The sequence below is a fragment of the Gouania willdenowi genome, chromosome 6 (assembly GCF_900634775.1).
Source record: "Gouania willdenowi chromosome 6, fGouWil2.1, whole genome shotgun sequence".
Taxonomy (NCBI): Eukaryota; Metazoa; Chordata; class Actinopteri; order Blenniiformes; family Gobiesocidae; genus Gouania; species Gouania willdenowi.
The window spans coordinates 41,111,223-41,255,401 of record NC_041049.1 but is presented as its reverse complement, the minus strand read 5'-3'; the positions used below and the strand labels follow the sequence as shown (position 1 = coordinate 41,255,401).

Genomic DNA, 144,179 nt, shown 5'->3' with positions numbered 1-144,179 from the left:
CTAAACGGGTCATTGCTGCGTGTCGGGAGGAAGAGGAAGTTACTTCTGTGTGCAGACTGACTGGAGGGAAAGTTGGAGGAACGCCAAAATATAGTAAGAAATCCATTCAACTGCTCTGAAACTGAAGATTTCTGTAAAACTTGCTCTATTCAATGGCTGATTACAAAAGAACAGAACAAGCCAGAAACAAATGGTTTTTTTTTCATGACAGTAGAGGCATCAATCTTTCAGAATCTGGTGTCAGATTTCAGATAGTCAGAGTAGAAAGTATTCTGTGGGTCTGTAAAATCAGTCAAAATGCTCAAAAACGGCTGGCACTGAGGGGGGTAGAAAATTTGAAAATGGCTGGCACTGAATGAGTTAATAAAATTTCAGCGCTGATAATAGGGTCATTCTGTGTCATTTCAGCAAATTTTCAGGACATCCCAGATGCCCCACAGAGAAGCTGTCATATGCTTCCATCATGAGAAGTTGTACCTCACAAAATATGAATTAGAAAAAAACATGTTCATATGTTATGTTTTCAAAATTAAATATATTATATGTTACTAGTGAAAAACGAATAAACAATAAATGAAATGAGTGGTGAAAAAAAACAAAGTCGGGGTCCAAAAAAAAATGAAGCTGGTGGAGCTGTATTACTATACCAACTATCAGTTTCCTATGTGGTGTAGTTCCTGAGATATTGGAAGCTGAAAATGGAAAAAGAACAAGGGCGTGCGAAAATCAACACATCCCCCCACCCCCTCACTAAATTGGCCATTTCTCACAAAGTATTCATCCAGTTAAACTAAAAACGTATAGTGGGACTATAGAATAATCATGGAATAATTGGTAAAAATCAGAATTTGTGTGGGCTATTTGTTAAAATGACATGGAGTGACCCTGGTCTAATACGCTTATTTTTCTAAGTACTGTAATTTTACACTTTCCACTTCCACAAAATGAATCTGTATACCAACATGTGATGTTTAATCCTGAACCAGCTCACGTGTTTATCCAAAAGAAAACATCAGAGAGAACTCACCAAACACATTTTTGAGTCTCGAGTCCAACTGGAAACAAATCCTCTGTTTAGTAAAAACAAACAAGCGCTTATAGGAAGTGGTTTTGGTGCCAGTGAATGTCTGTGGTTGGAGTGAAGCTGTCCAACGTTTCATTTGCACTAACTTAGGGTTCAATTAACACTCAGAGCGAGGACTCTAACACTGTGTGATGAGAGGAAATAGCTCATCGACTCCATGTCTTCTGTCTAACTACGTCCTGTCATACGAAGCTGTCTTTTGGACATTCGTAGCACTCTATAAAACTCTTTGTGGGTTGTTTTCACACTGTTCATCTGAAAGCATTTTTTTAGAAATCTTTTTTTGTTTTCTTCCAAATATAAGTTCCAAAACAAATGAGTTACAGAGCCTAGTTGAACTTCTCCTAACGTGGTAATGGTACACTACATTAAACAAGAACCCACGCCAAAAGGAGTAAAAACTATGCCTGGGTCTAACTTTACAACATTTGACCCAACAGATTGATCATTTAGCACAAATACCAAGAAGCAACACGGCTTTTTTAGATTTAAAAAGGGCTTGGAAATGAAATAATGCATTTTGTGAAAGACAGGAGGGAAAGATGTTGCTCTGCAGGCGTGAAGGATGATGGTTTACTTTGCTGAAGTCATTTGGACGCTTTTCGATGTAGCCACCAAACATTTGCTGCTTCAATCGACATTACTTTATACGGTGAAATGTATATGATCTAATACAGGTATTTGAATCACAACATTCATGGCTGCATTTGGAAAAATTGACCATTGAAACAGGAAGGAACAAGGAGTTCTGGGGTTATTGTGTCGGTGTCTTTGTGTTCTTGTTTTGCATCTTTTTTTGCATATTTTTGGTTTATTTTTCTGTAATCTTGTATGTTTTGAGTCATTTTTGTGTATTTTCTTGCTTTTTTCTGGGGTTTTGTCCATCGCATTTTTGTTGTTTTGTATGTTTTTGTGCATTTTTGTTGTTGCTTCATGTGTGTATTTTTGGCATCATCTATGGTGTTTTTGGACTCATTTTTGTGTATTTTTGTTGTTTTGTTTCTTTTTGTCATGATTATTTTTGTTGTTGTCTTGATAGTGTTTTTGGAGTCAACCTGTGTGTTCTTTGAATAATTACATGCATATCTATTGTCCTTCAGTGTATCTTTCTGTAGTTGTGTGTGTGTTTGGAGTAATTTTTCATGTTGTTTTGTGTGTCTTTCAGTAATTAATCTTTCTGTAAATGTGTATGTTGTTGAAGTAGTTCTTGGTATTTTTGTGTTTATAATTTTTTTTGTGTTTTAGCGTTGTGTATTTAGGTTGTTATTTTGTATATTATTCTGTATTTTGAATATTTGTGTTTATGCATTTTATCAACCATAAACAGCCTTTTATTAATTAATAATTAATAAGCCCACAATAATAATAACTATGGGCAATCAAAGGGGTTTTACACAAATAAAATAACATTTAAAAATAAAACATTTATTCAAAGGTTGAAAGCATTTTCTTTTATTTCTTTGTGGAATTTATTGTTTTTTTTTCTTCTACTTTTTTTAAAAACACAAAAACCTAAATAATCATAAAAACTGTTTCATTACAAAATTGTGCCCAAAGTACACACACCCACGTTATTTGCTAATGTCTAAAAACACACCAGGATGTTTTGTCTCTTTATTTAATTGCTATGACACGAGGTTTGATGAGTGAAGCTTTTGTTGTGACTAAATGACATCAGCATGAGCGTGATTATAGTTATTATTACAACAGTCATGGCTCCTGAACACAACATTACATTATCACATCTCCTCTGATCAAAGAGGAACAATGAACAAAAGGCTGAACACTCACATTATTATCCTTCCTGGTAGCTTGATGTTTGTCCTGTTTAAGTCCAGCATGTCAGTGAAGGCAGCACGATGCCACCACACTGGATCATTCATATGTTTGGATGGTTTGGAGTAGTGTGTGTGTGTGTGTGTGTGTGTGTGTGTGTGTGTGTCACCTGAGAGGCCTGTGGTAACATCACTTTCTCTCTGGAGGACATGACTGCTACTGAGCATGTCCACAATAACCTTTGGGATTCTGGGCCTTTGTGAAACAATAAAAATAAACAAACAGGAGGAGTGAGTTTACAAAAGGAATGTCAAGCAATGGTTTGAATCCATGAAGAGAAAAGATGCTAACATGCTAAGATGCTAGTGCAGCTCCATCAGTGAAATTGTCCTTTGTGTATTGTTTGGGTTGTTTGTTATTCTCATGTGTGTTTTTCTGTAATTTTATATGTTTTTGGAGTCATTTTGTTGTGTTTTTTTTTGTTGTTTTTCTGTATCTTTAATGTTCCTGTATTTTTTGTAGTCGTTTTGTTGGTTTTTCTGTAGAGTTTGTACATTTTTGATGTAATTTTTTGTATTTTTGTTGTTTTTTTGTGTGTTTATTTTTGTTTTAGTGTTGTGTATTTACAGCACACACACACACACACACACAGCTTTATGTTGAGTAATACCTAATTCTAGTGATGTGTCGGTCGCAAACGAACTGGCTTTGAGAGGCTATGGTGTCAATTTAGTTTAAAAAAGCCACACGCGTGAAAACAACAACTGCGCGCATAAAACCTCTAGCGATCCCCGCTATGGAATCAGAACAGTATCATAATGAATGAACTCTTGCAGGGTTTTTCACAAATGCACATTATTTGTTTTGCAGTTGTATTTCAGATTCACAAATGCACACGATCTGTTTCACAAACATTATTTTGAGGCACACTTGTAATATAAATCCACAGATAATGCAAATTGCTGAATATGCGTTTACAAACTGCTTCTGTGCTGTGAAACATCTGCCATATGATTGGCTGAAAGCAAACACACCTGATTGGCAGATGAATCTGTCAATCAGTTTTATCAGCCAATGGTGACGTTCGTTGACCCGCGACGTCAAGGCTTCTCAAAATTCATCACACACATTTCTCTCACAAATACACAGATGTTTCACAGCACAGAAGCAGTTTGTAAATGCATATTCAGCAATTTGCATCATCTGTGGATTTATATTACATGTGTGCCTCAAAATAATATTAGTGAAGTATAGCGTGTGCATTTCAGAATTTATATTACAATTTTGCATAAAATATATATTTGTGAAACAGATCGTGTGCATTTGTGAATCTGAAATACAACTGCAAACCAAAGCATGTGCATTCGTGAAAAACCCTGCAAGAGTTTATTCATTATGATACTGTTCTGATTCCATAATCCCCGCTCGTAGTCCCTCTATGAGGTGAATTCTCGTGCGCGTTTACGTGGGGTGTGGGGGTGGGGTCTCCAGCAATTGGCTCTGTTGTGCATGTGACTATAGTGTACTGTGATTGGCTCTGGTGCACATGTGACTGTAATGCCTCATTAACAGTCCAAACAAAGACGTTGCACACCCTTGAACCAGGCAGCAGCCATGTTGAAAGTCTCAGGACAATCTAAGCTGATCCACAGATATATTTGAGGAACACAGACACACAGACAGACAGAGGTTCCTTGCTTTTATAGAGTGTTTTCTGTTTTGTATGTTTGTGTGTTATTTTGATTGTATTTTTTAAGTTATGCTGTGTGTCTTTTAACTAATTTTATGTATTTTTTAATAATGTGGTGTGTTTTTCTGTAATTTGGTGTATTTTCGGATGTAAAAGTGTGTATTTTATCAACTATAATAAACCTTTTATTAATTACTTGGTGCGTTTTTTAAGTAGTTTTTGTTGGGGGTTTTTTTTCGTCTTTTTTTGTTTTTTTCTGTATCTTAAGTTTTCTGTAGTTTTGTAGTTGTATTGCTCATTTTTCTGTAAGTTTGTACGTTTTTGAAATATTTTTTTTTCATATCGGTCTTGTTGTTTGTAAATTTGTGTATTTTTGAAACATAAAACAACACAAATTGCACAAGCATCAGTTTACCACCGACACAAACGAGTGGCGCACACAGCAGACCTGCTCTCTGTTACATAGCAGAGATTTCCTTTACACAAATCCAACACATGACTTCATTTAAAACACAGACTACTGAGCAGATCAACACAGTGAGACGTAGTCACTGCACCGACAACTTAACCTTCAGCCTTGAATGAAGGGAGCTCAGTTTGGACTCTCAAACTCACTCAGACTCACACAATAATCACGTGCACGGACCATATTTCAGTGTGTTTTGTATGAAAACACATTGTCAGAACTACAGTATGTGGCGATGGTGGGGGGGGGGGGGTTGCCAGCACATACCAGCACCTAAAGAGCAAGAACTTTCAACCTTGGGAACATGTTGCAAAAACATTCATTTCAACAAAATAATGTTGTTGAAATGTCACTGGCATGTAAGCACAGACCATCCACAACAGAGGAAATTATTTTCAGCCTCGGCTCACATTTAGCTACATTAAAACATCATGTTTATTGGCATTTAAATTACCGTAGATAAATAACTATAGCTGCAAAAGTGAAAATGTTACAATGCCAGAGGAAATCCCAAAGGCCTGGATGAGTTTTGGAGCAATCTTTAATTCAATTTGACATTTTCTAGCTTTAGTACTGCAATATTGGGAGTTATGTTTTAACACCAATATCTGTTGGGGGCGTGTCCCACTCAATAATTAAATAACAAATACAGCTTCCTTTGTACAGTCAGCAAAATAAAGTAAGATTCCTGTTTTTCTGTTATTCATATTTATGCAATTACGTTTCCATTTTTATGTTATTTATATCAACATATAAAACTGATATCACTGCCTTTGTTTGAAATAAAAATATTTTTCAAAGTAAAATGATGAACCTGACCCTGTGGTAACCTTATGATAGGTCTGTTGCTTTAAACAGATCCTTCTGCTTTGAAATGCTAAAGCTGCTTTACAATAAACAGGAGGGCTGTAAATTTGTGGTAAATTTTCACAGGTACCAAAGCGTGGGAATTTGGAAAATATTCTAAAATGTACTATAAACATTATGAATTAGAATTAACTGGAATTTGGGAGTGACTTTATATAACTGTATCATATCCAAACATAAATATTATCATCCAAGCAAAATAATACATTTAAAAAAATTTCAACTATTGCAAAAAGTTGGAAACTTTTGGGAATTTTTTGTTTCTCTAATAATTTGTTTCGTTTTTTCGATGGGAATTTTTTTTCCATCTTTTTTTTGTTCATTTTTTGGAATTTATTATCTCTTTTTTTCTTCTTCTTCTTCTTTTTTCATTGGATTTTTTTTTCTTTAAAAAAAAAAATCTCTTTTGTCCCTTTTTCCCAATGGGAATTAGAGGAGAAAATAGGAAATTTCCCAAATTAAAGATTGATCCTTAACAGCAATGTTAAATATATTGTTTATTTTTTTTAGCCACATCAAAAATATCAGCATTGGTTTTTTGATATATTTTCTTCCTTAAACCTGTAATTACTGATACAGGAAAAAGACAAACGAGGTGTTTCTTGTAAATCAAATTACTCGTACACATTTATTCTGGGACTTAAGCTTATTCAGCATTTCTTTTAGTAATCACTCTAAATGTAGTTTAAATGTCTTCTTTGAAAACGTCCTAGTGTTGTTCAAAGTTTGTATTCGTTTTCTTTCTCAGTCCAATTCTGCCCGAAAGGCTTTAAACTCCAACAAACAGATTATTATGATGTTAAATTCCTCACAAACTCCATGATGGAGCGTTTCCTCCTCTACAGATAAATCAGAAGTCTGCTCCAGCTTGAGAATATCAAGTAGCATGGATGGATAAGGGCTGTAGTGGACGGAGGAGGTGAGTGGAACCATGTGTGCAGTCCTGGTCCTCTATAGAACAAACACACAGCAGCAGTGTCTCTATAATCTGAACCTGCCCCACGCTCAATATTTATTATTCCAACCATTCCAACCTGAGACGGAAATGTTTGGTAACTGAATCTGTGCTGCACGGGCGACTGTGTGTAAGACTGGAGGTCAGAAGCTTTATAGAAGCTTTATAAAGGTGTGTCCACATTACAAGCACTGAGAGCAGTTATAAAAACCAACCATGGCACACATTTCAACCGTCGAGTAAAACAGTGGTTCTCAACCTAATCAGAATAAAATGGGTTAAAAGTGACCAAAAATGGCGGAAAAAGGTGGTGAAATGGGATTTTAAAAACCATAGAAATTGGTTAAAAGTCACAAATTAAAGTGGCCAAAAACGGACAGAAAAAATGATAAAAAGGGTTCAAATTCTTAAAAGTGGCAGAAATTGGTGGAGGGTGGATAATCTAATTTAAAAAGTAGGATCAATTAGTTTAAACTGGCAAATAATGGGCATGACAAATGGTGAATGTGGTTAAATTGGCAAAAATAAGCATGAAATATGGTGAAAAGAGGGTAAAAGTGACAATACTGGGTCAAACTATGTGACAAATTGGTGGAAAGGGTTTACATGTGTCAAAATTGTCTTGAAAATGGCAAAAAATGTGCAGAAAAAAACCTTGAAATTAGAAGTGTCAGAAATGGGATGCAAAAATACATTAAAAGTGATGAAAATAGGTTAAAATATGGTGTAGTTGCAGAAAAAGGGTAAAAAATAAGCAAAAATGGGCTTTCTTTCAGGATTGTAAGATAAAAAAAAAACAAAAACAAAACTGAAATTAAAGTATAAAAAATGAATTTAAAGTATAAAGCACAAACTTGTGTCTTTGTTCCAGCAATAATTCAGATGTTTAATAAATACACATCTGTATCGAGCCAATAAATCATTGTTCTCTCTCTGTGTGTGTCTGTCTTTTCTTCCTGTTTGCATTTTGTTGCTCCAGTGTTGGTCACAGGTGTCTTTGTGTGTCTGTGTGTGTGTGTGTGTGTGCGTGTGATTTATTTACACAGCAGGAACACCACATGGTAACTTAGACCAAGTAAAAAAAAGCAATAAAAGCAACACATTGTGAAACCGTGAGAAGAAAGTAAAAGGTTTTAGAAAAGCTCAAACTGAATGTTGTTTTCTCAGTGTTTTAGTCATTAAATGTGTATTTTTGTTGATGTGTTGTACATTTCCCCCCTAATTTAGTGTATTTTGTAGTTCTTTTGTGTGTTTTGCTAGTCATTTGTTGTGCTTTTTTATTGTCATATTGTGTTGTTCGTAATTTCTGTCTTTTTGTTGTTACTTTGTTTATTTTTCAGAATCAGAATCAGAATCAGAATCAGAATCAGCTTTATTGACCAGGTACAGTTTAGAACAATACGAGGAATTTGACTTGGTAGTTGCAGTGAAAGAAGACACTACAACACACCGGGGCAGCCTTTTGCGGTGCCCACATATTTAGGTGAAAAAAGGGATCAATAACAGGAGGAGAGGAGGGGTGAGGGGGAAAAAAAAAAACTGCCAGTTTGAAACTGATTTCCCTAAACAGAGAAAACAGTGTGAAACCAGGAAAAAAAAAAAAAAAAAAAAAAAAAAAAAAAAAAAAAAAAAAAACGCCTCTGCAAACATAAATGTAAGCATGACACAGTCAAACAACTCGAGACAAGGCATGTGGGAAGGTTAGGTGGGAGGTTGGCTGGGGGAGGGGGTCAGGTGGGAAGAACAGCAGGATTCCAGCCGTTTGGGGACATGGGCGTGCTGCCAATGGGCGCTGCAACCACGCCTCCATGCAGCTGTGGATGGGAGGTGGGGAAAGATGGCCGACGAGGCATTTGAAGTTGAAGACCTGTAGCTGCGTTACTGATAACCAGATGACGTGTGGAAAAGTTCAGCATCAACAGTTCCAGGAGGAATGTAGGGAAGGAGCGGGGGGAGGGAGTGGGGGTAAGAGCCGCTGTCTGCAGAAACTGTCAAGTCATTATTAATACATGTACTTTCTGTAAGTTTATGGATTGTTGTTCATGTAACGTGTGTAATTGATGTCATTTTGTGTTTTTGTTGTTTTGTGTATTTTTTCCCCTGATTTAGTGTATTTTGTAGCTGCCCTGTGTTTGCATTTTTATTGTCATTGTGCTATTATTCATTTTTGTATCTTTTTCTGGTTATTTTGTATATTTTTCTGTAATTTTGTGTATTGTTGTTCATGTAATGTGTGTAACTGATGTCATTTTGTGTATTTTTGTTGTTTTGTGTATTTTCCCCCTAATTTAGTGTATTTTGTAGCTGTCTTGTGTGTTTTGCAAGTCATTTGTTGTGCATTTTTATTGTCATATTGTGGTTATTTTGTACATATTTCTGTGATTTTGTGTATTGCTGTTTTTCTGCAACATGTGTAATTGATGTCATTTTCTGTATTTCTGCTGTTTTGTGTAATATTCTGTCATTTGAAAAACAGATGAAATTGTCTTTTTCAATACACATCACACACAATAAATATCAAATACAATAACTGTATCCAATCTTTCTAAAATATGAATCTAGTTCAAATAAATTGCAGTGTAAAAATATCTGAGGTGGCTACTCTGCATTTGTAACACTTTGATAAACTTGATCAAAAACTTATTTGAGGAAAAAAAAAAAAGGAGAATCACTACAAATCGCCGACAACGATATATCTTTTTTATAGCTTATTTTTTAGTTCTTTAATTAACTATTTATTTCATGAGTTTCTCAGAATATAAAAAACACAGTTAGATGATCACTGAGTGCGTTCTAACACAGACCTTTATCTAAACACTACAGAACTCACTCACACGTGCTGTGAAAACTGTTTGTTAATAAATGTGCATGTGTGGCATTTCTCATCAGCATATTTAATCCTGATTTGTCTTTTTGAAAGACTTTATTAAATTAAAAAGATTGAGATTCATATTCTGTAGTATTAATGCCATTTTAAGACAACATATGGAGTTATGAGTTTTGGTCCATATCCACCTAATTACTGGTTCATGTTTTGAAGAAATTGTTTTTCCAATTTCAAAGGGTAAATGCATGGTTCAGTACCAAGAACTGTGTTAAACAGACAATCCACATACAGTCATGTGTATCACGTGATAGAAATGAGATCCACTGATCATTTTAATTAATATTTACAGTTACAAGAATCTAACATAGTACATGTATTAATAATGACTTGACTTTTTTAAGTATGATTTTTGGCAGAAATGACATTTTTAATGTTATTGCAATTATGAATGAATCCTTCCCACAGCAGCGCTTCCAGGAATAAGGTGAACAAGGTGAATAAAAGGGTTGTGTGTGTTTGTGTGGTGTAAATCTGAAACAGGGTGGGGTGAACCATCTCTATAAATATCTGCAGTGTGGCTGCTCATCTGCTTCATGCCTTAGAACTCAGTGCTGGCCTGTAAACACTAGAGCTACTAAACTACAACCACAACTTCCTGTTGGAGTTCATTAAAACGTGTCATTACAACACTACTGGGCTCACATGTTTCATTCATTCATAACTACAAGCTCCCAATGTGTCCAGTCTAAAGACATCTGCTTACTTTATTAAACTCAAATAGAACAAATCACATTTCATTTAAACTATCAATGCATTTAAACTATCAATGCAGTGAGCATTACAGTGTTGGGGAAGCTCCGCCCCCTTTCCTCATAGAGATACGCAGACTAAGCAGAACTTAAAGTTTAATGTTGGACCCATAAAATAGTCCATAAAAAGAGAGAGGTGAGAAAAGAAAGTCACTATAACTCAGCTCATCTAAATCAGGGATTCTAAACCTTGGGGTCAGGACCCCATTTGGGGTAGCGAGACACTGGGATTGGGTCGCCAGATGCCTTCAAGAAAACAAAAATCTTTTCTTAACATTTTGAACACATTTTTGCTTATTTTTTGCCCTTTTTCTGCAACTACACCAAATTTGCCATATTTTAACCTATTTTCATCACTTTTTCTTGCTATATTTTTTCTCCCTTTAATGCATTCTTGCTACATTACTCACATTTGTGCCACTTCTCCATCAAATGTTGATGGCTTTTCTGAACCATTTTTCCACTTTCAAGACATTTTCAGTACTTATAAACCTTTTCCACGACTTTCCCACCTAATGTCACATGTTGACCCATTATTGTCACTTTTAACCTCTTTTCACCATCTTTCATGCTTATTTTTGACAATTTAACCACATTCACGATTTGTCATGCCCATTATTTGCCAGTTTAAACTAATTGTTCTAATATTGACACTTTTTTTAACCCTTTTTACCACTTTTTCTTTCCGTTTTTGTCCACTTTAATTTGCAACTTTTATTGAATTTCTGTAGTTTTAAAATCCCATTTCACCTCCTTTTCCACCATTTTTGGTTATTTTTTACCCTTTTTTATTTCTGATTAAAACACGGATTTACATCTTTAAGATAACTATATACTATGGCCCAAATAATACTTATCTTCCTGGATAACAGTGGATATTATTCAGATGAATAAATAAATGTGGTTATCACAGATTCATTGAACAATGAACCATCATTTTACTGACTTTATGGATGGACCCCAAAAATCTCTCCCTTTTATTCCCCCTTATAGATGACCCTGTCTACACATGACTGTTCTTCAATGTTCATGTCTGTGTTCAACCATCTTCAGGTACAGTGGGGGTCCCTGCTCTCTGTAACCTTTATATTGGGGGTCGTGGGCTGAACAGGTTGAGAACCACTGGTCTAAATGAATTATAACGTTAGCAGAGCAGAGGCTCCGTTGGTGATTGATGGGTGTGAATATGACCCTGAACTTGATGGTTGATCTTTGTAAACTGACTGGAGGCCACAAACGGAAATACAGAAAGTAGGAAAACACACACACACATGAAATAAACAGCTGTGTAATCAAGTGTGTCTTAAACTTTAACTGTACCTAAATGCAGAGGTCAAAGTAATGGATTACAAGTACTTACGTTACTGTAATTGAGTTGCTTTTATGGGTATTTTGTCCTTTTTGAGTATATTTCTAAATCCGTAATTTTACTTGTACTTTAGTACATTTTAAAATAAATAAAGTAATTCATCACAAGAGTAAATTAGTAAATTATAATTTTTTGTTTTAAAATGATCAACTGACATTGTGATCATTGAACAAACCAGATTAAAATGCACAGCATCAAAACAGCATTGAATGCTGGTTATTCCCCCAGTTTTATAGTTCATAAACGTAGCTATACTTAGAGCCTGATCATTTATTTTTATACAGATGCCTTTGTAGAAAATAAATTAATTTCCAATTGTGCAAGATTTCTTGTTTAGTTTTTAAGTTGATACATGAGATTCATTACCAAAAATAAACATGGGGGTGAAAGTAAATCGTAACTTTCACTTTGAACAGTATTTAATTGAGCTACTTTTACTTGCACTTAAATATTTTATGTATGACTGACTTGTATTTGTACTTGAGTATAATTTAAATCAAGTAACAGTACTTACGTGAGTAGATATATCAGTACTCTTTACACCTCTGCCTAAATGTGACTAAAAACATGCTAATGTTTGAAGAATCTGAGCTAACCTGATGAGTTCCTTCAGAATGACATTCAGAAACACTGCTTAATGCTTCCCTGAAGCATCCGACGGATGGATGTCGGATGGATGTCAGTGTCAGGTTGATCTACTGCTCAGACGTGGAGCGAAGGATCCAAATGTCTGCAGGAGTCAGACAGGCTACTGCTCAGCTCCTTAAATCATGTTTCCTCTCCTTGTTTCTTTTTTTATATTTGACAAATGACAAACTTGTAATCAACTGATAAACACAGTGCTCCTCCCTGAATTCTTTCCTTCACATCCATCTTTGCCTATATACCTTGGTTTCTCCCTTTCTCTGGGTTTCCATGCTCGTCTTTCCCTGAGGCGCCATCACTTCCCTCCCCCTCCCCCTCCCCCTCCCCCCACAGGCTGGGCCAGTAAAACAGGAGCAGGCTCCTGGGAGCCCATTAACCAGCAGAATGGAACGGCTGAAGCTGAAGGTAGAATCAGAGCAAGCTGCAGCACACAAGGACGTTACTCTGAAATAGAATCATGACTTTTTACTTTGTCTTTCTTTATATTGTATATATAACCCAGTGGTTCCCACATTTTTTCTGTTGCACCCTCCTTTGAAGAATACAACTTCTTCTTCTTTTTCAAAACTCCTAAAAATAACATGAAATGTGCAATTGCCTATTTTAAAAGAGTAAGAAATATAGTTGTTTTTCAAAAACAGAAGTCGCACCACACGATATCTGGACACTTTACAGAAAGTAATTAACATTTAAAAAACTAAATCAAAGTGAAAGAAATGCCATTGAACAGAATATTTAGGTGTCATATCATTGACCCATAAAATAAATGTATTCTAATTATACCGTAATTTTGACACTGAAAAAATTATATGTTGTTTCATTATATTTTAATTTAATTTATTTAACCAGGTAATGTTTCAATTTAAAAAAATAATATAAGGGTCAATAAATATTCTCTCCAGCTGCATTCATTTTAGTTAAAAAAAAGAAAAGGTTTAAATGCGTAGTAACTTAGTATATATGCACTCCCTTTGCTTTTTTATTTTACACATTACTTACTAAACAACTTCTGTAATTTATTCTGTTATTCAAAGTGTCCAAATATCATGAGGTGTGACTGTTGGACCATGACTACTGTTCTTTAAAATTCCTCTAAATCTATTCAAATTTATTTTCTGCCCAATTTTAGTTTTATTCTAGTCCTTAATATATATATATATATATATATATATATATATATATATATATATATATATATATATATATATTAGCATAATATTTTTATTTTCATCATAATATTCATGCAAATTGTGCCAGATAATGAACAGTTTATGAAATATTGTGCAGTGAAAACCTTGTACGTCATTGGCCCAGATATTTTCATTTTTATAAACTTATATATTTTAGAGCCTCACATGTTGCTTATCTTTAGCTTGTTTTATTATACTGCTCTTGGTTTTAAGAGGGTGTGTGTGTGTGTGTGTGTGTGTGTGTGTGTGTGTGTGTGTGTGTGTGTGCGTGCGTGCGTGCGTGCGTGCGTGTATTAGTGCACGTGTCTAAATGAGGATCACAGCTGAGACTTCCCTCTAATGTAAATCCTGAGCTAATGGTGGTATAAGCACGTAGCACTTCATAACAAGGGCATTGACTTACAGACCACACACTGAACTGGTATCCAGCTGAAGTAATGGCGGGGCAGCGGTAGTGGCTTTAAAATGCTGGCACAGAGTCTGACGGAGGTAGAGACAGAAGGACTGACAGCCAAAAATGTATGAATTCATGTTGTACTTAGTGGTGCTATTACTGCAAAGGGAAAATAAAAGAAACACAAAAATCACATAAATATTGTAAAAATATGATTTATTTGTTTTTATCCATTTAATAAAATAGTTTAAAAAGAAACTAAACCACACAACGACTTATTTTCTGCTGAAAACAATCGTATTTACTCTGAAGTCGTTGATTGATACTTGTCAAACTCTTCACGTTTTTCAATCAAAGTATTAAAATGTGTTGTATTTTGTTGTGAAACATGTCACAGTGACTGCCCTCTATGGGTTAAAACAATCCACTGGCAATCAACTTTTGCTATTGGCTGAGAATGTTGGTTTGTGACATTTTGGAGGCTTCTTAGGTCACTGTTAGCTCCGCCCCCTCCTATAAATCACCTGTGGACTCTGCAATCTGTGGTGAGTAGGTTGGACTGAGAGAATAGTGAATAGAGCGCTATGGTGAGTATTGAAGAGCTAGTTAGCATAGCATATTTTGTTCTTTGGAGATTTTACAGTATAGAGTGGGCGTGTCTTAAATGCTCCAGGAACCCTTCCAACAATCAAGGCATTTTTTAAAAAGATTTCAGGCCAAAAAAAAAAAATCTTTAAAGTTCGACATTGCTCAACCTTGTACCAAGCAGCAGCCATGTTGAAAGTCTCATGGCAGTCTGATCCTGATCCGCAGAGATGTTTGAGGAACACACACACACACACACACACACACACACATACACACACACACCTTTCTTGCTTTTATAGATAGATATCATGCAGTGAAAAGGAAATCCTTATACAGTATACATCATAGACCATTATACATTTTGAACAATGAAAGAAAAGTTCTCTATCTTATAACTTCTAGTATTTAATTTAAAAGTTAAATTCAACAAGACTCCAACAGTATTTCTACGTATTTTAAAGTCATCGCCTTTATTTTTGTTTGGTTTAAGCCTAAAGTTTACCATCAAATCAACAGCAGCAGCATCTTAATGGTTTACCAGATTAAAGATGAAAGAAACATGGGAAAAGTTAGTCTTTTGTGTTTTTATCAGCAAACAGAAAACAAATGCTTCTGTGCTCATGACCCAACTTTTAACAAGTTCATATTTTCTAATATTTTAGCCTGTGGGTGTTATCTGTAATCGCATCATGAGAGAGTTTTGGCTCCCAGAGCATAAACACTGTCTACAGATGAAGTCGTCATCTGTAACATGTCAATTGGCAGCACAGCCTACGTGCACAGGCTACGTGCACAGGCTACGTGCACACTAAGGCCTCCATCAGCATACCACGACAACGTAACGTGAGCCTGCACCTATAGGTTTCAGAGTTACTAATGATTTAATAGGAGAGACTTGTGTGTGTGTGTGTCTGTGTGTGCGTGCGTGCATGCGTGTGTGTGTGTGTGTGTGCGTGCGTGCATGTGTGTGTGTGTGTTAGCATTGATTGCAATGGAGCCTTTTCCTTTTCCACTGCACCCCAGTGACACCAGCTCTAAGAATAGTCCTGGCCTCGTTACCACCAATGGGAGGGCGAGGGTGTGAGTGGCACTGTGGCCCCCGGGGGGGACACACGGTGGATATCTCTTTTACATAAAGCCCTGATATACACACGACTCACACCGTGACCCTGTGACCTCTGACAGTGAAGTATGCACATGGTCACGACGCCGACAGCAGTGGTTTTTAAGTGACATTTATGAGACTAGGACTAAATTAAAAATACATGTGAATGAAAACTGTATGAAACTAAATTGATATCTAAATCATCTAATGAAAACAAAACTCTAATTTTGTCACATATGACAAAATTCAATCAGATCTCATCATGTGGTTTTACGCATCGATCATAATGATGTCTAAAACTAGACTAAAACTGAAAGAGACCTTCACATTTTATTTTTGTTTTTTTTAAATTCATTCATTTAATTTTTTTAAAAATTTCTTTCTACTTTCCTTTTTCAATTTTGTTTATTTATTGTATTTATTTATCTATTTATTTATTTTTTAACAGAAACAGTCCTGATTTTGGACTAAAACTAATATTTTAGTCAAAAGACTGTGACTAAAACTAAATCTAAATTTCAGAAAAGGACATTAGCAAAAAAAAGAGTGGTCATTTGTTTTTCATCTTAAAATTCAAATATTTTTGCTTTTTTTAAATTAGGGTCGAGAAGGGATAAAAAAATTAAATGAATTAAAAAAAAAAAAACTTTAAAAACAAGTTGATTTTCATGTTTGTGTTCAAAAACAAAAAAATGAAATGTTCAAAGAAGCGTTTTTTCATATGCTGCAACCGGAAGTTGCCATTTTTCAAAGTAAGAGCTCATACTTCTATCCAAAATATACTTGTACATGTACTACCCGGGATGAAAATTTCTTCTTTACAAATAAGGTGTGAAAGCCTCTGTTATGTTTGGTTCCCTCCTCTTCTTCTGTTTAAAGAGGGCGGCTAACGTTAGCGTAGCAGAGTGGTATCTCATCAAGTGTTTTTTAGATTTGTGGTATTTCTACAATACCTTACTTCCACTTGACAGTGCTTGCAAATAGTTTTGCTGTTATCCAGCTCATTTGTTTATTTTTCTTTAAATCTGAAACGGTTCAAAGTCTAGATTTGAGTTGAGGCGTCTTACCCAGCGGAGCTTTGTGTGCAGCTGCTATGTTTTGCACTGAATGCACTCTTGCATTGTGAGTAGTCGACTCAAGACTATAATGAGAGACTATTGGGGTTATGGTAAAAAAAAAAAAAAATCAACAATCGATTTCAGCACCTATGAATCAATTTTTTTTTAAATTCAATGAAATAGATCCAAGATTGATGAAACAGATTTTTATAACTCAGTTCTACGTTGTACTATAACATTTAACTTATTCTTTTAGAAACAAAATGAAAACGTCTTTATTTATTTATTTTTTAAGTTCTGTTTATCCCCTTTAATGCCATGAAATTCATCTTAATTTTTGAGATTTTGAATAATTTTTCTTTTCTGAACAAATTTACACTGACGGCTCATGAAGAACCAGTACCACCTGTGAGAAGATTATCCTCCGCACTGGGTGGAACTCCGTGACTGATGGATGGAGATGATTAGAAAGCACTGAGGACAAAGTGAGGAGATGAAGTGTCGACAGGAAGTGGGACTAACCTGAGTGTCTGTCACAGGCTAAACTTTAGATTCATGACTTCAGACTGTTTTCACTGATTAAAGGGCAGAGAACCAACATCTCACTCTGTTTCCATCACTGACAGGAACTCTAATAACACAAAAACAACATATCAATACAGGCCGTGGAGTACATGCAGCATCTACAGTACAGGCCTATGGTTGGTGTCTGTGTGGATTTTAGCAGAACAGAGACACATATAATCATTTTAAGGTCAGAAAAAGCCGCTTCACAGGGCATGTGCAGCACTGATAGGTGACGCCGCCTCATAATAACCCTTCATTGCACATAATTGGGTAATTGAGGTAATGTGATGCACTGTGCACCTCTACCCTGGTGTAAAAGGAACATGTAGGCCTGATGTTAATTCGTCTTTTAATTCAGTCTGAAGTGAGAGGAAATGTTTTTAAAAATCATCTCTTAGTGAAAGAGAAGGAAGAGAATAACAAGCTGATTGTAATAAACAGAAGTAGATTTATGAGGAAATATTTTACAGTGCAGCAGCTGCTTAATGGGGGGCTCGGGGGTCGCTGGGCTTACTATCGCATCACATCACTTAACAGCAGCATCACATTAAGGTCCAACAGCCATAACACATTTAATGATGCACTGTGTGCCATTTAATCCCCTTCATCTGCATAATAGTGTTTCCATACTCCATGTTGTCTCTGTGATCAGATTCACACTCGGTACCTCACTGCGACACTCGTGCACTTACACTCTTGATGAAAGACTCACTGAATACAGCATTAGAATTAATAACAGTGTGTCAAAATCCTGCACACATATTTCAATATTTACTGTTTAGGTATTTAACGTAAAGCTTCTCCCTTTACAAAAACATCACTCACAGTGTTGACAACACATGCAGGTTCTCACCAGGAGATTTTCACAGTGTAGGCGGAGCTGCTTAGTGTGGCACAGCCGCATGGCACGCTCTGCAGGCGCGCAAGCGAGCACCGAGGGCGTGAGAACATTTTGAAATTTCTAACCCTCTGAAACAATATTTCCCGCAATTTTAAAGCCAAATTTCGGGAAGTAAAGCAAAAGGCATAGGAGTTTGAGATTCTCGCCGGGGGGGAGGCAAAAGAAAAAATAGATCGAAATATATAGACTGTCTCCAGATTCACACCAACCACTGTGTGTAACATATGATACCATTGTTCTCCATTCTCTGCGTTGTTCCTGCTCCAATAGCAAACACAATATATATATATATTTCATTTAAATGAGGTATCATGTGGGACCAGCAGTAATATTGGGACTGTTATGGAAACATTACCCAGTTTACAGCGTAGGGGTTCAAAATCACATCCTACGGGCGACCGTGGCTCAGGTGGTAGTGGGTCGTCTTCTGATCGAGAGGTTGGGGGTTCGATCCCAGTACCTGACTATGTGTCGAAGTGTCCTTGGGCAAGACACTGAACCCTAAGTTGCTCCCAGTGGTCGACTAGCACCTTGCATGGCAGTCCTGTCCCACTGGTGTGTGAATGTTAGTTGCCTTGTGTGTTTTGGGAGTAATTTTGTGCATTTGTGTGGTCATATTGTGTATTTGTAGTCATCTTTTGTGTTATATTGTATGTTTTTGGTGCCCTTGCCAGTTGCCCATGTCTAGTTTACATAAAAGCTTATAGTATAGAGGAGCTGATTTATCATTAAAGCAAAATGCAAAGAAATGAAGAGCCGTCAAACTGCGATAGCTGTGGATTCAACATGAACATTTGAGTCAGAAGAAGAAACACCTCTGAAGATCCTCACCAGTGATGTGTAATATTATATATTTTGCTAAATAATTAGTATATCATGATGATAGTGTATTTTTGCCAGAACCAAAAAAAGTTAAAACTTTATAAATCATTAGTACCGAGAAGAGACAAAATTATTGCAGTAGTTTGTTATACGGGAGACCGTGGCTCAGGTGGTAGTTTGTCGTCTTCTGATCGAGAGGTTGGGGGTTCGATCCCAGTACATGACTGTGTGTCGAAGTGTCCTTGGGCAAGACACTGAACCCTAAGTTGCTCCCAGTGGTCGACTAGTGCCTTGCATGGCAGTCCTGTCCCACTGGTGTGTGAATGTGAGAGTGATTGGGTGAATGAGCTGATATGTAAAGCGCTTTGAGACTGCTTCAGTGTGGTGATAAAGCGCTATATAAATCAAGTCCATTTACCATTTACGCTCAACTGCACTGTGAGAATGTTTGGATATTTAGATAATGTTGCTCCAGAGCTGATAGACAAAACGACATTTATTTGAATTCAGTTTGACTTTGACACGTTCATCACTCCAACGACATAAAACAGACACAAACGACTTTAAAGCCTTGACGACTAGAAGCTCCAAGCCTCATGAATCCTCAGAAATGTCAGTTTCCATTGAGAATCTTATAGCGTTTATCAACTTGATAGTGACTTTTATTCCATCGTGTTTCCTCCATCTTCCCCTTTTCTCACACACACACACACACACACACACACACACACACACACACACACAGACGTTCAGAATCCGAAACGCCATCAAAATTTATGACAGGTTGAACGTGACCTCCATCTCGTGCTTTGAAATATATTCTCTGCTTATTCTATCACATATTTCAGCGTTAAGCAGCCATAAAAAGAAGCCGTTTGTCACAGGTCGACGGCTGTAGAACATCATCTGCTCTGATGATGGCGACGCCCTTCACACCTCGGTTACTCCACTGCTACCATCATCCCATTAAAACCAGCAGCTACCGGTGATGAAACAGTTAAAACACGTGTAAAACTCAAGGCCCTGGGATTGGCCCTTTAGAGCTTAGGTTCCCAAAGTGGGGTACGGGTACCCCCAGGGGTACGCAAATTGTCATAGGGGGTACGTGAATAGAAATTAAAAAAAAAAAAAAAAAAACATTAATTAACATACCCACGTTTGTACTTGACACAACATATAAATCATGCATGAAGTATGTACGGCGCCAGCAATATCCAAGCAGTAAGTGTCATATCAGTTACTGCAGGATTTGCTCTTTCAAAATTCATTAATTTTGAAACCAAATTTTATTTAATTTGTGAAAATTGTGTTAAATAATTGCAGGAAATTTGACTTTTTTGAACAATTTTAAATTTTAAAGGACTGCAGTCATGATTAGAAGCATGGGAAAATTGCGATTCTCCAAACATTGTGGAATATGCATTGAATTTGTGTATTTAGACATCTGAGATATCCTCGCTGATTTATCTACAACTGAATTATTTGGTAATCTGGAGAATAATTAGTTTTTTCTATCTTTTTAACTTTCTCCTGCAGGCCGAATTTAATGGTCTAAAGGGCCAGATTTGTGCTGTAGAGCTATGTTGTATATGACATTACATTATTATGTTTTTAAGTGTGCAGGAGTAGGGGTACATGGCTTCAGGTTAAATGTATGAAGGGGTACGAGACTGTGAAAAGTTTGGGAACCACTGCTTTAGAGCATCCAATTTGGCCTGCAGGAGAAAGTTAAAAAAATTTAAAAAAAAGATAGAAAAAAACATGAATCAATGAGTAAATGATCATATAGTTGGATTGTAGATATTTCAGTCCCTCAAAACACACAAATTCATGGTAACAAATGGAAGTACTTTTAGGTGAAGATCCTACATGGGCTGAAATCTGTTACTTATTACTTAGATATTGTCGGTGCTTTACTTTATTCATCATTTAAAAGTGGAAGTGCAAAGTTGGAATTGCTTGTTTTCTCGCTTAAAATCTGGGTTCCACTTGAGTTCAAACTAAGTTTTTTTTTTTCTTTTTTTTTTAACTATAAAAAACTTTGGGACGAGGAATCTATTTTTTGTTAAAGAGTTTCTTTTCTTCAATGCAAACCAGGAATGGCACCAAAAATCCACGAGGGCATCGTAGACGTGACCATAGAAGAAAGGTTGTTGGAACAAAGCAGGAACGAAGGTGAAAAGAAAGACACATGAAACAGACCCATAATAGACTAGAGCAGTGTGTTAGCTGATGATTAAGAAAAGTAATTAATGAGCTATGAATGTAGAATGTGCTCATTAAGTCGAATACTGGGAGTATGAAGCTTATCTCAGTCCAATAGGCTTTTTCTTTTATGAAAGCATTGAATCATCTGTCAAAAACACATCTGGAGCTGTGAGCAGCTTTTTTATGAATGACTTTTTGTTGCAAACAGCTGTAACTGTTGGTTTCTGAGCAGCATGAATAGTTCACTGTTAGTCGCTCTGAAACACATAAATAAATAGTCCGGATGTTTAGCGATGCAGAGTCGTGGTGCCAACGTCTAATCTTGTTAGCAACTCTACAGTGTAATCTGACACAACAAATATCTAATTATATATAGATCTGTTCATGTCACGACGGCTTTAAATATCCAGCTTCTGCTTTCATTCATTCGTCTGCACTTATTTTTCTGCTTCGAGTGCTAACTTTAGCCCAAATCTGCCTCATGTCAGGGATCATGGGGCAACATTTGTCTCAAAAATATATGTGTTTTTTGGATTTTCATGTGTGTTTTCTTTTTTCAATTCTCACATGTTTTTTTCGATTTTCACGTGTTTTTCTTCGATTTTTACATTTGTTTCTTTAGATTTTCACGCGTTTTTAAGTATTTCATGTGTTTTTTTAGATTTTCACATGTTATTTACAGTTTCATGTGTTTTCAGATTTTCACATGTGCTTTTTAGATTTTCAGGTGTTTTTATTTTACATTTCCACATGTTTTTCAAAAACATCACCAACACAAATTACGCATGTGAAAAGCCTGAAAAATACATGTGAAAATTGTGGATATATTTGTGAATATTTTTTTAATTGATTTCAATCAAACATCTCTTGCACTACAAAAAATAAAAGTAAATCATTTAGATGGGTCTTTAAAAAACTTAAAAAGCAGTTTTGAAATAAACAAAGGGTAATTTCTCCAACAAAGATCTTTGAACAAAGATGACAGTGCGTTTAGGTCTGACGAGGATTAGCATTAGCAGATGCTGCAGCTGTCAAAGTGACTAACTTTTCATACAAGCGTTTGATCTCCGTTGGAAACACATCACTATATTTACACCTTGGAAAATACTGAACGCAAAGTGCAGACTCACACATAGCATTGTGTGCATGTAGCCACAAGCTACACACTGGGAAGTATTAGCTTCCCAAGAAACGAATTTATTGGAAATATTTGTGATTAAGCTTTATTTATTCTAATTCTACCTGCATTAACTACACATAGCTGATGAATTAAAGCAGGATGGACCTGACTGATGCTGACAAAAAGGATAAAAACTAAAAAAAGAAGAGTTGAAAGAGCTAATCTAAAGCCACGTAGCTTCCTGTCACAGTGAGGTGAACTGCAGGATAAAAACTCCAAACCAAATCATATCAAAAGAGTATTTTAACGTCTTCTATAGACGCATCAGTAGCAGCAGAGTTTGTGAGGGGAACATCACTAATGTTCTATGACGCATGAAGGAGAAAGAATAGAACATTTCAATTTCCATCTCATAAATTCCTTGACAGAAAATTGCTAAACATCCTGGCAAGGATGTGAAGTCTGTATTTAATATTTTTTGTGCTAGGTTGTTCATTTCTGTGCAACATTAGAGTGTTTGTCAAAGCCTAGTTTTCTCTCTCTTTTTTTTCCAAAATGACTTTAACTTATCATTGAAAGGCTGATGTGTTTTTATCAGCCGATGGAAATCATTACCCATAAGAAACGCCTTCTTGCACTGCATCCGTTCCATGCATTTGATACATGCAACTGCAATGAGTGGAATATTTTCCAAACGAGATGAGGCATTTAAATGAGTCCCTCGGGCTAACCCGGGAGGATTTCAACAATTCAGATCCAATGGAGAGCCAGATTTAAAAGAGCAAATGTCAATGAGGTGCAGCGCTGTCCCGTTAGCGTATCCATTTCATAGATACGAGCAACGTGGATCAGTGCGTGCCTGACGCAACATGAGACACACACACACACACACACACACACACACACACACACACACACACACACACACACACACACACATGCACACGCACACGCACACGCACACGCACACGCACACACACACACACACACACACAGTTAGATGGACTAATCACTCTACAGCACTAATTAAAAAGAAATACTGACTGGAATTTAAAACCAAAACTTACCATAGTTTAATACATACAATTGTTCATGTGTCAAAGATCCACCTGTATGGAAAAGTGAACATGAAATGTGATATCAACCATAGTTAAAGCTGCAGTTTTTTTTTTTTTTGCTTAATTTGGTCAAAAATGCATCCTAACCTTTGAGCATGTTGTAATCTAAAGTGTTCTGAGAGAACTCTGGACTTCTGCTCCTTCTCTTCTCTGTATTCAAGCTTTAGAAAACAAGGAGTGTGATGTGACTTTTCAGCCAATCAGAGATTCGTTTACAAACAGAGTGCTCCATGAACTGTTTTGGTCATTACTATTGGTTCAACTAAAGTCGATGTGCATTCATGTCTATTGTAGTTATAGTGCAGTGGCGGACGTTCCATCAGGAGAAGTGCCCACAACGTTTACACGGGAAAGCAAGAGGAAAAATGTTCCATGGAGGCCCATGTGGACTCAAAGCGCCCCACATACTGGTGTCAGAGGGAGAGTGATAACACACAGGGTACTGTAAATTGCGTGCAAACCTAAGAGAAGAATGTCCAAGGTGGAGAGAACATGAACCATTAATTTACAGTCTGGGCGTGAAATGGTGTAGATCTGCTCTCACCTGCAGCTGGGATCACTGCGGCCGACTGTGAGGGGCTCACATTGAGGACAATAACTACAGAGTGATACGAGTTTTCATGACAGAGTCTCTAAAACATCGGACACCTCTCCAATTATACAAGGTAAAGTTGGAGCGTTCACCAGGATGAAACAGACAGGGGAGTGGAGATCGTGGTTGATTCCATACAAGTCTCACGATTATACATACTGCAGCTTTAAGTTCTACTAGTACTCAAATGTGGAATACATGTACTCAACCTTGGTTTACTAGTGCACCGGTAAACTACACTAGTGAAGCAGAAAGTTTCACTACTAAGCAGCTTATGCTAATAAAGGGGTGGGGAAAAGGGAATTCAGGCTTGCCATTGGCTTTGAAAAATATTCCAAACAATTAGCAAGCTGGATTTGCTTATATTCATTACTACTTAATTTGCATTAAGTCTACTCGTACTACTAATGAATCTTTTGGGTTGGGGTCTACTAGTAAAGGTTTGTGGAGCACTAGTGCACGAGTAGACCTCACTAGTAAAGCAAAAGTATTTACTGGTAGACAATTTTGTGTCACTAGTACTACTAGCTAGACTTATAACGCTACCAGTAAAAACTCAAAGCTTTACATGGTTAAGGTTTACTAATAGAACTAATGAACAAAAATATCACTGACATTGCATTTCATCTTCAAAACAGAATAATTGAACATTTCATTTATTATATTCAATAATGACTCCTGAAGTCTACTGACACAAATAATAAGAAAACTCAAAACTCAAAGATGCTTTTGTTTTGAAAGAGCTGATTTCATTACACCAACACCAAGCCAAAACAAAGCTGAATAATTAGTGTTTAAAATAAAAGCGTTCTTTCTATTCACACAAAGAATACCTAAAACCTCTATTAGACCACAACACATTGTGAGACGCATTTTTATCTTTACTGGCCCAGTGGAACTCATTAGGAATGTAGTTTTTCCACAAAGAAAAGCAGGAACGCAGCAGCAGCATGAGATTAATGTCCTGTACATGTTTACTCTAAAACTGCCTCATTCTACATGTTTAAGTGTCAAAGCAGATTAAAACAACACAATTGTAACACGAACTTTGGTGCTTCATGCTTTGATTTTCATCTTTTAATCTTTGGTTTTCTCCTCCAGGCCTGAGTCATGACAATAATCACTGTTAGCTTAATGCTAACAGAAAACCTTCTCCTCTTAAAGGAACAAGTGTCCTAACATAAGTTTAGCAAATCCTCTTAAATTTAACAACAAACTCAATCCGCTCCCAGTTTATTCCTTTTATGATTAATTTAATCAAAAAATCTAATTATTATAGAAAGACATTCAGTCCAAACCAAGATGTTTGCACTTCGGTAAGCTGTAAATAATGCTAAAAAGTGTGATGATAAGACGTCCCTGTCATTGTTTTGTTAGCATTAGCAGTTGCACCGTCTTCAGACTTCATATGTTAGTGCTGTGTGCTCGTTTTAGATCCTTGATGATATGGCCTACGTGATTTAATTTAAGTCTAAAGTTTTTATTAGTCATTTCATTTTGCCGTTTTTGTCTCCGAAAAGACTGTATTAAAATGCATTTTGTGACGTTAGCTTGGCGCTAGCGTTAGCTCGGCACTAGCGTTAGCTCGGCACTAGCGTTAGCTCACTTGTTAGGGTTCTGCAGGTTCATCATCTTCATTTTCATCTTGCTCCGCCGGGTCCGACTCTGGCTCCAACATGTAAGGCTGGATGGACAAGTCTTCTGTTGTTGACATTTTGTAAATAACGTGTAAATAAAAAGGTTCTGCGCCTCTAAATAATCGTATCTCTTCTATCAAACTACAAAAATGGCCGAACAGGGTGGAGTTGAACCGAGTGTCACCTCTGCAACCTGGAGAGGGGGCGGGGTATGAAGTGTCTCATTTCCATTTAAAGAGACCGCACCAAAACGAGTTGCTCTCAGAAGCACATCAGAAAAGGGGTGGAGCTATAATAATGAGGAATTCAGGCCCAAGCATTGCAGTTCCGCTTTATATAAACCACAACTGTATGATTTATATGTAAAAAGGAAGGATTCAAAACCATGATATGTCTTCTTTAACCCATCCCTGGGGAGCAGTCGGCAGCCATTTTGCGGCGCCTGGGGAGCTGTTCAGGGTTAAGGGACTTGCTCAACATCCCACAGTGATGGCCCAGGTGAGGCTTGAACCAGGAACCCTCTGATTACAAGGCCAGCGTCCTTAACCACGAGGCACAGAGTAAAATAAATAACACACGTGGACGGGAGTCTGCTACATTTGTGCTATTGAACGTACCCTAGAGCTGTTGTTAGGATCAGTGTGTATATGTCTAGGACCTGCTGTGTTGATTCACGTGACGTCACTCACAGTGCTGCATTGCGACAAAGCTAGAGCAAAAAATTCAGATGGAGAGCAGGAAGCCTGAGAATCTGCCGTCTGAAATCATCAAAGTGCCCATATTTTGTGGCGTTTACGACTGCTCCAATCGTTCTAACCTAGAAAAGGAAAAGAGATTTTATAGAGTACTGAAGACTGTCGTTCACAAAGGTGAGAAATGCAAAAAGCTCACAGAACAACGCTGTAAAAAGAGGATTTTACACCTACGTCTGTGGTCAGGAGGAGCAGAGTCTGCGGATGCCCGTTTCTGTAGCAACCACTCGATCAAACAGAGGTAAACTTTGTTTTTGTGGCTGTGTTTCTAAAGCATTAAGTTGTCGTTAAATGCTCATTTACTATTATTTACCTTTTTTCTTTCACCCCTGCTGCACACTGTGCACATAAAGCTGAACGCCCTAATGCTATTTCACTACATGTCATAAAGTACTATTCAGTAGTAGTATATACAGTATGTATGTGACAAACAAACCTCATGAATCCTTGACTGTCAGGCTAACGTCGTTAAGATGTTTTGCAAGTTTGTTTACATTAAACCCTTTTCTGCTGAGGAGGCTGTGGACCCACCCGCTAAGAAGTGCGCAGATTTTGGTGGGTGGGGTGTGACTCAGAGCGGAGCATTTTTGTGCCCCTCAAAGTTTTCTTAATGCCCTTTTACTCGAGTAGATTTTTACACCAGTAACTTTACTTTTACCTGAAGTAAAATTTAATCAAAGTAACAGTACTTTTACTTAAGTAGATTTTTTCTGTGCTCTTTCCACCCCTGCTGATAATACCCAAGCAATAATTAACAGATACAGTATCAGTCCCTGCAGGATCTTTACTTTTAATTTATTTGATTTTGTGTCCAATTTGTATGTAATTTGGGGAAGTTTTGTGAAATAATTTGAAAAAAAAATGAGTTCTTTCAACAATTTGAGATTCAAAATGACTGTCATCATTTGATATAAAAATGGGGAAAACATGAGCCCTGCCAATATTTTGGAGTTTCATTAGAATTTGTGTATTAATTTGGAGTTATCTACAACTGAAATAGTTGGTAATTTACACAATGATTCATGGTTTGTCTGACTTTTTTACTTTCTCCTGCGGGCCAAATTGTATGGTCTAAAGGGCTGGATTGGGCCCCCGCACCTTGAATTTGACACATGTCCATCAGATCAATGAATCGATTTTTGATCATTTTTATATATTAATATTATTATTATTTTGATGTATAAAACCAATCAGAAGGGTTAGGTAAACCATATGTATTTTTACTGAAAACGTATTGAATATTGAAAATGAGAGCAGAAAATGTTAATTTCAACTGAAGTGTTGGTTGGACTTTATTCAAATAAAATGTGAATACATTTGCCATTAAATATTGATTACTTGTTTGTTTATGTCCATAATAATTTTATAGATGATTCCCTTACAAGAAACACCAGGACTTTATGAAACAAAGTGTCTAATAAAATGGAAGATCCCAGGACTAATGACACGGAAACATACATTTTTCATACATGTGCCTGTACACTCACACTAGGCTAGGATGGTTGAGTGGTTGAAGTGCCTGACTCAAGAATTCTCCCTTCTGCTGCCATGGGTTTGATTCCTGCTTTTGTCATAAATAATTTTTAATTTTAACATATTTAACACGGCAAATTCCACCTTTAAAAATACATACATGAAAAAATGTTAACATTTTAAGGTATTTCCTGGTTTAGGGTTAGCGATAGGGTTAGGGTTAGGGCTAAAATAAAAGGGTTAGCGGGGTAGCTAAAAATAAATATGAGCTATAATAAAAGTGACGGTACTTTAAGTCACGTGGTACACTTATCACGTGACCTAAACTGGCCAATGAGGGGCGCTCCGTATGAATAGATTGGCAGTCTATTGATATGTTTCCGTATGAATAGCCACAATCTTTATGAAAGCTCACCTCTACTGTCCAGTATCCAGGGATTTATTCCATACTCACACAGGTTACATTATTATTTTGGATAAAAAGTCACTGCGTCATCATCCTTGAATCACTGTTAAAATGAATTGTTACACCCACTAAATAATAATAAGAAGTAAAATAACAAAAACCATAATCCAACAAGAAATCCAACAAAAATAAACACTAAGAAAAGTCGACCCTGTTTAAACCATTTGTGAATAGAACTTATATATAATACTAAAATAATTATGTTTAGGGCAACATTCCTGGTTTTGGAAGCGTACAATAAAAACATCCATCAGTGGAGAGTCAAACCCCCTCCTGGTCCTGTCACAGATCCTGTAGTGGCGAGTGATCACTAGTGTGTGTAAATGTGTCAGACAGAGCACAGGTAGTGATTAGTCTGAGCTGAACAACTGTTTCCAGCACATCCACACATACCTCTCACCTTTCCATCGCTCCAGGTGCTCATTAATAGCAGCCAACTGGACAGCTCCCAACAGCCCAGGGCTGGTCACGCCAACACACCCAGAAGTGTACTGTCAACGCCTGATAAACACATCTGCACAGCTGTAAATACCCTGTAATACAGAGGGAGGATCACCTCAGTGATCTGACGTCTCAATTCCGCTGATTTCTTTTTTTTTTTTGTGTGTATTTGCACTGCAGGAATTTTTCTGAAGAAACGGATCCAAAAGTGTATTCAGTCGTTCTTTCTGACGACATAAAAACACAGAATTATCAAAGCTGCTTGTGACAATAACTTAATTATTTAAGTTGTACATTTATTTAATCTGAAAGTACTCATCCACTTCTGATGCCAGTGTGAGCCAAAAAACTCTACCAAAGTGACGTTTCTGCAGTTTTCATGGAATGAAAGTCGCAACAAAACATTAGCGGATGTTTCTTTACGTATCCAAAATGTAACATGAACAACCTAAAGAAACGAATAAACTCAGAAAGATACTTTTCTGCAAACCAATGTGCAGTTCAGTTCACTTGAGGCATTTTCAACCTTCAACATTTGTGTGTGAGTAAATCCTGATCAGAGAACCTTTGGATGACAAACATTTCCTAAAGAGAAACTAAACCCCCTGGTTTTTGCTGACCTGCCACAAGGAGGGAATTTAAAAAAATAACTCCATTATGGAGGAGTTAAGACATGCCCAGTCTATACTGAAGGATCTCCAAAGAACAATCTATGCCAGTGTTTCTCAAATGGGGTACGTGTACCCCTAAGGGAACGCGATGACACTGCAGGGGCTAGTGTAGAGAGAGAAAAAGAGAGAGAGATGCATTTTGTTCGGCATATCTGTAGAGAAAGCCTATTTTTATTGTATTTTATTTTGTTGTTTTGCACATCCCAAATGTAGATATTCTTTAACATTTAATTCAAATGACACCTCTGCCATCAGTGTGAGGTGGACAACATGTTACAAGATCATTTTTATCAAACGCAGCAGAATAAAAGTCCGTCTGTCGGTCGTTCTGTGTGGTGAGATTAAAACATCAAGCTGTCGTCCTAGTTTCCCTTAAATATCCAATTATCACACAAACAGAACCAGATTTAATTTCAAAACATTTAATTTTCTAACTTCGGTTAGATGCTACTCGGAACGGAGTGTTTTTGTGCCCCCCGCAGTTTTCTTAATGCCCTCCCGTTAATGCTGCCTGACGCCGACTCTGGGAGCCACCATGGCGTGCCTCGGCAGAGACTGTGCAGCAACGGGAACCATAGCTGCCCCGGCCAGTACGGGGCCACCAACATTAACCGGTGACCGTCCTAGAGAACCCTCTGAAGAGTTGGCCAAATCAGAGGAAGGGGGCAAAAGCATACAAGAGGCACTGAGGCCACGGATGTGCCAACGCATCCCAGCCCAGAGGACCTGGAACCCCCTCAAGGTAGATCCACAGAGGGCAATGAGTGGACTCCACTGAGGCAAACAAATCCACCTCCGCCCGACCGAACAGGCACCAAATGGTGTGCACCACCTGTGGGTGGAGGGACCACTCCCCTGGCGGTAGCTTCCGGCAGGAAAGGGAGTCTGCAACCCGATTGAGGTCTCTTGGTAGATATACCGCCTGCAGGGTGGACAGACGAGGAGCAGCCCACGTCAAAAGGGCCTGAGACACCTGCAGAAGTTGTGCTGACTGGGTGCCCCCTTGGTAATTGATGTGGTAGACGGTCGAGGTGATATGCACCAGTTGCTCGCCCATGTGGCTATGCTGGGTCTAACGGTGAATCTGGAGAAGAGAAACCTGACTCCGTCCCAAGCTACAACATTCCTAAGGCTGTCCTTGGACACCCTGGCAATGGAGGCTCGCCCATCGCCCACCGGACTGCAAGGGGGCCAGGGCCGCCTTCACACAGCGGGTGAACACTCTCGGGGAGAGGGAAAGCCCGAAGGGGAGCACCCTGAACTGCCAATGAAGGCCTCGATAAGCAAACCTGAGGAAGCGTCGATGGTCTGGGGTAATTGGTACATGAAAGTATGCATCCTTCAAGTCTATTGACCACTCTCCCTCTTTGAGTGACCGAAGGACTTCCACATTGGTGAGCATGTGGAACGGCAGAACCCCCCGTATGTCCAAAATAGGACGCAATCCGTCTGTTTACGAGTAAGTATTTGGAATAGTAGCCTCAGGGTTGCAGCAGAGGATCTACTGCCTCCTGGTCCAGTGCTCGAGCCTTTGCTGGGTTGTGAATGACTGTCATTTTGACCCGGCTGGAGATGTGTGGCCAGCATCGGAATTGCAATCTGTACCTGTAAGTCAGAGTGGCAATCACCCACGGGTCTGATGCACTAGCAGCTGCTGGGAAAAACATCCGACGGCCGGCCTCACGGCCTCACTTCCTGGCCCCACGGCCCCTAGGGGGCCAGGCTGCTGCCTGGTCTGTCAGGCTTGGACAGTTCGTTCCAGCGCCTCCAGGGCTGCTGACCCAAATAACTGTCCCCGCTCCACGAGTATACTGTGGAGGGTTCTACGGCACGCCTCAGACAAGGCTGACTGAGCAAGCCAAACCTGCCTGCGAGCCTGAACAAGGTAAGACATAACCCGTCCAAGCTCCCTCGTCAAAAGAACAAACGCCTGCAGGGCTGCGTCATTGAACCCACTAGCAGCGGCTGCCCCGGTAGCATCTTCCAGGGAGGAAGATGTTCCAAACATAAGGTGAATAGCAGTTACGTCATGAAGGAACGCCAAGATGCCATTTAACTAGACATTTGAGTTGAATATATTGTGGTTTTGCACAAACCTCTATGATCTGAACAAAACGTTGGTAGAATATCCAGCGGGAAAGCTACTTATGTTCTTGGCGTAGCTGGGCCGCTTAAGTCATCAGGGCAGTATGCTAAATGGGCGGGGCGTGTTTCCAGGGCTCCTCCAGCCAGACCCTACTGTGCAGACTCTAGCTCTAAATGACGCTTAATTTGCATGATGGTGTTTTGGCCTCAAGAACGCTGAGTGGGAACAGCTACATTGCCGCCCACTGGTTTGAACGGAGAAATAGGTCACCTAAGCTTGCATGTAAAACTGTTCCCATGGGTGCCAATGACAGGAGTGTTTTTACTGCAAGAGTCTGCATATGGTGCATTGGCAGTCACCATTAGTGTCAGACCTGTCAAAGTGGCCATGTGTGTGCGGTTTCCCATGAGTGGCGATTTGTTTATCCTAGGGAATGATTTAGCTGGAGGAAATGTGTTTCCCTCCCCAGTGGTTGCCGATGATCCGATTCCTGTCTCGTCCGTGGCTGCTCCTGCTGACCACTCTGTGCCACCTCTGTTCCCTGTGTGCGCCGTTGACGTTGTGGATTTGTCTGACTCGTTTATGACTAACTCTGATAAAAATGTTAAATTCAATATTTCTGAAAATGTTGGAAACACTGAAAACAAGGCAAAAGGTAAAAATTAACTGTGTTTGTCCCAATGTAACAATGTAATGCTGAGTTAACATTGAATGTGACCAGTGATATGTTGGTAACTGCTCAAACAAATGACCCAACACTAATATTTTGTTTGTCTTCTGCATCAGCTAATGAAAACACATTTCCTGTGTTCTTCTTTGAAGATGGGGTTCTGAGGAGGAAGTGCAGCCCTGAGGGTGATGAGTTACTGGCAGTTCATCAGGTAGTGGTGCCCAAAGAATATTGACCACAAGTCCTTAGTATTGCACATGAATCTTGTTTAGCAGGCCGTCTTGGAGTAAAAAAAAAACATTGTTCCGTGTGCTGCGCCATTTCTTTTGGCCTGGCGTAAAATCAGATGTAGCCAATTATTGTTGGTCGTGCCACACCTGCCAGCTTGCAGGAAAGCCAAACCAACCAGTTAAACATACTACCCGCTATACACACTCCGAACTAAACAGATAAAACACTCCTTCAGTTCTTCTCCACGTTTGGACTTCCTAGAGAAATCCAAACAGACCGTGGTACATATTTTATATCCAAACTGTTTGCACAGGTTATTAAAGAGCTGAACATAAGACATGTGACGTTGAGTGCTTACCATCCAGAATCTCAGTTAGAAAGGTTCCACCAAACCCTAAAATCCAGGCTATGTAAATTCTGTTATGAATCTGAGAAAGAGTGGGTGAGGGTCTGCCCCTGTTCATGTTCGCCGTACTTGGAACTCCCCAAGAATCTCTAGGTTTTAGTCCATCTGATCTTGCGTTCGGCCACAGTGCATGGCCATATGGTGTGTGGCCCTTTGCATCTACTTAGAGAGAGGTGGACTTCAGATTCTCCTCAAAGTGAGTCCAATATTTTAGATTGTTAAAGCTTTTTGTGAGCGTCTTCACCATGTTTGTCAGCTCTAACGCAGGGTCAGTACAATACAATACAATACAATAAAAACTCGATTTGACAAAAAGTCTGTGGTGGCAGGAGCACTAAAACTTTGTCAGATGACAAAGTGCTCCTGCCACTGCCTGAAGGTAGTCTGCAGTGTCGATATGCAGGTCCATACATAGTGGAAAGTAAATTAAGTGACACCAATTATGTCAAAAGAAAACTCAGATGTGCCATGTCAACATGCTTAAACATTACTTTTCATGAGAGAATCCCCCATGTTACCACCTGACGTGCCTTTGGTGGTTGTTTGTGGAGCCGTTCCACGGTACACTGTGAGCGATGATGGCTTAAGATAATAATGAATAATGTTATGGTTTCCTGCCAGTTGTTCGTCTACAAAATTTGGAGGTATTGAGTGACTTAGAGTCTTTTTATCTTATTTTGACGAATCAGCCAGAGCTGAAATATGAAAATTTAACCCTTTTCTCTGATCATCCTCGTCAGGCTTCAGTTTTGTGTCACAACATTGAAGTGCAGGGTCATCTGCCAATCAAACAGCATGCTTATTGGGTCAATTCAACTGAACCAGCTTTAATGAAAACAGAGGTGAATTATCTATTAGGCATGGGTTAGCTGTTCCAAGCGTAAGTGCATGGAGCTCCCCATGTATCTTCGTTCCCAAACCCAACAAGACTGCTCGTTTTTGTAACGACTACTGGAAGGTAAACGCCATCACAAAGCCCGACTCCTACCCGTTACCCCAGATGGAAGATTGTATAGATCGGGTTGGTTCTGCCAGATACGCTACAAAGTTGGACCTGTTAAAAGGTTACTGGCAGGTTCCATGAACTCCCCGTGCTTCAGAGATCTCTGTCTTTGTCACCCCTGATCCAGTCCTCCAATACACAGTGATGCCGTTTGGGTTAAGGAATGCTCCCACCACTGTTCAGTGTTTAATGAACAGAGTTTTGGTGGGTCAACAACCTTGAAGCATACCTAGATGATATTGCTTACTCAACCTCGTGGGTGGAGCATGTGGCAACATTATGCCTAATTTTTATTCGTTTAAGTGCCACGTCCCTTACACTCAAACTGGCCAAGAGCAAATTTGGGAAGGAAACAGTAACTTACCTCAAAAAACAAGTGGATCAGGGTCAAGTTTGCCTTGTTGCAGCTAAAGTGCAGGCTGTGGTTGACTTCCCTGCTCCACAGTCAAAACAAGCGCTACACCATTTTCTGGGAATGTGTGGGTACTGTAGAGGGTTTTGTAGGAATCTAAAACTTATGTTGTTTTTGTTTGGGTTCTATGTAACCCTGTTTGTACAGATGCTTATCTTAAGTGTGTCAAAAAAATAGCTCTGATTTTGTAAGACATGTGGTGGTGTGCTGCTTGAGGCTGGTTTAGGGTGGTGCCTTCATGTAGGCCTGGGCAAATCGATAAATCAATTAAGCGGACAGTAAATAAAATGAACTCGATAAGTTTGCTGGCCTCGCTAGTGTTAGCAACGGATATTAAACATCAGATCACTCAGTCAGTTCTAATAACTTCTCAGTGAACCTGCAGCGTAATTACTCTAAAATAGTATTCCACTGCCAGGTAATCTTAGATTTAGGTAAATCAAACAGTTATAGTCCGTTAGATGCGGCAACTCTGGACCTACTACGTAGCTTTGGATTGCTACGCCGGCAGCCTATGAAGCAGTGGAGCCTCTTACCCATCGTGTCCGCCAGCGAAGGAGATGTAAGCGGTGTGATCAGAAGCAGAAGCGGGGCGAGCAACCAAGCTAAGTCTGAGTATTTTGTTTTCCTCGTCTTTCGCTTCCAAACAGGCTGAATGACAAGGGGGTCCACCCTCAGCTCCTGCATGTTGGTTCCATAGCGGAATGAACGGAGTAAACTAGTAACTATTTGATCCATTCTGTTTGGTTTAAGACGGAATGAAAATGGAACAGAATGAAACAGGGGGAGGCGGGGCCGCTAGCATTTTGTTTACAAAGGTTCTAAATGGATTGGAAGTGTTACCTGTTAAGGAATGTACAACTATATACCTCTGTGCCTCAATGTTTCATATTTATTGCAAGTGCAATTTTGTTTTTTGTGAAAGACTTGATAAACCATTTTATTTATTGCTTTGGTTGTGTGTGGTTTTGCATTTGAGGTGTTTTTTTTTCTCTTAACAGAAAGGGTCTATTTTATTGTTTTTGATATTTATTAAACTGCATTTTTTTGCAAACAGAGACTGAGAGTCCATTTTATTTTATTGTTTGTTTCATTTTATCTTGACATTCCAATTACAATGGTAAAAAAAATACTATTGACAAATACAAGTTGATTGCATTTGAAAGCATGTACTTGCATTATTATATGTTATCATTACATTAGTGGTTAATTTGGTCTAAAAAAAATTATGACAATATCGTTTATCGGCAATAATTTGTGGGACAATATATCGTCCAGCAAAATCAGGCCTACCTTCATGTGCCGTTCAGTAGCTCCTAGGCTGAGCGTAACAAAATTAGAGAAAAATACAAAAGAACACTACCAAATACACAAAAATAATAGAAACACACAAAACAACAGCAAAAACACACAAACTGAGAGAGAATAATTTAAATAACACAACACACAAAAACAACAAAATGACACCAAAAAACCCAAAATGATGATAGAAACAATCTTGATCAGAACATGAACTGAAAATACAAGGGTCAGTCTTGGTCCCAAACTAGGTGAGAGGAGACCAGAAATGATAAAAACTGAATAAATAAATCTATTCAGGAGGCACAAAATACTGTTTCATCCCTGATTTACAGTTAGATTCCTTAAAATGTGTGTTTACACTCACGCCTTCAATCATTATGCTCTATAGTTGTTTTTTGACAGAATTCTGAGCAAAATGTTGTAGCTAGACAAAAAGTGGGATTTGGATTAAAAAGTTAGAGAAAGGAGGTACTCGTGCAAAAACGTTTGAGAACCACTAATCTATGCTACGCTAACTAGCTACTCAATACTCACTATAGCTCTCTATTCACAGTTCTCTCAATCCAACCTACTCACCACAGATTGTAGAGTTCACAGGTGATAGTTTTATAGGAGGGGGCGGAGCCAACAGTGCTTGTTTGTGATGCACGATGGTCCAATGACGTCACAGAATCTCGTTCTCAGCCAATAGCAAAATTAAATTGTAATATCCTGGTTTCAACTCATAGAGGGCAGTTACTCTGATATTTTACAACGAAACACAACAAATTGAAATAGTTTGACTAACATGTTGAGAGTGGGATACATTTGTTTTCAGTAGAAAAAGTGGTTTTGTGGTTTAGATACTCTTTAAAGAGTTTAACTTCCTTTCTTCATATTGTTAGTTTAAACTGTGACAAAAGTTGACAATACATTCATTTGTGTTTGACTTTGACAGATATACTACTAATGCCTTTAGTCTTATAAATAATTAGTTAGATTAAATATGTTACCTAAAGTAAACAGATTCTCATTGACATTTTTTGTTATGAGATTAAAGTATATGATGTGCACGTGCCTTTGTCCACCATTGCGCTCCACTGTGGTGGTTTATAATATCATGTTCGCTCATTATCTCAATCACATCATCTTTCTTCAGCTTGTTTCCTTTCTAGCCTCCTGCTGTTTCAGGCCCCTGAAATATCACGGCAAGTCATCCTCACTCTAATCCCTTCCTACCCAAAATAATAGCTTAGCCATCTAGCAAAGCTTTATTGCTCGCAAATATTTGTTTTAAAAGTGATTGAATTAAATTACTATTTAATATACAATGTATATATGTACACTGTATATGAATTAGAATATTGAGTATTCAGTCGGAAAAGTCGTTATTAAAGTTGGCAACACTGGCATTGATGTGTTGACTACAAATGTTTAAGGCTGGGGTTTGTAGAACTGTGAGGCGCTCCACACTCCCCCCTCCCCTCCTGAACTAAACTCTGCAAGTTTTCAGTAGATTTGTATATTTCTGTGTTTTTCTCTTTGTTTTTTTGTAATATTGTATTTTTTTGGTATATTTTACTGTAATTATTGTTTGTTTTGTGTATTTACTTTGGGGGCCACACAAAATTAGACGAGGGCCCCCGCATGTGCCCCTGGGTCGCCAGGTGCCATGTCTTGCTCTACATCATCACAAGCGCGCTTGGACTGGGTTCAACCTGCCCTTCGGTGTCGTGTTATCAGGAGAAACTCCATTAAACTGAACCCAGCTTGTTCTAAACATGCCGACATGTGACTGTAAAGATTGATTTTCTGCTCATTGATATCATCTCTGCACAGGACGTACGCAGGCAATGAGAAGTTCGAAAAAGATTTAATTAAATAACTGTTTAAAAAACAAAACAACATCATCAGATGAAGCATCATTGCATAACAGTGGAGAAATTGTACAAAAATATGAAATTTCGTCAGACACGACACAAATTAAACACTACAGATCAACTTAAGGACAGATGTTAGCATGCTTTGTCTTCTGCACACGGCATATAAATATTTACAGTCATTCAACATGAATGCAGCGTCATTACCAAGAGGAAGTGCTGTGTATTTGCCTTCAATATCAAAAAGGAAATGTTGGGTGTGAACCAACAAGATGAGTCGTCAAAGCAAAACACACCAATCCATCCCCTGAGAGCAGACTTGAGTCCTTGGAAGAGAAATGGTCTTCATCGTCAGAGCCGTTCCTATAAAATATTCTGATGTATCATTGATTTTTATTTTAACAAAACACACATTATCAAGACTTTTTATTCTGATAAAACTGTGGCTTTTGATAAATCTACAGAAATACTGACCTTATTACACAGCGATGGCGTTGTGCTGTACAAGTGAGCAAAGTCGCTAGTTTTCCTGCTATGTTGACTTAACCCTCGTATTATCCTTGGGGTCAATTTGACCCCATCTAATGTTTATTATTCAAAAAATAATAGTAATTTTTTTGTTTTTTTTGCTTCATATTTCATGACTAATCCTAATTTGATAGGCACAATTGATTACGCATACAATTATCAACATTATTTTTTTTGTGTTGTGTTGTGCTGAACACATATTGCACGCATCGGTGTTCCTCTGGGGTCCATTTCACCCCAAGCTGTTCTAGCTGTGTAAACCATTCTGTCTGTTAGCTCTTGCACAGTGAAAGTGACAGAGGAGAATGTGTCTGACTTTATAGTGAATAACCCCAAATATGTTCCAAAAAGGCAACAAAATTAAGTAAATACATGTATTTATGAGAGGAAGGGGGGTCACCAACATCAATCCATATGGTTCATTGTGTTAAAGTCATGAATGTGCACCGCAAATTAGAAAATATTTAGATGAAAGATTTTAAAGATACACTAACTCTAAAAGTGGAAGTTTGACCTGATGGTGGTGCTGCAGATAAAGGTCATATCATCACCACAACCAATGAGGTTCAAACTCTTGTGGTCATTAATGTTTTCAGTAAATTTGAGAAGATTTGGATGAAAACTATTCAAGATAAATTGATTCTAATTAGAAAGTTTGGCCTGCTGGTGGCGCTAGAGAAGAGGTCAAGGTTTCATTATCAAGGTGCTTTAAGCAAAAACTTGGTCAACAATTTTTTGGTAATCATTTTCTGCAGGCAAATATCCCTGGGGTCAGATTGGTCGCAAGGGTAAAATGTGTCAGTAATATTTGAGAATAATAGGAGGGTTAAAGTGTACACCTGATATCGTACAGTTGTGCGTCACAATCTCCTACATCTTGTGTTTGTCTCCTCACTGCGGCGCTGTCTGTACCGCTCGCCCATGACTTTGATGTCTTCTATTCCGACTCTTCTTCATCTCCTGGATGTGCTTCCACTTGCCCATTCCCAAGCCTCGGCCTCGCGCTCTCGACGGCTTCTTCTCCAGCCACAGCGAGTCGCAGTACTCCTGCAGGGAGCTGAAGGGGGCGCTCATGACTCGGAGGTAGTCTTTGTAGCGCTGACGTGACTCCGCCCCCTGCTGTGGCTCTGCTGGAGGCTCCTCACTCGGTAGTTTGGCTTTACGCTCAAGCTGTCCTTGCGTGACGAGCTGCAGCGTGAGGCGCAGCAGTGCGTGGGCGAAGTGCGTGTGCTCCTGAGCAACACACGTATACACACCAGCGTCGGAGGGATGGAGGGAGCGAATCAGGAGGCCGCGCTCAGTACGAACAACACGGTCGTCCATCACGACCTAAAACAAACGACAGGAAGTGATTAAAAGCAACTTCAGAAACACCAAAAAAAGTACATTTTGTCTCATACTGGCAGATGTGTAAAGAGTACTGATATATTCTACTCAAGTAGAAGTACTGTTACTTGTTTCAAATTGTACTCAAGTACATGTACAAGTAAGTCATACATAAAATACTCAAGTACAAGTAAAAAGAAGCTCAATTATATAGTATTAAAAAAAAAGTCACAAGTTACTTTCACCCCCCACATTTATTGTTGGTAATAAATCTTGCCACGATTTCCTTGCATACAGTAAACATCTCATGTATAAACTTAAAAAGGAAGACACCAAATCTTGCACAGTTGGAACTTAATTTATTTTCCACAAAGACAACTGTATAAAATATAAGGTTTGTCAAAATGTACAATTATTTTTAAATAAAATAACACCAATGACTTAAATTCAAAATGAACAAATTCTCAGGCTCTAAGTATAGATATATTTATGAACTCTAAAACTGAGAAGATAATCAGCATTAAATGCTGTTTTGGTGCATTACGTTTAATCTGATTGATCGGCTATGATGTGATGCATTTAATTGTTGTCTGGTCATTTCAATTTTTGTATTTTCACAATGTCCGTTGATCATTTTTAAACAAAAAATAATAATTCACTCAGTAACGGTTGGGTGTAGAAATGTAACAAATTACCGATTAAGAAATACACTCAAAAAAAAACAAGCTCCAATAAAAGCAACTCAATTACAGTAACGGGAGTACTTGTAATCTATTACTTTCATCTCTGAATACTAGTTCATGATGATCACAACTGGAAACACAATTACACATTTCAAACTTCTATTCATCTGTTTGTTATTTATGTTCTTATTTCTGCTGAGGGATTCTTTGACTTTTAGTGACAGACCAGGATTGTGGTCATTACAATTACGTCTTCAATAATCCATGTTAAATTACAATTCAATTACGATTAGGATGACCAGCATTGTTTACAATTACAATTACATTACTAAAGTTCAATTACAATTTTACAAACCTTTATGCATGTAAGGTTGTGAAGACTGTATGTACTTTTGTATGTGTGTATGGTGTCGTTTTAGCATCTTAACGTTTACAATTTAGTGAATTCCTTATAGGCAAGGCAAATTTATTTGTATACAATATTTCATACACAAGGCAATTCAATGTGCTTTGCATACTTAAAAAGTGCAACAGAAAACATTCTTTATCTTCTTCATATTTATAAATATTCATCTTTTTTGTTAATGTACTGTACAACTTGCATTTTTATTTACTAACTGTAATGTTTGTATTCTTATAACATGTTCTGCACTGTAAAAAGGAGAAGCTCCCAATCATGTTATACTTTGTATAATAACAATAAAGGCATTGGATTGTATTCAACAGCTTAAAAATTAATAAGAACATTAAAATCAGCAGTAAAAACATTAAATCAACAATAATATAATTAAAAATCTCCCTCTCAGTCATACACAGTAGAGAAAAAGAGTGCATTTAACTTAGATTTAAAATGTTTCCATGTGATGCTGCAGTTTTGTTCCACTTCTTTGCAGCATAACAACTAAACGCAGCATCACCATGTTTTCTGTGAACTCTGGGCTCCACTATCTGACCTGTGTCCATAGATCTGAGAGACCTGCTGGGTTCATACCTGACTAACATCTCACTGATGTATTCTGGACCACATTTATACACCAGCAACTTTAAAGTCTATTGTGAGGCTGACTGGGAGCCAGTGGAAAGACTTTAAAACTGGAGTAATGTGTTCTGACCTCTTTGTTCTGAACCAGCTGTAGATGTTTGATTAGTCCAGTCTGCTGGAGATAAAAGCATGGACCAGTTTCTCCTGATCTGTCTGAGTCATTAAACCTTTCACTATGGAGATGTTCTTTAGGTGGTTTTTGTGATAGATTTGATCTGACTGCTGAATGGAAGATCTGATTCCATCAGAACACCAAGGTTTTTGACTTGGTCTTTAGCTTTTAAAGATGGAAACTCAAGATACTTGCTGACAGCAGTCCTCTTTTCTCTGTTACCAAAGACAATCACCTCCATTGAGTTGAGGGAAGTGTTCACTCATCCATCAGTTTGTCTTTTCTAAGCAGCCACACAACATCCAGGGTTCTGACCAGGAATTTTTCACAGCATGGGGGGATCACGTGGTGTGCAAGCGATTTGCATTTTGACATTTTTTCGTTTTTTAATCTTTGTTCCAGCCTTATTTTTAAGGGCCCATGTTAAGCTTAATCAACTTTTCTGTGCTTTAAACATCATAAAGTGCTATTAGGGCTTCATACACATGCCCAAAGTGTTTTATTCATTGATTCCCTCAATCATTAGTTAGGGTGATTTGCTCCTTTCTTACTGCAGGGTGAGCCCAAACACCTCGCTTCAATTTGAAGACGTGTTCCCAATTTGATGATGAATTTGAGGCGGCACTGAGCTGGAGAAGCCACGCCTCCAGGAAGCTCTCTGCCGTGATTGACATGTAAACAGACACACCCACGACGGTGAGCATTTCAGCGTTCTACGCACAGTGCTATGTATGTATTTTCTACAGTCTATGTATGTACCGGCAAACGCCCCACCCCCACACTCTGTCTTGTGTTTATAAAGCAGTATGAGCTCAGGTACGGAGTGGGTGGGTGGAGGGCGGTCCGTCCTCTGGCACTAGGTTACTGTGCAGGGAGGAGGAAGTCAGTGCCGCAAATCAGCATGTTTGTGTAGAGTTACTCAGAAAGTGACTTCTCAGAGGCTAAAACTCTGGAAAACAGGTGAGTTTTGGAAAATAATCCTCAAATACTATATTTTTGGGGTTCTTAGAACAAATGGAGATGGATGAAAAATAGCATGACATATGGAACCTTTAAAGCTAAAAGTTATTTGTTGAATAGGTGGAGGTGATGATGAATATAGTTAGACAGTTACTCATGCTTGGTATATATATACTGTATATACAGTATATATAGGTCCTCCATTAATAAAAAATCACAGACACTGTCGAGACAAGCAAGAAAGTTCTGCCTGCGTGTGTGCATGTGTGTGTGTGTGCATGTGTGTGTGTGTGTGTGTGTGTGTGTGTGTGTGTGTGTGTGTGTGTGTGTGTGTGTTTGTGGAGCGAATCTCTCCCCGACGCTGTCTGTTCAACCTGAAACTTTGTCAACAGCTTCCAAATACCCCAAGTGTGTGCATCCGTTATTTTGGAGTCATTTGGTGTTGCAAAACATTCAAAAACTTTCATTTTAATTTTAAGATTACAACTCCCTCTTGGCATTGAGCGTGGTACTTCCGGTTCCGAGTCACCGGTTCATGACATCACTGTGTCACAGTTTGTTTGGGTTTAAAAAGAAGGTCAAGATTAAAAATGTTTTTGTACTGCTAAAAGTTATTTAAGTTAATATTTCATGGTTATTTAAAATTATTCCAGTGATCCCAAACTTCCTTTAAATCACGGGTCACAAAGTCCACTTCCTCCTCCCTCTCCATAACTGTGGGCGGTGGCTGTGCTGACGGCCAATAGCCGACCATATCACAAACTATATGGTTCTTCAGACATGTAATGTGAACACATTTCAACATTAGTGCGCGTGCATGTAGAATGATCAGTTGCAAGGTTTAAAAACATGACGAGCAGCTTCATGTGCGCTACGTCTGGTTGAGGCTCTGTTTATATTGGACAGTGCACACAGGCAGCATCGGGGGCAGCTAAGGGTGTACTCATACTGCTAGCTTGAGCCATTCCAAGCTCACAGCAGTAATCCCCCCTCCCCGTCCCTTCTCTGGCATGGTTGAGCGAACACGATCATCAGCTCAACTTGTGTCCCACAGACAAACACGTCATCACTTTCATTTCTGACATACATAAGGCATTACGTCATCATCAAGCGACTCTGGGTTTGTTGTTGACAGTAGATGCTGTTAATTTAATATCTTCTGTTGCCTAGGGTAACTATAAGTCAAGATTTACCCGGACACGTCCTCTTTTCACAGCTGGATTATACAAACAGACTGGGTTTCCCAGTGCACCTGAACGCAACACGGTAATTCAAATGACCGTAACTCCACTCATATTTGTTCTATCGGAGAAATTCCACCAGTTTATGAAAGATAAGAAGTTGCTCTTTACAGCCAGTGTCAGTAAATTGCGGTAATTTTAGTCACACGTGATGAAACAATAAAGATGCTACTTTGTTTTGATGAAATAGACACTAGGAAAAGAGAGAGAACCAAAGTCAGAGAGAGAGAGAGAGAGAGAGAGAGAGATTAAAACAGACCAAATAGTGGGGGATTTAATTGTAAATGAAGACTCTTGGATGATAAAACCACCACAGAAGAAGGTTCAAAAGAATTTGAAAACAAAGGAGGAAACTGAGCCCATAAAGGTAAATATAAAGCTTTTGTGTAGCTAGTCTTTGTATACATCAATGTAAGTGTAAATGGATGCTTTTAATGTGTGAGATTGTGTGTGTGTGTGTGTGTGTGTGTGTGTGTGTGTGTGTGTGTGTGTGTGTGTGTAGGCCATGCTGTTTGGCCTACCTCTTCCAGCGGGACCATCAAGCCGTTACTCCCCCTGCGGTGCAGTTAACACCTACACAGGCCAGACAATAGTCCCCCATGGTTTCATACATATACAGAGCTGGTTAGGAACGGTCCCAGTTATTTATTTTATTTTTATTTATTTATTCAGTTCATTTCCGACATGGTTGCATTCACAGAAATTCATTTGACATTCAGAGCAAATTCACATCATTGTTTTTTTTTTTTTTTTTTTTTTTTTTTTCATGCCGGAAAGGGCGACGGAAAAAAGCATTATGCTTATCTAGATCCGTCCCCTAATTTGAACACAGATAATTTTACATCCAACCTCGTTTCTTCCCTTTTTTTTTTTTTTGTGATGTGTTCTTGTCTGCAGTCATTGTTCCTGTTGTTACTCCTCATCACAGTCTTTTTCCCCCGTGTTTCCACGAGCTTTCTTTTCCAGTCGTTGTTTACATTCCTCCAACTCTCCAAACGTGAAGTTCTTCTTCTCTCTGAGAACCTTCGTATCCTCTGAGAGTCGCCTCAGCTTACGATCCATCAGAAAGGCACATGCACAGACACATACCCCCATCATCAGCAGGCCAAAGATCATGACTCCTAGCAAATAGATGTCCTCCACATCCTCCACTTTCAGCTGGGAGAGACAGAGCATCTGGCTTCTCCCTCGTGCGTCCACGACATATCCACTTGGGTATGTGTCCTTTGGACACGGTATTTCGTGCTGAAGCAATTGCCTCGTTGAGAAGATTTTGTCAATGGTGCTCAATGACCAGTTGATGAGTTCCATGTCGTTGCTGTAGAGTTCAATGGAGAGTTGACTTGAGATCTGTATGTGTGTAAAAATGTCCTCCTCGTTTCGTTCTTAAATTGTTTCAGATTATCTGACTGTTGTGTCTCTTTGTCAAGGCTGTTCCAGAGGTTCATGGCTCTATACACAGTACTATGTTTGCCAACGTTTGATATGATCCTGTTTGGTCTAAACACAGTATTATGTCTGAATTCGTAGGGATTTTGATTGTAAGTGAAACGTTTTTGGATTTGATGTGGTAATTTTCCTGATGAAGCCCTAAATGCGTGTATTTGTGTGTTATAGTGTATTATTTCTTGCAGTTTTAGGTATTTTGACTTCTCAAATAAATCGTTTGTGTGTGTGTTGTGTGGTACTTTATGTAAAATTCTTATAGCTTTTTTTTGTTGTTTAAATAGTGGTTCAAGATACGTTTTGTAGTTATTACCCCATATTTCGGAGCAGTAATTTAGGTGCGATGCTATGAGTGAAGAATATATTGTTTTAAGTGATTTGGTGTGTAGGATTTGTTGAAGCTTCCATAGGATGTAGCTGCTTTTGGCCACTTTGTTTTTAACTATTTGTATATGTTTTTTCCAGGTCAGCTTGTCGTCCATCCACACTCCAAGTACCCTATATTCTTTTACTTGTTCTATTATTTCCTTGTTTAGTTTCAGTCTTATATCTCCTGTTTTTTTTCTCTTTCCAAAGTTAATGAATTTTGTTTTACTGACGTTTAGGGATAGTTTATTTACATCTAACCATGTTTGAATTTTTAATTCAAACATGGTTAGAATTAACCATGTTAATTCTAACCATGGTTAATTGGTTAACCATGGTTAGAAACCATGTAACCATGGTTAGGCGTGTACTCACGCCTTTAGGGGCGTGAGTACACGCCCCTAAAGGGCGTGTACTCATACACGCCCTTTAGGGTGTATGAGTACACCCTAAAGGGCTGCAGGGGTCCTCAGGTAAAGACGGGAGCATCCGAACAGATCGCCTGTATTAAATAGACCGTGTAGCTGATGTATGTGTTTCTCGGTTATTCAGATTAAAAAGGGAGTTAAAACAACCTGTGCATGCCTGGAAATATCTCTTTTGTGTCCAAGTGTGCAACAATTATTATGACGGTAACGATTAAAAATTTTAAAAAACCAACAGAAAATCCCCCCTATGTTGCTGAAAACTGAACATAGGGGGCGCTATTGCTCCATCGGGGATCAAAATTACAACGTCGAGGGCCCCTACACTCAACAGCGCTGGCGAGAACCCTGACATCTCTATGAGACCATAGTTACCTGAGTTCACTGATGGATATAGTTATAACTCTGATCATCAACCTTTCAGTTATGTAGAACTTGTCCTAAAGGAAGCAAATAAAGGCTAAACAGAAGAAGTCCAAGAACAGAGCCCTGAGGAACCCTAAAAAAAGTTTTAAGTTTTAAATAATGTATTAATTAAATATTTGTAAATAATTTTGGGGATTGCACATGCAAAAAAAACAACACATGTTAATTCAAACAAATGTAAGTGCTTCTATTGTTAAAATAGGATTAAATTAATGTTGTGAATCTTTGGGATGTTCAATGATGATGAATGGAGGAGCACATGACAATGGCTTGGAAGCTCCCTTCCTGTTTAAACACCTGACCTTTGTCTTCAAGGTGTGTTAAAGAAGGTAATGGCCCCTAAAAAAGGAGGTTTTTCAACAGAGCGGGGAGTCAGGGTGGGAGGTTCAGGTGTGGAGAGAACATATGTGTTCGTCGTTAAGGATAGCAGCATGTGAAAGACAGTTTTCTTTCCATCAGCATCAGGTAAGATTCATCAGGTGATTCTGCTGCTGTCAGAGACAAAGAACAACACAGCTGTGGTGAAAGGGCAGCGATAGAGAGAGAGCATCAGGCATGTGTGGCTGCTTCAAACAGATACCTCCCACAGACCGCTCAGACGCCCCCTCAAAGGTGCAACTGATAAGACAGAACACAGCTATAAACTTCCATCTGTCTGTACGTGTGTGTGTGTGTGTGTGTGTGTGTGTGTGTGTGTGTGTGTGTGTGTGTGTGTGTGTATGTGACACTGATGATGTGTTGTCCAGAGAAAGGCAGACCCTCAAGCTCCTGAGCCTTTCTGCAGGTTGACCCTCGGTCATGTTTAACTATCAGGTCCGTCTCACACACACACCACGTGTGACAAAAACAAAAAAGTGCAGATGTCTTAGTCAGTTTTTGATTTAAAAGCTTCTGTGAGAGTTTATTTGATGATTATGTGTTTGTTTTTGTTGGTGTAAGTTTGCTTGTGTGCATATACGACTCCTGCGAGTATATTAGCACAGGAAGGCTGTTATAAATTAGCAAAAGTGTTTAGATGCACATCTGTTCAGAAAAGCTTTGCAAGCAGTTTAGGAAGCAAATAAATTGTTAGTTTGTGCAAATAATTAAACTGGAGGGGTTTTCTTTAGTGTTAATGAGAATTTTAGTTAGAGCATTGAAGAAGTCTTTCCTCCTGTTTGTCATGTCCCACCTGTCATACCTCCATTCCCCACCAGCAGGCTTGGGTAGTAAAGGATTACAAATAACAGCGTTACGTATTCTGGATACAAAAACATGTAACTGTAATCCATTACAGTATATTAAAAATGTGTAATCAGATTACAGGTATTTTTTATAAAAGCGGGGATTACATTTTAATACAGTTCACTACAACAAATGAACACGTGATACACGCTACAACAATGTTGTGATGAGCAAACAGCTTGTCTGGAATCGGGCCAACTTGCCCGTGGACTCAGAGCGGCTCTATTTAATACATCTGATCACTGAAGAGTTTTCTAAGCAGAATTGATGGAGCAGTAAGTGTGTTTTATGTTTCTGTGTCACCTCAACACTGTAGTTATGTGTATCCCTTCGTTAACATGGACCACACAGCCGCATCGACAGCATCTAGTTTCATATGGTGTAATATTTGTACCACAATTCTGCTGTCAGCTAACATCTGAACTTTATCACGACTGTACATGGTCCGCGTTATAAAGATCATCTCTTGATGGGAACAAAATTAAACCAGCGCGCACAAGAAATGTTCCACACTGCCCAGTTACACAAAGAACACGGAGCACACAGAGCTGTGTGCGTGTCTCCAAGAACATGCTTGGATAATAAATAAAGCCAAGAAGCTGATTTTCATCAAGAACTTCAATGTGATTTGTGTTTTAATTACATAACATGTTTAATTTGACTCTCTTCTAGCAGCAAAGTCCAAACTGACTGTTCTGGATTAATGACACTAAACGAGTCCAGACCGAGTCTGTTCCAGTCTGAGGAGATCCGGATCTGCAAGGACAACAAACTGGAATTGGAATAGATGGGGTCCTTGCTAAAAGCCAAAATATATGAAAACACAATAGTTATCACTCTACACATTTCACAACAAACCTAAATGCCCCTGACGTCCCACCTTCAAACACAACGTCATTTGGCCATCCATGAAAAAGCTACTTAACCTCCCACTTTTCTATAGCAATACATACTTCCTACAGGCACTGCACTAGTTGAATTAAAGTCAGCATCTGTACATTCCATGACACATGAAAGACAGGCTGACACCAGTGTAGGGAACTGACTTATTGTTAACCTTGGAGCATGTTAATATCTAAAACATCTACTGACATTTGTTGCTATGTTATGTATGTAACCTTTGTAGCTATAACTATAGAACTTGCTAAAACCTGACATACCACTTTCAGGTGATGTTTTTTTGTATATATAACACATTATTTACCATACAATGATCATTATTGTATGGTCTGTGGTCTAGGTCAATGATTCAACTGAATTGTTCATAATGAATTAGTAAATTGATTGATAATCTTTCGACCTAAACTACTGTGGGTTCTCTCCATCTGTGTGAAACTAAAACACCTCCTATAATGTAGTGTGACAGTAGAAGGTGATTTTATGTTTGTTTAAAATAATAATACAGTGAGCAGGATACACATATTACATTACTTTAGTATAGTGATACTTAGAGTAAGTTACTGATTCCAGATTTAACCCTGCTTACCGGGGAGGTGGGGGGGGCGCGCCACACACTTTGAGAAGCGTTTTAGATGCACATCTGTTGATGTGCATCTAAGCTTTGCAAGCAGTTTAGGAAGCTCTAAAATCAAATATATTGCTAGGGTGTGCAAAGAATGACACTCAAAACTGTACTTAATATATCATACTTGAAGCCTAATTATCAATGTTTCAACAGTTCTTCTAATGACTTAAGATCAATCAACCACACAATTTATTTAACACAATTTTCATAGGCTTGTAAACCATACACAAGGAGGTGACAACACACATGTTAATCTCATAATAGTTTTCATTAAAAAAGAGGGAAAGAAGGCTCATGGAGCACAGGAGCTGCAGGTGGTGAACGCAGCTGCTCAAGGATCCTTTCGTTACAACTCCAAGTAACAAAGGAGGGAAACAAAGTGTGGGAAGTCTGGAATGGCGCACAAAAGGTACAAAAAGGAAACGAACGGACGCACGGCGGAGTGGTGAAGACAGGTTTAAGTGGAGCTGACGAGGGAAGGTGGAAGGACACGAGAAAAGAGAGACGGAGATTAGAGCTGCTGTCCTGCAGCGAGAGAAAACTCAAAGACATTCAGGTCAAAGATGTGAAATGGAAAAAGAAACACCATCATGTTTGACTAGTCCTTAAAACCTGCACAACCATTAGCAATAGCTGATCCAATGAGTTTCTATTAGCAGATAGGTAAATCAACAAAAAAATAACCCTTGGACTTGGGGTTCAAGTCTGTAAACATATGATCTATGCTGTTACTGCCATGCCAAGAAACAATCCATAATTATTTATGCAAACCATGTTGTGGTGTAAAGACGTGTTTACCCCAAAGACCGTTTGGATTCTAATGAACCATCTGGAACCGTAAAGGTTTAGTCGTTACACAACAAGCGTCAGTTTTTTATATGAGGATAAATGTTGGGAGTGATCAGGTCCAGATGGTGACGCACTGACTGAAGAGGAGATATCTGTTCTTTATTCATGTTTAACCTCCAACGCATCAAACTCTCCTGGACATAAATGTGAGATCAGTGACGTTAACTATAATTAAGAGCTACACATGTACTCAGTTTAGGTTCACTACTGCACAAGTATATTTTACTAGTGAAGCAAAATGTGTCACTAGTTAGTATCATATGCTAATGAGGGGGATGGGAAAGTAAATCAAGTTTTGCCATTTGCTTTCACAAGTATTACAACCACAACGCTCTTGACGCGCAGAACAAACCACGCTGTTCAACACGAGAAGAATTTGCCTCTTACCGCGTCAAACCCATTAACTTTGTATTTAATCTGGTCACGTAAACATTTTGTGACGCATCCGTTGTGAACGCAGCCTTAGAAATATTGTTTTTATTTTATGAAAAACTGTAATAACTTCTACCATAGCAGGACCCACAAAAATGTGATTGTCTGATCCAAGGGCCACATTATCAACATTTATGTCAGCATTTAGAATAATGACCAATCTCAGCGTTGATAAAGGAAAGAACTAACTGTCTTTTAGTCCTTTTGTGTGAGTTTTCTTGCAGTTTTTTTGAGTTTTTAGACCTTTCGTGTGTTTTTTAATTCTTTCTTTCTATTTTCGCGTCAATATGGCACATTTTTGTTGCCTTTTTGTGTGGTTTTCGAGTCATGTGTGTTTTTGTTACATTTTTTGTGATGTTCATTTTGTGCAATTTCATTGGCAAGTCCTTTTGTATATGCTGTGGTTTTTGGAAAAATGTTGTGTTGAAGTGCTTGTTTAGTGCAGTGATTCTCAACTGGTGGGTCGGGACCCAAAAGCGGGTCGCGGACCTGTGCTGGGTGGGTAGCAGACAGCTGGTCAAAAAAAAATGTATACTTAATATCTCTCATGTTGGACTTGTCTTTTATTTTGAAAGAAACTTTTCTTTTGACAGGCATGCTGTGAAATGCATGCTACACAAGAAAATATATAGATTTATGTTAAAAAAAACATAATATATATGTGTGTGTGTGTGTGTGTGTTTTCAACAGCTATTTTAGAAAAAAAAATTTGGTTGGTTGAATTCTAAAAAAAAAAAAAAATGGTAAAATGTGGATTCCAGTGAGACCAGTTGAGAAGCCCTGGTTTAGTTGATCTTTGTTATTATTTTGTGTTTGTTTGTTGACATTTTGTGCATTTTGCTGTTGTTTCCTGTGTTTCTGGAGTATATGTGTTATGTTGGTCTTCATGTAACTTCCAACTTCCTGAATTACAATTTGGTTTTGGGGGCCTCACAAAATTAGAGTGAGGGCCGCATGTCGGCCCCGGGCCGCCACTTGCCTATGTCTGCTGTAATGAAAACATAGCTAGTGAAGAAAGACCATTTAAGAAGATTCCTGTCATGTCTCTATTCCCCACCACAGGGCTCTCCACACACTTTGAGAAACACTGTATCAGAGTAACACATTATTAACTATAAGTTTATGCTCATAATCCATGGTTGGTTTTATTTGGCTTCTGAGTTGATCACATGCCATTCCTGAGGGAGGAAGACCTCCTGCGTCCACCTCTTCATCACTTTGTCCAGAGGACAATGGGTCACATATCAATGCATAGCTTACAAACACAAACAGAGAAAAAACCCCATTGTGTTGGTTGCACTGAAACACATGGCCGTCCGTAGGGAGCGCTCTGTTGTGACTCACGCCGTGGGGGTTTGGAAGAAAACGCACACAAGTATTGGATAAAACACACACACACACACACACACACACACACTGCTGTGAGAGTCCATAAATGAACACATGTGTGTGTAGTGGCCTCTGCACCTGTCACTTTGCTTATATTCACCCCCGACAGAGACCAGGGCACCGTGGGGGGGGGGCATAAAGAGAGAAAACATTATTTAAAGCTACGAAGCCGATAAACTTGATCAGATAAAGACATAGTGTAGGCCTCATAGATCAATACATCAAAGATCATTTGCTCAGAAAACAATGTAAAAAGTTTAGATTACAAAAGTTTCGTTTTAATCTCCACTATAAACAGTCAGTGTGTTGACATGTTGGTAAAGTTTGGTGCATTGCATTGTGGGATGTGGAGTCCTGTAGACGGATACACAGAAGTGTTTTTACGTCATTCTTATTGTGATTTCTTTCTCTCGTTTGATTCCAAAAACACATTTTTGGTGTTTTCGCTGAAAGTTTGTGGCAAAGATAGGGTGGAACGTTTATTTTGAGGTTTGAAAATTCAAAGTGTGGTGGAGTGAGGTGATATCACTGGGAATACTAGAACAAAAATGGAGTGCATCTTACGTAATAATATTTTGATTAAAAAGAAGTTATTGGTGAATCGCTTTCAGGAATCACTTCCTCATGACAGTGTGAAAGTGTTGTCGTCGCTGTGTGTATTTTTCTGCTATTTTGTATGTCTTGTTTGTGTATTTTTATTGTCGTTCTGTGTGGTTTTGGCTGTTTTTGTGTGTGTTATGAAATATTATGTTTTTTGGAGTTCTTTTGTATATTTCTTTGTAATTTTGTAGGTTTTTGGAGTCATTTTGTAATTTTTTGTCAGTTTGTTTATTTTGTCATCATTTTGTGCATTTTACTAAATTATTGTTTGTGTTTTTGTAATTTGAGTCACTGTGTGTTTTTGCTGTTTTGCGTGTAATGAGTCATTTTGTGTTTTCTAAATTATTGTGTTTTTGTAGTTGAAGTTATTTTGTGTATTTTTGTTATGTTTTTTTGAATTTTTGTTGTCATTTTGTGTTTTTCCAAATTATTGCGTATGTTTTTGTAGTCGCCATCATTTTGTGTATTTTTGCTGTTATTTTGTACATTCCATTGAAATGTATGTTTTAGAGTCATTTTGTCAGTTTTTGTTGCTAGTTTGTGTAATTTTGTTTCCTTTGTGTATTTTTGTTGTTTTGTTGCTGAAATGTCTCTTCTATATTAATATTTTCAGTAGAAAACTTTGGAGTTTTTGGTGAACTGTGTAAAAGGAAAATACTGACAAATATGTGAACCAAAGAAAAATAAAACAGTAACACAGAAACACAATGCAACTTCAAAGAGTGAACTTAACCAAAAGCACAGTGAAGTGTATGCGTGTGCTGTGTGTGTGAGTGCGTGACTTTACTCTCTGACCTCTTGGTGTTCTGATCCAGGTCTCTGTAAATACCATCTGATCTGAGCCTGCTGAGATTTAGGCAGACACTCCAAGAAGCTGGTGTTGCTTTGCACTCCAAACAGAATCCTTTCCTCTACACGTCCTGCTCCAAAGCCTGCAAAATACAATCAAAACATCATAAAAAGGTCATTTTAGCAACATGAGGTTTGGGCCCTTATTATAGAAGATATAGAGGAGGTGAGTCTAAGATAAAATGTAACAAAAAAAAAATCACTTGACTAAACGAGGGCCGGAAAACAGGCAAAAACAACTGAATTCACGTTCTGAAAATGGAAGAAAAGCAATCGGACGCGTTTTTTAATATTTCTCTATATAAAATTGAGCCCCAAAATGATCGCAGCCCAAAAGGTATTTTAATGACATTATCACAGTTTTATAGGCTTTAATGGAGGTCGTAGTAACACGCCAAAAATAAACAATCAAACACACAAAGAACCGTCTTACACCGTCATACACTCACACTACTGTGGGAACAGAATTGTTCACTAGTCTTTTTCCCGCTTATGCCCGCCCATTCCCCAGCCTCCCAGCCAATCAACACTCAGATAGGGCTGAAACGATTCCTCGAGTAACTCGAGTAATTCGAATACAAAAAAGCCTCGAGGCAAATTTTCTGCCTCGAGGCTTCGTTTAATTCACGTTGCCATGGTATCACTCCCGCTTTGAAGACCACTCCGCAGCTCCGAGATCATTGTTTCACACGGACTGTAATACTGACGCGCATTTAACAAGTGGCGGTATTTATTTTGCTCACACACAAACAATGGCCGAAAATGAAAGAAGTTCTTTTAAAAGACAGAAAATGTCCAAGGTGTGGAATCATTTTACGCTGCGTAAAGCGGACAACATGGTGCAGTGTATTTACTGCAAAACGGACCTGGCGTACCATAACAGTACATCCTCGATGCTGCAGCACCTGAATAGAAAGCACCCCCACGTTAACAGTGCTTCTCCGAGCGGACTCGGCCCGTCAACAAGGTAACGTATTTTTACGATTACTAACTGACACTATCGCTTTTCAGAATATTTGTGCAGTGCTTGTAATTATTAATAGCCTGTCATGAGCTGACAGTGCCAACAAGGCATGACAAATAACGAGAGAGAAAATGCACCAAAATCTCATTAATTTATCCCTCCTCACCGCAAACTCCGCTCGCGGGCACATGCACGCGCGCGCGAGCACACACACACAGTGGCGGCTGCTGGTCTTTCATGCAGGGGAAGCTCATTTTCTGCCTACTTCAGAAAATTTATCTGTTTATTTAAATGTGAATTCTAGTAGAATTCACATTTTGTTGTCAACAACTATTTGTAGATTATCGCGCACGCGCGCGCGTAGCTGCTGCGCGCTGGAGTGTGAGTGTTTGGTCAAAAGTCTCACAACACAAGCAGTAACAGTCTCCACAAACACCAAAAACAGACACTAGGTTTGTCAGAAGTTAATTCGCTATGAGAGGATCAGCAAAGTCTCCGTGTCAACACAGAGCAACGGACTGAAATATTTGAAAAACCCGCCTGTGTGCTTACAACGTCATACTCTCTGATTGGCTCATTTCGCTGTCAATCAAAATTGAATTAGCCTGAGACAGATCATCCAATCATCATCCATTATTCCAGCGTCCGGAACAGACAGATCCAGCCCACTGCTCCATAGACCTCCTGTGAAGCCCGGCGTCCAATGGGCGGGACTAAGTGCGTCATAACCGAGCATTTATCCAATGAGCGTCTAGTTTGACTGCAGTGGATAAACCCCTAAATACTCTACCAACCACCATTTGCTCGTTTAAAGGCTTGCACATGCAAGTTCTCTTTTTTTTTCTGTTTTGTACCTGTACATTTTTTGTTATTTATTTTTTGTCCTCATATGGGCTTTCACAGAAAAATTTGTTAAACAGGCTTAGTTTTGGAGCCAATTGTTAAGCGTGAAGTGTTGAGTTTAAATAAAAACGCTTTTTGAGAGGAATAACAGTCAATTGCATGCTCATTTTAAGAGGCCTTTCATGTTGCATTACACACTATTGATATAGTTATTTAAAAACACAAAAGTGTAATTTATTCGATTACTCGATTAATCGATGGAAAAATCGACAGAATACTCGATTCCAAAATTATTCGATAGTTGCAGCCCTACACTCAGAACACATGTAAACAAAGACACACATTGGCAGGGAATGCTGCACGTAACCGTGATGCCTTCACAGCCTTGGGAAATCTCAGCATCAGTTAACCACTGAATACACACAAGTGGAACATAACCAGAACATAGAACCCAGTCCGTTACAGTATGCAGACCAGACCAGGTGGTCCGTGCGTGGAGCGTAGACCTGACTGAAGCACCAATCGTATTTGTTGGCTGCGCTCCAGCAGCAAGTGAGAAATGAACAAAATCAGCCAATAATATTCAGTGAATGTGAACGCTGAACAACTAAACGCAACACAACAACGTCAATATCCTGTCCCTCTACTAGCAGAAATCACTTTAGAAATGATACCACAACAATATAGAAGTGTTTTTGTGTTTATTAAAAAACTTTATTAATGTAATAGAGATAAAAAATAAATAAATAAATAAAAAGGCCCGAACTCGGGTCGGCCTTGGGCTCAGACCAAGAATCTAAACTCTAACATGGGGTCACGACCCAAAGATTGAAAAACACTGCTTTAAGTGTGTGTCAGAATAGGAACCTGACAAAGAATGCTGAGTTTCCTGCCAAATTTAAAGACATTAAAAAAAAAATTATTTAGAATTTCAACCAACTGTGTGTTGTAATTATTAACACATGATAAAATAACAATGAAAATTAGAATGAATGTGCATCCAACCACTGCTATGATGAGAACAAAAGGAAAAACACTATAATATTTCTGCCTGTACCATCTTCACTATTTCATTACATTAATTTTTTTTTTATATTTAGTATTTTAAATCAGGCTCATCCAACATTAACATTAATGCTTGCAAACCAAAGACGATACGTGAATGAAGCTGAATGTACGTACTGTCCTCTGTGTCCCAGCACTGCATAGCAGGATCTCCATGTTTAATGTCCTGTCGTCTCGCTCGTCTGAAAAGTGAAACGACACAAAGATTATTAAACATTCTCAGCATCTATGATTAACCGTTTGTAGTTTTGATAACAAAGATTATTTAGGTTTTAAGAGCCACAGTGACTACACATCAGTAACACAGTAATATACAACATGTGCTTGTCTTTGTAAAACGCAACACACTCAATAAGTATTTCAAATATTATGAAAACTAAAATCAAAGATGGAAAACATTTATCACAGCAGGGCCGCAAAAATGTGATTTTATTTGATCTGAGGGTCACATGATCAATGGGAATGTGCATGTGACAGCATTTAGAATAATGACCAATCAGAGCATTAACACAGGAAACAACAAAGGCTTTAATGTGTCTTTGTTGTTTTGAGTATTTTTCTGTTTTTTGGATTCCTTTTGTGTATGTTTTTGATTTTGTAGATTTTTGTTGTCTTTTTGTATATTTTTGTCATCCTTTTGTGTATTTTGCTGTAATTCGTGTATGTTTTTCAGAGTTATTTAGTGCATTTCCTTTGTTGGCTGCACAAATTGAGTTTGAGGGTTGCCCACATCTGCCTCCAATTATAAATTCAGATATATTTATTCTTCAGGACTCAAAGAAGACAAAGTTCAAATTCATAAATGTAGAATAAAGTTTGAAATTCTTTATATATTCAATTTTTACATTTTTTAATTTTTATTTTGAAAGCACTTTGCGATACACACATCAGTACAAAGAATGCGAGACAAATAAAGCTAGCTTTGGTTTAATTTGGTTCCAGCTCTGGATTAGTCTCAGGTGTAAAATCTAACAAAAAGAAATGGCTCTAATAAAATTAAAATAATAAATGAATGTTCAGACGTTTGTTCCCACTTGTGTCGGTTTGCATAAACTTTAAATTGATTTCTTCCTCCACTTCCTCCTCTCTCTGTGTGATGACACAGCTGCAGCTAAGTGACACTGTGAAGACGTGCCTTCAAAGCAAAGCTGTCTGATGTTGTTCAAACTATCAAAGCTTCCCACTGAGCAATAATATGATAGTTTGACCCTAAACTGTGGAGTGGAGCACAGCAGAAAAAATACTGACATCCTTCCAACTCTGTGCATTAATCAGCCAAAGGACAGTGTCATTAATTAGTGAGGATCAATAGAAGCCTCTCTGATGTTTTTATTCTTACTCTTAACTCATCCTGATTTGGACAAGTACCGTAATATCCGGACTATAAAGTGCACTGTTTTATTGGCCGCATTACAATAATTTAGAAATTTTCTAAGAAAAATCCACACAAATGTCAGAGCCTAACATAGGCCACACTCTATTGGCTGATGGGGGTGCCTGTCAGACAACTCGGCCAATCAGAACGGGCAGGTAGGCGGGCTGCTGTACTCAAGTTAGGTTGCAGGGAAAAGTCCGTGTTTCAACTAATAAGTTTGCTTTACTACATGAAGTCTCCTCCTCACTGCCCCACGTCTACATATCAGTGCATTTTATGGTCACTTTTTACTGGAACCAGACTGATACACCGTCATTGTTTAAGCCGCAGGGTTCAAGGCGTGAGAAAAAAGTAGCGGCTTGTAGTCCAGAAATTACTGTATGTCAGATCAAAACATGTGGATAAATTCTAAACATTATGTTGTGTATTTGATCCTTTTATTACACAAGAAGAAGAGCTCCGTGCATGTAAATACAGGCAACCAGGATTGACTACTGCTCATTAAAGCTGAGTCTGTCTGGTGCAAAGAACCGGTGTCATGTACTGAGTGCGCATTGTACTGAGATTGTATATGCGCATATATGCGCATGCGCGCACAACCTGAAAATTAATTTTTGCTAAAAAAAAATTTTTACTTTTCTTTATTTTTGTTTTCAAAGTGAATGGACACATGTTTTATTTGTTTATTGGATTATGTTTGATTTAGGTTAGGATCTCAGTACAGAGGTAAACTCAGACCGTGACACCGGCGTTCTTGTCAGAAATGGTTGAAGGTATGGTTTAATTATCTGGATTTTTTTGCTCTTCTTCTCCTCTTCATGACGTTTATGAAACAGCAGAGTTAGAACTGTCGCCCCCTGTGGTCACAGGTTTTTTCAGGTCACAGATTTTGTTAATCAAATTTGGGTAAACAAAAGAGGTTTACATTGACTTGTTTAACTGTTACTAATTTTTAGAGCAACCCAAAGCAGCGCAAGTTGTCATTATGACTGAAAAAGCTTCTAAAAGGGACGATTCGCAACATCAATGACGTCATTTCTACAAGGTGGCGCACAGGCTGAAAAGGTAAAGCGGTCCTATTTTTAAAAGTTTATAAAATTAATATTGTGCAAAATAATGCATTTTGTTAGGCATAGATTTTCTAATAAGGACATTTCAAAAGTTTTAGGCCACGTTTGTAAAAACAGTGGAGGATCTTTAATGTGCTGTGGTAAATGCAGACTCATGGGTCACCTCTTGGACGCGGGGACGTAGCGAGAGCACATGTGTCCGTCCCAGGCGCAGTAAGGGTCGCGAGCCAGGCAGCATTCAGCGCACGCTTGTCCGTACAGATGACATCGGCTCAGAGAAACCTGGACCAGGCCCACGCTGGAGCCCACGAAGAGCTGCTGCTGCAGGGAAGAACAACACAGAAACACACACAAGGTTTGATACATGTGACGGGCGTTTATTTGATCGAGGCAGCAAAAACACACAAAGACGACCTGGAAACATCACAGGAACAGAAGAAAATATTGATCTAGCATAGATTTAAAAATAAAAACTGGTGCTGTAGATTTTAAAGCGATATTTATTACTCAGTGGATTTGAAGTTAATCTAAAAAAAAAGCAAGCAGGCATGGACACACGTGGCACACAAACACAGACACACACACGGGGGTCAAACTCTTCTGGAGATTAATGGAGGCTTTGATTGGGTCTGAAGTGTGGACCGACACCCTCTGACCTTTAGATAATGAGGCACAAAGCTGAAAGAGGTCAAACTAAACAAGGAAGACGCACTCCAGCGTTCATAAGTGAAGTTAAAAATTAAAAAAGGTTCACATCGTGTGCCATTGATGAGGTCAGAACAAATCAGGGTTTTTCAACCTTGTGCTCGTGACCCCATGTGGGGTCGCCCGGAAATAAAATGTGGTCGCCTGAAAAAAATAACTGATTACAATTAAATTTTTTTTAAATGTTTTTTTTTTTTATATATATATATATATATTTTGCACAGTTAAAAAACCAACAAACATAATTGAATCATTGTTATTGTCATTATGTGCATGAACGTGTACATAATGAAATAACGTCCCCAAAGTTCCCTGTTAAGCCCTTAAAGAATAAATAGAGTAAAAGAATAAAAACAGAAAAACACCAGTAATATAAATAGAATATATGAAAAAATAATACAAATATACAATGATATACAAAACAGCAGTGACAATATTATCACAGAATTAGGTTTAGAGTGCAGGAAGGGGCAGAAAGATCAAATAGCTTAACTCATTTTTATTCTTTTTCAAAATAAAACACCACATACATTCTCTAACAACTGTATTCTAAACTTTCACTTTCTGGATTATAAATCTAGTTGAAATATAAAAGCCGTATGAAAATATCTGAGCTGCTGCATATTGTCACTTTGCATTTGTAGCACAGTATAACAAATGTGATCAAAAAACTAATTTTAGAGAAAGAAAGTCTCTGTCACCAAAAATGTGTGATATAAAAATGGGGTCACGACAAGAAAAAGGTTAAAAAGCACAGATATAAATGCATACATGGTGAAATGATTGGAGGAGAAACAAACCTGCTTAGAAGAAATCTCCAAACTGAGAACAGGAGTAGGAGTCTGAAAAATATCAAAACACTTTGTTAGCTTCATCTTTCACTGTGTTCAACCACGTGTATTGTGCTCGTGTGTATGTGTGTGTGTGTGTGTGCAGAGAGTAAAGAGTACTGATATATTCTACTCACGTAGAAGTACTGTTACTTAAATTAAAATTATACTCAAGTACAAGTATGTCATACAAAATTCTCAAGTACAAGTAAAAAGTAGCTCAAATAAATAGTACTCATAGTAAAAGTTACTAGTTACTTTCACCCCCCATTTTTTATTTTATTTTATTTTGCATACAGTAAACATCTCATATAAAATAACACCAATGAATTCAATTTAAAAAATGTAAATGCTCAAGCTTCAGGTATAAATTGTTGTCTGGTCATTTAATTTCTTGTAGTTTAAAAAGGAATTAAAATTATTGTAGTTTCACAATGTCCGTCGATGATTTTAAACATGTAAGAAATTACTTTTTACTTTTACTTTTAAAACATACTTAAGTACAATTACAATTACTGATTAAGAAAAAATACCTACAAGTTCCCAAAAAAGCAACTCAATGGCAGTAATGTGACTACTTGTAATCTGTTACTTTCATCTCTCTCTCTGTGCGTGTGCGTGTGCGTGTGTGTGTGTGTGTGCGTGTGTGTGTGTGTGTGTGTGTGTGTGTGTGTGTGTGTGTGTGTGTGTGTGTGTGTGTGTGTGTATATCAAACCTCAAACACTTGTAGCTCCTCCAGCACCACTTCCTCCGTGGACCAGTTTTCTTGTGTAATGCTCACAACTTTAAGAACCGTTCCCACATCTAGAAAAAGAAAAATAGCAAACTTAAAATCTTAGGATATTTACTTTGATCTCCAGAAATGTTTCATCTACAAACTGCCAGTCTTCTTCAAAGGCATCTGCTGATCGCTTCGATGTGTCTTTGACTTCCGTGTAATCATTGTGGAAAGTTATTTTTGTCGGTCAAAACATGTCACGAGATCAAAGCAAATTTACTTAGAAAAAAGTTGTCTGAATAAATGCAACCTAAACATATTATTTGAAAAGTTTAAGGACGCATTAGAATGTATTATTTTGAAAATTAAAGAAATTGTTGGATTGGATTGGAGATGTCGCAGTCCCTCAAAATACACATATTCAATAAAACTTTACAATATTTACAGTTGTCCCGTGCATGTATCATAAATCATATGATAGCGGTCATTTTTAAAAGTCAACTGTTGAAAATGTTTCCAAAATCCATCAATTTTGCTCAAATTAACAAAAAAAATTCAATCACAAAAGCAAGTAAATTTAGGTGAAGATCCTGAAGGGACTGATATCTGTCAGTTATGGCTTTTGCTTTACATCCATATATGACAGTGGTTCCCAAATGGGGGTTCGTGCCTGGAATGTGCTGATAATTACTGATTAAATATATTAGTCTTTTTTTTTTTTTAATTATTATTCCTTTTCAAATGACCTATAACTAGGGATGTAACGATTAATCGTAAGGCAGTTAAAAATCGATTCATAGGTATCACAGTTGATATCGATTTTGCAGAGGGCGCTATCCACAAGTGTAGGCGGCGGGCGGAGTCTGCTAATACTTTCTTTCTGGCCGCCTTCTACTCTTAAATATGTTAATAAATGATTCATTGCCCCTTTAACACCGAAAGAATATCTGTAATATTACTTGAATATCTGTAAAAGTCACGTTTTTCTATTAGCTCTGTCTGCTAGCATAGCTTATCTTCTTCACTGCAAGAATTTCTGCATGCCAACCGACCACTGTGTTACCAGCGCCCTCTGCTGGTCCAAACAAATATGACGTAAATCAGTGCAATGACATTTTTTTTTTTTTTTTTAAAGTCCAATTGTTAAGGCACAAAATACATTTTCAGTTGCACTTTTAAAAGAAAAAGAACTATTATGCAGTTTTGCATTGTTTATTGTAGAACCAGAATTTAAATTAATAGGCTTCATTTTCATTTCTATTATTCCTTTATTTATTTCATTCAAGATTTATTTTTAGTTAAATTGCATTGTTTTGAATAGTTTATCAAGGGATTCTTTTGACAATTAAATATAAAAGGAAAATAATACAGTATTTTCTAGTTTTTTTCCCAAAAAAAAATTTGTCTACAGTCCCATTTTGTAAATGAAAAAATCGTGAGAGAATCGTATCGTGAACCCAGTATCGTGAATCGAATCGTATCGGGAGTTGAGTGAATCGTTACATCCCTATACACAACACAATCTTAAACAACTGTATTCTATACAGTACTTTCATTTTCTCAATGATCAAAAATCGAGTTCAAATAAAATACAGTGTAAAAAAATAGGAAAGATAAAAATTAAGAAAAAAAATAGAATATAAAATATTGTGTGAACAAATCCTGGATACTCTGCATATCACTGGTTCAAACACGATAAAAAAAATATTTAAGGTTGCCAAAACTTTGTGACATAAAAATGGGGTCACGATCTAAAAAAAGACAATAAATAAAAAGTGAGAACGGCAAAGATACTTTTAAAAATGTTTACAAAAAACGTCACATTGTGTTTTTATCTAATTTGTTATTATTATTCAAAGGGGGGGTATATCAGAAACAGTGTCACTCAAAGGCAGAAACTGTATTTCCATCAAAGGGATGTGTCGCCCTCTGCTGGTTAAAGCATGCGTAGCAGCAGAGTGGTGTGATATCTCACCTGTTCCTAGAAACATGACCTCGTACTGCCCATCATCAGCCAACACTCGGTCCACTACGATGTGGGTGAGGGTGTAGTCTACTCTGACCCTGGTGAACACGGGTCGTCCAGTCAGAGGAAGGACGGGGCGATGCATCAGAGGATGGAAACGAATGAAGCTGATCACATCATCTGGGAAGTCCTTGGTGGTTTTGATCCGTGGGTCGTACGTTTTGCTCGGACACTGAGACATGAAGACATTTAAAAATGCTGTAAATATAACTGTAAATCAACCTTAGAATGACTTCTTTGATTTGTCTTTGTATCTTTACAAGCCTCCACTACATAGAACATGCTCCCATTGTTCATTTGCTTTAAAGTTTGTTTCACACGTCATGTCAACACGTTTTCACTTGAAATAATTAGTTTTATTTTGTTGCGTCTATATTAGAGATGGCCAACTTTTATCACAAAAAAGTGATTCTCTGGTGAACAATCAACATTGATGTCGGCATTTACAATAATGACCAATGTGAGCATCAACACAATAAAAAATGAAGGGTTTAATTCTCATCTGGTTTGTGTTTGTTTCAGTTTTCTGTTTTTTAATTTGTTTAGTGTATTTTAGTCGTCATTTTTATTGTATGTAATTTTGCATATTTTTCTCACAAATTGTGTGTGCTTGTTGTCGTTTTGTGTTTTTGGATTCATTTTGTGATTTCTTTTCTCTTCATTTTGTGATTTTTTTTCTCTTCATTTTGTGAATTTTTCTCTTGTTTGGTGTTTGTTTTGTGTTTTTTAATTTGTTTAGTGTATTTTGCTGGTGTATAAATGTGTGAATGGGTTTGGTCCAGAATACATCAGTGAGATGTTAGTCAGATATGAACCCAGCAGGTCTCTCAGATCTATGGACACAGGTCAGATAATGGAGCCCAGAGTTCACCGTAAACATGGTGATGCTGCTTTTAGTTGTTATGCTGCAAAGAAGTGGAACAAACTGCCAGCAGAACATTTTTAAATCAAAGTTAAAGGAACTTTTTTCCTCTACTGCGTATGATTGAGGGAGAGATATTTGGTCATGTTGATGTAATGTGTTTGTTGATGATTTTAAATGGTTTTGCCAACTTTAATGTTCTTATCGATTTTAAGCAGTTGAATATTTTCTGTTGCACCTTTTGATCATGTAAAGTACATTGAATTGCATTGTGTATGAAATGCGCGACACAAATACATTTGTCTTGCCTTGCCTGCCGAGTGTATTTTAGTCATAATTTTTATATTTTCTGTCATTTTGTGACTTCTTTCTTTTTAGTTTGTGTGGTTTTAGTCATTCTGCATATTTTTGTCTCGTCTTTTTGTATTTTTTGTTGTCATTTTGTGTGTTTTTTGTTTCTTTTCTATTTCATAGAGATGTCTGTTTAGAGATATTTGTTTTCAATCTAAATTTCAATTCCATCCATTTCCAATCACTCAAATAAATAAACAAACAAACAAATAAATACATTTTGTACATTCCTTTTATTTGCATTTGTTGTTTTGTGGGGTTTTTTTGAATAATTTTGTGTATTGTTGTAGTTGTCTTGTGCTTTTTGCAACTCATTTTGGGCATTTTTGGTGTCATACTGTGTTTGTGTCATTTTGCATATTTTTCTCACATATTGTGTGTGCTTTTTGTTGTTTTGTGATTTTCTTTTCTTTTGATTTTGTGTCTTTTGGAGTCATTTTGCATTTGTTGTTTTGTATATTTTTTGTAATTTTGTGTGTTTGTTGTTTTGTGTTTATCCTGGGGTCGTTTAGTTTGTTTTTTATGTCGTTTTGTGTATTTTTCTGTCATTTTGTGAATTTTTGTAGTCGTCTTGTGCTTTTTAAAGTCATTCTGGGCATTTTGTTGTGTCATATTGTGTTTTTGGTGTCATTTTGTGTGTTTAATTTAGAGGCTGAACATGATCAGACCAAGGGGGCTTCCAGCTGCTTTATGTCCTTTACATTCCTGAAGTATGACAATCCAATGGTGTGTGTCGGCCCCGTGTGGTCATATCCATCATGTTTTGGGGGAAAACACTGCTGTGCAACATGTGTCCGCTAGCGCACGCACACACACACACACACACACACACACACACAGACTAACACACACCCCCCGCTCAATCTCTTGATTACGATTCTTTAGTAACAAAGAAAACATCTTGAAAATCTTGTCAAAAAGTCCGTCAAAGCCAAGGTTGTGTCAAATGTGATTAGGCTGTGTGTGTGCGTGTGCGTGTGTGTGTGTGTAGATGTAGAGACTGAGGTCCCTCCAACTACACGGTGCACACTCTGAGATGAGGTCATGTTTATTCAGTAGAAATCAGGAGGAAGGTTAAAAGCCTGTCAATCTGAGCACCAGATGTTGAGAAAAGTTACCGTTCCAGGACGAGGGTACGGTATCCTCCCGTCGTACTCCACCCAGCGGTGGTCGGGCCCCTCTTTGTGGGCGTAGGGCCCGTTAAACACGGCCCTAATGTCAGCCATGCTGTACACGCACACGGCTGAGCCACGGAAAATGGAGCTAAAAGAAATAAAGAGACGATTAATGAGGGAAAGGAAACTAGTTTGTTATGATGCAGACGCAGGGATGGACGACGTACCTGGAAGTTGTAAAAATTGCATAAACAACGGGGTTTTTGTCATCTTTGGTTTGGAGCAAGAAAACATCCTCTGCAAAAAAAATAAAACGACTTAAAACCAACAACAGACCAAACACTGAGCTGTGTTTTCTTTTCACTTTGTGTGTTTGGAGCCATTTTGCAGAGTTTTATTGTAGTTTTGTATATTTTTCTCTCATTTGGTGCGTGTTTGTTTTTGTTTTGCATTCCTTAATTTGTTTAGTGTATTTCAGTCGTCATTTTGCATATATTTTAAAAAAATACATTTTACATTTTGTGATTTATTTATTTTTGTTTTGTGTTTTTGGAGTCATTTTGCATATCTTTAATTCAATTCAATTCAACTTTATTTGTATAGAGCAATTCACAACAAAGTCATCTCAATGCGCTTATCAAAATATAAAATTCAAATAAGAAAAAAACACCCAACAAGCTCCACATAAACAAGCTTTATTTATCCCTCATCCTTTATATTTATCATTATTATTATTATTATTATTATTGTTGCTGGGTTGTTCTTTGTTTTTTTTATTTATTTATTTATTTATTTATTTTTTGTTGTTTGTTTTGTGCACCAACTACCAAGACAAATTCCTTGTACTGTCCTTAAAACTGTACATGGCCATTAAAAACATTTTTGATTCTGACTCTGATTTAATGTCATTCTGTATTTCGTTTTTTGTCATTTTGTACATTTTGTTTTCATTTGTGTATCCTTTTGTGTGTGTTTTTGTGCATTTTTGTCATCGTGTTGTGGTTTAAGTCATTTTTGTTTATTTTTCTGTCATTTTTTTTGTGTTTGTTATTTTGTGTCTTTTCTGGTGTCATTTAGTGTGGTTTTGTTATTGTGTGTTTTTGGAGTAATTTTGTATATTTTTTGTTTTTATTGTGCATTTCTTTCTTGTGTTTGTTGCTGTTTTGTCTTATTTCTGGGGTCATTTACTGTGTTTTTGTTGTCATTTTGTTAATTTCTCTGTCATGTGTTTTTTTTTTCCATTTTATGATTAATTTCTTCCACTTTGTGTGTTTTTCAAATCATTTTGTGCATTTCATTTGTCATTGATTGTTTTGGTAGACAGGAAATTTTACCTCCTGACATGTTTCGACTGCCAACTGTCAGTCTTCCTCAGAGGTGATTTCTTTGATGAATACTGACAGTTGGCGTATGAAACATGTCAGGAGAAAAAAAAATCCTGAAAAAAGTTGCCTGAATAAATGAAACCTGAAAGGAGAAAAATCATGCTTTTAAATCCTTCCTTTTTACATATAAATCATACAGTTGTGGTTTATATAAAGCGGAACTGCAATGCTTGGGTCTGAATTCCTCATTATTATAGCTCCACAGGCCCCTTTTCTGATGTGCTTCTGAGAGCAACTCGTTTTGGTGCGGTCTCTTTAAATGCAAATGAGACACTTCATACCCCGCCCCCTCTTCAGGTTGCAGAGGTGACACTTGGTTCAACTCCACCCTGTTCGGCCATTTTTGTAGTTTGATAGAAGAGATACGGCTATGTAGCATAAACTTTTTATTCAGAGGTTATTTACAAAATGTCAACAACAGAAGACTTGTCCATCCAGCCCTATATGTTGGAGCCAGAGTCGGACCCGGCGGAGCGAGATGAAAATGAACCTGCAGAACAACGTCTTCAAATGGATGCTAACAAGTGAGCTAACACAAGTGCCGAGCTAACGCTAGCGCCAAGCTAACGTCACACAATGCATTTTAATACAGTCTTTTCGGAGACAAAAACGGCAAAATGAAATGACTAATGAAAACTTTAGACTTAAATTAAATCACGTAGGCCATATCATCAAGGATCTAAAACGAGCACACAGCGCTAACATATGAAGACGGTACAACTGCTAATGCTAACAAAACAATGACAGGGACGTCTTATCATCACACTTTTTAGCGTTATTTACAGCTTACCCAAGTGCTGTGTTTGTCGTCTCCAAAGATAGAAGGAATTGAACCCTCAATCAGACAAAGTCTTTTGGCAAATCCTTCTTTATACTGGTGGAGGTTGATGAAGCAGTCATCCTTGAAGTGCTTCGCGCACACAAAACTGACCTTACCCACAGATGTGGGTACATTTCTGTAAAAAATAAAACTCAACCAGGCACTTTGAAAAGGTTCTGATGCTGGGAGACGGTGTAATGAAGCGTGTGGGTTACTACATCCAACAACCAAACATTTTGACTTATCCTCTCGTAACATCTGCATCCTGGAGCTTGGACTACAAAATAAAAGCGAGAAAAAAAAATGGCGGATTGCTCAAAGTGTTGGACCTGGAGTCAATGTCCTAATTTGGCAGTTCCGCTGCAAATACTGTGACATTATTGTTCAAGAAACGTAATTGAGAATAGAAAAATTGAAACAGATTGAAAAATATGACCAAAACAGAATTAGTGTTTTTTTCTGGTGTGTTTTTGTTTAAATTTTGAAATTATTTATAGTTCTTTGTTTTCTCTCGCCTGGGACTGTAATAGTCCAGTGTTCTTTATTTTGAACTGGTACGGTTCCATTATGCGGTCACTTACGCAGCTCATCAAAGTGAGTGTCCACCCCATCTGGTCCGGGAATGCTGCAGACGAGCCGCGCCTTGAGAAACGTGGTCCATTTATTGGTCAGACTCCTCAGGCCACCCACATCATTCTGCAATAAAAAGCACCATCGTTTTCATGTTTGGCAAAACCACAGCAACAGACGAGCTTGGATAATTTTCCACAATCTGCTTAATAGAGTCTCAGGCTGACTCACGTTTCCTTCACTAATTAGAAAAACAAACAGGTGAGCCACATGAGCCCTGAGTGCATGGAGTGAAGGACAGCATCTTGTTAATGTAATTACAGTGGGGAGCACTTTAGTGGAAAGGAATGTTAAAGAGTGAAACGATGAACTGGAAGAGTTTAAAGAGAAGCACTACATCCACTGCAGGACCTGGGTCATTCATTCAGGTTTTTGGAGCTTGTTGTAGTCCAAAGATGTTGAGCTGGTACCATCAGAAAACTTAAAACCACTAATGAGCACGATTCACAAACAGTGTCACAAGGGATAGAAAATGCCCAAGAAATCAAGCTAGGGAATAGTCAAAAACATAAACTTATTTATTGAAATCAAAATCCAAAAATTAGGAGTAATTTTAAACAACTGTAGAGTATCCACATAAATATTAGCATCCATTTAAAAATAATCCAATTAAGAAACATTTCAACAAGGGTTGCAAAATTTACGGGAATTTTCAAAGTTGGAAACTTTCCATGGGAATTAATGAGAAATGAAAAAAAAAAAATATATATATATATCCATGCAAAGTTTATATTTTTGAATATTCCCCAAAATCCTGAGCTTAAGTTCCTAACTAATGAGAAATTTTCCAACTTCAAAGTTGTTAAATATAGTTGGGAAAATATATTTTAGCATCACAAATCAAAATACTATACTATAAAGTCGCAAAATTCCAGGAAATTTTTAAAGCTGGAAATATTCAATGGGAATTAGTGAGAAATAAATAATCATAAAAAAAGTTATTATATATAGTTGGCAAAATATATTTAACATCATAAATTAAAGTCAAAATGTCAGCACCAATTTCTGGTTAATTCCAATAAATAATGTCCAGTTATATTTTTGAATATTCCCTAAAACCTTAAGCTTAAGTTCCTTTGGAAATAAACAATACATTTTCCAACTTGAAAGTTCTTAAATACAGTTGGAAAAATATGTTTTAGCTTCTTAAATCAAAATGAACAAACTTCCTGTTAATTCTAACAATGTCCATGTAAAGTTTCTATTTTTGAATATTCCCAGGAATCTCGGCTTTAATTCAGCAAAAATACAGGAAATGTTCCGCCCAGATTCCATTGTAATCCTCACAGAGCTTCTGAATAATAATGTGGTCTCAGAAACCACAGAAGAAGAAAAGTAGAACGCAGAAAACAGAGAGGGGACGTGAGTCAGGCTGTAAACTAAAGGAATCTCCTCCTGTCTGCCTTACAGCTTACCCACAAGTCATAAACACACAAAGCTTTTCTCTAAGAATGTAGCAATAGATCTTCAACTGTGAGTGAACTGCAGTGTGGGCTGTGGTTCAGTTTCAGATTCACTCATTCTGTAAAGCCCTGTGTCATATAAAGAGTTCACCAAACATTCGTCTGATTCATTGATACTGTAGCTCACTGTGTGATACAAAGACTTCACTAAACATTCATCTGATTGGACGGCTGCTAAACACAATGTTACACACATTTAAACACAATCAAAGACTCCAGGAACAGATGTGCAGACGATGCAGCTGCATATCGAGGTTTAAAAATATTAAATGATCCGATTTATGTATTTATTTAACCATTATTACGACTTAAATCACAAGAAAAGCAAAAGCAGCATGTGCTCAGAGAAAATGTAATTATTCTACCCTATTTTAATGTTTAGTTATTATTTCTTGACGTGATTGTCATTTGGGTGAATGAGATGATATTGTAAAGCGCTTTGAGACTACTTCAGTGTGGGGATAAAGCGCTAAATAAATGTTGAGTTTTATTTGTAGCACCATAAATTCAATTGTATATTCTTGTATAATGACAATAAAGTCATTTATTCTATTCAATTTCCTAACAAAAATCAAACACTGATTATATGAAATAAATATTTCAATCACAGCAATTACCTACTTTTGGGTCCCACTTTGTTGGTTTTCTTTCCACCTACTAGAACGTGCAGAATCAACTGGAACTTCTCCTTTCAAGAAACTATTTACTGCTCAATAAAGTATTATCATCAACATTAATTATGTATTGAATGTAGGGATGCACCGAAATGAAAATGATTAGCCTTTATAGCTCTGAATGTGTACTACTCACAAAAATTTAAATATTGCAATTGTATAAATTATTATGAATGCTTCAAATAATAAATCAATTAAAAATGTGAAAATATTGATTTAGCACTGACATTTCAACAATGCACAACATATAAAATGAAAGAAAATAAAATGTTTAACTTGACTCATACATTAAATAATATTAACTGAGCTGTTAAAGTAGAGGCAAATTAAATATGTTTGATTGCGGTGCGCATCATTTCTTGTGCACACTGCTTTAATCCCATCAAAGTGATGATCTTTATAACGTGGACCAAGTAGATCAGCGCACAGGGTAACCAGTGCACGTTAAACACACAGGTGCACAGTGCACGCAAGAGACAGTGGATTTACATAATCAATGTATAAAATATAAGGATAATCCATGTTCTTGTGCAGAAAAGGACAACTTACAGCCTGCAGCGATGCTGTGCTCACAGTTCCAACTGTTAATAATGACGTCAACGTATCAAACACGCATCAAATCCGCCTTGGTTGTTCACACTGAGGTCACACTGAAACAGATCCGATCTGTGTCTGATTCAGGACCAAATTTGAAAGCGTTCTAAATGTGATTTGAAAAAAAATCAGATATGGGTCGGATTTGAGTGTTCACACATTTGCCTGCAGCGTGAACGCAGTGACACAGAAACATAAAACTCTGCTTAGAAGAGGCTTTAGTGCTGAGAGGTATTAAATACAGCTGCTCTGTGAGACCACGGACTAGTTGCTCCTTTTCCAAAAAAACGCGTGCTCGTGTCTTTACAACATTCGTTTCGGTCGACTTGTTTTGTTTGCCCAAATTTTCGGTTCATCACTAGTTGAATGTAAAATAGACTTTAGCAAACACCTGGAAATAATAATAATAATAATAATAATAATAATAATAATAATAATAATAATAATAGATTGAATACATTTAAAAACTAAATAAAACTACACAAGATTTAACACTTAAAAAGCTTTCCTAAATAAACATGACTTTAGTTCAGCTTTAAATGAGTCCAGACTCTGCACTCCTCTGAGCTCCACAGGGAGACTATTCCAGAGATGGGATGCAACTGAATAACAAGCTTTATCCCCCAAGGTTCAGAGCGCAGTGGAGGGGACCTGGAGGAGCCAGCCGCTGGATGATTGCAGGGTGGGGGGTGGAGCTTTGGAGAGGGAGGAGTTCTTGTAGGTATGATGGACCATGGCCACTGATACATTTATGGGTGAGAAGGAGAGTTTTGTATTAAATATGGAAGGGGACTGGGTGCCACCGGAGGGAGTATAAAATGGGAGTGATATGCTCATACTTGCAAATAATGTCACTAATGCCTCTTATTGATTCACTTGTGTTTGTTCAAGTGACTTCCCAACACCGTTCTGGTGTTTTCACTGAAATTTGCAGAAAAACAATGGCCAATGTTTATTCTGGTGTTTACACAAACATAAATTGAAAGTCTGATGAAGTAAGGTGATATCACTGGAAACAAACTCGACAACAACTGGAGTTAACTAATCACTGTCCTCCTTGTCTGGAGAAGAAACACCAGAAATCACAGCAAGAATTATGTAAAAACACTTCTATGAATCCGTCTACAGCAGTGGTTCTCAATATTCTAAGCCCACGACCCCCAAAATAAAGGTTACAGAGACCAGGGACCCCCATTGTACCTGAAGGTGTTTGAACACAGATATGAACATTGAAGAACAGTCATGTGGAGACAGGGCCATATACAGTATAAGGGGGAATAAAGGGGAGATTTTTGGGGTCCATCTATAAAGTCAGCAAAATAATGGTCCATTGTTCTATGAATCTGTGATAACCACATTTATTTATTTATCTGAATAATATCCACTGTTATCCAGGAACTTAAGTATTATTTGGGCCATAGTATATAGTACATAGTAATATCTTAAAGATGTAAATCCTTAGGTAGTATAATTTTAAAAGTAGTAACAATTCGCTTTACTGGCAAATAATGGGCATGACAAATTGTGAATGTGGTTAAATTGACAAAAATAGGCGGTAAATATGATAAAAAGAGGTTACAAATGGCGCTAACTGGTCAACATATGTGGCATTAGGTGGGAAAAGTGGTGGAAAGGGTTAATAAGTGCTGAAAATGGCTTGAAAGTGAAAAAATGTGCTGAAAAGGCATTGGAATTTAATGGAGAAGTGGCAGAAATGGGAGTAATGTAGAAAAAATGCATTAAAAGGATAAAAAATATGGCAAGAAAAAGTGATGAAAATAGTTTAAAATATGGCAAGTTTGGTGTAGTTGCAAAAAAAGGGTAAAAATAAGCAAAAATGGGCTCAAATTGTTCAGAAAATACTGTTAGTTTCTTGAAGGCATCTGGCAACCTCTTCCCAGTGTCTCACAATGAATTGATGAATGAGGCCTTAGTTTTTATCTGTTGAAATAATTCTCTCAGAGGTGGAATCTGGTCCTCGGTGTCAGACCAGGTAGGAAAGATTAATGCTATTTTCCAAGCATCCAACAGTAAGGTCAAAGTCTCTGAATATATTTCACTGCAGTCACCTTCATCACCTGCATTTTCTCCCGACCTTCACCTCAGTACATCATCACCCTCCTCTCACATCTCCTCTCCTCCTGCGTCCAATATCTCACCTTACACACACGAGCCACTCGGGACAGGATGCTCTTGTCGTTACCCTCCCATGACACCTCGCGGAAGAAGAAGTACATCTTATCATCGTCTGGGTTGTACGTGTCTGCGATGGGATGAGCAGAAATGAAGCGAGCCTCTGAAGACAGAGAGAACAGGAGGAGAAAGAGCATAAAACAAGTCATAAACTGCTCTATAGCATTAACGCTCTGTATTTGTAGCCTTTTGATTTATTACTGCTGCTATTTTCTAAAGTAAAGCTGTACTTTGCATCACATAGATCTTTAAGGTTTACTCTTAGCTTTGAGAGGTGAATGTCTTCCCACTTTCCTTTATGTTGTCTAATATTGTTTACTACATAAATGCAATGTTTAAACAGAAACCAAGGACAAAGAGGGTAAATTAGCACAAGTTAGAGCAGTGGTTCTCAACCTTTTCAGGCTAATAATAATAATAATAATAATAATAATAATAATAATAATAATAATGATTATAAACTAATAATAAACTACCTTTTCAGGAAGTTCAGTATCATTCAGGCCAAAGTATATAGTAATCTTAAAGATGTTAATCATTGTTATAATCAAAAAAAAAAAATGGTGACCAAAAATCAAAGGAAAGAAAGGTAAGGTGAAATGGGATTTAAAAACCACATAAATTGGATAAAAATCCACAGAAAAAGTGGAAAAAAGGGTTCAAAGTGTCAATATTGGCTTAAAAATGGCAGAAATGGGAGTAATGAAGAAAAATGCATTAAAAAGAGCAAAAATATGGCAATAAAAAGTGATGAAAATAGGATAGTGTAGCAAGTTTTTTTTTTTTTTATAAAAAATCCTTAAATCAATCTTTTACCACATCTTTCCTACAGTGTTTAACAGCACTGTGAACTTCATTCTTAATGTAAACATGAATATTTTTTAATAGTGCACAGAGTTAGTTTCAAATATTGCATTGTTCAAATCAGTGATAAATTATAAAAAATATGTTTTCACTCTAGATAAGAATGAATTTAATCTACGGCACAGAAATCCAAACGAGGGGTTCGTACACTGTACAGTAATGAAAACATATTTGTGGTTATGGTTAAAACACGTTAAACAGCAGCAGTGAGAATCCTCCAGCTAAGAGAAGCCGAGGCTTGTTTTCCATTAACGTTCCAGTTTCAGGAGGGGATAAATCCTAGAGTGACATTACGTCAACATTAGATCAACCACAAGGAAGCTGAGCCAACCACATGAGGGCGATTCCCCAACTGGAAAAAGCTTATTGTGGAACTGCAAGGTCATTGCTAGTCACGCAGCGAGGGTGGGGGGAAGATGTTCCACAGACTCACACAAGAACATCAGCTCTTTCTCTTATAGAGCCAAGAAAGACACACTGTTTACATTCATGACATTACAGGAGAATGAAGAAGGAGAGAGAGCTAGAGTAAAGGAGTAGTAGAGCTATCAGCTCTGATGTAGCAGTTGTTAAATGTAGAGCCTGTGTGAGAGGATTTAGACTCACTGACAACTGTTGACACACGACAACCCGTCAGTGACAGTAAAACACTCTGAGATGAGGGTGCGTGCACATGTGACGCTGCTTGTGCACGTGTGAGGGCGCGTGTCATCCAGACCCAGACCTAGAAACTCATTGAGATATTGTAAAAACCCCAGAAGAAGAAGGTGTGGTCCTGCTTCAATCATATAAAAGTTGCAGCTAAATGAATAAGTGGCTGTTTGCTTCTCTCTGTGGAATGCCAATAACAAACCTGAGGGCACAGAGGAGCTCTTTGTATCAGCGGAGCGTGGGAGAAAAAGTAACAGGTTTGTGTGTGTGTGTGTGTGTGTGTGTGTGTGTGTGTGTGTGTGTGTGTGTGTGTGTGTGTGTACCATTGATCCAGTAGTCCTCAGAGACGTCTGTGCGAATGTAGTTCTGGTCAGGTGGAGGACCCAGGGAGCGTGTGAACGCCGCGTCTTTCCCCAGGAAGTCAGAGGATGCACCCGTGTACAGGAAGTGATCTGTGAGGATGACACAGACGTAAAAATAATGTAAAAGATTTAAAAGGTTGAAATTGCCCCTCAAACACACTCACTTAATGACATTGTTGGTAAAGTCTCTCAATGTTCAAATGCCATCTAAAAACTCACCTTTTTAAACAGGCCTTCCCTTCATAATAGACTTCTCTCCTTTTAGTCACTCTTTATTGTTTAGCCATGTATGTTTTCATTGTATTCATTCATATTTCATCGTTTATTGTTTTATTTTTTTAATGTAAGGTGACCTTGAGAGGTTTTGAAAGGCGCCTGAGAAATAAAGTGTATTAATATTATTATTACATTATGGCGCATTGCATTGTGGGATGTGGAGTACTGTAAACCAGTGATTCTCCACCTTTTCAGCCCACGACCCCCAAAATAAAGGTTCCAGAGACCAGGGACCCCTAATGTAGCTGAAGGGGGTTGAACACAGACATGAATATTGAAGAACAGTCATGTGGAGACAGGGTCATCTATAAGGGGGAATAAAGGGGAGAGATTTTTGGGGTCCATCCATAAAGTCAGTAAAATGATGGTTCATTGTTCTATGAATCTGTGATAATAACATGTATTTATCTACATTGGCTTAAAGGGTCGATGTTAAGCTTAATCAACTTTTCTGTGCTTTAAACATGATAAAGTGCTATTAGGGCTTCATACACATGCCCAAAGTGTTTTATTCATTGATTCCCTCAATCATTAGTTTGGGTGATTTGCTCCTTTCTTACTGCAGGGTGAGCCCAAACACCTCGCTCCAATTTGATGACGTGTTCCTCGTTTGATGACAAATTTGACGCGACACTGAGCTCTCTGCCGTGATTGACATGTAAACAGACTAGTCCATGATGGTGAGCATTTCAGCTTCCTTCACGCAGTGCTATGTATGTATTTTCTACAGTCTATGTATGTACAGGCGAACGCCCCGCCCCCACACTCTGTCTCGTGTTTATAAAGCAGCATGAGCTCGGCTATGAAGTGGGTGGGAGGAGGGCGGGCCGTCCTCTGGCACTAGGTTACTGTGTGGGGAGGAGGAAGTCAGTGTCTCATCTATAGACACGCCCACTCATGAACATGTGCGAAAATTTACCCATGTAAATTTTTGATGTACAAAACAGGGGACGGGACCCAGATAAGCAAACTGCTTCTCTCGTCTCCTTTTTCGGCATGTACAAAAAAAAAAAAAAAAAAAAAAAGTAAAAAAAGTGAATGTAACCATGTCGGAAATAAACTGAATAAATAAAAAAAATAAAAAAACATGCATAATTATCCCACCACAAATCAGCCTGTTTGTGTAGAGTTGCTCAGAAAGTGACTTTTCAGAGGCTAAAACTGTTTAGGAAAATAAACCTCAAATACTATGTTTTTAGAGTTCTTAGAACAAATGGAGTTGGGTGAAAAATAGCATAATATGAGACCTTTAAAGTGTCAGAAATGGGGGGAGGGGGGTTTGCGGTAATGGAATTTAAAAATTAGGAAAAATCTCTATAAAAGCAAGGAAGTTCTGCGTGCGTGTGTGTGTATGTGTGTTTGTGGAGCAAATTTCTCGCCGAGCATTTTTAAAAGCTACCACATATCCCGAGTGTGGCCATCTGTTATTTTGGACTTATTTAGTGATTATGTTTGAAAACCTTCATTTTCATTTTATTTTGAAATCACCTTGGAATCAACGCGAGGAACACCGTACGGAGGGGTAGACCGCAGAGGAGGGAGGGGCGTCTGGCAGCCGCCCTCACACTGATATACTAGCAAAGCTCTCAAGTCTCACGCATTGGACGTGAGAGAGACACACATTTCAACCTGATGTAAGGAGTGGGTGCACGCAGCGTGTGATGCGGGTGATTGTGAGTCCGCGCCCACAGAGGATAGATGGACACACACGAACTGCAGCACACACACACGCAGCACACGTATTTATCAACAAACAGCTGATCAATAAGTTCCACTTTAATCTTTTCTCCTTTAATCACCCCTGCACTAAGAAATGTTAAATGTTAAATAAATAATTTTATTTATATGAATTTATGGTCTTTTATCAGATTCTACCTAAACCGCCGCACTGGTACAAACTTTATTTATCAATTTATCATGTGCATGTCCCAAAAAATTAAACCAGGGAAATCACACACACTATTTTACTTTGAACTCACACATAAACCCCTTTATAACACTACAGAGTACAGAGTATGTACACCACTGTACTAGTTACTTTAAACCGGCAAATAATGGGCATGACAAATCATGAATGTGGTTAAATTGACAAAAATAAGCATGAAATAGGGTGAAAAGAGGTTAAAGGTGACAATAATGGGTCAGGGACAGGGAGAAAATGTGCATAGAGAAGGCATTGGAAGCTGATGGAGAAGTGGCAGAAATGGGAGTAATGTAGCAAAAATGCATTAAAATGAGCAAAAATATGGCAAGAAAAATTGACAAAAAGTTTAAATATGGCAAGTTTGGTGTAGTTACAGAAAAAGGGTAAAAATAAGCAAAAATGGGATCAAATTGAAGGTATCTGGTGAACCCCTTCCAGTGTCTCGAGGCCCCAAATGGGGTCCTGGCCCCAAGGATGAGAACCCATTGTCTACAGAACTCCACATACCACAATGCAATGCGCCAAACTTTACCAAAGTCAATAAGAGAGTGGAGATCAAAACAAACTTTCAAGAAGCAATTTTGACTTTTTTGACGTAAGAGGCCGACATGACGTCTTTATCTGCCAAATCATCATCTGCAGCAGCTTTAAATAAAGCTCTGACTCATACCTGTGAGGACGGAGGTAAACGGCTGGATAGGATCAAAAGGACATTTCAACCGTCCCGACTCGACGGTGTTAGCCATCAGATGAAAAGCTCCGCCCTGAGACAGGAAACATTTTGTTATGAATGGAGCTTCTGGTTCGTCCCAGCTTCTGTCTTTGTTTCTTATTTACCTCTCTGTGTCCAGAGACTTCAATGAAGGCACAGATGGGGTTGAAAGCTCCCGTCCCACAGGCGTACACGTGCGTGCGGTTGTAGTTGTGAAGGACCCGAACAAAATTAGCACATTCCAGCTGGAAGCAGCACAGATGGAACATTAACTTGAATGAACCACAATGGGAGAGTGTGATTAAAATGTAATTGTGTGTGAAAACGCCTGAAATACAGATGGGCCTCCATCCCATAATAAAGGAAGTAACTATGAAACACTTACCATGGCGTTCTTCCCCGTCAGCTTGCACGTTTCCACTCTGTCTTTTGAAGCAGGCCAGTGGATCTATTATAGACAATGCCAGTGGATCTATTAATATATATATATATATATATATATATATATATATATATAATTATTTTTTTTTTTTTGTAATTCAGTCAAACTTTTATTTTGTTTATTTTACTTCTATTCATTTCAATATTTACAAAATTCCATTTCAGGATTTATTCATTTCTGCATCATGTAACACTTTCCTATTACTTTTCCTTTCCATCATCTTTCCCTGTTTAGACACCTAGACCTGAAATTGCACAACACAAGCTAAATAGAATGACTAGAGCCAACTACAGGTATTATTTTTACATTTTTATATACTTCAGATAATTTTTGTAAACAGGATGGTTAAAACACTGTGATCATATCTTTCCCTGCAGACAAATAATAAAGTATAAGACTTTACATATCACCTACCCAGTCTACCTTTATACTGTAATTGGACAATAGACAGTTTACAATATGATACAATATACCAGTGGTTTCCAAACAGGGGGTGCCCCATATGATGGAATAAAGGGGGGCATTAAAATAGAAAAAGTTTTTTTTTTTTTTTTCTTTCGCACTTTATTAATAACTGTAATTTATAGCTTTATTACCTAATTATTTATTATCTTATTTACTGTGTATATTTTTCTTTTTTAATCCTTCACTGTTTTTATTTCATATAAAAAAATAATTTTTCACGAGTTGTCTTATGAAATACAAAAAAGTTCCAAAGAAAATAACATAAGTTCGAACACATGGACATTTCTGACCTTCTCTGTTCTTGACCAAATACAGTATTTAAGACCATTTATGGGGATAACGGCATTTAAAGGGGGCGGGGCCTGAGCGGCTGTTTGAAGTATAACAAGCGTAGCATACCATGTTCATACATGTGTTATAACAGGCTTATGTTCTTAGCGTGTTACCTCCTCTAAACCCCACCAACGAGAGCTATCGCCAAATCTACTTCGTGGGCGAGGATTTTATAGTGAAACACAAAGTGTTGTTTGGAGAGAACGGAGTTTAAGAGCTTTCCAAACGTAAGTTAGGATGATAAGTGGCCTGGTTTAGTCGACTACAGTAAAAAACTTGACAAGCCAGCAGCTATATGGGAAAGCTCCGAGCTAGGACTGGGCGATATGGACCAAAATTCATATCTCGATATTTTTTTTCTCAAAATGGCATAATGGTATAAATCTTTATCGTTTTAATTCAAATAAAGTCTTACCAGAAAGACAACGCAGGGTTAAATTTTCTGACACAAAATGCCACACAGGCTAAAATAACATCACGGTGCTTTAGGTTTGGTAAAAAAAAACAAAAGAACAACACCAATACTTAATAGGACAAGAAAATACACAAAAGGGAAAAAAAATGCACAATGCAACAACAAAAATACACAAAAGAACACAAAAAACCAAGAAAAACATACAAATAAAAGGAGAAATACACAAAAGAACAACAAAAATACACAAAAGGATACAAAAAGAGATTTAAAAAAATGCACAATGGGACAACAGATATACATAAAAGAACAAAAATAAACAAAAGGACAACAAAAGCCACAAAAGGAGAAAAAATACACAATGGGACAACAAAAATCTAAGAACAACAAACATACAAAAAAAAACATATAACAACATTCAAAATTACCGAAAAATACACAAAAAGAAGGAAAAAAGTACACAATGAGACATTTATTAACAAACAGCTTCACAATAAGTGCCACTTTTGGCTTTTTCTCCTCTAAGGGACAGCATGTGTGAGTGAGTTCTGTAGTGGGGTTTGTTTAGATGAAGGTCTGGGTTAGGATGCACTCAGAAATCGTAACACCATGTTGATATCAAGAGTTTCTGGCAACCCTGAAGACATTTTTTTCTAGAATTATTTTTTGATCATGTTTGTTAAATTGTATTTTTTTTTTCTTTTAAATAGATTAACCAGGATTAGTGACAAGCTCAGATATTTATTTTTTTACTGCATTTAATCATTCTTCTTATTATTATTAACTATATTATATTTATCAATACAATATAGTTGTTTAAGATTGTGTTATGTTTAATTTTGAAAAAGAATAATAATTAATCAATAATAAAAAATGTATTTTTAATCAGTAATTATTTTTCTCTCCCTTTTTTTTTTTAATCAATTACTAGACATTTCAGGCGACCCCATTTAAAATTCAAATGACCCCACATGTTGTACCGACCACCAGGATAAAAAGCACTTTGCTGGTCCTTATCGATGACCTGCAACGCTGGAGAAACGCTACACTTTGAGAGCCAGACGGAGCGTTTAAAACAAGCAGATAAAGATCAAATAAACACACTCAGGAGGATCAACCTCAGCTGCGTCAACGCACGCACGCGCACACACACCTACAAACATAGACGTGTGGCATCTATCCGAGGGTGTTTGTGTGTGAGTAAAATGTGTCGGTGAACAAGCACACGACGCTAATGTATGTAGAGCTTGTGTGTGTGTGTGTGTGTGTGTGTGTGTGCGTGTGTGTGTGTTGTGTATGTGTGCGTTGACCCTGACCTTCCCACATCAGAAACGCTTCAGACTGCTGTTAACTGAAACTGAGAACGCATGAGTGAAGAACCACGAAGACGATGAGATGGAAAATACGTCGTGTCTCTTCAATACAGAAAAATATGAGTGTCCCAGCTTCACATCTGTAGCAGTATAATATGTTATAACAGTAATAATATGTTATAACAGTATAATATGTTTAGAACAGTATAATATTTATAACGGTATAATATGTTATAACAGTATAATAGTGTTTAGCACGGGAATAATTATGTTATAACAGTATAATATGTGTATAACGGTATAAAGATTTATACGGTATAAATATGTTATAACGTCGTCCTTTTTATACGGATAATAATATGTGATAACGGTATAATATGTTATACGGTAAAAATGATGTTATAACAGTAGTATAATATGTTATAACGGTATAATATGTTTAGAGCGGTATAATATGTTTATAATGGTATAATATGTTATAACAGTAATATGTTATAGCGTATAATATGTTTATAGCGGTATAATATGTTATAACAGTATATTGTTATACGCGTATAATATGTTATAACAGTATAATATGTTAAAACAGTAGTATAATATGTTATAACGGTATAATATGTTATAACAGTATAATAATGTTATAGTCGTATAATGTTATAACGGTATAATATGTTATACAGTAGTATAATATGTTATAACGGTATAATATGTTATAGCGTATAATATGTTATAACGGTTATAATATGTTATAATGGTATAATAGTATAACATTAATATGGTTATAACGGTATAATATGTTATAGCGGTATCATATGTTATAACAGTATAAATAGGTTATAGCGGTATAATATGTTATAACATATAATATGTTTAACTGTAGTATAATATGTTATAACGGTATAATATGTTATAACAGTATAATATGTTATAGTGGTATAATATGTTATAACGGTATAATATGTTATAACGGTATAATATGTTATAGCGGTAAATATATGTTATAACGGTATAATATGTTATAACGGTATAATATGTTATAGCGGTATAAATGTTATAACGGTATAATATGTTATAGCGGTATAATATGTTTATAACGGTATAATATGTTATAACGGTATAATTGTTATAGCGGTATAATATGTTATAACGGTTATAATATGTTTATAACGGTATAATATGTTATAGCGGTATAATGTTATAACGGTATTATTTATAACGGTAAATGTTATAGCGGTATAAATGTTATAGCGGTTAATATGTTATACCGCTGATCTGATATTAGTCAGCTTCATTAATGTTCACACTAACATACTCTACAAATTCAATGCGTATATACTGTCTACTGTTTAAGTATCATTAGATTGATGAGCGTTCCCACTGAAGCATACTTTCAAGTTTCCTAAGATGCAACCCTTACCCGTCCAAGGGGTTCCATCGAGAAAAATTAACCAATGCACTTAACCTTAATCCTAACCCTACCTAACCCCATTAGATCCCTCCACCTAACCCAAAAATGCTAACATAGCTCTAAAGGTGTCATAATAGTAAACAACACTTAATGACAGCTTAATGACACCTTGTTAATGCTAATGAAAAATAATGACAGCGTTGTGTCAGCCTTATGTAACACTTAAAGTGTTACGTAATACTGTATGCAAACCTTTTTTTAATCATGCCTCTTAAAAGAATCAGGATCTGGAATCGTTAGGAATCTGAATCAAAACGAGGAAACAGAATCGGACAGAACCGGAATCATCCAAATGATGCCCAACCCTAATCATAAGGAGAAGCTTTGTGAACTCTTCCTGGTTAATTAATTTTGTACATTGACTTCAAACATTTAGCATTAGCATTTAGCATTGCTCACTGATTAGAAATCTTTTCCAGTGCCTTATGTGTCAGACTCCTACACACACTGGGACATCAGTCCATCTTGTTTTTAGTCAGAAATCCCTCTCAAATCTTACTTTAGGCGTCATTCACCTCAATAATAAACATCTGATTTTTACACAATTATTTTGAACAATTGTGTACTGATCAGGGGATTTTAAATACATACAAGGATATTTTGGCATATTGAAGGTTTTTTGCATGTTGTGTTTTAAAAAAATGTTGCAGACTCCTTGTTTGTGTCTGTCTAATATATTTAAAAGAAAATTAACAATAAAGAGAAAGAATGATCTTTATCTGTTCAACCTTGTTATGGTTTTTCAATTAAATTTTTGTAGTCTTGAGCTGTGTTGTAAATGTCATACACCTCAATAACTCATACCAAGTGTGACGTCTAAATGAGTATATAGTGCGTTCACATTAGAACGCATGAAAAGAATGAGTAGGTGAGAAATACTCAGATGTATACTATATGAGGACATTTTTTAGGTGTGCACGGTGGGCACACTCGTCATACTCAACCGTCCCATGATGCATTGCGAGTAGAACGTAAATGGTCCTGGGACCGACTTCATGCAAAAATATCAAACATCATCTTTTCAAAATAAAAGCATCTTTTCTTGTCTTCCATTAGTTTTTTAGTTTTGTCAGTAGCACAATGGAGGGTCTCAGAAAATCTGTGAAATGTGTCTACGTGAGTTTTATGGATCCAATGAGCACATGTTGATATTCTACTTGGTCATTTTCTCTCTTAAAATGTTTTCAGAACTTTCAAATGTGGAGAATCAACTGTGATAATTAGCCTCAGTGTGCTTCATGTTTTTGTCCTTGTAGGTTCCAAATGCATCTTGGGAAACTTGGAAGTATGCTTCAGTGGGAACGCTCATCAATCTAATGATACTTATACAGTAGACAGTATATTTGTAGAGTATAGTATGTTAGTGTGACATTTACAAGACTCAACAATCTGTGTGGATTCTGTGTGCAAATTTGACAATTAATTGTGTATCTTTGTCTCTCTTTTTTAATCAAAAAATCAATTGTGCATATTTTGAACAGAAGGAAAACATCAGGTTTACTTCGCTGAAGGGTTTAATAAAGAAAATGAATGAATTCTCATTTCTTTTGTTTTTTTTATACTTCTTTATGAAGTTCGTAGTGAAAAACATTCTACTTTACAATAAGTGAGACCTAATAATCTGAAAATGAAGTTGGATTTAGCATAAACTGTATTTATTTTATGACTGTCTCAGTCAAAGGTTGTGTTGATTCTTCTAACTACTGTAAACACAGGGACGTCCACATAAACAAGCTCTTAACTATAACAACAGTCTGTAAGTGCTTACATTACTCTTTCTATGCGTTTATGCTCGGACATGTGTCTCCACTCTTCTAATGCTGTATCTGTGATGATTGTACCTTTCTGAAAGTTTGGGATAGATTGTCGGGGTCAAACAGGAAGATGTGATCTCTAGCTCCCAGGAGGAGACGACCTCTTTCCTCATCCAGCAGCAGCGAGTGGGAGTGAAGGCCGTCTGAGGAGCCCAGGAGGATGGACGCGCTGCCCGTCTGTAGCAGGTCTGTCCACACAGCCAGACACACAGAGGTTAACACACATCTACACACTGCTCACTCGCTTCAGATTACAACACTCACAACAATCATATTTCACAAGGATTACGTTGTCATCTGTTACTTTTTCTCTGCTGTTTGAATCCACCTTAATCCCCCAAAAAAGCACTGGGTTGTCTCTTCTTTGGCTGAAAAATGTGGCTTAGCTTATCCTAAACGTCAGTGGTTCAACACCTCAGCCTGACGTGTTGATAGTGATCAAATACAGTAGTGGAGATGTGTGAAAAAACACCTTTACCTTGGTGGAAATGTTTGAAAACATCACATGAGGGGATAACTGGGGGTTCTTCATCATTTGAGAACATTTCAAGTGAAAATGCTAATGTTTTGTAGCGTTTTGTCTGTCCGTTTCCACAGCAATGGCGTTTTGGTTCTTCTTAAAAACGGGCTCCAGAGTGGATGTTTTTGAAAACGCTTCCCTTTCCGTTTGCGTCACTTCAAATCATTCAGCATTTACCAAGATTTATTTATTTTTACACATGATAGATAATTTTGCTTGTTTTAAAAGTTTCAAAAGTTCTTGATTACACAGTTTAATCTTAAATTGAGCATGGATATATCTTTATGATCCCTTTTAGTCTGAGAATCTTAAAACAGAGTGAATAATGGTTAAAATAAGCCAAAGTAGTTGTTTTACCAAAAGTACCTTTCGCCAAGCTTTGCCATAAACATGTCATATACAACCATCTCCACAACTCACAATACAAGTACACATTTTCAGTACTTTCGACAGGCTTAAAATATTTAGTAATAATCTGGAAGTTTTGGTTTCTGTTTTTCACATTAACTCAACACATTCCAGCATTTAGGGGTCTATTCTCCTGTTTGAATTTGTTTTGCACACCTGCAGTTACGAGCTTCTCTCCTACACGTATTGTCAGGTCCGGGCTGCTGACACGCCCACCGCGGGTAAGTAGAGCAAAACTGCATATGTGTGAATGAAGGCGGGCTGAAGGAAAGGAGGCGGTGATGTCATTTTTTTGGGCTGTCTAGAAATCACAGAACATGGAATTTTCCCAACGCTTGTAAATGTCATTGAAATCTGTGAAAATGACAAAGTTCACTTTTAATTTGAAACGCCTTCTCTCTCTCCTTAATCATCATCATCATCATCATCATCAATGTAAAGCGTGACCGAGTTGTATGCGCTGGCAATATGAGAAAATAACCCACCGCAGAGCGTCCTGCTTTAATACAGAGGGATGTTTGCAGTGAAACAGAACTATTGGCTTCCATAATATGTAGCTTTAAATGTAAATTGTTTAAAGCGACCTGAGCTGAAACTGTGTGGGAACTACGTGTGGGAACAGGTTCTGGTCCATCCTCATCTTCATATGACAGCTTGTTTCACTCTGTAGTGGATCAAATTGTGACTTTACGTTGGACATAGTATGAAAATAGTTGAATCACTGTGACCAACATGGACAGAAATCTACAACTGTCAGAGTTTTAATTCATTCAGACGCACGAGTCTGTGTGGCTTCAAATGTAACTAAGTCCATATTTCTAGTGCAATATAATGTTTCACCTTATCGGGGAGCTGCACTTAGATTTCTGTGAAAAATTATGTCAGAACAACTATATTTTATTGGTAAACAAACACATTCTCTAAAATTAACCAAATATTTTGAAAATAAAATAACTATGTTTGGCTTCAAAGCGCATGCACATATTCCTTATTAATGTACCAAGGGATATGATTTGACTAGGAACATTCAACATGTAACACTGTTGGTGTGTCTCACTCTTTGGAATTAGCTGAACGTCTCCAACAAAGTGTTGATTTACTTCACCATCAGTTGGATCAGCGGAGACTTATTTTATGCCTGCACCCGATTCTGACCATAATCTGTCAATTCCATCTTCTCAACACAGACTGTAGTTGGACTCGGCTCGGACGCTGCACGGGGAATGAATGGTCAGGTGACGTGTTTCGATTAGCGCCAGAAAGACGCACAAATGCATGCTGAGCAGTCTCACGTAAACTTGCTGTGTGGATGCGGAACTTTTTGGAAACAACAAAACGGAGAAAGACGCAAAATGTTGTTGTCGTGTAGACAGGGCCTTAATAATGCTGAGGGGAATGTGTTTACCTCATTGTGATACAATTTGAATTCAAAGTTAAAACTCCTCGATTGTTCATTGAAATGCATTTTTTTTTCTTGGACTAAAAGTGAAGAAAAGCTTTTCTGGGAGCTGAAAGCAGCTTCAATTCTCAGCTCAGCGTTTTGTCCTTGATCTTCTCAATCAGAAGAGATCCTTCCATCACTAAAGGATCCTTTCAGTGCACCAGCAGAGCAACATGAGCTAAATCAACACAGGTTTCAGTCCTGGGGGAGTCACTCTGAAAGGATTGACATAGTGATTACCCTCTGGCTGTGAAGGATTGGAGGGTTACCAAGCTCCAATATTTGAACTTCGGGGACCCTTCTGCACCACAAGGCCTCTCCTTTACACACGAGGAACCCCCACACGCTGTTATCTCTCAGTCCTACGCATGAATCATGCTTCAGAGGACTAAACCTCACAGGGAGATTAGCTCCCCCAGCCCACAGCTAACAGTAATCTGTTCTGTAAACACGCTGCACTATAAGCCCATTGACACAACCTGGTTAGCGGTCACTGCGTAGCATGGAGCTAACACCCTCAACATCCCTCAGTGGCTTTAGAGTCAGACCACAAGTGGTTAAGGTTAAATTTGTTGATGAAAAGTGACACAAAGGCACATTTATTAACAAATAGCTGCACAATATGAGCCACTTTTGGCTTTTTCTTTGATAAGAGACAGCACATGTGAGTGAGTTCTGCAGTGTGGCTTGTTTAGGTGAAGGTCTGGGTTAGAAATCCATCTAACTGGGCTTTTCATTCTGTCCTAAGAAGTAGCGAAAGCAGCGACCCCTAAAACGAGTCAAAAAAAATCATAATATTGTTATAGGTCATTTTTCGTAATTTTCTTTATCACCAAAATCAAAATCTCGAAATATGTTGAATCTTGATATATTACCCAGGCCTACTACATAGACACTGTTTAATGAACTACCTTTGTGTCACACTAAGAACATTAGGTACACTTTAAGGGCCTCTGACAAAACAGACAGAAAATCACAATATGTGACAGTAATGCCTCACATGGCTGTTATCATTTTGGGACAATATTAAGCATTTAAACACAGTTGTTTCCCAGAAAACGAGTGACGGAATGCCTAGAAAGTGTAGCAGCAAACAAACGAATATGTCAAATTTTGCTAATAATCTCATTCAGAAACCTAGCACTACGTAATCACACGTCTGAGTGGGATTTTGTGTTTTGGAAGCAAATTACACATTTTCATGGTATTTTTCCTGTAAAACAAGTGGCTGAGTATCAACCAAGTGTAGCAAACAGTACATTTTTATTTAATTTGGGGAAATTTTCTAAAATAATTTGAGGAAGATCGTAGGATTTTGGAAAATAAAGAGTACTTACAACAATTTTAAATTAAAATGACTGCCATCAGGTGATGTATGCATCAGAAAACTGTGAGCCTTGGGTACAAATGGAGGTACCGAGATATCAACAACTGAATCAGTGATTTAAACAACGAGTCATGTTTTTGCTGTTATTTTTACTGTATCCAAGGCCGAATTGGGAGCTTTAAAGGGCTGGATTTGAGTTTGACAGGCGAAATAAGGAAATTAATATAAATTAATAACAGCAGTTGACTCGATTAACCCTATTTATCATGTTTGGTACGATTTCAGGAAGTTTAAAAGTCAGTAATGTCACTTAAAGAGGGAAAGATGATGAAACAGAAATGACTAAGCTCTAGGACATTTTTCAAGTAAATGCTAATAAAGATTAGCTAAAGATCAGCTCCAACAATATCTTAAGGTTGCATTTATTCCTCAGGAAATTTACTTTTGATCTCCTGTTTTAAATGACACTGGTCAGTCTTCATCAGAGGCGTCTGTTGATCGGTTTGATGTTTCCTTCGAAGTCTCTTTTTGAATTGATTTTATCATTCAAAAAGACAAAAATAATCTTGTTGGAATTAAGAGCCACAACAGCTGCCTGATCGCATCAGACAAAACAATAAGCGACAGTTTACAAAAACAGAGATGAGTGTATGACTGTAGCTTCTTCTTCAAACAATGAAAGCCCATATGTGGTACCGTTACTTTATTTATGAAATAAGAACAGTGACATAGCCCTATTATGACATGATAGGAATATATTTATATTAGAAACAATGGCTGTTGGCAGCAGGCCACAGAATATGATTCAGAACCATTTGTTTTCACAGTAAAAGTTGAAACGTTTCTTTGGTTTGAGGTTATTTGGGAGGTGCTTCGCTCAATCAGAGCTGATTCTCTTTGATCACTTCCCCCTTCACTCATTGAAGCTGCGCTGTTGCTGAAGTAATGTTTGAAGAGAGATCGCTGCTGGGGTGATGTGGGATAGGATGAGCCAGAGCGTGATGTGTGCAGTAGGTTCTCAGATGTTCCTATGGTCAGAGCCAAATATGGACACATGGTTCCACAGATGAACTCTGAGGTCCACAAACTATTTTTATGAGTGTATGATTTTTCGTTCAGGGGCAGTGATGTTTGATGGTCGGAGCCTGGAGACGTGCCCTGAGGAGAAAGTATAAAAACAGACGCCGTAGATGTATGAGCGTCATTAAAATGCAATCACGATAACCTGCTTTATTTTATTGATTGATGAATAAATACCTTGAATACGTGTCTTAACGGCTTTGCAAAGTGATTGTTTAACCAGGTTTTTATGTGTATTTTTGTTGGACGTTTGGAACACGTGTGTGTCTATTTCCATCCACGCTGGGGTCGGAAGGCCTTGGTCAAACGGGAGCTTTGGGACCCTGAAGTCAGAGTGGGTTTACTTTAAGCTCGCAGTAGGGATTCAGTTTTATGGAGCGAAACTGAAGTTCATTTGTTTCGTTCCTTGGAGCTTCATGCGTCACTAGAGGGATGGAGAACTTTGAAGTCACATTAGTATATGGGTTTCAAATGGACTGTAAAGGTCGCCGTAATTTACCTTTAGCTCTGCTACTAGCACAGGAGCAAAAACACATGGACACGCTGCACATTAGTGGGCCATGAATTATGGACACAAAGGAGCCACAGAATCGCTCCATGGATCAGGAACTTCAACATTTAAACGTCTGTTCTGCAGCTATTATTTATTTATTTTATAACTTATCATTATTCATTTATTTGACTCCACTGTTCCTGAAGGGGGGGGAAATGAGTAAAAAGGTTTCAAAGTGTCAATATTGGCTTAAAAATGGCAGAAATTGGCAGGGGGGGGGGGGGGGGGTAATGCAATTTAAAAAGTAAGAACAATTAGTTTAAACTGGCAAATAATGGGCATGGCAAATAATGAAGGTGGTTGAAATATGGTGAAAAGAGGTTAAAAGTGACAATAATAAATCAACATATGATAATTAGGTGTAAAAGTGGTGGAAAGGGTTTATAAGTGCCGAAAATGTCTTGAAAGTGGAAAAAATGTGCAGAAATGGGGGTAATGTAGCAAAAAATGCATTAAAAAGAGCAAAAATATGCCAATAAAAAGTGATGAAAATAAGTAAGTTTGGTATAGTTGCAGAAAAAGGCTCAAATGGTTAAGAAAAAATTCCTAATTTCTTGAAGGCATCTGGCGACCTCCTCCCAGTGTCCCCTAAGGTTGAGAACCACTGCTCTAATGGCCATAGGTGTTTACTGAAGCCAATCTTTGACATTTGGCAAAAGGACAAATAAAAAACACAGCTTCCCCTACTGTAATTGTAGGGCATAGGTTTTTCTGCTTCAAAAGTTCTCAAAATTGTTTCAGTTTCATATTCTTTCCCTGTTCAGATTCTTTACTGGCTGTTAAACTTCCTGAAATTACACCCAACATGCTAAATAAGGTTAATAGAGTCAAAAACTATTCAAAAAATGTTTATATTTTATATGCTTCAAAGAATTTATGTAAACGGGATAGTTACACAAAAACATCACAAAGACGTCATTAGCCACAATGCTAACCCTTAGACTTCTCTTTAACAGGAAAAATCTAATGGAAATGTGTGATATGATCTCAAAACATTATTAGTGAAACCTTTAATTACCTCCAACCAGTGAATCACACACGTTTTACGCAAAACCTCGTGTTTCCGTGTGATTAGAAATACAGCTGTGACGTGTCACCAGGTAAACTGATTACCAGTTGAGCTAATACACCATCAGCTAAACCAGAGCCTTATCACCTTTGAACGCAGTCATAATAATTAGGAATGTCGGGATACAACTTTTTCACTTCCGATACGATACCAATATTGCAGCCTTGAGAATTGGCCGATACCGATATTGATCCGATAACAGCTTGAATCATACAGACTTTTATTACTTATTTTGTCTTGTGGATTGTTCGAAAAGGCTTGATCAAGTGATGTAACTCAGAGAACAATAGTCAGCAATTCAAGTTGCAGCTTTTCAAACACATAAAACAGCATTTAAAGCACAACAGAAACTTCTCCCTAAAAATATTCAGAAATTGTTAATTGAAAAAGCTGAGACATAACTTAAGAGACAAAATGAGCTTTCGGTCACTACACGCACGTGTCGGTACTGTGTCAGTAAGTGGTACCAGGTTGTGGAACAGTTTGTGTGTTGAAATAAAAAAAGTGTCTGAATGTAAAGCAATTTAAACATAAGTACATGAAGTTTATCTTCTCGAAGCACAAGTGTTAAAGTGATCAAATTGTAATTAGGTGTGTATATACTTGTGTATGTGTGGAAAAATTAATGTATAATGGATCACACAAACTGTATAATTATATAGATATATATCAATGAATTATGTGTATATATATGTATATTTATAGTGTAAATAGGTGTATATTATAAGAAGATTATATGTATCGTACTAGATATTACAAGGGGTAGGATCATATAAGTATACTGTATACTGTATACCTCCTACTCCTTTTCGAACATGTATAGGCTTCATGAGCATCCTTCTGTACCATTTGTTCTCTTTTTGCCTTGTTTGATTTATGTTTATTACTATTATTATTATCATTTTTATTTTTTCCCTCATTGTGAGATAAACTGCTGTTGTGTTCATGTTCGAAATAAAATTGAATCAAATCAAACAGAGATAATGGGTGGAATTGAACATATTTGCCTGTTTGTCACACTTTCTATTTATTGAATCACCTGTTTTCTGGTTAGATACAGTGTGTAAATGTGTGATAATGATCAAAAACATACATGTGAGGGATTTCCATGTAATAAAAAGAAAACAGGTTTTAAATGCTTTTTTTTTTTTTTTGTCAGAACGTGAATTTCAATTTCCACAATCATGGAAAATGAAGGCCTTATAAATGTGTGTGTGTGTGTATATATATATACACTAAAAATACTAAGAATAAAGACTTGAGAACCAAATAAATATATACTGTATAATACATATTTTACCCTCATTTAATTCTACTCAAACACATTAGATAGTCTTTATGGACCAAACCTAAGATGAATGGTGATTGCACACTGATTTGTGCATCATCATTCCTGTGATTATTACAGACTAAGTGAGTTAAGATGCACAAATAGAAAGTGATATTAGTGCAATCCACTTACCTCTGTGGCTCAGTTTGACCCTGGGGACGCTCTGTTTAATGCTCGCTCCAAACGGAAGAACAGCCAGTAAAACCAGTCCCACTAACGATAACCAGGCATTCCTCATCACCTTTCTGCCATAAGTCCCAACACGGCGGAGGTCCTGGCACCTCATGGCTGGTGAACCAGTCCCTGCGTCCTCTCCTGCAGCACTGAAAGCGCACACGGATGTAAAGGGTCAAAGCAGGGAGGAGCAATCCTAAAAAGTGTGCGTCTGTTCATTAAACTTCACAGAGGTAATGTATGTGTAGTTCAGCTGTTTCTCCATGGAGCTCTCCTGGCATGCCCCCCATCCCTACACACCGCTACACACCCTCCATCAGCTGTTGCCTGTCGCCAGCTTTCCTTTTGTGTTGCCCTTAAATCTTGTTTGCCCAAAACAAAGTTCACACTGACAGAAGACTCTCATTCTCTGGCCTCTTTCTTTCTTTCTTCCACTTTCCCTCACCCCTCCGTCTACGTCTCCTCTCCATGTGAATCACTAATTGAAACCCACGCCTAATGAAAGTTGCTAATAGTTTCGATGACCCTGTCACTTACGCCTTTATACGGTGTAAAAAAATGAACCTTTCCTTGTTAAGTACTTCACATTGATATAAAGAGGCCTGTAGTTCACACATAGGCTCATGCAGTGATAAGTGAGTGGAGTTAGACGTGGTTATTGAAGCGTTACAGGATCATTACGCCTTTGTGTAGGAGACAAAGGAAAACTGTTGACCCCTATCAGAATGTTTAATCTGTTAAAAAACTAGCAACAGAGAAAATAAAAGGACCCAACACACACTTGATTTGGGTTTATTTTAAGTGTCTTTTTAAACACGGCTACAGTTTTGACATTCTTAACATGCAACAATACAACTCAAACAGATGTAGGACTGCAGAAAACGAAGAGAAAAATGTTTTTTTATTTCTCTCTATTTAAAATCGAGCCCCAATATAACTGTCTTTCAACTGAAAACAAGTGACTCAATGTCTAGAAACTAAAAATGGTGAAATATGTCCAATTCCTCCCATAATCCCATTCAAAATCTTGCATCTTGTGTTAAGATTTGAGAGGTTATTAGGTTTGGGCATCAAGTATTGAGTGGTTCCCGGGAGTAACTTTACAATTCTCCCAGAATTGTTCTAATTTTTAACTTTGGATTCCTACTTTCAATACACTAACGAAGAAGAATCCACCGTTACTGCACAACTATGAACAGTGTGCATTTATATAGATATATATATACACACGTTATATACATTGTATACAATACATAATAGAGGTGGGAACCTCACGATACAATACAATACGCGATACACAGCTCACGATAACTATTATCTCGCGATATGAAGATACTGCGATTATCGATATATTGGTCAGAAATCAATCTACAATAATCTATGACATAAGAAGAAAAAAAGATTAAGTGAAAAAATACAATTTTCATTTTATATCTCTGAAAGACAATAAATTGAAAAAGTGTCCTATGAACAGTGACACTATTTTAGTGCAACATTTCTGTAAATAAGTGTCAACATACCAATGTAAATAAATAAGTATCTCCAATAGTGCTTTGTGTAAACAAAAAATAGGGTCTTTCTTACCAGTGACACCAGTATAGTGCAATATTCCAGTAAACAATATATTGGTTCCTTAAACAAACAGTGACACCATTTCTGTGAAGACCTTCCTGCACATTTTAGTGAACCAGCAAAAAAGGTTTGGAAAATAATAAAATAAATCTTAAATCCCAAAAATTTTAATTTTAAAATAAAAAAAAATTGATACTTAGCGCGAGCATATCAATAATCGATTGTGCGAAAAAATGTCGTGATATATCACCATATCGAGATATCATCACACTCCTAATACATACACTGTGCAATTGCCTCTTCAGGAATCAGAATTGTAATGAGGAATCAGAATCGGAACAGGAATTGTTCAAATTCAAACGATGCCCAACCCTAGTGGTGATCGTGTTATTCTGCGATTGAAAATGAATGCAGAGTTTCAACTGAAGTGTGTTTTAAAAGTGTTGGTTCAGATTATTATGACTGCATAAATTTAAACAGGCTGTGGTACAAAAACAGGTGATCAGTTTACCTGGTGACACGTCACAGCTGAAGCGTCTACAATCAAACAGGATTTCGTGCAAAACTTGAGGGTGATTCTCTGGTTGGAGGTGATTAAAGGTTTCATAAATAATGTTTTGGGATCATATCCCACAATTCTATTGTATTTTTCCTGGTAAACAAGTAACGACAAGTTTTGGGACAATATCACACATCTATACACAATTATTCACAGAAAAACAGATGATTGAATGCCTAAAAATTATAACAAACAGGCAAATATGTTCAATTCTGCCCAATAACCAGTTCAAAATCTTGCGCTACGTGTTATGGTTGGAGTAGTGATCATGTTGTCTTGTGAGCTTCATCTGAAGTGTGTTTTTAATGTGTCGGTTCAGATTATTGTGACTGCGTAAATGTGAAAAGACTCTGGTACAAAGACTAATTTAGCTGATGATGTATTAGCTAAACTGGTGATCAGTTTACCTGGTGACGCTTCACAGCTGAAGCTTCTCCAATCACAACGGCTACGCAGGATTTCGTGCAAAACGTAATTAAAGGTTTTACAAATAATGGTCTGGTATCATATCACACATTTCTATGGGATTTTTCCTGTTAAACAGGAGGCTTCTAGCAGGGAAGTGTCATTGGATGACATTTACATTACATTTTCGAGCTAAACTAATAGATCAGATGTAGACGAGTTACTGTTCAGGTTTTTTTTTTTCCCCTTTTTTAATTTATGTTTAAAGCCTTACTTTGTTGTAGAAAATCAGGACGAAGTGGTAGCCGCCCCAATGACCCCCATAATGTCACGCAGCTGAAAATTAGTCTGAGGAGGATTAGATAAACAGGGCAGAGTTTACTTAGGATGACAAATGGAGACACCTTCACACCTTCAGGGTTAGAGACACAGATAGAGCTCCGTGTGTGTGTGTGTGTGTCTGATGGATGGCCATTGGCCAATGAGCAGCGAGACGATTAAATCCACAGAGTGATGTGATCGCGCTGCTGCTGCTGACGGTGGGGCTTATCTTCTTAACACTAACATCGCCAACGTGGTGACACCATTTCACCCACCACGTGAGAAGGAGTGAGTGATGAGCGCCCACGTCTCTCAGCAGCGAGAGCTCCAGAGTCACACTACAAACTTTCACCGCTGCTCACAAAAAAGATGTGAAGCTAGCAGTGGTCACATACTGTGGTAAGATGACAACAACAAAACGAGTGAATGTGAAGTGAGAATGAGCAGAAACAGACAGTGTGGGCCATGTGGGTCAAACCAACAGCAGCGTTTCCTGATGTGGGGGGGGGGCGGGGTTATTGGAAACAATCCTGATAGACATGGTGACAGATTTAAACTGCTCATGGCCTTTGATCTGAAATCCACTCAAATATGTGATCCATATTTGACCTGCACAAAGTTAAAGAGTTTGAGTGAATAAATAAAATGAATAAAGTATAAGTAAACAGAAATTATAAAGCTACTGGGGACAATATTTTTTTTCCAAGATAAAGACACAAAGTGTAGACCTCGTAAATCAAAAAATTAAAAATCATTTACATGGGAAAAAAAATGAAAAAAAGATGTAAAATGTTGAAAAAGCTGCTCAGAAGTGTGTTCTGATCTCCACTGTTAGCTCTCACTTATTAACATGATTGGTAAAGTTTGGTGCATTGCATTGTGGAAAGTAAAGTCCTGTACACCAATTCAATTCAACTTTATCTATATTGCACAAATTACAATAAAGTAATCTCAGTGCGCTTAACAAAATATAAAGTCCATTGTAAGAAAAAAGAACTAATAATAAAATAATTGCAGTAGTATCGTAGGGATTTTAATGCAAACAGATCATTGATACAATAAAATATGGCTGACCCCCCCACCCCCCCCACCCCCCCCACCAAGCTCCAGTATCCCTTATATTATAAGACATGTGTACAGGAAATTTAAAATAGCCGTTTGTCAACCACTTACTAATTACAATTAGTTGATTAGAATCTGGTAGGCCTACCTTTGTTAACATTGAAATGCTGTGAACATTCCTACTAGCGCTGGGTGATATGGACCATAACTCATATCTCAATATATTTTCTCAAAATGGTGATATATGATATAAACAGTGACTTTTTCAGAGTCAGATTTACAAATATTTGAACCCATTTATAGAGTAGCTTATACCAGCCTGTCATTGCCTGATCTCGTTAGAGCTCTGAAGCTAAGCAGGTCTGGGCCTGGTTAGTAGTTGGATGGGAGACCACAGAGAATTCCAGGTGCCCCAGTGGGGGACAGTCACTCCAGTGCTATCTGTCATTGTGTCCTTGGGCAAGGCACTTCACCCACATTGTTTAGTATGAATGTAGTGTGCGAGTGAGTGTGGGTAATGGTCGGAGGGGCCGATAGCACACAATAGCGTGGATTAAACAACTCAAAACTAGTATTAATAACATGTGTGTGCCAAGCTTTATTATTTGTAGATGTTCAAAATTGTGGGTTTGCTTTATTTAGCAAATAAAACATATGAAAAAAAAATAATAATAAAATAATAATCCTTTTTTCTCGATTTAGCAAAGGTGATTCAACTCATGCAACTGTTACAAAAGTTGACAACGCATTCAATTCTACAGTAGCACTTCCAGTGATGAGATGGCTAAAAACAGGAAACCCTAAGCTCAAAGATGAATGAGTCCACAGACACAATCAGCACTATACAATAAAAAATAAATAAAAAGCTGCGTTATTTCACCAAGGATGCTTTGCTTTAATGTAGCTCAGGGGCCAAATACAGTTTAACCTCAAGTGGGCCACAGATTTTAGGCAGGAACCTTAGCAATTTCGGTTAGATTACCTCACCTTTACTTGTATATGAAGTTAATTCACCTATCCTTCTGGACAAAAATATCTGTGACTTTGTCGTAATAGTCCTCCTATTCTTCTGCACTCAGTAATCCATCTAACTGAGCTTTACATGTTGTTCTGAGAAGTAAAAGCAGTGACTCCTAAAACAAGTATTTTTATACAAAATATGATACATATAGAAAACTCGATATATCCCCCAGCCCTAATTCCTACATTATAATACAGCCTATTCATGAAGCACTTGTGCTTATTTACCTAGTACAGTGCCCGTCAGAAGTATGTATTCATATAGTGGGAGGAGCTTAAGTAGAGTTGTCAATTATGTCCAAATGAGTATATGTTTGAAGGTTGGATATACAAAGAGGTGTACATACTCTACTCTGTAGTGTTATAAAGGGGTTTATTTGTGGGTGCAAAGTAAAATAGCGTGTGCAATTTCTCTGGTTTAATTTTATGGGACATGTGCATGATAAATGTTTTTGTTTTTTTACTCATCTTTATATTTTTTTCGTTTGGTGTATTTTTCTGTAATGTATGTTTTTTGGAGTCATTATGTGTGTTTTTTTAACTTTCAGTTGTCTTTTTGTGCATTTTTTGTATAACTGTTTTTGGTTGCCATTATAGAGTGATTCTGGAGTCATTTTGTGTACTTTTTGTATAAATATTGTTTAGTTTTTTGTTTTATTTTACTCATTTAGTATATTTTTATTTGAGTCATTTTTGTATTTTTGTTGTATTTTTCTGTAATGTATATTTTTTTGGAGTCGTGTATTTTTTTTATCTTTCAGTTGTCTTTTGGTGCATTTTTTGTGTTTTATTTTACTCATTTAGTATATTTTTATTATAAATAAATAGATACCGTGTGTGTGTTTGTTCCCGTGAAATGTTTGAGACGCTGATAACAAAACTCCATAGTGATTGTAGCGCCAATCAGAAAAGTAACAAAACTGCGCAAAACAAAACGTAAAGCTCCAAACTACACGAGTGAGTAAGTAAATTAAAGTATTATGTACAATTCGGCTGTCTTTTTTAAAAAACAAAAATCATTTTTTACCTTTGAACCGAGTGGTCAGAGCTTAGCTTCCATGTACGGCACCACAGAGAATCTGCAGTTTTCCAGATGGAGAATTGAACAGGTTGGGAAACGTGTCTGCAAAAAACTCACCGGTTTCAAATGATCTATTCAGAGAGCTCCCGTGTCTCGGTCTAAACGTTCTTCTTCTCTATCGCTTGTGTGTTTACAGTCCGTGTCTGCTTTGCTGTGTTCGCAGCGATTGGCTCTGGCCGCACACGTGACTCTTGCTCGGGTGAGGAGCTGTGCAGTGAAATAGATATAGATGGGGCGCTAGCACACCCTGAGGTCAAAAGTTGAATAGGTTTCATTTCTGGGCCGTCCAGAAGTGAAATCAAATTAAAATAAACATTTTGAAATGACCAAATTACTCCAAATAACAGATACACACACTTGAGATATTTGGAACCCATCGACCAAGTTTCAGGTCGAACTCGCCCCGCATAGGGGAGATATTTGCTACACACACACACACACACACACACACGCAGACGTACGTTCCTTGCTTTTTTAGATAGATAGATTAATGCGTTAAAGTCCCAGCCCTTAGTAACTACTTCAGTTTGTTCCTGGTATTCCCTGTGATATCATCACACTCTGCAAGACATTCAATTTAGGCTAGGGTCTGATCTTTCCGTGTAAGCCTCAAAATAAACATCCACCATTGTTGTGCTGCAATTTCCAGCCTGAAAACAGTCTCTTCTGCAGTGTGTTTGGGGGTAGAATCACGATAAGAGTGAAGGACTACAGGACTTTATCTCCCACAATGCAATGCACCAAACTTTTCCAACAATGTCAATAAGAGAGTGTTTACAGTGGAGATCAAAACAAACTTTCGAAAGGCAGATTTTAACCTTTTATTTTTATTTTCTAGTAAATGATCTTGGAGGTATTGATTTATGAGCCCTAAACTATGTGTTTATCTGATCAAAAATGATGGTCTCAGCTACATTCTTACATCCAGCCCAGCCTTAATGATCCATTTAGCAGCACCAGCTGCCCTGCGGAGCATATTAGGTTGAAAACAAGTAAACGAGTGCACTTTCTAACCCTGACCACAGCCAATGAACTGTCAGAACAACATTGCTAATTGTTTCTAGCTCTCAAGACATCCACTGCTTTTCTTGGCAATGGTCAATCATTTTTTTTAATTTTTTTTTCACGTGTTTAAGCAAGCATGCGACTCCCCCATGGGAGCGTGGGAGTTCGTGTGTTGTAAAGAAAATAGCGGACCACCACCAGGCACAGGCCACTCAAAAATGACCAACCATAAAGCACATACATTAAGTTATAGGTTTGTTCTTTGGAGCTGTAACTCCATCCAGAGAATGTAAAGAAAGTGGAAAAGCAACAATAATCAAGTCCAACACTCACTCTGACTCTTTATGTACAGAAAACTCAGTGTAATGCATCATTTATCCCACATGAAGGCTCATTTCTTTCACTCCCAATGGAAAGCTAAAACAGAGTTAAACAACATACCACAGCTCTGTGGGTAGAATTCAGCTTTTAGCAATGTTTAACTCATGAAAAGCCACTTTTTTTTACTAAATTTACAACACAAGGATGCACAAAGTTTAACTTTTTGTCGCCGTTTTGTAATTTTTCTGATTATTTTGTAGTTGCTTTCTGTAATTTTTTATCCTTTTGTGTTTTCTTCTGTAACATTGTATGTTTTTGGCATCATTTTAAGTGTTTTTGTCTTTTTTTATGTGTTTTTGTTGTTGTTTTGGGAATATTTTAAAACTTTGTAGGTGTGTGGAGGCATTTTGTGTATTTTGTCCTCATTTTATACTTTTTCTGTAATTTTGTATGTTTTTTTGTCATTTAGTATATTAATATCTAATTTTAAGTGTTTTTTTGCCACTGTAATTTTTCTGATTATTTTGCAGTTTTTTTGTCATATTTTTATAATTTTGTGTTTTTTTTATTTTATGTAACTTTGTAGGTTTTTGGAGGCATTTTGTGTATATTTGTCCTTGTTTTGTACTTTTTTTCTATAATTTTTTTTCATCTATTTGTGTGTTTTTCTGTTTTTGGAGTCATTTTGTAAATTTTCTCTAATGTTGTGTTTTCTGTTGTTGTTTTGTGTATTTTTCTGTAATTGGGAGTTTGTGTGTTGTAAGGAAAATAGCAGACCACCACAAGGTAACAGGCCACTCAAAAAAGACCAACCATAAAACACAAAAATTGAAGTTTTAGATCATTTTTTGGAACTGTAACTCCATCGAGAAAATGTAAAGAAGAAGGAAAATTGACAATAATCTTTACCACTCAAGTCCAACACTCACTCTGACTCTTCATGTATTGAAAACTCAGTGTAATGCATCATTTATCCCACATGAAGGCTCATTTCTTTCACTCCTAATGGAAAGCTAAAACAGAGTTAAACTACATACCACAGCTCTGTGGGGAGAATTCAGCTTTTTACAATGTTTAACTAATGAAAAGCTACTTTTTTTTACTAAATGAACACCACAAGCACGCACAAAGTTTACCCATAAGATGGAGAGAGTTACTTTTGTAGAGGTCACGTTAATGGGAACCATGTGATATTTGTGGTGAAGTCAGATTAATCGTTACCAACCCCATAGCTTGTAGAATCATTTTACATTTTCATTAACTTGTGCTCCAGGTCAGAGCACCGATGATGCAAAACCATTAATTTTACCCGTAACAATTCAATTAAATTGAAACACAGCACCACCAAGCATGGAAGCAAGTGAACCTTGGAATCCTGGGAAATTACAGATCACTCCAAAGACTGAGTGCAGAGTAAATTGCTTTAATATCCCTCTTATGCACCAAAACATAATAACTGAAACATAAAATCAATGACGGGCTTTGAAGTTCAAAGCACGGCAGTAAATTATCCCCCAAAAAATAATGAATAACTTCATAGCAGCGAATAGTTTAAAGGTAGAAATCGAATATCTCTTCATTGACTTCAAGAAACGCTGCATTCCTGCAGCAGCTTCTGATCAACGTAATAAATCATCAAATGTCTGGAGACCAAAATATCACCGGAAGTACAAATGAAATGAAACAATCTGCAGTAAATCATTATTATTATTGCACTAGTTTAGCTCAAAGCGACAGCACACACACCACATTTACTTAAAGAGATCTTCCACTGTTTTTACAAATCTAGCCTAAAATCTTTGAAATGTACTTATTAGAAGATCTATGTCTAATGAAAAACATTATTTTGCACGATAAACATTAAATTGCCTTTTATAAATGGGACTACCTTACAGTTCTAGAGCTTGTGTTCCTCCATCTTGAAATCACATGATTGATGATGTCACACTAATTGGGATGTTACACTGCCTGTAAAAACCCCATTGTTTTCAGTCACAATGACAACATGTGCTGCTTTTGGTTGTTCTAAAAAAACAGGAAAATTAAAGATGTCGATGTAAATCTCTTTTGCTAACCAAAAGACAATAAAACCAGAAGAAAAATCTGTGACCGCAGGGGGAGAGAGTTCCAACTCTGCAGCTTTGCAGTCAAAACTGAAGCAGAGAAGAAGAACTGTCCTAAGGGACCTTTATTTTCCCTTAAAGAATAACTAAACCGCAAAACACCTTTTTTTTTGCTACAAACAAATGTATTGTGTATGAAGTAGTGCTGTTATTTGATCCTGCTCAAACTCTCAACATTTTAGTTAAACTATTTCAATTTGTCGTGTTTAGTGTAAAATATCAGAGTGACTGCCCTCTATGAGTTGAAACCAGGTCATTACAATTGAATTTTGATGTAAAAACTATCATCTGTTGACTCTGGGAGTAGGTTGGACAGAGAGAATAGTGAATAAATAATATAGTGTGTATTGATTAGCTTAGCATAGATTGTTCCTTGGAGATTTTATAATATGGACTGGGTGCGTCTTAACTGCTCCAAGAGCCCCACCCATAGTAAAGCTAACATGCTTTGGTGGCTGAAGTTAGTGAGTCATGGACAGTTGAAGGACTCCCACCCAAAAAGAGTCCTTTTATCCTCAGGGTTTGTGTGTCTTCCACAGTCCGTCATTTACCCGCTAACTTCAGCCACCAGAGCGTGTCAGCGCACTGTTTAATTGCGAGTAAAGGTCCCTTAGGCTCGCTCTTCTTCTCTGCTTCATTGTCTACTAAGAAACTGCAGAGTTGGAACTGTCGCCCAACTGTGGTCACAGATATTTCTTCTGTTTTCATCCTATTTTGGTAAACAAAAGAGGGATACGTTGACATCTTACATTTTTTTAGAACATCGAATAGTAGCACAAATTCTGATTTTGATTGAAAAAAGCTCCTAAATGATCTAAAAATAGGGCCCTATAAAATATGCGTTAACGGAATCACGCAATCGACCAATGAAAATGGTTAAACGTGGAATCAACATGAAACGCCGTCAATGTGGGGCAAGGAATGTTTTTTTAGGAAGAATTGTTCCGGGGACCGCTCATTAGGTGCTCCACTCTCCACCCTCCTGTCCTGGCTGCATTAAGCACTGCATTAAGCGCTGCCTAAAACACCCCAAACACTGTCTAAAATTGCCACAAAAAAAAAACTGCGCAAATTATAACTGACTCCTAAATACAGAGCCACCAGTGCCCGTTTAACTTTGCTGTGCCTGTAAACTCATGTTTCACGTTTCTCGTGTAGTGCAGCGGCGCTCCGTGAAAACATCATCAGCTTTAATCAGTTTCACCTGCTCAGAGTGTTTGAACAACATCTCAGAAGGTGAGTGGGAAAAAGTTGTTCTGTTGTTGTGGATGAGACCATTGATGCCAGGGATTGTAGAGTCTGAAACATCATAGTTTAATGATATGAATATGGTGACTGTGACATTAATGCTGTTCTCATACATTTTTATATGATTTTTATATTTATTATTAAAAAGGAGCAATAAGTGAATAATCCATGTCAGTACAACTTATACCTTTTAATTGTATCTTACTTTATTTTTTACATACATTTTTGTTTAATTATGTATATTTTTTTTAGTATTTGTTTCCTCACAAGAGTTAAAAACTAATATTTTCTAAAAAAAAAAAAAAAAAAAAAAGATAATATTTTAAAATGGAAAACACTGAATTTGGAAAAAAAAACTGACAATGGAAATAGGAAAAAATAAAACAGATTTTTTATAGGGCCCTATATAAAGCTGCTAAATGATCTAAAAAGCAGGCTGAATGCCTCACTCCAATAGAAAATGGGATGTTTACAGGCAGTGGGGCCGTGTGACATCATCAATCACATGATTTCCAGATGGAAGAACACAGGCTCTTAAGTTGTAAAGTATAGTCTCATTTATAAAAGGCAATTAAATACATATGGTGCATAATAATGTGTTTTGTTAGACACAGATCTTCTAATAAGGACATTTAAAAGATTTTCTGTCAAACTTGTAAAAACAGTGGGGGGATCTCTTTAAAACTGTATAAAATTAATTCATGACAGTGATCAGACTACAGGACATTTCAGTGGAAATTCCTTCCTTTTGGGAAGTGCAGAGTAAATCTTTAGAGATGGATAAAGTTCCCTCCCTGAGGTCATCTTAGTTATTGTCCATCCTATCAGTGTTCATCACTACACACTCCTAAGTGATTCCTGAGGGGAAAAGCAAGTGCTGTAACCAAATACACTGAAGGCAAGACAATGGCAGAGAAAGATGTTTCAGTTTAATCCTACATTCCTATAAACAATAGAAAAAAGAAACTGGGACACTTCCAGCTAAAGGCCTGATTCTGTCCCCCAAGGGAGTTAATGGGAAGGTGTGGTTAGAGATGGTAGTGGGACGGGACACTTGATCTCTTGTTTAACCCTGGAGGGATGGAAACAGTTCCTCAAAAAAGTCTGTGATTATTCAAAACACACAGAAACCAACGGAACTGAAACACAAACGGAGCCTTTGATTTTCTGATTAAAAATTCACTATCAGGGTTTATTCATTTCCATGTCACAATTCACTTTACCATTTTTCCCTTTTTAGTTGACTTTACTGCTAATAAACTTCCAGAAATCATACCAAACATGATAAATATGGTTAATAGAATCAACTACTGTCTACATAATTGGGACATTATGCTGCCATCCCACGACATTATGTCATTAGCCACACTGCTAGCCCCTTAGCCTCCTGTTTCACAGGAAAATACCATAGAAATGTGTGACATGATCCAAAAACATTATTTAATCACATCCAAACAGAGAATCACCTTCACGTTTAGCACAAAACCCCGCGTAGCCATGGGACTGGAGAAGCTTCAGCTGTGACGTGTCACCAGGTAAACTGATTACCAGTTCAGCTAATACGCCATCAGCTAAACCTGTCTTTGTACCAGATCCTTTTCACATTTGGAGTTGATTTGTGTGTTTGCGTTGTTGTTTTGTATAATCTTACTTTCATTTTCTGTATTTTTGTTGTCATTTTGTATTTTTTCTGTAATTTTTTTTGTTTTGTTGTTATTTTGTGTATTTACGTTGTCACGTAGTATATCGTTTGTCATTTAGTGTCTTCTTTTAGTCATTTTGTTGTCTTTTTCTTCTTTTTCCGGAATTATGTGTGATTTTGAAATAGTTTAACGAGGAAAAATCCCTTTGAAATGTGTGATATAACCTCAAAACATTATTTGTGAAACCTTTAATTACGTTTTACACTAAATACCGCACAGTCGTGTGATTAGAAAAGCTTCTGCTGTGACGTGTCACCAGGCAAACCAATCACCAGTTCAGCTAATACACCATTAGCTTAGGCTGTCTTTGTACCAGAGCTTTTTCACATTTGTTGTTGTTTTGAAAACATTTTACTTTTGTGTTATTTTGTTGTCATTTGGATTTTTTTCTGTAATTTTGCATGTTTTTGTTGTTGTTTGGAAATTTATTTTGTGTGTTTATGTTGTCATTAAGTATACTAGTACAGTGCCCGTCGGAAGTATGTATTCATGTGGGAGCATAAGGGGTATATTTGCGGGTGTAAAATGTGGGTGCAGTTTTCCTGGTTTAATTCTATGGGACATGTGCATGACTTCATGACTTTTATATTTTTTTGTAGGGTGTATTTTTCTGTAACGTATGTTTTTTGGAGTTGTGTATTTATGTATCATTCTGTTGTCTTTTTGCTGTTTTTTAATTTGTTTTTTTTGTAATGTCTTTTTTTTGGAGTCGTGTAATTTTGTATAATTATTGTTTTAGATGCTATTGTAGTGTGATTCAGGAGTAATTTTGTGTATTTTTTGTATAAATATTTAGTTTTGTGTATTTTTGAGCCATTTTCATATTTTTGTTGTATTTTTCTGTAAATGTATGTTTTTTTGAAGTCGAGTACAGTGCCCGTCGGAAGTATGTATTCATATAGTGGGAGCTTAAGAAGAGTTGTAGCATTATAAAGGGGTATATTTAAACGTGCAAAGTAAAATAGCGTGTGCAATTTCCCCGGTTTAATTCTATGAGACATGCGCATGATAAATGTGTTGTTTTTTTTAAACCCCTTTTTTTTTTTTTTTGGTGTTTTTTCCTGTAATGTACAGTGCCCGTCAGAAGTATGCATTCATCTGGGATTATAAGTATTTAGTTTAGTGTATTTTGAGTCATTTTCATATTTTTTGTTGTTGTTTAGTGTGTGTGTGCCTGCCTAACTTTCACTAAACTTATCTATTTTCAGTAGTTAGGTGTAGTGGCAGGTGTGTCGTGAGTGAAGCTGCAGTAATCATCAGGCGGGCTTCACTATGTAGCACCGTCTACTAATCTGACTCAACACTACAGTCACTACCACCCAATGGACGGGTGTCATGACACAGACTGTAACCGGACTAAATGGTGGTCCGTTACACACGTAGACGGTGATCGATAGTGAAGCGCACCTGATCGGTGTGTGTGTGTGTGTGTGTGAGACCCTCTACCTTGGACACAAATCTCCTCCGTTGGTTCTCTCACACACGCGCACTGCTGATAAATGTGCAGCTTTAAACACAGCAGCCATTGCCGTCAATAACTTCCGGGTGAGGTCTGTCTGGTGTAAATAGCGAACGGTCAAACTGACATGAAAATAAACGTTTCGAAATGTCAACATCAAATAAAGAACAGTAAAAAAGTATTTTTCCTCAAAAGAGAAAAGAGAAGTCCACGGGAGCTGGTGCAGCTATTTCACAGCTGTGTAGTGAAATAGATATAGATGGTGCGCTAGCGCCCCCTCACACCCTGAGGTCAAAAGCTGAATAGGTTTCATTTCGGGGCCATCCAGAAGTGAAGTAAAATTAAAATAAACATTTTGAAATGACCAAATTACTCCAAAATAACAGATACACACACTCGGGGTATTTGGAACCCGTCGACCGAGTTTCAGGTCAAACTCGCACCGCTTCTGGGAGATATTTGCTCCACACACACACACACACGCACTCACGCATACAGAAGTGTTGCTTTTTAGTTAGATTATTAGTCATTTGGTGTGTTTTTTAAAAAAAATGTTGTCATTTTGTGTATTTTTGTAGTCCTTTTGCTTATTTTTCCACTGTGACGTGTCACCAGGTTGTGTGTTCACCAGTTCAGCTAATACACCATCAGCTAAAACTGTCTTTGTACCAGAGCCTTTTCACATTTGAACGCAGCCATAATATTCTGAACCAACACATTGAAAACACACACAAGATGAAGCTCTGCGTTAGTTTTCAGTCACAGGAAAACACGATTACTGCACTACTTTAAACATAACACGTAGCCACAGATTTTGAACGTCACCCTTTCTTGACATTCAATCAGTCATTTTCCAGTGAAAAACCGTGTGGGAATGTGTAATATTGTCCCTAAACATGCATGTAAAGCATGTTGGAGCCTGAATTTGAACAAAATAAAATAAAATAAATTCAAGTTCCGTTTTTTTCCGTCCATCTTCTGCGACCGTTGAAAATCGGAGGCCCTACATAATGAAGTCCAGAACAGCGTGTCGTGCACTGCAGGTAGATCTGTTGGTAACTGACGATATAACATGAAACACTACACATGCACAATCAGGTGTGACCGACGGTGAAAACTAACACCGTGCACAGCAGATGGGAAACACAGGGAGAGAAAAGAATGAGTGACAGTTGTTAGGGCTCGCTCTCATCCCCTGACGGCCTCGGGATACAAGGGTGCAGCCATCTACACCCATGGGTGCTATGCAGTATGCAATGCACAAACTTCTCCCAGGACGTTTTGAATGTTGGCCTGAAAGCTTCTCAGTTAACCTGTTCCTCATTAATCTATGTGCACGCCTCATTCTGAGGGTGGATTCACAGTGAGGTCAGACCATTCCATACGGACCGTCTGTCTGTCTGTCTGTGAGCCATTGGCACGCAGCCGTTGTTTTGTCTCTTTAAACATGCTAACATCAGGACTGGAGTAAACGTAGTGTTGCTCTGTGTCAGTCTGCACCAAAGCTTTGTGGAAACTTGTCCATTTTAGGTAAGGAATATTGAATATTGTTTCAGTGAGTCTCTCAAAACACACACACACACACACACACACAGAGGAGGGAATGAACAGCTTGAGGGATCTAGGAGTTAGAACTTGAGCTTTAATGAGAATTATTAGAACAGAGTTGGGCAACAAAAATGTGGTTGTATCTAATCTGAGGGTCACATGATCAACATTCAAGTCAGCATTTAAAATAGTGACCAATCAGAGCATTAATAAAAGAAAGAATAAATGTATGTATTATCATGTTTGTGTTCTTTTGTGTTTTTTTCTGCAACTTTGTAGGTTTTTGGAGACATTTTGTATATTTTTCCCTCATTTTATGTGTTTTTGTTGTAGTTTTGTTTTTGTTTTTTTATAAACTTTGAGGTTTTTGGAAGCATTTTGTGTATTTTATCCTCGTATTGTACTTTTTCTGATTATTTTGTAGTGGTTTTTTTTTTATCTATTTGTGCGTTTTTCTGTAACTTGTAACTTGATTATTTTGTGGTTTCTGTAATTTTTGTATCTTTTGTGTATTTTTCTCTAAATTTGTGCGTTTTTGAAGGCATTTTGTGTATTGCTGTTGCTCTTTTGTACTTTTTCTGAAGATTTTTAATTGTTTTCTGTCATTTTTTTTTTAATCCTTTTCTGTGTTTTTCTGTAATGCTGTATGTTTTAGGAGTCATATGTAAATTTTACTCTCATTTTATGTGTTTTTGTTGTTGATGTGTTTTTGTTGCTGATTTGTGTATTTTTCTGTAATATTGTTTGTGTATTTTTGTGGTTGTTTTGTAAATTTTTTTTATTATTTTGTAGTTGTTTTTTTGTCCTTTTTATCCTTTTCTCTGTTCTTTCAGTTATGTTTTATGTTTCTTGAGTCATATTGTATATTTTTCTTGCATTTTATGTATCTTTGTTGCAGTTTTATACTTTCTTGATTATTTTGTAGTGGTTTTCAATAACTTTCTACGTTTTGGAGGCATTTTGTGTATTTTTGCTGTCATTTTGTACTTTTCTGATTCTCTTGTGTGTTTTCCTGTAATTTTATATTGTTTTTTTGAGCCATTTTGTATATTTTTTAGGCAAGGCCAATTGAATTGTATAGCACGTTTCATACACAATGTGCTTTACATAATTAAAAAGTGCAACAGAAAAACATTTAACAGTTTCAACATTTTAAACTGTTAAATCAAATGCACAAAAATAATTGTAGGTACGTTTTGGTGATTTCGGTTATGGTGTGTTGTAATTGTGTGCTTTGGGGGTAATTCTGTGTTTTCTTCTAGCTTTTGTTTTGTACATTTTGGTCATTTTGTATGTTTAAACAGGACAAAAATGAGACTAAAGGCTGCCTGTGGCTGTAGAAAACAATAGAACAGACGCAAAGTCCCACAATCATCATTTCCTCTAATGTCACAATGAGTCTGACTAAATACACTGTAACACTTTCCCACTGGAGAACATCACAATAAATCATTTGTCACCTCTGAGAGCCTGAAAGCAGAACTAATTGACTTCCATTTGTTTTGCTGATGTGATCATTTTTCAAATATTACCAGAGACATAAATGAGAACAACTTCATCAAACACACAGACTGAAACTTTACACACAACTCCTCACAGGGAGCAGTGAGTGAGTCCATTGGACCACTTCATCAACCAATAAAACATCAAATAACACAGACTTAATCCATTTTAGTGCATTAAATAAACACACAGGGCTTGCTGGTGTTACAGCCACACATTGAGTCTGAACTAATGGTTCCCAACCTTTTATGGATCGTGACCCCATGTTGATATCAAGAGTTTCTGACAACCCTAAAGACTTTTTTTTTAGAATTAGTTTTTGATCATTTTGTTAAACTGTATCAAAAAATACAGCGTAGCCAGGATAAGTGACAAGTTCCACTGCATTTTATTATTATTATTATTATTATTATTATTATTATTATTATTATTATTTTTATTAAAACAATAATAATAATAATAATAATAATAATAATAATAATAATAATAATAATAATAATAATAATAACAAGATCAAAAGATTACAGTTGTGTAAGATTGTGTATTGTTTTATTTTGAGAAGAAAAAAAATTAAAAGTGTGTTTTTGATCAGTTTAATCAATTACTAGACATTTCAGGCGACCTGATTTAAAATCCAGGTGACCCCACATGGGGTCCCGACCCCAAGATTGAAAAGCCCCAAATGAAGCACTTTTCTGATACAAACGTTTGTATCATTGTTTTGTTTTTGTTTTTAAATCTTTGTATCATGTTTTTTTTTAAATTCTTAATAAAATGATCTCTAAGTAAATATACAAGCTTTATAGTTTGTTGACAGACACAGCAACACACACAGGATGGAAAAAAGAAGAGTTTCTAAAAAAAAAACTTTATATCTGGTGTGTTTTAGCAGTCTATGTTAGACACAAATATAATAAATACGTTATTAGAAGCTAAAGTGTCCGGTGTTTGTCAGATACATGTGAGTAGAACGCTTTATAAAAGTGTATCTTACCGTCTGTAGGTGTCTGTCACTCGGTGCTGACTGACTCCTGACTAGCTCCAGCCTCTGTCTCACTGAATAAAGAGGACTAACACTAATAAAAGCTGAATAACGTTGGCTGAACGGAAACCACTGCTGTTCAACTGTCCGTGCACTGCGCGTGTGCACGTGTGCATGTGGAGAAGTGTTGAAAGAGCTGAAAGGGGCGGGGCTCCCAGCATCTGTACGCACGAGCCTGAACGTGATTTATACACAAAAATGACGGCATGTATCTAGTCAGCACAGATACATGGAGAAATTAATCTGTGACTATTTCTGTCTTTTCACTAAACATTTTCAGACAAGTTAGTCTAATTGTGTTCAGGTACCAACACAAATGTACAAAATGGCAAACGCACACAAAACCAGACACAAGTACTTCTCCCAAAACACACAAAATGACTACAAAAATAATAGAGCACTACACAAAACGATCATTTAAAAAATAACAAAAGGATATAAATTGCACAAAACAGCAAAAAGACACAAATCTACTCCCAAAAAACACAAAAAGGACTTATAAAATTATAAAACAATATGCAAAACTAACCAAAATATACAAAATACCATTAAAAAAAAAGGATATAAAATATAAAAAAACAACAAAAAATATCTGAAAAACATAAAAATTGCCAATAAAATACACAAAACACCCCCAACAAACTACCTTAAAATAAAAAACAGAAAAGAATAACTTTTTTTGTTTTTTCCAGAAAACAACTACAAAATCAGCAGAAAAACAAGAATACACAAATTGTCAAAAAGAAAAAAAATACACAAAATGCTTCAACAAACATACAAAATTACAGAAAAATACACAAAACAATATCAGAAACACAAAAATGAAAGAAAAACACAAAGGGAGCGAGATGACCTCTTATTGTGCCAATTTACAGGATTGAAGCAGTGTGTGCTGGACTACGTAGTTCGCTTAGGTTTTATGGACCTAAATCACCATGGTAACTTAGGCTGAACGACTAACCAGGTCGGGAGCAGGTTTTTTTCTGGTTAGGATCTGAGTGAGTGCTAAAGCCCCTCCTCCTGACCAATCAGATCTCTTAGAAAGCGAGCTGTCCAATAAAAGGTGATGTGTGAACACGTCACTGTGTGGATCTGATCTGACAGCTGACAGGAGAGAGAATATTTAGACATCGATGCATTTACCGATGACATCATTTAGGAAAGATATATATTTATATCTGATGGACTGATCTGTAACCAGCTGATGAAGCCTGTGTCTTTGTATGTGCGGACGGGTGAAGTCATTGTGTGATAAATAGGTCTACTAGAATAGAAAAACGTGTGCTGTAATAAAAGGAAACAGAGCGCTGTCCGTTTATCATCCAACGGATTATTATCATAAATAATCTCACGCTTTTATGCATTAACAGTGTCAGCAGCTTCCTGCCTAAGTTCTCTCATTCCTGCCCTTTCTGTAACAACAGTGTTGTTTTTGGTCTGAATTATGGATTTTAATTATTCATAAATTTAAACCTTACCTGAACACCTAACCTCGACGGGACCAAGTAATGAATGGATCAGATGTGAGCGAGTATAAAAGCTCTGCCTCTTGGTGCGCTGCACTAACACTGTTGCTCTTTGCTGTCATTATGGATTTAAATTAACTATATTTGTTTTAGATCATAAACTGTTCCTCCATGGTAAAAAGGTCACTCTACCAGGTTCTCCATTGATTGGTCAGATGCTGCAATCTCCACCCCTTTTATGTAAACGCACACGTACCGAGGCTGAAAACACTTAAATTAGCGTGTAGTGATCGACCTTGGTAGGACAGCTTCTCTCTGACAGGGAATGTTTGGTTAGTTGAAGCCCGCTAACGGAGATTAATCCAGCATATAATTATCTAGATTAGTAGCATAGGGCCAAAATGACTCAAAAACACGCAAAACAACAGAAATATGATAATACAGAAATGTATTCTTTCCTGTATTAATGTTCAGATTGTTCATTCTTATGCTAACATGAATGTTGATCACATGGCCCTCAGATAACATCTATCACATTTTTGTGGCCGCGCATTGATAAAAGTTGCCCATTTCTGAACCATACGGTTTACCTTTATTTAATACAGATTTATACAGTATATATGTGTGTGTGCGCATGTGCGTGTGTGTGCTCATGACGCACCGACTTTTCTCCGAGTTCCTTCAGTTTTGTTGTTGTCGTGTGTATTTTTCTAAAGTTCTGTATAGTTTTAAAGTATTATTTTTGTTCTATTTTGTACTTTTTTAATAATTTTTTAACATTTTGTGTGTTTTTTTGAGCCATTTTGTATATTTTTAGGTAATTTTTTGCACGGTTTTGGAGCAATTTCTATTGTTTTGTATATATTTACACGTGTGTTGTAGTCCTGACGTGTCCTTTTGTCGCACTGTACTGTAGAGTTTCTACAGACACAACATAAAAGTGGATGTCAGGAATGAAATGGATTGGCTCCAGCTGAGGGAGGCCCAGCTCCTATTCCTCTGTGATTCTGTGTGTGTGTGTGTGTGTGTGTGTGTGTGTGTGTGTGTGTGTGTGTGTGTGTGTGTGTGTGTGTGTGTGTGTGTGTGTGTGTGTGTGTTAAATCCGTGGGATCATCATTATCTCTAGCTTTAAGTTCTTTTCCACTTCAGGACGGAGCTGACCAACATTTGTAACCTGATATGAGATTATCACTGTCTGTGACATCGACTGAAAATGGATCAGAGTCAGACAACAGATAATCGTTCAGTTTGGATCAACATCGGAAAGTATTGTGCAACGATTCAGGAACATTTGAAACATTTCCATTGGCTCTCATTCCGACAGACGCACTGACACGAGCTGCTCCTAGTGTGCACGTGTGCTGCCAATGTTTGTAGAGGAGTCAAAGCCAAGTATGAGAGGAATTATTCATGGAGAAAAGAGAGTGGAAATAAAGTGTGTTTTATTAGCCTTTTAGCTGCTCCACCTTTGGGTGCGTACATCCAGCATGATGTGACATTAGAGGATTAGGTTATGGGTTAGTAGTTTGAAACTGTAACCACGCCCTCAACGTCAAGGGTGTGTGCACTTCCTCAGGATGGATGTCTGTTGCAAAGGCCATGCGCAGCCCTCAACATAAATGTACAAAATGACAAAAACACACAAAGCAACAGCAAAGATAAACAAAACAACTTCAAAGATACTCAAAACAACAACAAAAATACACAAAACAACAGCAAAGATACTCAAAACAACTTCAAAGATACTCAAAACAACAGCAAAAATACACAAAACAACAGCAAAGATACTCAAAATGACTCCAAAAACCAGAAAATGACTAGAAAAACACACAAAAATAACAACAAAAATATACAAAACTGAAATACACAAAAATGACAAAAGATGACCTAAAACACACACAGACTACAAAAACACATAAAATAAACAAAACAATATACAAAGCAACAACTGAAATACACAAAAATGAATTATAAAACAGAACATTTACAAATACATAGAAATACAATAAGAAACAAAAAGTGAATCACATGAAACATGAAATACAAATCATAACCCTTTGTGGTTTTAGATACATTTCCTTTGTTTCCCTTTTTTTCTCTTTTTTTCTTTTTTTTTTTTCTTTCTCTCTTTTTTAGGTTTTAAGTACATTTTTATTTTTTTTTCAATAGGACATTATCTTGCTAATCAATGAATGTGCTATGAAAACTTGTAAAGAAGTAAAATTGTGGAAAACAAACACATGATTCTGTTCACTTTGACTACAAACCCTATGTCAGGCCAGACTAATATATAACATCTCAGTGTTTGACATATATATAGTGTTGCTATCACTGAGGGCTAAATTATGTGCAGCAGAAATGAGCTGAACTGAGACGAGAGTGCAGAAGTTCCTCTAAATTCTGTCACTAATGGTGCATTAGTAGATGTACATGTTTTATTGGTTTACAGTAAGAAACATGTTTGTGTTCTTCATGGGGGAGGTTTGAACTAAAGTCCCACACATTGATTTCACTACACCAGCATGCAAAGCCATCAATCTGTGAGTGATCTATAAAAGTAATCCCAAAGCTCTCCTGTGAGAAGGCAGTGGACCGAGTGTGTTCACCCAGGATGAGTCGACGCGTGCACGCACAGAGAAGCAAAAAACTGAAACAAAGAAAAACAAGTTGGACCAACGTCAGTGAATTGTTTCAGTTGGTGATACCACAAGCTAAAGTAAAGTTCTTTGAATTTAAATTAATACTTTTGATTAACACAATTAATTTAACTGACGTGGACAATTACAAAAAAAATAAAATGCAGTTTTTTTTTCAACAGATTTTTCTCAAGAAATTCTAGAGAGGGCGGAGATGTCATGAAAAACTACTTAGAACACTTTCAACAACTGCTGAACAGTGTTCACTTTTTTGACTGAAAGCATTCGTCACAGTTTTTGTCGACAACATTTTTTTAAGTGACAACAACAAAATACACGTGAACGAAAACTACATTAAAATATATTGATGTTTTCATCAACTAATAAAGAACAATCAAGTTCATTTTTCTGAAAGTTATCCAATCAAGGTTGCATGGATGGAGGGACAAGCTGGTAAGTGATCCTATAGGGGTGTCAAACTCATTTTAGTTCAGGGGCCAAATATGAAATAGTTTGTTTCCTATCTCAAATCTGTGTATTTAAGATCAATTTCAACATTAATGTCCACAAGTTTGCACTTTAATTACACAACGTATTAATGATACATAAAGTATGTAATGCTCCGACAATATGCAGGCAATAAGTGACAGATATCAGTCCCTGCAGGATTTTCTCCTTTAAATGTCATTGGTTTTGTGACCAGTTTTTATTTAATTTAGGTAAATAATGTATATTGATTTCAGGAGAGTGGAGAGTACTTCTGCGCTGTTTATGCGCTTAATAATTCTTCAGTGTCTGTAATGCTGACAAGCAAATAGTGTGAATTAGCAGAGAAAAAAAACTTAGGATGTGCTGTGTACGGACTACAGACATATGACGCAGAAACGGTTTTGCAAGGTTTAAAATGTGAACTACAGACAGTCCTACGATCTCCGTAATTTGGAAGATCGTCGTCATAATATCGTCAGATTGCACACCCTTACTTCAAAGGTTTAAGTGTGGTTGTGTGACCAAGTTGTGAAACAGTAGGTGATATGTGAGAGGACCATGGCATACATGAACATCAGAGCTGCCTGCAGTGATAGGTGTGACTCAATGAACCGGAAATTTGAAATTTTTAATTTTATTCATTGGCGGACCTTTTTTACCCGGGATTTAAAAGTGAAATTTGATATATTTGAAATCTGGCACTACCTGTATTTTTTTCGTGCCACAGAAACATCTACCTCATTATTCGAGTTGTTGGACCTGGAGAAGAACATTGCAATGGTTTTGTTAGTGTTGTTTTAAAAGTGAAGTTCGCAACTCTCAGATCCCCCTCGCCCCCTCCCTCCCCGCTTCTCTCTTGCCCTGCCTCCAAACTTTCCAAAGTCCCTCCCTCAGAGGAGCTAACAAGCGAACGTTAGCCAGACAACATCATCACAGTAATATAACATGCTCTGTTAAAAGCATATTACTGCAATGCTTCTCTCTCTCTATGTGCACAAACCTCAGCAGCAGCAGCAACAACGCAGTGTCACTTACAGCAGCCCAAACGGAGGCTGCTGCGCGCACACGAACAACAAATGCACCACAGAGTTCTAGTGTAACAATTACAATCAGACATAATGTAAATCAAGCAGCAGTAATTACCTTTCAAGCAGAAAAGTTGCTAATTCCATTTTCTACTCCTCCAGACCATACACTGTAAAAAAGACAGCTCTACAGCCCCGGGAAAGGGGCGGGGACTGTGAGCAACAGCTGTCAGACACCCGATCAAACACAATCCTGGCTCTGATTGGTTCTTTTTGCTCAGTTGCAGTGCATTCTGGTAATCTGCCAAAGGCTGCAGGAGCAGCAGGGGGGGACTCAATGAGCCTGTTTTTTCACACAAACTACTAGTTTGATGTAAAGCTGTCCTTACATAGTGACAGCCTTAGCAAAAATGACAAAATTCAATTTTACAAGAGTTGCAGACTGCATCTTTAACGGAGACTGTTGTAACCATTGTGTGATATGGACCATAGAATGTGTTAACTCTGCTGCGGCTTATGTTGTGTTTTTATCATGCGTACAGATAACAGTGTCATCTGCATACATCTGAATGTTGACATTGGGACAGACTGAGGTGACATCATTTATATAGATTGAGAAGAGCAGAGGGCCCAGAATGGAACCCTGAGGTACACCTGTAGTCACAGGGAGGGGTGGCGAGTGGTAATTACTGACTCTGACTGTGATTGCTGTGATAAAAAAGAGTTTATGAATTTTATGTAATCTGACGAAAAGCTTAATTTGCTTAATTTATTCATCAGCTTTCTTCAAGTCAAGAAACAACAGCACCAACCACACCTCCTTTATCAAAAGCTTTCTGATATTTTTTATAAAGTAACAGTTAGCAGTTTCTGTGGAATGATGGGTTCTGAAGCCAAACTGCATGGAGTGTAGGGAAAATGGACTATTGATTAAGGTTTTATGATTATTTGCTGCACAATGGGTTTCTCTGCGACTTTGGACACAAGTTAGTTTGATCTCACACATCAACAATCAATCTAATCATCTGGATCGATAACTATTGATTCGAGTGATAGAAAAAGGCTTTGGATTTTTGTGGAATTCTGAAGCCCGTCGTTTATTCACATAGGATCCAGCACATCTGGGTTCTCTGGCTCGTCCAATAGAACACCTTCATCACACATCACTCACACATCCTCCCTGACAGATGGAATCTATAAAAACCACATGGTCTACAGTGCAAATGAATGGTCAATGGACGATGATGTTACTGCTGCGTGTGAAAGGTAAAGACCTGCAGCATTGAATCGTTTAGGTGCTGCAGCTTCTCCGTTGTGGCCGAAAAATGTATGTCAAACATGGCTCCCACTATGTGTGGATGGTTGGGGGCCAACAGAGTTGTGTGTTCCAATTGCACACACACGCACAGTCACACACAGATCCAAACACGAAGCAGACAAACTGTATTTTTCTTCTCCAGGTTTCTTGGATGAAAACAATACCAGCTGCAGACATTACTCCTGAATAAAGCTAATAATTACACACCACTCACTCAAGTGTGTTTTCCAACAAACAAGAAGTCAAACACATCCTGAAGTTTAAAGGGCAAAAACATCCAGAAGACTCCAAATCACATCCAAAACATGCAATAAGAGGTTTGTTATTCCTCAAAATGAATGTTTTTCTCTCTGCTTTGCTATTGGCAGGTGTCCGAGCGCTAAGGGATGTGTGTGTTTTTTTACAGGAGTCAGAAGTTTGGTTCCATTCACAGGGACAGACGCTTGACTTTACAGTGACCCTTAAAGTAAACACATCAAACGAAGGGAGGTGGGTGGGTGTAGAAAAAGAAGCAGAATGTAGGAAACCAATAATTCTGTTATTGGATAAATCAGACACTAACAAAGGAGAGTATGAACTTTAGAAAGTTTTAAAAAAATTAGGAAAAAATGGTCATTGATCCTGATCATGGTTCCATGATCATTCACGCTTTAAAGGCTTGGAAGAAATTTTAAACCATTAAAAACCATAGGTCACAATGTATGGATCCACTTTTTACAGAAAAATCTCAATCAAATACACAATCTGGATCCAATCTGGATTAAACTTGGTGAGATAAATGATGAACCAACTTGACATAACGGAGACAAATTTGATAAAAATTGGTCTATTTACAAAACGAGATGTGAATTTTTTAAATTTTGCCAATAGTGAGAGGTATAGGGATTTCTTGAAGTTTCAAACTGATCCAGAATCAGTATATTGATCCGGATGCCCTCTGGAATGTATTAAAATCTTCCATGATCTAAAGCAGTGGTTCTCAACTGGTCTCACCCTGGGACCCACATTTTGCCACAGTCATTAAATCGCGCCCCAATTTATTTTTAGAATTCAACCAACAAAATTTTGTTTTTCAAAAATAGCTGTTGAAAAGACACATATAATATTTTTAAAAACATAAATCTATACATTTTCCTGTGCAACATGCATTTCACAGCATGCCTGTCAAAAGAAAAGTTTCTTTAAAAATAAAAGGCATATTGAGTATTTATTTATTTTTGACGAGCTGTCCACGATCCACCCAGTGCAGGTCGGCGACCCACTTTTGGGTCCCGACCCACCAGTTGAGAATCACTGATCTAAAGCATGTGTCAAACTTAAGGCCCGGGAGCCAAATCCGGCCCTTCAGAGCATCCAATCCAGCCCACAGGAGAAAGTCAAAATGACAGAGAAAACATGAATCATAGAGTAAAATGCCAAATAATTCAGTTGTAAATTGTTGAAAAAACTCTAAATTCCAAAATCCTGCAATTTTTCTCAAATTATTCCACAAAATCACTCCAAATGAAATAAAAATTAGTCAAAAAAAATAAATCAAAGGAAATTTAAGTATCTGTCATTTATTGCTTAGATGTTGTTGATGCGTTCCAAACTTTATGTCTAATTTATAACTGGATTTGCAAACTCAGGCACATTAATGTTGAAATTGTCTGTTTTCCTGCCTAAAACCTGTGGCCCACTTGTAATCAAATTGGTCTGTATTTGGCCAGTGAACCAAAATGAGTTTGACACCCTTGGCCTAAGGTCAATCTTTGGTTAAAAAAAAATGTCAAAATCCGTTAAGTAGTTTTGACATAATCCAGACAAACAAGCAAACAATCAGAGCACTAACAAAGTAAAAAAAACCAAATAGTTTGTCTATTTCTGTTGTTTTGTGTTTTTGGAGTCATTTTGAATATCTATTTATTTATTAATTTGTCATTTCATGTGTTTTTGATGTCCTTTTTAATGTTGATTTGTCATTTTTTTTTTTTGATTTTCATGTAATTTTGTTTGCTTATGCAGTAATTTCAGTTTGTTTCAGTCATCGTTTTGTAAATTGTTGAGTGCTATTTTTTTGTAGTCATTTTAGTGTAATTTGGGAGAACATTTGTGTATTTTTTGCTGTATTTACATATTTTAATAATATTTAGTGTTTATTTATTTAAAATGTGCTTGCTTTTATTTATTATCTTGTGTGTTTTGTTCGGCTAATATTTTGATTTTATTCTTGTTTTCTAAAAATAAATGGGTTTTTCTATTTCTTTTCTTTTATTTTATTTTTTGTCATTTATGTTTTTGTTGTCCTTTTGCACATTCATCTCTTATTTTTCTTTATTTCATGTTGTCTGTTTTGTGTATTTTCAAGTCATTTTGATTGTTTATGCAGAAACTTCAAGCTGTATTTCAGCTATTGTTTTGTTTACTGTTTTATTAATTTATTATGTTATGTGTATTGGTTTGGGTCACACTTAGATTTAGTTTTTTGTTTTCTAAAAATAAGAAAATGGTTAAAAATCAAAGATAAGTGGAATTTACCGTGTACATCACGACACCACCTAAAATATTGCCTAAGGCACTAAATTGCTCAGAGTTAACACGGCTCCTGATTTAGGCTACTTTCTTTTTAAAGCAAACGTTGACGGGAAAACACTATTAAGTTTCTGTCACAGGGAGTAATGAGTCCTTATCTTAAAACAACTTCAGATAAAAAACGTAATTAAGAAAATCAACAATGATGTGAAGCAAAAAGAAGAAACAACAGAAATACTCCTTGATGTAAAGTCAGAGCCAAAGTCTGTAAAAACGTCAGACTCCAGTCTCAGTTATTGAGGTTTTGTCTGTCTGAGATTTTAATACGCCTTTGCATTCCTGTCGGGTGAAACAAACGTTAGGATTTCATCTGATTAGGCGGGAATATTTGTGTGGAGGAGACGGTGAGAGGGATGGAGTGTAAATGAGACCTTCAGGGGAGGAGGAGGCTGACATGTTGGCCCAGATGGTCGGCACGCCTTTGAACCATGAACGCGTTTGACAACACTCTCCCTCGTGTAGTGTGTGTGTGTGTGTGTGTGTGTCTGTGTGTTTTGTGTGTGTGTGTGTGTGTGTGTGTGTGTGGGTGTGCACAGCTGGTTTCTGTGTTATGGGATGTATGTTGAAATATGGATCCTGTATATTTCTTTTCTTGGCATTGCACATCACACATTATCTTTGAATTCTTTCTAGTGAAAAAAATGTGAACATTTATCTTGTATGAAGCATTTATTTAGAAAAGAAAGTGGAAAACCTTAAGAGTTACAAATGTTTGCTGCTGATTTTGTGCTCACAGACCCAGGATGAAGGAAAAACAACCTGATTTAAATTGTACCTGTAGTGAAAATGTATATAGCAAAAATGTGTTTAATGTATTACCAATGAACGAAATATGTGCACCTTTTTATGAAAAAAAAAAAAAAAAACACATTAAAAGGACTTTTTAGAAGTACTTTATACCTTGGAGCATAAAACGTGGACAGAATATGACACATATTTGCTTATTCCTGTTAGCTGTTGCTAGGCAACAGTCTTTCATTGGTCTCCAGTTTTTGAACAATGGTGGAGTGTGAAGCAAATGTTTGCTATAATAAGAGAAACATTTCTTTTGCGTCTCTAAGCCAAATAACGACACTATGTCAGAGTTATCCAGACGTTGGCTCCATAATATCGGTACGAGATACACACGTTTTCACTGGGATGCAATTCGGTGGTGTGCGAGGAGCGCTTCAAGCCAAGCTGCTATGAGAGGGATCTGTGGGCTAAGCTAATGGACTAAGCTAATGAGCTAAGCTAATGAGCTAAGCTAATGAACTAAGCTAATGAGCTAAGCTAATGGACTAAGCTAATGAGCTAAGCTAATGGGCTAAGCTAAAAGGCACAAAGCCAAAGTTACATCTGAAACCAGACATGGTCCTGACAGAATTCCTTCACAGAAAGTCCTTTAATGCAGCTTGTAAACGTACTTGAAACTACTTTTCTACTTACAGAGGATACTATGTGTGGCTGTCATGGCACTAACCGCATCTCCACCACATTGTTTCCTCTTCCTCAGAGGTAGTAGAGCCTCATCCTTCATTGCAGATGTAAACATATTTTTACACTTCCAACACCAAACTATTCAGCCATGGCTCATTTCTGCTGCTAACAACAGCTCTGTCACTTAGGCCAGTGGTTCTCAAACTTTTCAGCATGTGACGCCAAAAATAAGGGTTCCAGAGACTGGAAACCCCCTCTGTAGCTGAGGATAGTTGAACACAGACATGAACATTGAAGATCAGTCATGGAGAAATCTATAAGATGGAATAAAGGGGAGATTTTCTTGGGAACCATCCATAAAGTCAGCAAAATGATGGTCAATTGTTCTGTGAATCTGTGATAACCACATTTATTTATTCATCTGAATAAAATCCACTGTTATCCAGTAAGTTTAATATATTTTGTGCCATAGTATATAGTCATCTTAAAGCTGATATCCGGAGTTTCCGAGAAATCTATGTTCATGTATGATTCTTTTGAAATTCATAAAAATACCTAACTCGTCTTTTACTATGGTCTACTGCTGGTGGTCATTCATATACATTGGTAAAATGGTAAATGGACTAGATTTATATAGCGCCTTATAACCACACTGAACATTAATGTATATAAGTCCCTCCTTCGTCCTATAGACCCCTATACAAATGGAAACGATTGCTGACTGTGCCCAGCCAATAGGCTTCGACTTCCTGTTTTTGAGACTGTCAATCAAAGTGAATGTGGAACTGTGCACGGAAACACGGCTGCGTGTCACAACAGCAAACAGGTAAATATGATTTTGGCTCTTACCTGACCCATAGACCTATATCAATGAGAAGGAGCAAAAATATTGCAAGAAAAGGTGATGAAAATAGGTTAAAATATGACAAGTTTGGTGAAGTTGCAGAAAAAGGGTAAAAACAAGAAAAAATGCAATCAAATTGTTCAAAAAATATTCTTAGTTTCTTGAAGGCATCTGGCGACCCCTTCCCAGTGTCTCGTGACCCCAGATTTCATCCTGACCCCAAGGTTCAGAACCCCTGCTTTAAATAATGTAAAATGGTAAGGGTTTAGGGTTCAGAACTTCCCATTTCAAAATTTGTTCCAAGCAACATGAAAAAAAATGTTCGAAAAGCATGAAAAACATGAGGAATTTGTGTTGGGACACACAAAACGAGATAGAATCATATTCGTCATAGTTTGAAGATCCCCTGTGAGATACAGTTTGGATTTTTATCTTCACTTTTGGGCTGATGAAACTAAAGCGTTTGAGGAAAAGAAAGGGCCGCTGATGGCGATTACGAGCGATGCCTGTGGCCGAGGCTGGATTTATGAGTGAGTTTTCACAGCTTATCAAACATCACCATCCACTCCGACCCCCTGAGGTGGTCCTACATTCATAAACACTGAGTCCCAGTCACTTATAAAGACAGAGACCGACTCTGACGTTCAAAAGTAAACAGTCGTCGGCCTGAGTCGAGCACACACTGATATACGCAGCATTGTTGTTTAAAATCAATCTCTGCTCTTCATTAATCACACTGAAAATGTAAAAGTGGGTGAATTTTCTCTGTGTAAAGAAGGACTTTGGTGAACATTGGTGAGATCTCAGTGGAACACGTTGTTAAGCCTCCTTTCGTCCTAATTACAGTCCTTAAGTTGTAATTGCAGTCACTCGAGCACAAAGTTCAAGAGGAAAAGCAACAAACACTAAAGAGAAATTAATTTGTCCTGTAAAATGTTTCCTGATTGTTTCTTTTCACAACTTATTAAATTTTTCATTGAGAGTTTTTTTTTCATAAATTTTTGTTGTTGTTTTTGTTTGTTTTGCATACTTTTTGTAGTTTTGTATACATATTTGTAGTCATCTTTTGTGTTTTTGGAATACTTTTGTGTATTTTTTTTCTTTAATTCTCCGTAGTTTTGTATGTTTATATATATATGTATAATTTTTTTCTGCTGTTTTTGTGTCATTTTCTGTGTTTTTGGACCAATTTGTGTGTTTTTTTGTTATGTTTATTTTTCAGTTATTTATTTGTAGTCATCTTATGTACCGGTAATTTTATCAACCAAAACTTTTCCTCATTATTTTAAAATCTACATTTTTTTCACTGAGTGACAGCTGATTGGTCACTGTTGTTTTCCTTCCCATTATTAAAACAAATGGCACTTACATGGACTTCACTGAAAGCCATTATGTGCCCTGCAGTAAATCAGCATTTTCATACCATAAAAATTCAACCTCAGGTGTTTTTTTTTCTTTTTTCCACATTTTTGAACACTTTATGTGTAATGGCCAGTTGCCTGTTAAGCTGCTGGGAGCCATAAATCACTCTATTACTGCTTTAGAGACAAACGAGAACAATTAGGAACGGTTAGGAACCCAATTACCAACACATTCAGATCATTGAGGCGCCATGGAGAGAAAGGCTGAAGAATTAGGTTATTCGATGACTGTACCAGTTCAAATGTAAGTGACCAATTTAATTTAATTAGAAACAGTTTACAGCAGTGAAAAGCAGTGAAAAGCAACATTGAAGGTAAGGAACATAAAGGGGCCCAAGACAGAGCTGCATATAAGACTAATCTGTCTGTTAATGTGTTCTGAACAAAATTAAATTAAATTTGGTGAGCTGATAGGCAATGTTAAAAGAAAAACAAGTTTGATTTCGGAGACGATTCGGCAAGTATTTAAGATACAGGATCTAGGATAAGTTTTGGAGTATTTAATGTGAATTGTTTGGCTGATTCTACAGCACCACCTATACTATACTTTTTTTTTTTCATTTTGTTTATTGTTCTGTCATTCTGTATATTGTTGTTTTATGGGTGTTTTTTGGAGCCCTTTTTGAATATTTTTTTGTTGTTTTTTATATTTTAGAGTTATTTATTTGTAGTGATTTTGTTTTCTTTTGGAGTAATCCAGTGTCATTTTGTTGTCCTTTTTGTGTTTTTTTCCATCATTTTTTATCTTTTTATTTTGTTGTTGTTTGGTGCGTTTTTCTTTAATTTTGTTGTTGTTTGGTGTTCTTTCGAGACATTTGGCATACTTTTTTTTGTCCTTTTATATATTTTTGAGGGATTTATCTATAGTCATCTTTTGTATTTATGGAAGAATTTTGTGTATTTTTTGTGTATTTCTCTATAATTTTGTATGTTTTCTGGAGTCATTGTGTTTCTGTTGTTTTTGTATGGTATATAGTTTGTATAGTTTTTTTTTTTTAGTACTTTTCTGTCATTTTGTGAGTAATTTTGTGAATTTTGTTGTCCTTTACTGTAGGTATTTTTTTTTAATACATTTTTGTTGTTGTTTTGAGTGTTTTTGGAGGTGTTTTGCATACTTCTTTTAACCTTATTTTTCAGTTATTTATTTGTAGTCATTCTTTGTGTTTGAGTACTATTGTGCATTATTTATTGTTCTTTTTTGGGTATTTCTCTATAATTGAGTATGTTTTTTCTGTAAGTTCGTGTATTCCTCCTGTTTTTTGTGTAGTTTGGCTGTTTTTATTCATTATTTTTCTGTCATTTTGTGTGTTTTTTGAGTCATTTTGTGCCTTTATGTGGGGGGCTGTACAGAATCAGACCGAGGACCTGCATGTGGCCCCTCGGCTGCCAGTTGCCCATGGTTCCTATAAAGAAAAACTACACAATCTTTGTTTTGACGTAATGTGAAATAAGTAGTTATTACATTGGTCCGTTTGTTTTTAAGTGTTCATTAGTCTTGTGTGGCACCTGATGGAATGAGCCCTAAAACACCTTCACCTCCATTAGGCCGTAATAATGGATGCTGTGTGGGGCTGTTGGATACTCAACACTGCTGCGACCACAGCTCAAACCTTCACTGGAGAGGAAATGAGAAGTGATCGGTACAATGAGTCACTGTGAGGTGGAAGTGGCAACGGGACAAGCCAGAACTGCGTCTACGGAGCGGTGTCAGGGTGCTTATTAACCTGCAGGGCTGTTACTGCTGCTAGGACAGGAAGCCACTGGTAGACGCAGAGTCTCTGTGTGGGTAGAGTAAACAACAACGGTACTCAAGTAAAAGTACTGTTACTTCATAATATAATTTCTCAAGCAAAAGTACTCTATAAAAGTCAGTACTTGAGTAAGAGTAAAAAATACCATGTGAAAAAACTACTGAAGTAGTGAGTAACTTCAAATGCAATTTATTACTTCCAAAGCAAACCATCACTGAATGAGAGGCTTGGATATATAAAAAAAAAAAAATGCATAAAATAATTTTTTTAAAAAAAACAGAATGAACGTAATAAAGTGTGTATATCAGTGGTTCCAAACCTATTTCAGGTCATGATACCATTTTTATATCACACATTTCTGGCAACCCCAGACTTTTTTTCTCTAAAAATCATATTTGTTTTACTGTGTTACAAATACAAAGTAGTAAGGATTAGTGTACAAAGTGGCAATATCAGTTATTATTTATTTCATTTTTTTTGCTTTTTATTTGCTTCAGGCAACCCCATTTAATTTCCAGGCGACCCCACATTGGTTCACCACCCCAAAGTTGAAAAACATCAAGAGACAGTAATTTAGGCCAACTTTGGAGCATTACTTCATCCCCTTGCTGATAAGATAGCGTGATATGCTTGGTATGTGTTTATTCCTTAGGTTCTCTAGATTCACATGATATAGTGTGATGCTTTTTTTCACCCATCTCCATTTGTTCTAAGAACCCCAACAACATAGTATTTGAAGTTTATTTGATGATAATCACTGTAGCAAAAACATTATAAAGTGATTTTTTTCATCATACCTCCCCTTTAAAACTGGGCCCGCTACACACACTAAAAGGCAACAGACAATAGACTAGCTAGCTTTGCTATCATGAGTAACATTTCAGCCTACTTATCACGTTTTTCTCAGATTTGAAGTGGAATTTTTAAAAGTTGAGTTTTCCACCGTTTTGGGCTGACAAAGTATGAAATGCAACGTCATGCAATTACATGACGTTTGAAAGACAAACATAGTTTCTGCACATTTTCTGGAGGAGACGCCAGTATTTATTGAACTACAGTGAGGTGAAGGGGGGCCGTGGAGGAGCGGGGCCACAGCTCCGTGCTGCTGTTGCTGTGATTGGTTAGTAATGTCTCTGACAGAGCATATATTTTCTCTCACTTGAGTGAAAGTATTCTGCAAAATAACTCATCATAAAAGTGCAATGTGTGTGTGTGTGTGTGTGTGTGTCTCACTCTTGGGTGACCGTATTTTGAATCTACCTTGTAACAGCAAAATACGATATAGTAGATAAATAAGTTATTGTCCATAAGGGTTAAGAAATAATTACATTAAATAATATATTCATTAATAATATCAAAGACTTAAAAAAAAGCTAATCAGTGATGACTCAAGTCATTCGCCTATATTATGCACCTTAACAATTTGTCTTTGCAAAATATTATATAAACCTTCTTAAAATATCTCAATCATCTCTCCTAGAAATTAAAACTATAACAAAAAACTTACAAAACAATAAGTATTAATTAAATATATCAATAAATAAACTTTTCAAATAAATCCACCGTAATTTGGTCTCTTTTAATCTCTCAATCTCTTGGACTGTGGTATTCTTTCTCTTTACCTCGTGTGTGACGATTTTGAACGCATCCCTGTGATGCGTTCAAGGTCCCTAACTCTTCATCCTCCATGAATCCAAACTGAGAACGTAAGGAAAAAAAACATTGTCCGTGCTTCAAGACTTTCAGGCTTTTGTGAGTCAGTAAAACTAGACCCAACTTCAGGATCAAAGGAACAAATAAAATGACCAAATAAGATATGGTGACCAAAGTTTTGTCATCTGAAACCCTTTATCCGCGTTAGCATCTGCAGTGAAGCTCATTAGCTGCGTTAGCTAGCAGTAAAACCTGCTGACCTCACTGCTAACAGGGTCACTTTAAGGAATCAGAGCAGAGGTGGTTATAAATCTAGTTTCTCCACATGAGAGATAGCTCATTAGATCATTGAAATTCAACTTAAACCAATACCACCTGGCTGTTAAAGGAACAAGCGTAATTAGCGAGCTGTAAGGTCGAGTAACAGTGTTTTATTTATGGAAACAGGAAGTTATACGTATAGTACCAAAGTGGATTAGAGTCGATTTTGATGGAGAAAATAATTTTGGACTAATCAAGAATAAAGTTGAAATGTTGAGATTAAAGATAAAATTTCAACAATAAAGTTGATATCTAATGTTGGGTGTGGGATACATATGTATGTGTATATACGTATATATGCATATGTGTGTATCCATAAAATGAAGAGTCTGTCCTTAAGACTGCTCTACTGTAAAGTGCCTTGAGATACCATTGGTTATGATTTGGCGCTATACAAATAAAGATTGATTGATTGATTGATTGATTGATTGATAATGTTGAGATTAAAGTCGAAAAACAAGATCAAAATTTAAATTTTGAAAATCACCTCAAAATACAATATTGTGTTCAAAGAAGTTTGCTAAATCAAATTTTATGGAAGCTGACTCACCGTTTGACAACATTCAGCAGACCGTGGCCGTACAATTAATGCATTAAACCAGTCCCGTACCCCTTCAGACCTTTAACCTGAAGCCATGTACCCCCTACTTCTGCACACTTAAAAACATGATAATGTAATGTCATTTACAATGTAGCTCTTCAGTGAAATGTTTCTCTGAAATGTACCCATCCTATAGAGGAATAATACATAATAAAAAAATAATAATAATCTTTAAGCACACAATAAAACATCAGAATTATCTTTTTTTATTTAATTGATTATCATCATTTTCAGTGAGAAACAATTTCTTTTATTTTGGAAAAAGAAATTTACCAAACATTAGCTGATTGAACATATACCAGTAACACAACATATTCATCACCCTGAAACTGTGAAATACAACTTGCTACAACTTTAATGAGAATAGTGAGGTTGAGAGGATGCACTCTGTAATGTTTGGATGAATTTTAGATAATCTGAGCTTTAAATCGTTCTCCACGCTAAGTCTTTTTCTGTATTTTGTTTTCATGTTTGTCAAAGGGGAAAATCTACTTTCACAGGAGTATGTTGTGGCAAAGGTTATCAAGGTCTTGACAGCACGTTAGCCTGATGCTCCTTTAGGTCTACTAGTACAACTTGTAGTAGACAAAATTGTCTACTATTAGAGGATTTAGCTTGACGAGAAAGGTCTACTCGGGCACTAGAGCATTTGTTAACATTCCGACTTTATTCCCCAACATTTCAAATTTATTCTCGACATTTCAACTTTATTCTTGATTCAGAATTGGACCAAATCCTTTTCTGTAGTTTAGTGCGAGATGAGCCCGTCAGTCTGTCATATTTCAGGGAGATTCATGAAGATTTAATCAGACAAAGACCTTCACCTCATCCTCTCACTAGTACCAAACCGCTTTGATCCTCCCACTTCCCGTGCCATTCACTCCCTAAACTGGACCACCTGGGAAACCGTCCTCAGCCTGTGATCTAACACACATTTGGAGCCTCTTGTATAAATCATGACCTAACTCTGGTGAGTTAATCACACGTCACATAATGCAGCTATCCCTGCAGGAAGCACGTCTTAAACAACAGGAAGTACAGACAGTGGGATCGCCTGTGGTCGGTAATCAATCACCAGTGTCAGGCCTGAGGTCATCTGCATGCAATCCAAATGCTTTGTGGGCTGTCAGCGTGTGATGCAGCCCAATCACATACAGCGTTGACTTTCATTTCAGTATGTGTTAACTCAATCGTATCATTTCTCTACATTATTATAGTTCATTAAATCCTCTTCCAGGGATTGTAATGGTCTTTTGAGTGTTTATTCGCTCTTGTTTAAAGCCTGACCCTTTGTTTCAAAGGTTAAAAGGTTCTGACACGTCTAATTAGTCGGAAACATCCCCCAAAAGACAAAAGAAAGAAATTTAAATTGCAAATATTTAACTTTAAAAGGCATGCAACCAGACATCTGTTTACTGGAACATCTGGGAGAGATTATTAATCTGTGTTTAATCAGAAAAAACTGATTGGGATTTTTTTTTTTCCGTTAAATCTGGCCAAGTGTCAAAACTTCCACCATAAAGCCGATAGGTACAGACAGCCTGGGCTGTGATATATAAACCATAGTTAAACTCCACTAGTGCTCAATTTTACTTTACTAGTGCTCCGGTACACTATACTAGTGAAGCAAAATGTGTCACTAGTACTACTAGAATTCATCAAATGCTAATAAGGGGCAGGGGAAAGATAATTCATGCTTTTAATTGTATATACCAACCAATCAGGGAGCTGAATTTGGTTATAACCCCTCCTACTTCATTTACAAAAGCTCTACGAGTACTAATAGTAGACAGTCTACTAGCACTACCAGTGAGATCCAAGTACTAGAACTACTGTACTAGTAATACTAGCAAAATAGTTTGTTTTACTCGTAAAGATTTTTGGTGCTCTTGTGCATGAGTAGATCTTACTAATGAAGCAAAATCAACTACCAGTAGACAATTTTGTCTCCTACAAGTATTTAGAAGATTTGAAAAATGCTTTACTGAAAGCTTTACTAGTACTACTCGTAACACACAAGAAAAGCCTTTTGAGCATACATCCATGATATTAACTATTATTAAGCTCTACTAGTGCTTGGTTTACTAGTGCAAAATTAGAGTTGACAAGTAAAGCTTTGAAAAACATATTTCTCTACTAGTACTACTAGTAACACATAATTGTCTACTAGTGGACTATTTTTGCTTTACTATTAAAGGGCACTGTGCAAAAAACCTTTGCTGGTAAAAGTGTTTTTTTTTTTTTTGTTTTCTAGTACTATTAGCCCCACGACCCTGAAAAACAGGAACAAATGGGTCTGAAAATGGATGGATGGATAGTACTACTAGTACACTCAAAATATCTCACTGGTACTACTAGTGAAGCCATCAGATTAACTAGTAGTATTAGTAGACCTAATATAAATGAAGTAGGAGGAATTAGAACCAAATCCAGCTCTCTGATTGGTTGGAATACGTTCGAAAGCCAATGGCAAGCCTGAATTTTCATTCCCCGCCCCCTTATTAGCATCTACTAGCTAGTAACTTCTTTTACTTCACTAATAAAGTCTAGGCAAGGCAATGCAAGGCAAATTTATTTGTGTAGTGCATTTCATACACAAGGCAACTCAATGTACTTTACATAATCAAAAAATGCAACAAAAAACCTTCAACAGCTTAAAAATCATTAAGAACAATAAAATCAACAGCAAACACATTTAAAATCAGCAGAAAAAAACATTTAAAAACATCAGTGAAAACAATTAAAATCATCAACAAACACATGACATCAACAACAACAAAATAACCAAAAATCTCTCTCTCAATCATACGCCGCAGAGAAAAAGTGCCTTTAACTTTGATTTAAAAATGTTCACATTAGATGCTGACTTCAGCTCTGCTGGCAGTTTTGTTCCACTTCTTTGCAGCATAACAACTAAAAGCAGCATCACCATGTTTACTTTGAGCTCTGGGCTCCACTATCTGACCTGTGTCTATAGATCTGAGAGACCTGCTGGGTTCATACCTGACTAACATCTCACTGATGTATTCTGGACCAAAGCCATTCACACATTTATACACCAGCAGCAGAACTTTAAAGTCTATTCTGAGGCTGACTGGGAGCCAGACTTTAAAACTGGAGTAACATGTTCTTTGTTCTGGTTAAGACCCAAGCTGCAGCGTTCTGAACCAGCTGTAGCTGTTTGATGCTTTTTTGGGTGATTCCTGTCAGAAGACCATTACAATAGTCCAGTCTACTGGAGATAAAAGCATGGACCAGTTTCTCCTGGTCTTTCTGAGTCATTAAACCTTTCACTATGGAGATGTTTTTTAGGTGGTAGAAGCTGTTTTTGTGATAGATTTGATCTGACTGCTTAATGTAAGATCTTAGTCAATCAGAACACCAAGGTTTTTGACTTGGTTTTTAACTTTTAAAGATCGAGACTCAAGATACTTGCTGACAGCAGTCCTCTTTTCCTTGTTACGAAAAACAATCACCTCCATCTGGTCATGGTTTAGTTGAAGGAAGTTTTCACTCATCCAGCAGTTCAGTTTTTCTATGCAGTCACACAACACCTCAATGGGACCATGGTCATCTGGGTTCAGTGATAGAAATAGTTGTGTGTGATCTGCGTAGCTCTGATAATCAACCTTACAGTTCTGTAAAATTTGTCCTAAAGGAAGCATATAAAGGCTAAACAGAAGAGGTAAAAGAACAGAGCCCTGAGGAACCCCACATGACATTTGTAATCTGTCAGATTCAAAACATTGCATTATTTTTCCTTTTAGTCAAACCCATGTCTGCAATCTGTGCAACAAAATTGTATGATCTATAGCAGGGGTGTCCAATTCCGGTCCTCGAGGGCCACTATCCAGCATGTTTTAGATGTTTCTCTCTTCCAACACACCTGATTCAAATGATTAGGATCGTTATCAGGCTTCTGCAGAGCTGGATGAGGAGTTGATCATTTGAATCAGGTGTGTTGGAAGGGGGAAACATCTAAAACATGCTGGATAGTGGCCCTCAAGGACCGGAATTGGACACCCCTGATCTATAGTGTCAAATGCAGCACTTAGATCCAACAGAATGAGAACAAATACTTTTCCTGAATCAGTGTTCAACCTTATGTCATTGATCACTTTGATAAGAGCAGTTTCTGTGACTGAAATGTATCAAATATTTTGTTGAATGTTAAGAATTGACTCAGTTGGTTGAAGACCACCTTCTCAATGATCTTGGCCATGAATGGAAGGTTGCTGATTGGTCTATAGTTAGCCAGTATAGAGGCATCCAGTGTTCTCTTTTTTAACAGAGGTTTCACAGCAGCTACTTTCAGGGATTTTGTTACGGTGCCTGATTGGAATGAGCAGTTAATTATCTGACACAAATCAGTGATAACTGACTTTACAACAGTTTTAAAGAAGTTTTGTGTCAATGCAACACGTTGATGAATTCAGCTGCTGAACAGTTTCCTCTATTGTTTTTGGGTTCACTGTAATAAACTAACATTGTAGTTGACTTATCCCTCAGTGGTTGAAGCTGTTCAAGCTTTTTGTTATTTTGCTGGTTTGTTCTTATGTTTGACCTTTTATTTTTTCATTGAAATGACAGCAAATTCATTACATTTTCCAGTTGACATGTAATTCAGGGGCTATCTGATCTGGAGGGGTTGTGAGCTTTTCAATACAGAAAACACTTGCATACTAGTAAACCTAAATTGAGCACTTGTAGATTTTTATAATGGTTGATATACAGTATCACTGACATCACATTTATGCTCAAACATCTTATCATACTTCACTCAAAGCTTAACTAGTACTACTAGTAACACAATATTGTGTACTAAATAATATTAGGCAAGTGTTTGAGCGTAAATGTGATATCAGTGATATTTTAGTATACTAGTGCTATTAGTAAACCTAAAAAATTTTAAGCCTTTGAGTTTTTACTAGTAACATATTTGAAGTCTAGTACTATAAACATGATATTGTCGAGTAGATTATTTTGTTCTACTAGTAAGCTATACTCATGCACTAGTTCACCTAAAATCTTTACTAGTAGAACAAGAAGATTTATTTAATTCACTAGTACTACTAGTACACTCAATATCTCACTAGTAATCATGCGACATTATTTGCTTCACTAGTAAAATGTACTCGCACATTAGAAAAACAAACATTGAGTACATGTACTCCAGATGTGAGTACTAGTACACAGCATACAGATGACTGACGGTAAAATGTAGTTCGAGCAACAATTGTCACGCAGAACATTTTCCCAAATCTGGGAAAACCAAAACCGGACAGAAAACCTCCTTTCTTTCATATTAATGCAATGTCACAATGTAGCTGGATAATTCCCACCATCCTAAACGACTTATCGACAGTGAAAGGAGGAGCTGATGGTCTGTGACCCTGAGCTTTAAAACTCCCAGTTTCCTCACTGGTAGATGTTCTATGTAGCGTATCATTGGGTTTGACACACCATTCTTTCATCATTCTTCACCGCTGGAGGAGAAAAAAAAAGTAGTAAAACGTGTGTATACGCTGTATTTATAGTGACAAAACTCCAGCCTGAGAAGGACGTTGTTTCTGAACTTTACCTGTTTTGTATGGACACGCCCTCAGTAGTAAATTGACTATTTGACTATCTGATAATTTAGTATAGACATACAGTATATACATAGGTGTAAAATTATACCGAAGTTTCTTGATCTTATTTTTCCAAAAAAATGAAATGAATTTAAATGAAAGGTTTAAATGCATAAAAAAAATACAAAATATGTAGTACCTTAGTAAATTTAAGCACTTTGATTTGATTTGATTTTTTTTAATGTTACTTATATAATGATGGCCTTGACTGTGGTTTTGAAAAAAATCATTACATTTACTCTAAATCTATTCACATTTAGTCTCTGGCATATTTTAGTTCTATTATAGTCCTATATTATATTTCACAGTAATTTTATTTTTCTTTCCATAATAATATTCATGCAAACGTTGCCCGATGATGCACATTTTATGAAATATCATGCTGTGAATCCTTCATATCAAACATGACCAAGCTTTGTATGTGCATGAAGGTGAATGTTTAAAAATGCCTTTCAGTGGATAAATTACCTCTTATTTTGACATCAGTATTAAACATATAATGTCCCTACTCAACAGCTGATTTGACTTAAAGCTAATATTTAATCAGTACTGTGCACATGTTAAACACTTTTGGTTCTTTTACAAGTTGAACTGAAGTTGAATACAATGAAATCCTTCCACAACACAAAGTGTTTGTCAACAGCGTAAATATAAATGTCAGAATAAATCCATCTCCAGGCTTTCAGTGTTCTCATTGAGATGAAGCCAAAAGAAGTTGAAACATGAAACGTGTTCAGTGACAGAGCATCAGTCAGATTATTTGGTGAATAGAGGAACGTAATTGGTTGAAGTCAAGTTATTCTACTGACCAGCTGGAATATCATTAAGTTTGGGATATTTAAGTCAATAAAGTTATTTCTCCAACACCAGGGTTCTAAACCTTGGGGTCAGGACCACATTTTAAGTCACGAGACACTGAAAGGGGGTCTGCAAGATGCCTTCAAGAAACAAGAAGAAAGGATATTTTTTTAGCTCTCTACGCTGCCTTTGGACGTAAATGGTTGTCATCTTGGGGAACTGACTGCGCATGCGCAAACACATCAAAAAACACGCTATGGGAACAGAGGCAGAGCAGCCGTGTGCTTTTGGGAAGGGGCGTGGCCTCCTCCTGCCTTACAGCGGAGTGAGACGGCAGACATTCCAGGAAATAGCGCTGTTTAGTAATTTGGGCTATGAAACGCACAAAATACGGACACTATCAAACTTATAGGTACTTTAGGCTATTGGAAATGGAAAAATAAATAAATTATAATTATATTATAATTAAAACAAATAATCAAAATGTCAATTCACCCTTGGGTAGGAACTGCCTACCTTGCCTACCCTGACGGCACATCACTGCCACTCACTCCTCCCCTCTTTTCACCGCCACCACCATTATACTTAAGCTGGGTGCTATGTCACCTGCTTCAATTTATCCACACTTGTCACCAGACTGGCTGAACTGATTACACAACACTATGCACAACTATAACATCACATCTCTCTCACCTCTCACCTTAAAACAGTCGACTCTTCCCCACCTCTTCCATTTTCCTACCCTGACTCCCTTTTCCATGTTCCCTTCCCCTCACCTAGGTGTAACACTGCCCTCTCTTTTTACATTCTCCCTATAATAAAGTGTTCCTCACCCTTCCTTAGGGAGGACAGGTGATGGTCACAATTAAGCAATAAAATAAACTAATTTATTTAATTGCAATAACAAAACATGCACTGCTGTCGCAAAAAGATTGCACTACATGTAGTGTTGACCTATGTTTAAACAAAGTGGAAAAAAAAAGCACAGCAGAATGAAAAAAAGTGCTTTTCTATCACCATCACCGTTCTACACATGACTTTGGGCTTTGACTGAATGAGTTTTAACTGAGCTATTCAAAAAATTCAAGTTTTAAAATTGATGAAACTTTAGCACCCCCTGTAGGCCGGTAAATGTGTAAAAACTCCCCGTTTTCAACATGATTGGTGTCCAACTTGTCAAGAACATAAATCTGAAATTTTCTCTTGTTCATGCTGTTAGTTTTGGAATAAAGACAAATGTTTAAGGGGCTCTGAATATCTCTCTTAGCTCTTTGAGGCCTAGTGCTATACACTAAGCCCATTTCCAATTTCACCACCTTTTCCACCTTTTTTGATTAAAACAAGGATTTACAATTTAAGATGATGAGGCTTGTGCTTTTGTGCAGACTGAACACACATTCCATGAAAACCTGAAGCTAATAAAATCAGCATGTGTGAAGGGAGGACTTTGTTTCCTTTTATCATCACACTTCCTTCCTTTCTTTCAGCAGCGTGGCTGTCATCAGTCTCACTGATTTTATTTGATTCATCAATCGACCTTGAACAATTAGAAGAGTTTTCACACACACTGTTTTCTACACAATCACTCACACCTGTAAAGATGCACAAAGTGAGACACATCCCCACCTCCCTAATGATCCCCATTAAGCTGAGCACATGGAAGTCAGTGAGTGTGAAATTGAAAACAGCAGCAGAGACTCTGGTGATAATGTCATAGCTTAGACTTAAGCTCGCTAGACACTTTCTGGGCAGAGCCGGAAGATCTGAAACATGTGTAAAGTCAAGAAAGACTTTATACGCCACTCTTCTTCTTCTTCTTCTTCTTCTTCTTTTTCTTCTTCTTCTTCTTGTGTGCACTAGTTAAAATTGCTCTTCCTCTGTTATTCGTGAACGGATCAGGCTGAATTTTGGAAGGTATAATCTATGGATGTGTATGCATCGATGCTCTGAGCCTGATTTTTGATTTGGGGCCCCAAAAGAAAAAACTAAAATGAAAGTTGAAGTGTTACCCAGCCGAGGGACCTACTTACACATCAGTACTCCCCTGTCAAGGTAAAACTGGTCATCTGGATTGTCTAAAGCAAAGAAAACTTTAAAACGTTAAAGTCAAATCACATTTGTGAGCTTCAATTAGATCTTCAGTAGTGAGTGGTGGAGACACAGAGGTGATTAGGGACGTCCATCGTTAACCGGTTTCATTTGGGAACTGGTTCTTAGTCAAACAATTCTTTGGAATTGTTAACAAAAACCCTTTACGATTCTGCTATCGATTCTTCCCAGGCTGCGCGCCGCTACTGTAAACAAACGTACCCCACTTGTAAATTTGCAATGACGTCACACACACAAGTTGCTGCAGAGCAGAGGTGAGCTGAGCTGCTGCATTTCACAAAAAAGGACGACACCTTGGGGATCATCACCTGTAATTCCTGCTAGAGGGATCTGTGCGCCAAAGGCGGTAACACAACCAATATGTCCAAACATTTGGCCACACAAACATGGCATTATACTCAAGCAATGCTGTGTCTTTGACACACTTAGCAGCACCAGTGTTAGCACAACAGGTAAAATTAAACAACTCTCTGCCGCTGGCTCTATGCTGCGCTAACGCCATTGATTTCGTTAAAATGCTGCTAATGACACTTTTATACGGACAAGCTTTTAATATTTTTTTTTTTTATTAACTTGGTGTTAACATTGTATTTTCTTTTTCCTTATTTTGAAGGACTGTCTTGTATTAGGCGACCATGGCTCAGGTGGTAGAGGGGGTTGTTTTCTAATCAAGAGGTAGTCGATCCCAGTCTCTACCTGTCAATGTGTACTTGGGCAAGACAACTGAACCCTAAGTTGCTCCCAGTGGTTGACTAATGGTGTGTGAATGAGGTGATATGTAAAGCGCTTTGGGACTACTTCAATGTAGGGATAAGGCCGAATATAAATCATGCTCATTTACTATATTGTATCCTAATAAATCACTGTTTATTCTGTTTTGTGAAGCACTGTTTTTTACTGTAAAGCACTTTGTGATTTCTATCTATGAAAGGTGCTATATAAATAACATTTACTTACTACTTACAACTACTTGTTTTTCAGCCTATTTGGGAATCAATAAGAGAATCGATAAAAACCAGATTGATAAGCAGGAATCGATAAAGCATCGGAATCGCTAAATCCTAATCAATATACATCCCTAGAGGTGATGGACTCTCACCGTTAACCTTGGCGTTGTTCTCAGTACATCCACCAGAGGGAGCGCTAACACCAGAGAAAACAGGCAAGCACAGAGTCACACAAATCAACATCACTCTGTTCCTCAGCTAACTTTTTAGTCTGAGAACAGGTCAAAACGCTCACAGAAAACACTATGGGATGTTTTTCAGCCAATTCATTTTTTTCTGAGTCAAGAATAGGGTGAGCAACCACCTCAGGAGAGGGATACACTTTTCCACCTGTGATATCATTTCCCATCATAAACTTTACCTCATCAATAGGAAACTGGTCTCAAACAGCATAAGGGAAAACCCCACTAACTAATTTCGATTCAACATGGACATTATGCAGCGGGGCTAGGACATAACTAAGTTCTATACCCTTCACTGGAGTGCTTAAATGCCAGTCAGTACGCGTCAAAACATCACACTTCGCTACAAGATGGCTTGTTTTGTGCCAAAAAAAAGAACTGTTTTGGCTTCTCAGGCTGAGAGTTATTTCTGAAATGAACAGGTGGTATTTTCTTCTTTGAAAAGTGATCACGCTTAAACACAACCTTGTGCGTAAAAGAAAATTAAAGGTTATTTACAAACCCCGGTTCCCTGAGTAATATGAGTGAAATGTTATGGGGTTACCTAAATAACCTATAGTTCTCTTTCATAGTATTCACTTTGATGTCTCACTATGGGATGTGGTAGCTCCCACTTTGCAGACAAGCTTATCGCACGCTACACCAGCCCGCAGGTCCTGTACTGATCAGGACAGGAGAACTGCCCGTACCACACACGAAGCGGAGACGTCTAGTTGGTAAAACCGGACAAAAGTGAGGGGCGAGGACCAACTCGCCGCCACACAAATATCCTGAACAGACACTCCCCTGACCAAGGCCCAGGAGGTGGGTAAACCTCGAGTCGAATGTGCATGCAAGCCCACAGGCGGCTGCAAACCCTGACTCAAATAAGCCAGAGCCATCACCTCCACCACCCAGTGTGACAGACATTGCTTAGCAACAGGCTTCCCCTTGCGGGGCTGGCCCAGGAGACAAAGAGCTACTCGCTCCTCCTGAAGCTCCCTGTCAAATCCACATACATGACAGAACAGATGGGGCTGTTGAGGCGGAGAAGGCCATAATGTCAATAAGAGAACATGAGCCCAATACCTTCGGCACAAATGCCATCCTACCGTCACACGGGAAGAATTGAGCACACGACGGGTGCACTGACAGTGCATGGATGTCATTGACACTCTTGGCCGATGTTAAAGCCAGTAGCAACACCGCTTTTAGGGACACAAACTTCAAATTTGCATGTTCCAATGGCTCAAAAGGTGGACGTTTAAGTCCTTCCAGGACTGCAACCAAATCCCACGACAGCACCAGCGGTCTGGACACAGGGAGGAGCCTGCATGCCCCTTTCATGAAACAAATTATCAGCGGATGCTGGCTTGCCGTCTTATCTCATTGTCAACCAGCTCCCGCAGGATTGACAAGATCACTTCCATGGAGCACTGAAAAAAAATGTGTCCCACCCAGTGACACCACTCCCCAAACACCCTCCACTTGCAGTCGTACAGAGACCTAGTGGAGGAGGCCCTAGCGCACTGAATCGTGAAGATCACACGCTGTGAGAGTCCTACGACTGACAGATTGCGCCATTCAGGGGCCAAACCCAGCCCTCTGGTGTGATCACAAACCTCCGTGCGTTCAACTCGCATGAGGTCATCCACATCTGGAATTCTCCCCTGCGGAGGCAACCGGGCATAAGCCCAAGTAACCGAGGATATAATCCAAATCGAACACATTTTCTCAGAGGGAAAAGCACAAGACATGCCCAAAAAACTGTCACCCACCTGCCAAGAGGCACGGCGTGAAAAGCACCAAGCACAGGGAGAGCCCCAGGTGGATTATATCCTGCTGGGGGCAATTTTATTCCGCATTTATCACAAAACACACTGTCAGACAGTTGGTGTAATAAAACGTGTGTGCACTGTGGGCTTGTGACCAAGCAGATGCTCCGCTGTCCCAGCGATGCTGCTCCAGAAAGGCCGGTACTGTAACATATCCCCAGGGAAGTAGAATACTTCTTGAGGAGGATACATTGGGATGTGAACCAAACGCTCAGCCACACAGCTCAGCAGGAAGGCATTGTTCAAGCATCCTCAACCTGTATTTTCTGAGATATCCGTTCAGAGAACCTCAAACTAGGCTTTTCCCCCCATTTGGGGAGCAGGAAATACCCGCCCTGACACGATGCGGGAGAAATCACAGAAATCACCCTTTTGTTTAACAATGAGAAGTTTAGCTCCTGTAAACAGGGGCTGACTCTCCCAGCCAATCTCCTCCCCTTAGGGGAGAGAGTGGACGCCTGCAGCAGCCCGTCCACCAAGAGGTGCTTCATCCGCAGTGCGGTGACGCCTTCTAGCGGTAGAACCATCCCAATGTCATAGCCACAGTCCTGCGCCGTTCTCCCCCGACACGCTACCGGAGGAAAGACGGATAAGGACACCCGGAGAGGACCGAGGGGATTCTGAGCAAAGGCATCGCAGGGCAACCAGACAAGGCAAGAAGAAAGGAGATACCAGAGAGCGTCTACGGTGGGATATTACTAAACAACGGATGCTACCGGCAGTCGTCCTCGCCAACGTCCACTCACTCGGGAACAAAATTGACAAGTTCCAAGCTAATGTGAACCATCTGCTTGAGTACAGAAACAGAATCAGAAAAAAACTTAAATTATCCCTGTAGGGTAAATAGAAAGGCAAAGAGCAGCATATAAAGAAAATGAAAGAAGCAATAACAATAACTAGAACTGCAAGCAGTTATGAAAGGGGGCCAAGCCTTCTCGCGCGACTCAGCCCCCGGGTTTCGCGGAGCCCCTAGAAGTACGTCACGAAGGATGACGGGCTCGTGGCGAGCGTCAGGACACAGGCCAACGTGCCATTTGCTGTGAACTGGTGGATATAAAGTTTTGGGAGATGTGATTTAAAGTGTTAAAGTTACAGGCCAAAATGCATTTGCACCCATTATAGTGCCACCTCGTGGTGCACTTTTTGGTATGGGTGATCTGTGTGCTCTTCTATAGTTACCCTGTAAATTTCACAGCCCTCAACATATTACTTCTGCTGAAATAAAGGTTTGTTTATTTATATGTTATGTAGTAATAAGCCACGCCCACTTTGACCAATCGCGAATAACTTTGAGATACGGTCCCAGGAGCGACCCAAGGTCATACCCACCAAGTTTGGTAAAAATCGGTTGTGCCATTTAGGAGATATACATTTCTCATAATTGCAGTGCCCCCTAGAGGCCTAATTTATTCAAATTTGGCTGTTACACCCACAGTCACATGCCAACCAAGGATCTTAGATTTGGTGGTGTTAGCAATTATTTTGACCGAGATATCCAACAGTTTGCATTTTCATAGCTCGCTAGAAAATTTTACTCGTTTTTATTTTGCACATATTTTGCACGAACAAAATTTTTTGCTGAACTGTAGAACAAATCCAAATAAATACTCTACGTGCCAAGTTTCACCCTGATTGGACAAAACCCCAAAGAGGAATTTGAAAAAGTAGGTTTTTGATATGTCGAGCAATGTGCTGTGGGAGTGGGCGTGGGCGTGGCCTTTGTCAGAAGATGCGACTTTATGCAGGGAACATGTGGATATAAAGTTTTTAAATATGTGAATTAAATTATGAAAGTTAAAGGCCAAAATGCTTTTGCAACTATAGCGCCACCTAGTGGTGCAATTTTTGGTATGGGTGGTCTGTGTGGTCTTCTATATCTACCCTGTAAAATTAACTGCCATCAAACAAATGTTTGTTTATTTATGCGTTATGATGTAATAAGCCACGCCCACTTTGACTAATCGCGAATAACTTTGAGATATCGCCACAGGAGGGACCCAAGATCATACCCTCCAAATTTGGTAAAAATTGGTCGTGTCATTTAAGAGATACAAATATTCGTTTTTTGTAGAGCCCCCTAGTGGCCTACATCATTCAAATTTGATGTAATTCTTCACAGTCACATGCCAACCAAGGATCTCAGATTTGGTGTTGTTAGCATTTATTCTGACCGAGATATGCAACAGTTATGCATTTTTATTGCTAGCTAGAAAAATTTACTCAGTAATTATTTGCGCATATTTTGAGCCAACAAAACTATTTTATCAAATTTAGATCAAGTCCAACTGAAGACTCTATGTGCCAAGTTTCATGCCGATTAAACAAAACCCCAAGGAGTAATTTGAAAAAGTAGGTTTGTGATATGTAGTGACTTAAAAAGAGCAGTGTGCTGTGGGAGTGGGCGTGGCCTATGTCAGAAGATGCGACTCTATATAGGGAACAAGTGGATATGAATTTTATGAAGATGTGAATTAAATTGTGAAAGTTAAAGGCCAAAAAGATTTTGCAATTACAGCGCCACCTAGTGGCGCAATTTTTGGTATGGGTGGTCTGTGTGGTCTTCTATATCTACCCTGTAAAATTCACTGCCATCAACATAGAAATTCAGCTGTAATAAATGTTTGTTTATTTATGTGTTATGATGTCATTAGCTACGCCCACTTTGACCAATCGCGAATTACTTTGAGATAGCGCCTCAGGAAGGACCCAAGATCATACCCTCCAAATTTGGTAAAAATTGATTGTGCCATTTAAGAGATATAAATATTCGTTATTTGTAGCGCCCCCTAGTGGCCTACATCATTCAAATTTGGCGCATTTCCTCACAGTCACATGCCAACTGTGGATCTCAGATTTAGTGTTGTTAGCATTTTTTTTGACCGAGATATTTGCCAGTTCGCATTTTTATTGCTAGCTAGAAAACTTTACTCATTAATAATTTGCGCATAATTTACCCGGACAAACTCATTTAGTTAACTGTATATCACGTCCAACCGAAGACTCTACGTGCCAAGTTTCACGCTGATTGGACAAAACCCCAAGGAGGATTTCGAAAAAGTAAGTTTTCCAATTACCTGGGCGTGGCCTAGCCCAGGTAATTCAGTGCTATTCAAGGAGTCTGTGGATCTGAAGGTTTTAAATTTGCAACAAACGGTGTGGGAGTTATTGGCCAAAACGCGTTTGTTATAGCGCCACCTGCTGGCGGATATAGGTGAATTTTTGCATCCAAGGTCCCCTGGGGGTTTTGGACCCAACCACCAAAGGGCACCGCCCTACCTTGCACGGTTTATTCTGCAGCACCACTTTTACCAACGGAACTATAAAAGGTAACAATTATAATAATAATAATCGGAACGATTACAATAGGGTTCCTAGCACCGTTGGTCCTAGGAACCACGTATGCTTACAAACGCGGTTCCCTGGCCCCGTGGGCTTGGCCCCCTAAATATAATAGAAATCCTTATGATTACAATAGGGTTCCTAGCACCAATGGTCCTAAGAACCGCGTATGCTTACAAACTATCTATACCTGTACACAGGTATAGATAGTCTTGACGACCTGCCCCTAATGTGTGCAACTGTGTTCTTTCTGCAGATGCAGAGCATGGTGGAGATGCTGGGAATGCCATCAAAACACCAGCTCCACTTTGGCCTTTACAGCAAGAAGTTCTTTTGTCATGAGGTGGATGAATTGGGCACAAGATGGAGGCTGCTGGTAAAACATAGTTTTTATTGTTGTTGAACCTTGATTGTTGCCCTAAACGTATCTTAAACCCCTTTTATTGTCATTGTGTTTCCTCAGACACCAGAAGAGTACAAGTGTAGGAACAGAACAAAAGCTGAGGAGTGGCCCGAATATCGTCCACATTTGTCATCATTAGATGACCTGCTCTATGTAAGTGTTCTCTATGATATTTGAGTTCAAATACTTAGAGATCTCTTCTTTAAAATGTATCCTACTTTAGACATGCATTTATAAGCTGAATTTACTCACTGTTTCTTTTTTGTTAACATGAGCAAGAGAGGTATGAACTTGTGTATTGACCTAACGCTCTATATTTTTATTAATCCAGATGTCTGAACTATGGGACAATGAGACAATGGAAGACAGGAAGGCCTTCATCGAGTTCCTGAAAGAACTCTTGAATCTGGATGAGGAAGAGAGAATCTCTCCCACTGATGCTCTTCAGCATCTCTACATTACGGGGTCATACCTGAGTCAGGAGCCAGACAGCAGAGAACAAGTGAGTAACTGCACTGTTTAAGCATTCGCGCACATGGAAATCAACTTGTTGTTCTTTTGAATTTTGTACTAATCTTTATAAATTTTTCCTCTAGTCAAACCTAGGCACAGGTCATTGAGTCACAATCACCCAAAGACTTGGATGCAGAGTACCCCGTTTTTAATGAAAACTACAAAGTTGGACTCATTGAGGCACATTCACCCGAAGACTGGGATGCAGAGTACCCCGTTTTTAATGAAAACTACAAAGTAGGACTCATTGAGGCACATTCACCCGAAGACTGGGATGCAGAGTACCCCGTTTTTAATGAAAACTACAAAGTTGGACTTATTGAGGCACATTCACACGAAGACTGGGATGCCGAGTACCCCGTTTTTAATGAAAACTACAAAGTTGGACTTATTGAGGCACATTCACACGAAGACTGGGATGCCGAGTACCCCGTTTTTCATGAAAACTACAAAGTTGGACTCATTGAGGCACATTCACATGAAGACTGGGATGCCGAGTACCCCGTTTTTAATGAAAACTACAAAGTTGGACTCATTGAGGCACATTCACATGAAGACTGGGATGCCGAGTACCCCGTTTTTAATGAAAACTACAAAGTTGGACTCATTGAGGCACATTCACACGAAGACTGGGATGCCGAGTACCCCATATTTAATGAAAACGGCAAATGTGGACTCATGGAGGCACATTTGCCTGAGGATTGGGATGCTGTGTACCCTGTTTTAAATAAAATTGTGGCATATTAACCCAAAGATTGCAGTACCGAGTATCCTCTCTCATGCAATTGACATTTTTACAATAAACATTTATGACTTACCTGCTTTGTTAACGTTTTCATAGTTTTGACCCCTTTCTCAAACATTTTTTTCTCAGCTTTTTGGGGAAGGTGGCCTTTGTCCCATCTATTCACCTCATGCAATGCTTCATCAATAACGCCACTGATACAATAACACATTATATATTTAGAATTGGTAAAACATTTGTGATAGAATAAAATTTGACAAAATATTATTGATTAATGAACAGTAGTGATAATTTTGACTCTGTCCATAATGTTTTCCTACTGAAAAGATCAGTACAGTACAAAAATAATTAAAAGGGTTGATGATGGGTGATCGAAAAAAAAAACTACACACCAAAATAATAAAGAGCCTCTGCTCTCTACTTGGATGAATTATTCACAGTAAAACTCAAGCTTTAAAGAAGGCCAGGACATGATGCCAAACCTTCTGAGTCCAATTTCTCACAGCAACTGAATGAAGAGTGAAAATCCTCCAAATGTACTCCAGTCC

The 144,179-nt window shown here is 37.6% G+C and overlaps 1 protein-coding gene across 2 annotated transcripts; it reads right to left on the bottom strand.

Annotated features, from left to right (window-relative positions):
- Positions 1-37,534: 37,534 nt before the first annotated feature.
- On the bottom strand, positions 37,535-109,701 carry sema3d (sema domain, immunoglobulin domain (Ig), short basic domain, secreted, (semaphorin) 3D). 2 transcript variants are annotated; one of them, XM_028449424.1, is made up of 18 exons: positions 109,529-109,701; positions 91,563-91,753; positions 83,730-83,890; positions 77,841-77,903; positions 77,581-77,700; positions 77,414-77,507; positions 74,505-74,633; positions 72,633-72,769; positions 67,694-67,808; positions 65,135-65,204; positions 64,911-65,055; positions 62,529-62,751; positions 60,551-60,639; positions 59,806-59,847; positions 58,464-58,621; positions 55,973-56,037; positions 52,930-53,066; positions 37,535-39,417 (listed from the first exon to the last, which is right to left on the bottom strand). In XM_028449424.1, the coding sequence occupies exons 2-18, from the start codon at positions 91,714-91,716 to the stop codon at positions 38,980-38,982; spliced, it is 2,340 nt and encodes a 779-aa protein (XP_028305225.1). In that variant the 5' UTR covers positions 91,717-91,753; positions 109,529-109,701; the 3' UTR covers positions 37,535-38,979. The 2 variants fall into 2 exon arrangements, with proteins under 2 accessions (XP_028305225.1, XP_028305226.1); XM_028449425.1 differs by having other exon boundaries at positions 58,464-58,618.
- Between the last annotated feature and the right edge of the window lie 34,478 nt (positions 109,702-144,179).

Excerpts from the sequence above, each read along its gene's own strand:
- sema3d (XM_028449424.1), bottom strand. The coding sequence starts at position 91,716 with ATGAGGTGCCAGGACCTCCGCCGTGTTGGGACTTATGGCAGAAAGGTG. Across the intron at positions 65,205-67,693 it reads CACTCACTTTGATGAGCTGC|AGGATGTTTTCTTGCTCCAA; the intron begins GTAAGTGACCGC and ends TTTTTTTTGCAG. Across the intron at positions 56,038-58,463 it reads TACGTCCCCGCGTCCAAGAG|ACGAGCGAGACGACAGGACA; the intron begins GTGACCCATGAG and ends TTCACTTTTCAG.